This window comes from Delphinapterus leucas, chromosome 3, assembly GCF_059928025.1.
Source record: "Delphinapterus leucas isolate spDelLeu-1000000601 "Yukka" chromosome 3, BTC_Dleu_Yukka2, whole genome shotgun sequence".
Taxonomy (NCBI): Eukaryota; Metazoa; Chordata; class Mammalia; order Artiodactyla; family Monodontidae; genus Delphinapterus; species Delphinapterus leucas.
This window is the reverse complement of record NC_143131.1, coordinates 118,715,621-118,817,929: the sequence shown is the minus strand read 5'-3', so window position 1 is coordinate 118,817,929 and position 102,309 is coordinate 118,715,621. Positions and strand designations below refer to the sequence as shown.

At 43.3% G+C, this 102,309-nt stretch overlaps 8 protein-coding genes across 15 annotated transcripts; 3 read left to right on the top strand and 5 right to left on the bottom strand.

The window, feature by feature from the left end:
• Positions 1 to 45,132: 45,132 nt before the first annotated feature.
• Positions 45,133 to 50,540, bottom strand: ZMAT2 (zinc finger matrin-type 2). The gene is made up of 6 exons (XM_022588998.3): positions 50,508 to 50,540; positions 50,083 to 50,176; positions 48,739 to 48,862; positions 47,421 to 47,494; positions 46,825 to 46,970; positions 45,133 to 46,191 (listed from the first exon to the last, which is right to left on the bottom strand). The coding sequence occupies exons 1-6, from the start codon at positions 50,523 to 50,525 to the stop codon at positions 46,048 to 46,050; spliced, it is 600 nt and encodes a 199-aa protein (XP_022444706.1). The 5' UTR covers positions 50,526 to 50,540; the 3' UTR covers positions 45,133 to 46,047.
• A 529-nt stretch (positions 50,541 to 51,069) lies between these two features.
• On the bottom strand, positions 51,070 to 59,095 carry HARS2 (histidyl-tRNA synthetase 2, mitochondrial). Of its 3 annotated transcripts, none has more exons than XM_022588997.2 (13): positions 58,819 to 59,095; positions 57,536 to 57,610; positions 57,014 to 57,133; positions 56,809 to 56,904; positions 55,989 to 56,114; positions 55,776 to 55,883; positions 55,418 to 55,516; positions 55,004 to 55,097; positions 54,550 to 54,677; positions 54,215 to 54,457; positions 53,935 to 54,051; positions 52,600 to 52,746; positions 51,071 to 52,183 (listed from the first exon to the last, which is right to left on the bottom strand). In XM_022588997.2, exons 1-13 carry the CDS (start codon positions 58,924 to 58,926, stop codon positions 52,124 to 52,126), a joined length of 1,521 nt encoding a protein of 506 aa, XP_022444705.1. In that variant the 5' UTR covers positions 58,927 to 59,095; the 3' UTR covers positions 51,071 to 52,123. The 3 variants fall into 3 exon arrangements, with proteins under 3 accessions (XP_022444704.1, XP_022444705.1, XP_089765495.1); XM_089909369.1 differs by having other exon boundaries at positions 51,072 to 52,183; positions 57,536 to 57,689; positions 58,819 to 59,016; XM_022588996.3 differs by lacking the exon at positions 57,536 to 57,610 and having other exon boundaries at positions 51,070 to 52,183; positions 58,819 to 59,031.
• Positions 59,096 to 59,194: 99 nt separating this feature from the next.
• On the top strand, positions 59,195 to 72,654 carry HARS1 (histidyl-tRNA synthetase 1). The gene is made up of 13 exons (XM_022588995.2): positions 59,195 to 59,355; positions 59,635 to 59,724; positions 64,774 to 64,893; positions 67,085 to 67,180; positions 67,821 to 67,946; positions 68,577 to 68,684; positions 68,836 to 68,934; positions 69,164 to 69,257; positions 69,483 to 69,610; positions 69,703 to 69,945; positions 71,191 to 71,307; positions 71,508 to 71,654; positions 72,037 to 72,654. The coding sequence occupies exons 1-13, from the start codon at positions 59,266 to 59,268 to the stop codon at positions 72,106 to 72,108; spliced, it is 1,530 nt and encodes a 509-aa protein (XP_022444703.1). The 5' UTR covers positions 59,195 to 59,265; the 3' UTR covers positions 72,109 to 72,654.
• Positions 72,655 to 72,763: 109 nt separating this feature from the next.
• DND1 (DND microRNA-mediated repression inhibitor 1) lies at positions 72,764 to 75,781 on the top strand. Its single transcript, XM_089909373.1, is given in 5 exon segments — positions 72,764 to 73,511; positions 73,513 to 73,568; positions 73,571 to 74,161; positions 74,841 to 75,230; positions 75,233 to 75,781. Coding segments are annotated over 5 exon segments (1,158 nt in total). The 5' UTR covers positions 72,764 to 73,458; the 3' UTR covers positions 75,301 to 75,781.
• WDR55 (WD repeat domain 55) lies at positions 73,741 to 81,616 on the bottom strand. The gene is made up of 7 exons (XM_022588991.3): positions 80,831 to 81,616; positions 77,316 to 77,416; positions 77,135 to 77,222; positions 76,854 to 77,033; positions 76,658 to 76,757; positions 76,399 to 76,568; positions 73,741 to 76,317 (listed from the first exon to the last, which is right to left on the bottom strand). Exons 1-7 carry the CDS (start codon positions 81,019 to 81,021, stop codon positions 76,002 to 76,004), a joined length of 1,146 nt encoding a protein of 381 aa, XP_022444699.1. The 5' UTR covers positions 81,022 to 81,616; the 3' UTR covers positions 73,741 to 76,001.
• Positions 81,617 to 82,855: 1,239 nt separating this feature from the next.
• Positions 82,856 to 94,636, bottom strand: IK (IK cytokine). Its single transcript, XM_022588990.2, has 20 exons — positions 94,507 to 94,636; positions 93,876 to 93,942; positions 92,805 to 92,897; positions 92,013 to 92,072; positions 91,023 to 91,190; positions 90,729 to 90,843; positions 90,197 to 90,267; positions 90,058 to 90,104; positions 89,003 to 89,166; positions 86,799 to 86,907; positions 86,412 to 86,451; positions 86,037 to 86,250; positions 85,769 to 85,787; positions 85,222 to 85,300; positions 84,882 to 84,962; positions 84,570 to 84,627; positions 83,649 to 83,737; positions 83,338 to 83,446; positions 83,128 to 83,162; positions 82,856 to 83,043 (listed from the first exon to the last, which is right to left on the bottom strand). Exons 1-20 carry the CDS (start codon positions 94,520 to 94,522, stop codon positions 83,016 to 83,018), a joined length of 1,662 nt encoding a protein of 553 aa, XP_022444698.1. The 5' UTR covers positions 94,523 to 94,636; the 3' UTR covers positions 82,856 to 83,015.
• Positions 94,637 to 94,777: 141 nt separating this feature from the next.
• Positions 94,778 to 96,562, top strand: NDUFA2 (NADH:ubiquinone oxidoreductase subunit A2). The gene is given in 4 exon segments (XM_022588989.2): positions 94,778 to 94,928; positions 95,051 to 95,157; positions 96,362 to 96,444; positions 96,446 to 96,562. Coding segments are annotated over 4 exon segments (318 nt in total). The 5' UTR covers positions 94,778 to 94,827; the 3' UTR covers positions 96,473 to 96,562.
• A 73-nt stretch (positions 96,563 to 96,635) lies between these two features.
• TMCO6 (transmembrane and coiled-coil domains 6) lies at positions 96,636 to 102,078 on the bottom strand. Of its 6 annotated transcripts, none has more exons than XM_022588987.2 (12): positions 101,935 to 102,078; positions 101,688 to 101,800; positions 100,044 to 100,159; positions 99,754 to 99,937; positions 99,391 to 99,495; positions 99,129 to 99,214; positions 98,780 to 98,914; positions 98,452 to 98,563; positions 98,151 to 98,214; positions 97,913 to 98,007; positions 97,334 to 97,501; positions 96,636 to 97,083 (listed from the first exon to the last, which is right to left on the bottom strand). In XM_022588987.2, exons 1-12 carry the CDS (start codon positions 102,017 to 102,019, stop codon positions 96,970 to 96,972), a joined length of 1,377 nt encoding a protein of 458 aa, XP_022444695.1. In that variant the 5' UTR covers positions 102,020 to 102,078; the 3' UTR covers positions 96,636 to 96,969. The 6 variants fall into 6 exon arrangements, with proteins under 6 accessions (XP_022444695.1, XP_022444690.1, XP_022444689.1 ...); XM_022588982.2 differs by having other exon boundaries at positions 97,925 to 98,007; positions 98,151 to 98,337; positions 101,935 to 102,077; XM_022588981.2 differs by having other exon boundaries at positions 98,151 to 98,337; positions 101,935 to 102,075.
• Between the last annotated feature and the right edge of the window lie 231 nt (positions 102,079 to 102,309).

Below are 102,309 nucleotides of genomic sequence, written 5' to 3'. Positions count from 1 at the left end.
GGACACAGGGCAAACCACTACCCCCAAAATTAAAGAGACAGGGAAATAGAGAAAGTCACAGATTACTTACTGGCACAGAGACCCAAGAGCAGAAGCCACTGTGGAAACCAGAGCTGGAGCAGGAATACCTGAACTGCAATAGACAAATTGCTGGAGGCTCAATGTAGATGGGGGGGAAGCAGTCATGAGGGCGGCTCAAAATATTTTGAAATTTACCTCCAGGAGCTTGACCAGATTCCCACAGTAAATATCAGAGAAAAATCCCCCTCATGCTTCTGGCAGTGGGAGGTGGAAATGAACCATTTTGAAATGTATTCTGTTCTTCTTAACAAGGCCTTCCCTCAGGGAAACTAATTAATGGAAGACTAATTGTTGGTTTATTATCAGAGCCAATTCCAGCAGGCTCTAGATTTCTGTGAGGGAGAAGAAAAATACCAAATTCCAGGGCATTCTAGCCATTCTGTCTGACATGGGGTGGAGGGGAATGAGAAACACTTGTGAAGTTCATAGTTCAGAAGTGTAATATCAGTAAAAGACTGAGACCTAACCATAGGACTATAGAATGCTTCCCCTCTTCCCACACCTCAACACCTCATTATTACTAGGCTTTTTATAGCAGTTCCTTCTGCCTGGTATATCATGTCCAGCTATCAACAAAAATTATGAGGCATAGCAAAAGGGGCGGGGGGAGCTCCACAATTTGAAGAGCAGAGCAAATATCAGAACCAGACTTGACAGGGATTTTGGAATTATCAGACTGGTAATTTAAATCAGCTATGATTAATATGCTAATGGCTCCAATGGATAAAGTAGACAGCATGTAAGAAAAGAAGAGGTGGTCAATGTAAACAGAGATGGAAATCCTAAGAAAGAACCAAAAAGAGTGGGAGAGAGGGAGACGCAAGAGGGAAGAGATATGGGAACATATGTATATGTATAACTGATTCACTTTGTTATAAAGCAGAAACTAACACACCATTGTAAAGCAATTATACTCCAATAAAGATGTTAAAAAAAAACAAAAAGAAATATTAGACCCCATTTTTGAAAAAAAAACCCATTTAAAAGAAAATGTAACAGAAATGAAAGATGACTTTGATGGGCTCAGTAGTAGATTGGACATGGATGAGGAAAGAATCTCTGAGCTACACACCAGTCAGAATGGCCATCATCAAAAAATCTAGAAACAATAAATGCTGGAGAGGGTGTGGAGAAAAGGGAACACTCTTGCACTGCTGGTGGGAATGTGAATTGGTTCAGCCACTATGGAGAACAGTATGGAGGTTCCTTAAAAAACTACAAATAGAATTACCATATGACCCAGCAATCCCACTACTGGGCATATACCCTGAGAAAACCAAAATTCAAAAAGAGTCATGTACCAAAATGATCATTGCAGCTCTATTTACAATAGCCCGGAGATGGAAACAACCTAAGCGCCCATCATCGGATGAATGGATAAAGAAGAAGTGGCACATATATACAATGGAATATTACTCAGCCTTAAAAAGAAATGAAATTGAGCTATTTGTAATGAGATGGATAGACCTAGAGTCTGTCATACAGAGTGAAGTAAGTCAGAAAGAAAAAGACAAATACCGTATGCTAACACATATATATGGAATTTAAGGGGAAAAAAATGTCATGAAGAACCTAGGGGTAAGACAGGAATAAAGACGCAGACCTACTAGAGAACGGACTTGAGGATATGGGGAGGGGGAAGGGTGAGCTTTGACAGGGCAAGAGAGAGTCATGGACATATACACACTAACAAACGTAGTAAGGTAGATAGCTAGGGGGAAGCAGCCGCAAGGCACAGGGATATTAGCTCGGTGCTTTGTGACAGCCTGGAGGGGTGGGATAGGGAGAGTGGGAGGGAGGGAGACGCAAGAGGGAAGACATATGGGAACATATGTATATGTATAACTGATTCACTTTGTTATAAAGCATAAACTAACACACCATTGTAAAGCAATTATACCCCAATAAAGATGTTTAAAAAAAAAAAAGAATCTCTGAGCTAGAGGATATATCAATAGATTCCTCAAAAACCAAAAAGCAAAGAGAACAAAAATTGAAAAAACAGAACAGAAAATCCAAGGACTGTGGGACAACTTAAAAAAAGGTATAGCATTAAAAAAAGGGGGGGGGTGTATAACATACTTATAGTGGGAATACCAGAAGAAAGAGAGAAAGGAAAAGAAGAAATATTTGAAATAATAATGACCGAGAATTTCCTCCAAATTAATTTTAGACATCAAATCACAGATCCAGGAAGCTCAGATAACACCAAGCAGAATAAACACCAAAAAATCTGCACCTGGCATATCAGTTTCAAACTATAGAAAATCAAAGATTAAATAAAATCCTGTTATTTTACTACAGCTTTACGTTACCATCAGGGGAAACTGGGTGAAAGGTACACAGGATCTCTCTGTATTATTTCTTACAACTGAATTTGAATGTACAAATATCTCAAAATAAAAAGTTTAATTGAAAAAAAATCCTGAAAGAAGCCAGAGGGAAAATACACTTTACCTATAGAGGAACAAAGAAAACAATTACATCTCACTTCTCCTCAAAACCCATAAGAACTTTCTCAACTTGATAATGAGAATCCATGACAAACATATAAATAACATTATACTTAATTGTGAAGGACTGAATGCCTTCAACCTCAGATTGGGAACAAGGCAAAGATATCTGGTCTCACTACTCTTATTTGTTTTAGCATAGTGAAGGAAGTTCTACTCTGTGCCATAAACCAAGACAAGGAAATAAGAAGCATATAGATGAGAAAGAAAGAAAACTGTCCCTATTTACAAGGGCAGTAAAAAACCTCCTAGAAAAAAAACTCCTAGAAAAGTGAATTCAGCAATGTCACAGAAAACAAGATAAACATACAAAAATGAATGTATTGGGCTTCCCTGGTGGCGCAGTGGTTGAGAGTCCGCCTGCCGATGCAGGGGACAAGGGTTTGTGTCCCAGTCCCGGAAGATCCCACATGCCGCGGAGCGGCTAGGCCCGTGAGCCATGGCCGCTGAGCCTGCGCGTCCGGAGCCTGTGCTCCGCAACGGGAGAGGCCACAACAGTGAGAGGCCCGCGTACCGCAAAAAAAAAAAAAAAAAAAAAAAGAATGTATTTCCATATACTAACAATGAAAATATACATACCAAAATTAAATTTAAAATACAGTACCATTTACATTAGCTCAAAAAAGATACTTAGGTGTAAGTGTATTCTGTATTCTGAAAACTACAAAACACTAATGAAAGAAATTGAAGAATATCTAAAGTGGAGAGACCTACTGTGTTCATGAATTGGATAACTCGACACTTCATGGAGAGATGTCAATTTTCCCTGAATTAACATATAGATTTAACACAATTCCTACCAAAATCTCAACAAGATTTTCTATAGATATAGACAAGATTACATGGAATAACAAAGGAACTATAATACTTGAAGCAATTTTTAAAAACAATAAAAAATAGAAGGAATCAGTGTATCTTATTATTTATTATACAGCTACAGAAATCAAGACTGTGTTACTGGTAGATAAATAGACAGGTAGATCAAGGGAACAAAATAAATAATCCAAAAATAGACCCATGCTAATATGCTGAACTAACTGAATTTTGACAATGTTGCAAAAGCAATTAAATACAGGAAAGATAGCTTTTCCAGCAAATAGTGTTAGAGCAATTGGACTTTGTTAGGAAAAACAAACAAACAAAAAAACCCTGCCTAAGTCTCATATCTTATACTAAAATCAATTCAATGGATCATGAACCTAAAAGTAAAACATAAAACTCTAAAACTTTTAGAAAAAAATATAGGAGAAAATCTTTAGGATCTAAGGGTAAGCAAAGAGTTCTTAGACTTGACACCAAAAGCACAGTCTGTAAAAGAAAAAAAATTGATAAATTGGACGTCATCAAAATTTAAGAACTTTTACTCTGTGAAATACCATATTTAGAGTATGAGAATAAAAGCTAAAATTTTGGGGAAATTGTCTGCAAGCATATAACTGACAAAGAACTTGTGTCTAGAATCTATAATGGATAATCAAAACTCAACAGTAAAAAATCAAACAGCCCAATTAGAACCTGGGCAAAAGACATGAAGAAACATTTCACCTGCTGGAGAGGGTGTGGAGAAAAGGGAACCCTCTTGCACTGTTGGTGGAAATGTAAATTGATACAGCCACTATGGAGAACAGTATGGAGGTTCCTTAAAAAACTAAAAATAGAACTACCTTACAACCCAGCAATCCCACTACTGGGCATATACCCTGAGAAAACCATAATTCAAAAAGATTCAAGTACCACAATGTTCATTGCGGCTCTGTTTACAATAGCCAGGACATGGAAACAACCTAAATGTCCATCGACAGATGAATGGATAAAGAAGATGTGGCACATATATACAATGGAATATTACTCAGCCATAAAAGGAAATGAAATTGAGTTATTTGTAGTGAGGTAGATGGACCTAGAGTCTGTCATACAGAGTGAAGTAAGTCAGAAAGGGAAAAACAAATACCATATGCTAACACGTATATATGGAACCTAAAAAAAAAAAAAAGTTCTGAAGAACCAAGGGGCAGGACAGGAATAAAGATGCAGACATAAAGAATGGACTTGAGGACACGAGGAGGGAGAAGGGTAAGCTGGGACAAAGTGAGAGAGTGGCATGAACATGTATACACTACCAAATGTAAAATAGATAGCTAGTGGGAAGCAGCCACATAGCACAGGGAGATCAGCTCGGTGTTTTGTGATCACCTAGAGGGGTGGGATAGGGAGGGTGGGAGGGAGACAAAAGAGGGAGGAGATATGGGGATATATGTATATGTATAGCTGATTCACTTTGTTATAAAGCAGAAACTAACACACAATTGTAAAGCAGTTATACTCCAATAAAGATGTTAAAAAAAAAAAAAGCATTCTAGGAAGCACACAGGAGGGAGGGAGACGCAAGCTGGAGGGGAGATGTTGGTTGAAGGAGAGTTATGTTTTCAGTGGAACAGATTCTCAAGCATGTTTAAAAGCTGTTGGAAAGAGTGTGGTTTAGACTACGAATAAGAGAAACAGGATAACTGATAATGTAAGACCCCTGAGAAGCTGGGAGGGGCAGGCATTCAAGCATGGGGGGAAGGCTTGGTCTTGGTTGTGAAGAGGGATCACTGCTTTCACTGAATTAGAAGAGGGTGCAGAGAGAATGAGTTCAAATGGGTGCGGACGTGCATACCTGGTATCCACTTGCTCCTCAAATGAATTTACCTTGCTCCTCAAATGAATTTACCTCCAGATCAAAGCAATAGCTTTGAGCCAAGCCCTGTCTTAGGTGCTTGAGATGTGTGAGTGAATGACACAGACAAAGATCTTGTGGAGTTAGAGTCAATTTTGGTTATTTTTTCCTTATTATATTTTTTCATTTTATTTCATGTTAAAGGGTAATGTGGCTGCAATTTTTTCTGAGAAGGTAAAGGTCAGGCTATTGCTGTAAGGAAGCTGGCAGGGAGTTGGGAAGGCCCAAAGGGAAAGTGTAAAAACCTTGTCATTGAGGGCAGGACAGAGAAACTTACCCCATTTTGGGGGGCACTGGGGAGGTCCTTTTAAAGTTCAACCTTTGCCTTTATGAAAAACCGTTGGGTGGACTCTTGTGCAGCTCTCTCCAGCCGAGCTTGGCTCCTAGGCAAAGGTCTAGAGAAAGCAACAAAAAGAAGGTTTAGCTACAAGAAGACTCTTAAATTAATTTTCTCCCTGTGCATTTGTGCCCAATTTTATGTCTACTTGTTTATGCTTTATCTCCTTTACCTTCAGTGCACTTGATAAAAGTTAATCTATTTTATTGATATGTTCAAATAATTTTCTTTTTTCCCCTTTTATCTCTAATATATTATGGTTACCTTGATTAATTTAACTCTCATTTATGTTTGTTCATTTCAATGCTTTTTTTCTCAGCTTTTTCCCCATGAATACATAGTTAATTTATTATTTTTCTTGCTTAATAACAAAAGCATTTAAGACTATACATTTTTCTGAAGATAGTTTTGGATCCATGCAGTTGATTTTGGTATATAATGTTCTTTAATTTCTAAAATGTTTGTAATTTAATTGTAATCTTTCATTTTCTCTTTTTTTTCCCCAAGAGTTACTGAAAATAGAGTTTTTTAGATTTCCAGTGGGTTAGAGTCAATTATTATATATTTGATTTTATTACATTGTGGTGAAAGAATGTGGGTTGTATAATTAACACTATTACTGAATTAATTAAAGTATATTTATGTCCTTATATGTTATCAAATTTTGTAATCATTCCACAGACAGACACTTGGAAATAATGTACATTGTTAATAGGCTTAGAAAATTTGATAATCATTCCTTTGTACAACTGTTGCTTATTGAGTTTCTAATATGTGCAAGGAATTACGGTAGGTACTAGGAATGTAGGGAGAACAAGATAGTCAGGGTCCCTGTCCTGATAGAACTTATGTTCTAGTGCAAGAGACAGGGAGAAAAAATTACATATCAAATAAAATGTTTATAAGTTGCCATGAGTGCTATAAAAGAAGCAAGGGAAAGGAATTGAGGTAGAGATAGCAGACTGCACTCTGCATAGGGTGGTCAAGAAAGGCCACCAGAAGAACTTATACTCAGGCAAAGTCCTAGAGGATCATAAGCTACTGGCCAAATAAAGCTTTGGAGGGAGATCTTTCCCTGGAGAGAGAATAGGAGAGAACCAGGGAGCTGGCGGTACTTGCAAGGGAATGATTACAATGAGAAGTTATGGACTTCAGGTTAGACAGGGAAGCGAGGAAGAAATAAGCAGTCAGAAAGTTACAGGGCCAGTAATTTGGCAACCTCCCAAGAGCTGAAGAATTTGGGGCTATAGGGGTTTGTGATTTAACGATGTAGGTAGAACAAGGGTGGAGGACAGAGAGTAGGGTGTTTAAACTCAAGATTTTAGAGACAGTGCAGTTTTTGGTGATGACTATCTAAGATGTGACCAGGCGAGGAGGTGACTGAATTCGACATTGTTGATGAAAGGGTAAGGATCCAGGGATCTGGAGCACTGGAAAGTTCATCCCTATGGACATTGTTGTAGGACTTTGGGCAGAGAGGAAAACTAGAGGCCAAAATCAGTTTATTGTACTTTATTGTTAGATTATCTATATTTTAAATAAATTTAATCTAATTAAAAAAAAACATTTGACCAAAGAAGAAATACAAATGGCAAAGAAACATATGAAAATATTTTTAACACCAGTAGCATTTGGGGAAATGCAAATTAAAACTATAATGAGATATCATTACACATCTACCAGAATGGCTAAAATAAAAAATTCTGACATCAACTGTTAGCAAGAATGCAGAAAAACTAGATCATTCATATGTGGCTGATGAGAATACAGAATATGACAGCCATTCTGGAAAACAGATTGGCCGATTCTTTTGGAAAAAAATAGACTTAAAATTGCACTCCTGGGCATTTATCACAGAGAAGTGAGAACTTATGTTCACACAAAAACCTCTAGACAAATATTGATAGCAAAATTATAATATTCAAAACACTGAAAACAAAACAAGATACTCTTCGATGAAAGAATGGGGGGAAAAAAGCTGAAAAATACAGTAACTGAAGTGAAAAATTCACCAGAGGGGTTCAACAGCAGATATGAGTAGGCAGAATAAAGAATCAGCACACTTGAAGATATAGGACAATGGAAATGTTTGAGTAACAGAAAGAAAAAAGATTGAAGAAAAGTAAAGGGAGCCTAAGGGACTTATAAGACACCATCAAGAATAAGAATATATGCATTATTGGAGTCCAAAAATGAGAAGAGAAGGAGAAATGGGTAGAAAGATTATTTGAAAAAATAGTAGTCAAAAACTTCCCAAATTTGATGAGAGACGTGTATCTACAAATCCAAGAAACTCAAGGAACTCCAAGTAGAATAAATCTAAAGAAACTGACACTAAGACACATTATAACCAAACTGTCAAAAGACAAAGGGAGAATCTTGAAAGCAGCAAAAAAGAAATTATTTGGCATGTACAAGTGATGCTCAATAAAATTATCAACTGGCTTTTTATCAGAAAACTTGGAAGCCACAAGGCAGTAGAATGATATTTTTACAATTCTGAAAGAAAAATTTGTCAATCAAGAATTTTAGGGCTTCCCTGGTGGCGCAGTTGTTGAGAGTCCGCTTGCCAATGCAGGGGACACGAGCTTGTGCCCCGGTCCGGGAAGATCCCACATGCCGCGGGGCGGCTAGGTCCGTGAGCCATGGCCGCTGAGCCTGCGCGTCCGGAGCCTGTGACCCGCAACGGGAGAGGCCACAACAGTGAGAGGTCCGTGTACCACAAAAAAAAAAAAAAAAAAAAAAAAAGAATTTCATATCCGGCAAAAATGTCCTTCAAAAGTGACATTCCAAAATAAACAAAAGCAAGGGAGTTCATTACCACTAGACCTGCCCTAAGGAAATGCTAAAGAGAGTCCTTTGGGTTCAAATCAAAGGATGCTATACAGTAACTTAAATTTGAATGATAATATAAAGATCTCCAGCAATGTAAATACATGGGCATATATAAAAGCCAATATTATTGTAATTTTGATTAGTAAGTCTGCTTTTTGTTTTCTACATAATTTAAAAGACAAATGCATAAAAATAATTTAAATCTGCTATTGGACACACAATGTATAAAAATGTAATGTGTGATGTCAAACAAAAAGATGGGGAGATGAAGCTGCATAGGAATAAAGTTCTTGTATGTGACTGAAGTTAAGTTGGTATCAATTCAAATGAGATTGTTATAACTTTAGGATGTATATGTAGTCCCCACGGTAATCACAAAAATAATATCTATAGAAAAACACAAAAGGAAATGAAAAGGGAATCAATACATGTGATTACAAAAAATCACCTAAACACAAAAGAAGGTGGTAATGGAGTAAATGAGGGACAAAAAAAAGCTATAAAGCATACATAAAACAAACAGAAAAATGGCAGAAATAAATTCTTCTTTATGAGTATACTATTATTCTAAAGGTACATGGATTAAATTCTCCATTCAAAAGGCAGATATTGGCATAATGGATTAAAAACATAATCGTATTCTGTGCTGTCTACAGGAGACATAATTTAGATTCAAAAATTTAATCAAGATCCAATACAAGACTGAAAATAAAGGATTGGAAATTATGTGTACACACCCACACCCACACACACACAGCAAACAGTAACCATACAAAAGCTAGAGTAGCTATACTTATATCAGACAAAACAGACTTTAAACTAAAAATGATACTAGAGAAAAAAGAGTGACTTTATGTTGATAAAAGGGTCAATGCATCTTTAAATTATAAAACTTATAAACATATACCCACCTAACAACAGAGCCCCCAAACACATAAAGCAAAGACTGATAGAAATGATTGCAGAAATAAACAATTCCACAATAGTCAGAAACTTCAATACTCCACTATCAATCCTATATGAAACAACCATGCATAAAATCAACAAGGAAACAGAAGACTTGAACAACAGTCTATACCTATACTAGACCTAACAGACTTTTACAGAGAACTCCATCAACAGCAGCAAAATATACACTCTTCTCAAGTACACATGGAACACTCTCCAGGTTGAGACATAAAGCAAACCTTTATGTTGAGACATAAAGCAAACCTCAATAAATTTAAAAAAGATTTAACTCACTAAAGGATTTTCCCCTTTAATGGAAATTAGAAATTAATAACAGAAAGAAGTTTAGAAAATGCAAAAAATATGTAAAAATTAACAATACATTACTAAATAACCACTTGGCAAAAGAAGAAACATCAAGAAAAATTAAAAAATAGTTTGAGGTAAATGAAAATATAGCACAACATACCAAAACTTAATGGGAGACAAGTGCTTAGAGGGAAATTTACAACTGTAAGTTCAAAGAGAAGAATGATCTTGAATTAATAAACTAAACTTCCACCTTAAGACACTGAAGGAAAAAAAAAAGAAGAGCAAACTAAACCTAAATCAATCAGAAGGAAGTAAATAATAATGCTTACAACAGATACTGATGAACTAGAGTACAGAAAAAGAATGAAATAAATATCAATAAAACAAAAGGACAGTTCTTTAAAAAGATCATTAAAATTGACAAACCTTTCGCTAGACTGACAAAAAGAAAGAAAGAGAGAGAAAAGAATCAAATAACTAAAATTGGAAATGAGAGAAGGAACACTACTACTGACCTTATAGAAATAAGAAGAATGCTAAGTTTATACTATAAACAAGTGTGGGCCAACAAATTAGATAATATAGACGAAATGGAAAAATTCCTGGAAAGATAGAAACTAACAAAATTGAGTTTAGAAAAAATATAAAAATCTGAATAGACCTATAACAAGTGAAGAGATTGAATTAGAAAAAAAAAAAAAACTTCCCACAAGGAAAATCCCAGAACCAGATAGTCATTTTAAAAAGGTTCTTCACCAAGCCTTCCAAAGAACAGAAAAGGATGGAATATTTCTCAGCTTTCTACGAGGCCACTGATACTAAAACCAGACAAGACACCACAAGAAAAAAAACCCTACAAACAAATATCTCTTATGAATACACACATTGTTGAATATATCAACAAAATACTAGCACATTGAATCCAGCAAAATTTGAAAAGATAAAGCATTATGACTAATGGTGATTTAACCCAGTAATGCAAGGTTGTTTTAACATCTGAAAATCAATTAATGTAATACTTCATATCAATAAAAGACAAAAACCACATGATCATCTTTATAGACATTTTTCTCTTTTTATTTTGGGATACTGGAAGTCCAAACAATGGCACAGAGATCCAAACATGACTACATGTTGAAGCCTTTCCCAAGTGGGAATATCAAATTTAAGATGCATTAAGGTAGTTTTGTGAGTTAAGGGAAAGGAGGAGGAGTAAAAGTAAGGAATCAATGAACAAGGAACAAGGTCCTGGAAGTGGAAGATGGGTAAGGGAAGAGTAGGAAAGATATGGAGGGGAGTATAATGAGGTTTTGTGGATCTATAAATAAGATATTTCTAACTTTCTCATAATTTTAATTTGCTTTATCTAAGTAATTACTTAGTGAGGCAATTTTAAAGTCCAATTTCAAGGCGGAAGGCTCCTCACAGCAACTAAATAAAGCACTCCATTGGGAAGTAGAAATATTTCCTTTGTGTTCTAAGGTACTTCAAAATGTACAATCTAGCCTATATCAAAAGTTCTCCAAAGTAAGCACTATAATTCCAAATTGTACCTGGTAAAACTGTACCAGTTAGAGACATATGAACTTAAATTAGCATATAGAGTTTATACAGTCTCCAATTTTTTTCTAGGATAGATATTCTGATTATCTAAAAACAGAAATATAAAACGTGAAGGCTTTCTTAGTTAATTAAATTATATTACGAATTCTCCCAAGCTGAGAAATATGTAAATGTTGCCTAAAATTCTTCCTAAATTCCTAAAATTTGTTCTTACCCCCATGAATTATTTGATGAAAACTAAGATCTCTCACATGAATAAAGGTCTTCCCACATACCTTGAATTCATAGAGTTTCTTCCCTGTATGAATTCTCTGAAGTTGAGTGATCTGATAGCCACTATTTAAGGCCTCTCCAAATATTTTATATTTATAGGATTCTCATCATTATGAATTCTCTTTTGCATATTAGGGTGTCTTCCTTTGTTAAACATTTTCTCACATTCCATATATTCATAATAATTCACACAAGTATAAATTCACCAACATATATTAAGGTTTGAATTATATCTAAAAGCCTTCACACATTCCTTACACTCAAAGAGCTTCTTACCAATATGAATATTATCAAGGAACCTACTGATGCATACTAATGGTTTTCCCACTTTGACTAAATTTATAGGATTTTTTAAAACCAATATAATAATCTGATGTTGATTAAGTTGTTCACACACAGTAAAGGCTTTTTTGGAATATTTTATAGTCATAAAGCTTCACAGCAGTCTCTAACATATAGTAAGGACTGAATTAAGTCTAAATATCTTCCCACATTTAAAACAATTTTTATTTTATACTGGAGTATAGTTGATTTACAATGTTGTGTTAGTTTCAGGTGTAGAGCAAAGTGATTCAGTTATACATATACACATATCTATTCTTTTTCAAATTATTTTCTCATTTAGGTTATTATAGAATATTGAGTAGAGTGCCCTGTGCTATACAGTAGGTCCTTGTTGGTTATCTATTTTAAATATAGTAGTGTGTATATGTCAATCCCAAACTCTCAATTTATCCCTCCCCCAACACCTTTCCCCTTTGGTAACCATAAGTTTGTTTTCCAAGTCTGTTTATGCTTTGCAAATAGGTTTATTTGTATCATTTTTTTTAGATTCCACATATAAGCAATATCATATGATATTTGTCTTTCTCTGTCTGACTTACTTCACTTAGTATGATGATCTCCAGGTGCACCCATTTTGCTGCAAATGGCATTATTTCATTATTTTTAATGGCTGAGTGATATTCCACTGTATATATGTATCATATCTTCTTTATCCATTCATCTGTCGATGGACATTTAGGTTACTTAGGTTACTTCCACATCTTGGCTAAACAGTGCTAAAATGAACATTGGGGTGCATGTATCCTTTTGAACCATGGTTTTCTCCAGATATATGCCCAGGAGTGGGATTGATGGATCATGTGGTAGCTCTATTTTAGTTTTTTAAGGAACCCTCCATACCGCTCTCCATAATGGCTATACCAATTTACATTCCCACCAACAGTGAAGGAGAGATCCCTTTTCTCCACACCCTCTCCAGCATTTATTGTTTGTAGACTTTTATAACAGCCATTCTGACTGATGTGAGGTGGTATCTCATTGTAGTGTTGATTTGCATTTCTCTAATAATTACCGATGCTGAGCATCTTTTCATGCGCCTCTTGACCATCTGTGTGTCTTCTTTGGAGAAATGTCTATTTAGGCCTTCTGCCATTTTCTTTCTTTTTTTTTTTTGCGGTACGCGGGCTTCTCACTGTTGTGGCCTCTCCCGTTGCGGAGCACAGGCTCCGAACGCGCAGGCTCAGCAGCCATGGCTCACGAGCCCAGCCGCTCCGCAGCATGTGGGATCTTCCCAGGCCAGGGCACGAACCCATGTCCCCTGTATCGGCAGGCGGACTCTCAACCACTGCGCCACCAGGGAAGCCCCTTCTGCCCATTTTTTGATTGGGTTTTTCTTTTTTTGTTGTTTTGTTTTTACATTGAGCTGCATGAGCTGTTTGTAAATTTTGGAGATTAATCCCTTGTCAGTTGCATCATTTGCAAATATTTTCTCCTATTCTGTGGGTTGTCTTTCCACATTTCTTATATTAATCAGTTATCTCACCAATATGAATTCTCTGATATTAAGTAACTTGTACAAATACAATCATGGCTTTCTCACATTTCTTACATTCATAATGATTATCATCAGTATGAATTCTCTGCCTTGAAGAAAAAATCTCAATTCAGTCTAAAGACCTTATTTATATTCCTGTGATTTCTCTCCTGTATGAATTCTCTGATGTTGAGTAACTCATCCACACATAAATGCTTTCCTTCACTCCTTACATTCATAAAATGTATCACCAGTATGAATTCTCTGCCTTGAAGAAAGAATGCAATCAGGTCTAAAGACCTTCCCACATTCTTTATATTCCTATGATTTCTCACCTGTATGAATACTCTGATATGGATAAATTGTCAACACACAGTTAAGGCCTTATTGCATTTTTAATATTCATAAAGCATCTCACCAGTATGAATTCTCTAACACATAGTAAGAACTGAATTAAGTCTAAACATCTTCCACATTTCTTACATTCATTGGTTTCTCATCAGTATAAATTATTGATATTAAGTAACTTGTGTGCACACAAAAAAGGCTTCCCCACATTACTAATAGTCATAAAGTTTATCACCAGTATGAATTCTCTGGTTTGCAAAAAGAACTCAGTTAGTTCTAAACAACTTCCTACATTCCTTATATTCACAGGATTTTACATCAATATGAATTCTCTGGTATTGACTATATTATCTGCACAAATAACGACTTTCTCACATTGTTAACATGTAAGTTTCTGACCACTATGAATTCTCTTCAGTGTGGTAAATACTGACTTAAATTTAAACATCTCCTCACATTCCTTACATTCATTGTGTTTTTTTTCACCAGTATGACCTCTCTGATGTTGAGTAAACTGATATCCGCTACCGAAGGTCATTCTACATTCTTTCTGATTACATCATTTCTAATTAGAGCATGTTTTCTCTCAATTTTGATAAAGGTTGGATTTATGTTATTGCTTAAACAGATTTTCTGAGTTATATGTTAGAAAATGAGGCAATGTGGTCATTTTTGTAGATAATAATTTGGGTAAACTATTTCTTTTTAGTTACCCAGCACCTCTTAAGCTCTCACACTTTCAGTCATTTCTAAAAATAGAGGGCTTAAGGTCAAGTGTATTACTTCTTAAACTGATTCCCTAATTCCTGGAGCACTTATTTAGTGTCTTCTCTCCAAAATTCTGGGCACAAAGGCTATTCGGTGATAGAGGAAGCTCCAGAGCTAGACTGGTGTATAATGGAATTCTCAGAGGAAACTGTTTTACTAGTTAGTTTTGTGCAGCTTACTACTTAAACCCTACCAATAATCTTTTAAGCATGTAATTTTCCTTATGACTATCCTCCCAAAATAAAGTACCTGCAATTGTTTGATTCTGGCCTTGAACATTGATTACATAAATAAAAGATAAAAACCAAATAATGTAGAAAAGCATTTGTATTAATTTCCTAGGGCTGCTGTAACAAATTACCATAAACTTGATGACTTAAAACAACAGAAATATATCTCTCACAGTTCTAGAGGCCAGATTATAATATCAAGGTGTTACCAATGCTTCACTCCCTCCAAAGACTCTAGGTGAGAATCCATTCCTTACCTCTTCTGGTGGCTGTCAGCATTCCTGGTGGTTGTATCACTATAATCTCTCCCTCTCATCTTCACATGGATCTCTCCCCTTCTCTGTGTTTTCTTCCGTCTCTTATAAGGAAATTAGCTGTTGTATTTAGGGTCCACCTCAGTAACCCAGGATGTTCTCATCTTCAGATCATTAATTTAATTATATCTAAAAAGACTATTTTTTCAAAATAAGGTAATATTCAGAGGGTCCAGGTATTAAGACATGGACACATCTTTTTTGGGAGCTACCATTCAACCCACTACAACATTCAGTAAAATTCAAATTTTTAAATTCTGATTAAAAATAACTCAGGAAAATTTCTTTTCTTTTTCTTTTTTTTTTTTTTTGGAGGTCATTTGTAGGAAAGACCAATATTCTCCTTTTTAAATTTATTTTTATTTTTAAAAAATTTATTTTTATTTATTATTATTTTTATTAATTTATTTTTGGCTGCACTGGGTCTTTGTTGCTGCACACGGGCTTTCTCTAGTTGTGGTGAGCAGGAGTTACTCTTTGTTGCAGTGCACAGGCTTCTCATTGTGGTGGCTTCTCTTGTTGAGGAACAGGGGCTCTAGGTGCACAGGCTTCAGTAGTTGTGGTGCACGGGCTTAGTTGCTCTGTGGCATGTGGGATCTTCCCGACCGGGGACTGAATCCATGTCCCCTGCATTGGCAGGTGGATTCTTAACCACTGTGCCACCAGGGAAGTCCCAGGAAAACTCCTTTACCTGGAAAAATTACGTATTAAAAACCTACGGGAGGGAATTCCCTGGTTGTCCAGTAGTTAGGACTCTGCGCTTCCACTGCAGGGGGCATGGGTTCAATCCCTGGTCAGGGAACTAAGATTCCACAAGCCACGTGGTGTGGCCAAAACAAACAAACAAAAACAAAACTACAGCAGAAATTACACTTAACAGAGAAATTTTACATGCATTATTATAAAGAAAAAAAAGATAGAAAAAGAGATAAAACTATCATTTTTTACTACTGATGAAATAATCTACCTAGAAAAACCAACATAAGCAAAAGGCAAATATCAGCAAGTGTTCTATAACCAAGATCAACTTTAAAATATTAATAGTATTTCACTGCATCTGGCAGTATCCTTGTCCTGGAAAATCCAAATGAAAGGTAGGTACTCCAGTCAGTCACAGTTACTTAGGATACTCTACACCCTATCAGGGAATAGTTTGAGTCTGAGACCCCTGCATGAACTGTAGCAGATGGATTTCCAAAATGTTTTTCTTGGTCAACAGCCGCCATCAGTTTGACTTTGGAGAAATGACCTGGATTTGCTTTCAAATTGAATTCTGCAAAACTTTTGCTTGAAAGAGTAGAAGTACTGCTATTTGTAAAGATTACACTTCTATTGCTTAACAAAATTTAAAGAAACAGGAATTTTTAAAGCTTTGGATTTGATTTTAAGACTTAAGTTATTGGGGAATTCCCTGGCTGTCCAGTGGTTAGTACTCTGTGCTTTCACAGCTGAGGGACGTGTGTTCAGCTCCTAATTGGGGAACTAAGATCCCACAAGCCGCATGGTGCGGCAAAAAGAAAAAAAGAAAAAAAAAGACTTAAGTTATTAGTATTATCCAGTTCAAGGCAATTCTATTTAGAATCTCAGAGCTGAATGAGACCTGGAAGATAATGTAGTTTAGTCCCTTTTTTATAAATGAAGAAATTCATTCCCACACAAGCTGGGTGAGAGTTGTAAGGTCTGTGGCTCACTAGTGCAGAGGTTTAGAATCTAGTTTTTCCAGTAGTTTGTATAAGAATTCTGCTTTAAGTTTATTTTGATTAACTGCTTATTTTACTCTCTCATTTATACCCATTGTCCATTTCTTCTTAAATTCCTTCTATTTCTTTGGTACTCATCTTGCTTTATTTTCTCCATGATTTTTGGTTAATGAAGTCCAGTCAGATGGAGTGACTCTAATATTTTTTTCAAGTATTTCACTACCTTATCAATAAGCCGAAAACATTTTACTATATCTTTCACAATATTTTTTAAAAGCTAAAAAACATCTAGGAATTAGCTAAGAATATACAAGATGTCATGAAGAAAAATATAATACACCATTAAAGTACAGAGAAAATTATAGAGAAACATTCTATGCTTAGATGACATTCATTATTAATATAAAATAAAAATTCCCCCAATTAATCCATGAATTAAAAATCATTGACATCAGGGACTTCCCTGGTGGTCCAGTGGTTAAGACTTTGCCTTCCAGTGCAGGGGGTGTGGATTCGATCCTGATTGGGGAGCCAGGATCCCACATGCCTCATGGCCAAGGAACCAAAACATTAAAAAAAAGCAATATTGTAACAAATTCAATAAAGACTTTAAAAAATGGTCCACATCAAAAAAAAATCTTTAAAAATTCATTGACATCAACATTTCAGTTGGATTTTTAAGAGAACTAGATAATCTTAATCTAAAATTTAAACAGAAGAATAAAGAAAAAATAACAAGGAGTTGGCTCCTGAGATGCAATCTCCCAAGATCTGCATTCTGAAAGTCTGAGAACCAGGAGAGCTGCTGATGGTGTGAGTTCCAGTCTCAGTACAAAAGCAGAAGACCAATGTTCCCACATCAAAGGTCATCAGGCAGAGTGTAATTTCGCTCTTGCTCAGCCTTTTGTTCTACTGAGGACTTCAATAGATTGGTAGAGACCCACCCATGTTGGGGAAGGCAATCTGCTTTACTCAGTCTACCAATTCAAATGCTAACCTAATCCAGAAATACCCTCACGGTCATACCTAGGATAATGTTTAATGAAGTATCTGGGCACCTCATGGCCCAGTCAAGTTGACACGTGAAATTAACCATCACAGTATGCCTTTGTTCTTAGGAGTCAGGTATGTGAGGTTTTGCAGAAAATTGTTATTATGTCTTTAATTAACTATAAAATAGTTTAATATTTGTAAAATTTGTGTAACATTGTAAAAATCATTTAATATTTCTCTCTCTCTCTCTCTCTCTGCTATATCTGTATAGCAATAGAGAGGTGGATAGATAGATAGATATGGAGAGAGAGAATGTGGCAAGTGTTAACAATGAGTGAACCTAAGTTGAAAATATATGAATATTCATTGGTCTTTTCTTCCAAGTTTTCTGTAGTTTTGAAATTTTTCAACAGTTGAAAAAATATTGAGTATCTGACTATTTTATTTTCTTGACCACTACCACCCTGGTTAAAGTAATCATAATTTCTCACTGGGATTACTGAAACAGATTTTTATCATATCTTCCTGCTTTTACCCTTCCCTCCCTATATTATATTTTCAACATGGCATCCAGACGGACCTTAGCCATGTCACTCCTGTCCTAAAAAGAGAAGATTTAGGGCTTCCCTGGTGGCGCAGTGGTTGAGAGTCTGCCTGCCGATGCAGGGGACACGGGTTCGTGTCCCGGTCCGGGAGGATCCCAACATGCCGCGGAGCGGCTGGGCCCGTGAGCCATGGCCGCTGAGCCTGTGCGTCCAGAGCCTGTGCTCCGTAATGGGAGAGGCCACAACAGTGAGAGGCCCGCGTACCTCAAAAAAAAAAAAAAAAAAAAGAGAGAAGATTTAGCTTCCCATTTCACTCAGAGTACAAGGCAAAGTCTTACCTTAACAAAACCCAAAGTATCTGGTTCTCCCATTACCACCCTGACCTCATTTCCTACTGCTCTTCTGACCATTCTTTCTCAATTACACCAACCTCTGTAATGTTCATTGAGGACACTAAGCACCTATCTTCCTTAGGGTTTTTGCTCTAGATTTTCCCTCTTCATGAAATGTTTTCCTCCTGAAAATCACTAAGCTAACTCCCTCACATGCTTCAAGTCTTTTTATATTTAACTTTCTAATGAGACTTACCATGCTTATCCTATTCAGCTATTTAATATTGCAATGTGTGCCTCCCATTCCTCACATATTCTTTATCCTCTTAATCTGTTCCACTATTTCTTTATGCCAAAGCATATATTATTTTCACCTTTTAAAATATAGTTCACTTCTTATTTTCTTATTTTTTTTGCCTCTCCTCATAATATAAGTTTCTCAGGAGTTGGGCTATTTGTCTATTTTGTTCAGTAATATACAGTGGTCTCCCGTTTATGATAACATGGTTTCACTTTCTGCAGTTTCAGTTACCTGTGGACAACCATGGTCTGAAAATGTTAAATGGAAGATTCCAGAAATAAATAATTCATTAAGTTTTAAATTGTGCACCATTCTGAGTAGCAGGAGGAAATCTTGTGCCAACCCACTCTGTCCCACCCAGGATGCAAATCATCCCTTTGTCCAGTGTATGTTCTATATAGTATCTGCCTATTATTATAGGAAAAAACGTACATATAGGGTTTGGTACTATCTGAGGTTCAAGATATCCACTGGGAGTCTTGGAACATACACCCCACAGATGGTAGGGAGGACTACTCTATATCCACTACCTAGAAGAGTGTCTAGTACATAGTATGTGCTCAATACATACCTGTTGATGAAAAAATTATTATAATAAAATTTATATATTAGTTTTGGCCTAAGATCTGAAAGAAAATGAGCCAAGAATGACTTACTGCTTCAGCAATGAAGATGACAGAGTTATCTTCAAACCAAATGGGGAAAAATGTGAGAAGAGCAGATGTGTGGGAGAAAAACCAAGTGTGTAATCCAAATATATTAAGTTATGGATGTCTATCAGTCATTTCCAGTGGAAATGTCTAGGAGGCAGTTGGATATATTTGTTTGAGAGAAATGTATAGACTGGAGTTGTAAATAAGAGAATTGTTGACATATAAATACCATTTAAAATCATGATACTTGGGCTGCCTCCACACCTCCCACGGTGGGTCCAGGTACATGACTACTGCAGTCCTAGGACATGACTTCAGTGGATCTGCACTGGTGCTCTTGTGAAAACAATGCCTGAGGGACATCAGGGTAGATTGCCAGCATTCCCATGGTTGAGGATGCCCAAGGGCAGTGACATCAACAGTGTGCTTTGTGAGCCCACACAACAGTTGACAGGTGACACAACAGAGTGCACTCACCAGTGGACAGCTCTGGCAGAGGAATAATCAGCTGCTCCTCTCCCAGCGAGAGTGCTCCAATCCTCCCTACCTTGCACCACAGCTCAGAGACAGCTCAGAAATGGATCTGGGGACTTCTACTCCAACAACTAGGGAGCAAACCCTGCCCTTGACAGAGCTGTGACAACCACAGAGCAAAGAGGAAGTCCTGCTAAACAGTGTAGGCTATGGTCACCACTACACCAGTCACACCCTGTACCAAGGGGATAACAGCCAGGACACACTGAGGAAAGAGGCAGCAGGCATCCATACCAAAAAGAGCCCTTGTACCAAAAATATTAAACCCACACAGGCTATACAGGGATCCGCTGACATAAAAATGGCCCTCCAAGCCCGCAATATATAATTGTTTCTCCTAAACACACAGAGTAAAAGAAACATAAGTAAAATGAAGAAGCAGAGGAACCACTCCCAGTTAAAAGATCAAGAGAACTGCCCTAAAAGAACAAAGAGTGAAACAGACCTCTTCACTCTGATAGACATCGAGCTCAAAAAGGAGATAAGGAAAATACTGAATGGATTAAGAAAGGCTATCAATAGAAATGCAAATTACTGTAAGAAGGAACTAGAAACTATAAAAAGGAGCCAAGAAAAATTAGAAAGCTCATTTGCCAAGACAAAAGCTGAGCTAAATGCAATGAATAGCAGATTGAATAATGCAGAAGAATGGATAAGTGATTTGGAAGACAGACTAATAAAAATCACCAAATCAGAAGAGCAGACAGAAGGCCAAATGGAAAAAAAAATGAAAGCAATATAAGAGACCTATGGGATAATATAAAGCATGTCAATCTATGCATAATAAGAATTCCAGAAGGATAAGAAAGAAAAGGGGATCAAAAATGTATTTGAAGAAATTATGGCTGAGAACTTCCCAAACCTAAAGAAGGAAACAGATACCCAGGTACAGGAAGCACAGAGGGTCCCAAACAAGGTGCACCTAAATATACCTACACCAAGACATATTATCATTAAAATGGCAAAAGTTAAAGATAAAGAGAGGATTCTAAAGGTAGCAAGAGAAAAACAAAGAGTTAACTACAAGGAAACCCCCATAAGACAAACAGCTGATTTCTCTACAGAAATGTTGCAGGCCAGAAGGGAGTGGCAAGATATATTCAAAGTCCTGAAAGGGAAAAATCTGCAACCTAGGATTCTCTACCCAGCAAGATTATCATTTAGAATAGGAGGATAAAGAATTTCTCAGACAGGCAAAAACTAAAAGAAAAAAGCAATACTAGGGCTTCCCTGGTGGCGCAGTGGCTGAGAGTCCGCCTGCCGATGCAGGGGACACGGGTTCGTGTCCCGGTCCAGGAAGATCCCACATGCAACGGAGCGGCTAGGCCCGTGAGCCATGGCCACTGAGCCTGCGCGTCCGGAGCCTGTGCTCCGCAACGGGAGAGGCCACAACAGTGAGAGGCCCGCATACTGCAAAAAAAAAAAAGCAATACTAAACCTATCCTAAAAGAAATACTGAAAGGTCTTTTCTAAATAAAAAAGAAGCTATAGGAAAGAGGAAATCACAATTGGAAAATAAATCACTTCAATAAGCCAGTACACAGATTAAAAATAAAAATAAATCTCTTGTGAAAACAATGATAACCAAAATGAATAGCAAAAGGATAAACATGAAGATGTAAAAGAGGACATCAAAATCATAAAATGTGGAGGAGGAGAGTAAGAAAGTGTAGGGCTTTTTAAATAAATTTCTCTATTTATTTTTGGCTGCATTGGGTCTTTGCTGCTGCGTGCAGGCTTTCTTTAGTTGCAGTGAGTGGGGGATACTCTTTGTTGTGGTGTGCAGGCTTCTCATTGCAGTGGCTTCGCTTGTTGCAGAGCATGGGCTCTAGGTGTGCAGGCTTCAGTATTTGTGGCTCACAGGCTCTAGAGTGCAGGCTCAGTAGTTGTGGCACACAGGCTTAGTTGCTCTGGGACATGTGGGATCTTCCTGGACCAGGGCTTGAGCCCATGTTCCTTGCATTGGCAGGTGGATTATTAACCACTGAGCCACCAGGGAAGCACAGAAAGTGTAGTTTTTTTACATGCCTTTTTTTTTTTTTTTTTGGCCACACTCTGTGGCTTGTGGGATGTTAGTTCCCTGACCAGGGATTGAACCCATGTCCTCAGCAGTGAAAGTGCAGAGCCTTAACCACTGGATTGCCAGGGAATTTCCAAAATGGGAGTTGTTTTTTAGAATGTGTTTGAGCCTATATGAATATCAGTCGAAGGAAAGCAGATATAGGAAAGTGTTAACATACTTCAAAAACAGGGTAACCACAAATCAAAAACATACAATAGATTCACAAAAATCAAAAAGAAGAAAACACCAGCATAATATAAAAGGAACGCATCAAACCACAAAAAGAAAAAAAAAGGAACAAAGAAGAAATATAGAATCAACTGGAAAACAAGGTTTAAAATGGCAATAAATACATATCTATCAATAATTACCTTAAATGCCAATGGACTAAATACTCCAATCAAAAGACATAGACTGGCAGATTGGATTAAAAACAAGAGCCTACAATCTGCTGCCTAAAAGAGACCCACTTTAGGGCAAAGGACACACATAGATTGAAAGTGAGGGGATGGAAAAAGATATTTCATGCAAACAAAAATGACAAGAAAATGGGGGTCACAATACTTAGACAAAATAGATTTCAAAACAAAGACCATCAAGAAAGATAAAGGACACTATATAATGGTAAAAGGATCAATACAAGAAGAGGATATTATGCTCACCAACATATATGCACCCAATATAGGAGCACCCAAATACAACACAAATACTAACAGACATAAAGGGAGAAATGGATGGGAATAAAATAATAGTAGGAGACTGTAATACCCCACTCACATCAATGGACAGATCTTCTAGCCAGAAAATCAATAAGGCAACAGAGATCCTAAATGATAAATAGAACAGTTAGACTTAATTGATATTAATATTTTCAGGACATTACATCCCCCCAAAACCAGAATACTCATTCTTTTCAAGTGCACATGGAACATTCTCTAGAATTGACCACATACTAGGGCACACAACAAGCCTTAATAAATTTAAGAGTATAGAAGTTATTTCAAGTGTCTTTTCTGACCACAATGCATAAACTAGAAATCAACCACAGAAAAAGAAGTGAGAAAAAAAGATTACATGGAGACTAAACAACATGCTACTAATAAGCCAATGTGTTGATGATGAAATCAAAGAATAAATTTTAAAAATACCTTGAGACAAATAACAATAAAAACACAATCATACAAAATCTATGGGATGCAGCAAAAGCAGTTCTTAGAGGAAAGTTCATAGTGATACAGGCCTTCCTCAAAAAACAAGAAAAATCTCCAAAACTTACTTCTTACTTCTTAAAAGAAGTAAGTTACCTGTGGACAACCATGGTCTGAAAATGTTAAATGGAAAATTTACTTCTTAAAAGAATTAGAAAAAGAAGAACAAACAAAACCTAAAGTCAGCATAAGGAAAAATAAATAAATAGTAATGATCAGAGAGGAAATAAATAAAATAGAAAGTAAAAAACAATAGAAAAAATCAGTAAAACCAAGAGGTGGTTCTTTGAAAGGGTAAACAAAGTTGACAAACCTCTGGCCAGGCTCACCAAGAAGAAAAGAGAGAGGACCCAAATAAACAAAATAAGAAATGAGAAAAAAATAACAACCAATATCACAGAAATACAAAAAAAATCATAAGAGAATACTATGAAGAATTATATACCAACAAATTCAACAACCTGGAAGAAATGGACAAGTTCCTAGAAATATGCAGCCCACCAAAAATGAATCAAGAAGGAATAGATAATTTGAACAGACTGATCATTAGAAGTGAAACAGAATCTGTAATTTAAAAACTACCTACAAACAAAAGTCCAGGACCATATGGCTTTACAGACTAATTCTACCAAACATACAAAGAATAACTTATACCAATCCTTCTCAAACTCTTCCAAAAGACTGAAGTGGAGAGAACACTCACAAAGATGTTCTGTGAAGCCAACATCACCTGGATACCAAAACCAGACAAAGACACTACCAAAAAAGAAAATTACAGGCCAATATCTTTGATGAATATAGATGTTAAAATTCTCAACAAAATATTAGCAAACCAAAGCCAACAACACATAAAAATTATCATACACCATGACCAAGTTGGATTCATCCCAGGGTCACAAGGATAGTAAAACATATGCAAATCAATGTGATACACTACATCAACGAAAGAAAAGACAAATGATCATTTCAATACATGCAAAAAAAGCATTTGATAAAATTCAACATCCATTCATGATAAAAACTCTTACCAAAGTGGGTATAGAGGGAACATATCTCAACATAGCAAAAGCTATTTAAGACAAACCTCTGGCCAACATAATTCTCAATGGTGAAAAGCCAAAAGCCCTTCCACAAAAATCTAGAACAAGACAAGGATTCCCATTCTCACCACATCTATTCAACTTAATATTGGAAGTCCTAGCCACAGCAATCAGACAAGAAAAAGAAATAAAAGGTATTCAAATTGGAAGGGAAGGGGTAAAATTGTCATTATATTCAGATGACATAATACTATATATAGAAAGCCCTAAAGACTCCACACAGGGACTTCCCTGGTGGCATAGTGGTTAAGAATCTGCCTGCCAATGCAGGGGACACAGGTTCAAGCCCTGGTCTGGGAAGATCCCATGTGCTGTGGAGCAACGAAGCCCATGCACCACAACTACTGAGCCTGCGCTCTAGAGCCCGTGAGCCACAACTACTGAGCCTGTGTGCCACAACTACTGTAGCCCGTGTGCCTAGAGCCCGTACTCTGCAACAAGAGAAGCCACCACAATGAGAAGACCATGCACAACAATGAAGACCCAACACAGCCAAAAATAAATAAATAAATAAATTTATAAAAAATAAGAAATAAAAAAAAGACTCCACACAAAAACTATTAGAACTGATACATGAATTCAGCAAAGTAGCAGGATACAAGATTAACATACAGAAATTGGTTGCATTTCTTTACACAAACAATGAAATATCAAAAGGAAATGTAAAAAAAAATCTCTTTTAAAATTGCATCCAAAAAACAAACAAAACAAACAAAAAAACCCTTAGGAACAGACCTCACCAAGGAGGTGAAAAACTTATATACTGAGAACTATAAAACATTAATAAAGGAAACTGAAGATGATTCAAAGAAATGGAAAGATATCCTATGCTCTTGGATTGGAAGAATTAAAATTGGTAAAATGGCCATACTTCCCAAACAATCTACAGATTTAATGTGATCCCTATCAAGTTATCCATGACATTTTTCACAGTACCAGAACAAATAATCCTAAATATTATATGGAACCATAAAAGACCTGGAATTGCCTAAGCAATCCTGAAGAAAAAGAACAAGGCAGGAGGAGAACAACCCTCCCAGACTTCAGACAATATTACAAAGCTACAGTAATCAAAACAGCATGGTACTGGCACAAAAACAGACATATGGATCAATGGAACAGAATAGAGAGCCCAAGAATAAACTCATACATCTATGGACAATTAATCTTTGACAAAGGGGGAAAGAATATACAGTGGAGAAAAGACAGTCTGTCTCTTCAGCAAGTGATGTTGGGAAAGCGGGACAGTCTCATGTAAATCAATGAAGTTAGAACACACCCTCACACCATACATAAAAATAAACTCAAAATGGCTTAAAGAATTAAATATAAAACGTGATACCATAAAACTCCTAGAAGAGAACATAGGCAAAATATTATCTGAAATAAATCATACCAGTGTTTTCTTAGATCAGTCTCCCAAGGCAATTGAAATAAAAGCAAAAATAAACAAATGGGAACTAATCAAATTTACAAGCTTTTGTACAGCAAAGGAGACCATAAACAAGTGAAAAGACAACCTACAGACTGGGAGAAAATATTTGCAAATGATGCAACCAACAAGGGCTTAATTTCTAAAATATACAAACAGCTCACACAGCTCAACAACAACAAAAGATAAACAACCTAATAGAAAAATGGCCAGAAGACCTAAATAGACACTTCTCCAAAGAACATATACAGATAGCCAACAGGCACAAGAAAAGATGCTCAACATCGCTAATTATTAGGGAAATGCAAATAAAAACTACAATGAGATACCACTTCACACCTGTCAGAATGGCCATCATTAAAAGATCTACAAGGGACTTCCCTGGTGGTCCAGTGTTTAAGAATCCGCTTTCCAATGTGGGGGACGTGGGTTCGATCACTGGTCAGGGAATTAAGATCCCACATGCCACAGGGCAACTAAGCCCACATGCTCTAGAGCCCACACACCACAACTAGAGAGACTGCGTGAGGCAACAACTCAGCCCGCGCTCTCTGGAGCTGGCGCACTGCAACAAAGAGCCTGTGGGCCACAACTAAGACCCAACACAGCCAAATAAATATTTTTTTAAAAAGGTCTACAAATAACAAATGCTGGAGAGGGTGTGGACAAAAGGGAACCCTCCTATATTGTTGGTGGGAATGTAAGTTGGTATAGCCACTATGGAGAACAGTATGGAGGTTCCTTAAAAAACAAAATAGAGTTACCATATTATCCACCAATCCCACTCTTACACACATATCCAGACAAAGCTATAATTCAAAAAGATACACGCACCTCTATGTTCATAGCAGCACTATTCACCATAGTCAAGACACGGAAACAACCTAATTGTCCATCGACAGATGAACAGATAAAGAAGATATGGTACATATATACAATGGAATACTACCCAGCCATAAATAAAGAATGAAATAATGCCATTTGCAGCAACATGGTTGGCCCTAGAGATTATCCTACTAAGTGAAGTAAGTCAGAAAGACAAATACCATATGATGTCACTTATATGTAGAATCTAAAATATAACACAAATGAACCTATCTTTGAAACAGAAACAGACTCACAGACATAGAGAACAGACTTGTGGTATCCAAGGAGGAGGGGGAGTCGGGGAGGGATGGATTGAGAGCTTGGGGTTAGCAGTTACAAACTATTATATGTAGAATGGATTAAACAAGGTCCTACTGTATAGCACAGGGAACTATATTCAATATCCTGTGATACACTGTAGTGGAAAAAAATATAAGAAAAGAATGTAGGGGACTTCCCTAGTGGTGCAGTGGTTAAGAATTCACCTGCCAGTGCAGGGGACACGGGTTTGAGCCCTGGCCCAGGAAGATCGCACATGCCGCGTAGCAGCTAAGCCCATGTGCCACAACTACTGAGTCTGTGCTCTAGAGCCCATGAGCCACAACTACTGAGCCCACGTGCCACAACTACTGAAACCCGTGTGCCTAGAGCCTGTGCTCCACAATAAGAGAAACCACCACAATGAGAAGCCCTCACACCGCAACAAAGACCCAACACAGCAAAAAAATAAATAAATAATAAATAAATAAATAAATTTATTAAAAAAAAAAAAAAAAGGAATGTAGGGACTTCCCTGGTGGCAGAGTGCTTAAGAACCCACCTGCCAATGCAGGGGACATGGATTCAATCCTTGGTCCGGGAAGATTTCACATGCCAGGGAGTAACTAAGCCCATGTGCCACAACTACTGAGGCTGCGCTCTAGAGCCCATGAGCCACAACTACTGAGCCCACATGCCACAACTACTGAAGCCTATGCACCTACAGCCTGTGCTCCACAACAAGAGAAGCCACCGCAATGAGAAGCTCGCGCACTGCAATGAAGAGTAGCCCCCCTACTGGCCGCAAATAGAGAAAGCCTGCACACAGCAATGAAGACCCAGCGCAGCCAAAAATAAATAAATAAATAAATAAATAAATTTCTTAAAGAATGTATATATACATATAATTGAATCACTTTGCTGTACAGCAGAAATTAACACAGCACTGTAAATCAAATCCAATAAAAAATAAATTAAAATTTAAAAAATCATGAGTCTAAATGATATTGCCAAAGGAATGAGTATAGATAAAGTAGAAAATAAAACTAAGGACCAAGTCCTAGAACACACAATAATGAAGAATTTTGTCCAGTGAAGAAAACATGGCAAAGTTAACAGACAACAGTTAAGGAGAATATAGTTGCAATGTCTGAAAAAACAAGCAACTAATATCTGAAAAAATAAAAGAAAGCAACAACGAAGAGACAGGAATGGCAGTGGTGATACAGACAACTGACCAAAACAAAAAAAAAAATCCAAAGAAAATATGTAAAATAAAATACAATCTTCCCATGTAATCCTCTTTATTAATATTAATAATCACAGATATGAAAATTTATATAAAATGATAGAACACTTTACATCTACCAGAATGGCATAAAGATGAAATCTAGTAATTACCAACATGAGAAAGAATGTGGAGATAAAGGAAACATCAGGAATTGCTGTTGAGAGTCTGATGCAGCCATTCTAATAAAGATCAGCTGGAGGGCTTCCCTCGTGGCGCAGTGGTTGGGAGTCCTTCTGCCAATGCAGGGGACATGGGTTCGAGCCCTGGTCCGGGAAGATCCCACATGCTGTAGGGCAACTAAGCCTATGCGCCACAACTACTGAGCCTGTGCTCTAGAGGCCTTAAGCCACAACTACTGAGCCCGCGTGCCACAACTCCTGAAGCCTGTGTGCCTGGAGCCCATGCTGTGTAACAAGAGAAGCCACTGCAGTGAGAAGCCCGCGCACCACAACGAGGAGTAGCCCCTGATCGCCGCAACTAGAGAAAAGCCCGTGCGCAGAAACGAGGACCCAAAGCAGCCAAAAATAAATAAATAAATAAATTTATTTAACAAAAAAAAAGATCAGCTGGAGCTACTTAATCAAATTGAATAAAATATTCTATGAGCCATCAGCTTTATTCCAGCATTATATATAAAAGAAATTCTTATACAGGTACATACAGGGATACAAGTATAAGGATGTTAATTTCTGCATTTTGTCAAATAATGATTCTCAAAATGTTAAAAACATAATTCTTATACAAACTGATAGTAAGCTGGTCAGTTTTATTTAACTCATTGATAATGGAACCCATAACATGACAAACCCAGCCAAAGATAATATGATAAGTGTGAATTTTATAATCAGGGGATGGGAAGAACGCTAAAATAAGATTTCTAAGTTAAATTCCAACTGGTTGGGCTTCCCTGGTGGCACAGTGGTTGAGAATTCGCCTGCCAATGCAGGGGACACGGGTTCGAGCCCTGGTCCGGGAAGATCCCACATGCCGCAGAGCAACTAAGCTCGTGTGCCACAACTACTGAGCCTGTGCTCTAGAGCTCGTGAGCCACAACTACTGAGCCCACGTGCCGCAACTACTGAAGCCTGCGCGCCTAGAACCCGTGCTCCACAATGAGAAGCCACTACAATGAGAAGCCCGCGCACCGCAATGAAGAGTAGCCCCCGCTCGCCGCAACTAGAGAAAGCCCGCGCGCAGCAACGAAGACCCAACACAGCCAAAAATAAATAAATAAAAATTTTTTTTTTTAAATTCCAAACTGGTTAATATCCACGAAGACCAAAAAAACTTTGGTGATTAATTGCTCTGCTTGACAGATAATAAATCATCATATAATAGTTGGTTTTGCAGAACTGAAAAAATTCTGAGCCCTAATCAACTGTGCAAACATCCCTATACAAAATAGGGAACCTTAGAGACTTCCCTGATGGTCCAGTGAGTAAGACTCCATGTCCCCAAAGCCAGGGGGCCTGGGTTTGATCCCTGGTCGGGGAACCAGATTCCGCATGCATGCCGTAACTAGGAGTCTGCAGTCTGCAACTAAGAAGTCTGCATCGGGACTTCCTTGGTGGTCCAGTGGTTAAGGCTCCGCACTTCCAATGCAGGGGATGTAGGTTCGATCCCTGGTCAAGGAACTAAGATCCCACATGCCATGTGGTGTGGCCAAAAGATGAAAAAAAAAAAAAAAAAAGAAGTCCGCATGGCACAACTAAGAAGTCTGCATGCCGCAACTAGAAGATCCCACATTCCGCAACTAAAAAAAAAAAAGATCCCCCATGCCACAACGAAGATCTCGCATGCCACAACTAAGACCCAGAGCAGCCAAAATAAATAAGTTAATTAATTAAAAAATAAAACAGGGCTTCCCTGGTGGCGCAGTGGTTGAGAGTCCGCCTGCTGATGCAGGGGGCGCGGGTTCGTGCCCCGGTCCGGGAGGATCCCACATGCCGTGGAGCAGCTGGGCCCATGAGCCATGGCCGCTGAGCCTGCGCGTCCGGAGCCTGTGCTCCGCAACGGGAGAGGCCACAGCAGTGAGAGGCCCACGTACCGCAAAAAATAAATAAATAAATAAAAATTTAAAAAATAAAACAAAACAAAAAATAGGGAACCTTATAGAAAGTGCTCAAAAATTATTTTTAAAGGTTATCTTTTTGCTTTGTTACCATGTTTTGGATATTTTTCTTAATTCCTCCATGTGATTATGAATAATTCTAAAGTACTGTTCATCATTAAAAGGTGGTTCAATTGCAGGTTTTGTTGTGATGATGGCTTGACCATATGCATAGATAAAGCAAAGGGTATTTACTAACACACATTAAGTCTTTTTGTATGGTCAATAAATTCAGAGCCATACAGCGCTGAGCAACTACTAGGTCCACAGAATTAACTGCTGTTTGGACATAACGTAAGGAATCTAAGATTGCATTTCCAATAGCCTCTGTCTTTCAGAGATGCTGTTATTACTCTTGCTTGCTCATCTATTCCAATGCTAGAAAACCAAAACCAAGATGTTTATCTCAATCAAGTTCTGTCTTTAGCACCAGTAAATGTGAGTAAATTCTCCTTTCCTCTAGATTTCCAAAATTTGCTAAATTCCCAGCCTGCCAGTAAGTAACATTCCTTATTCTTTGTGAGGTTAGAATCCATAGGCCCAAATGAATAGACCTCAGACCACATTCTTAGATGAGCTTCTTAGGCACTAATTCCACATATGAAATACAACTCATGTTTCTTTTTTTTTCTTTTAATATCTATTTATTTTTGGCTGCATTGAGTCTTAGTTGCTGCACACGGGATGTTTCATTGTGGGTGCACAGGCTCTTCCTTGCAGCACACGGGCTTCTCTCTAGTTGTGGCATGTGGGCTCCAGAGCACGTGGGCTCTGTAGTTGCGGCATGAGGGCTCAGTAGTTGTGATGTGCGGGCTTAGTTGCCCCGCAGCATGTGGGGTCTTAGTTCCCCAACCAGGGATTTAACCCACGTCCCCTGCATTGGAAGGTGCATTCTTAACCAATGGACAACCAGGGAAGTCCCCAACTCATGTTTCTTGATGATAGTATTGTCAAACCTAATAAAATTAAATCTGATTTCAAATATGATACTTTCAGTGTGGTCTTGATTGCACAAAATTTTTGTCAACATAATTTGATTTGTCCAGTTTTTAAAAATCATATTTTTTAAAAAGACAGATTCTCATGGAAGCTATTGCATAAAAACTAAAAGGAAATTCTGGTTCCAGGGAAGGTGAAGTAATCACATTCCACCTTGTACAGATGCATTCTCCCACCGAATGAAACTATAAATGCTATATAAAATGCAGGGAGTAGCTATCTTAGATTTCTGAAAAGTTAATAGTAGCAGGCAGATTTGTGAAAATACCAAAACTCTGAAGTTCCACTGAATCAATAGTGTTTGTCATTTTCCTCCTCTGATACTGCCCAGCCTGGACTCAAAGGCAGCCTGAAACTCAGAAGTGCACACCAGCTGTAGACAAAGAGTTCCATTAGAATCTTTCTCTTTCTAGTCTTGGAACCAGAATTAAGAGGACCACACCTCAGAGACAGTAGGGGAATTCTTTTTTTTTCTTTTCCCCCTCTTTCTTGCTTCATCCACAGGTGTCAAAAACTCTGAGGAAGGGGAAAACTTCTCTGCAGTGAAAGGATCTGTGATCCCAAGAACATGGAGCAAATCCCTGTTGCTTTTTACAAATCATTCTGTCATCTGTCTACTTGGTCCTGAATGCAGACACCATCATTGGAAATATGTGGCAGAGAAAGGAAATTGAAGCCTCGGCTTTCAGACTGAGCAGAATAAAGAAAAAAGAATGAAAAGCATTGAGGACAGTCTCAGAGACCTCTGGGACAACATTAAATGCACCAACATTTGAATTATAGGGGTCCTAGAAGAAGAAGAGAGAAAGAAAGTGTCTGAGAAAATATTTGAAGAGATTACAATCAAAAACTTCCCTAACATGGGAAAGGAAATAGTTAATCAAGTACAGGAAGCACACAGAGTACCATACAGGATAAACCCAAAGAGAAACACACCGAGACACATATTAATCAAACTATCAAAAATTAAATACAAAGAAAAAATATTAAAAGCAGCAAGGGAAAAGCAACAAATAACATGGAAGGGAATCCCCATAAGGTTAACAGCTGATTTTTCATTAGAAACTCTGCAAGCCAGAAGGCAGTGGCAGGACATATTAAAAGTGATGAAAGGGAAAAACCTACAACGAAGATTACTCTACCCAGCAAGGATCTCATTCAGATTCGATGGAAAAATTAAAACCTTTACAGATAAGCAAAAGTTAAGAGAATTCAGCACCACTAAACCATCTTTACAACAAATGCTAAAGGAATTTCTCTAGGCAGGAAACACAGAGAAGGAAAAGACCCACAAAAAGAAACCCAAAACAATTAAGAAAATGGTACTACAAACATACATATCGATAATTACCTTAAATGTAAATGGATTAAATGCTCCAACCAAAAGACATAGACTGGCTGAATGGATACAAAAACAAGACCCGTACATATGCTGTCTACAAGAGACCCACTTCAGACCTAGGGACACATACAGACTGAAAGTGAGGGGATGGAAAAAGATATTCCATGCAAATGGAAATCAAAAGAAAGCTAGAGTAGCAATTCTCATATCAAATAAAATAGACTTTAAAATAAAAACTATTACAAGAGACAAAGAAGGACACTACATAATGATCAAGGGATCAACCTAAGAAGAAGATATAACAATTGTAAATATTTATGCATCCATCAGAGGAGCACCTCAATACATAAGGCAAATGCTAACAGTCATAAAAGGGGAAATCGACAGTAACACAATGATAGTAAAGGACAAATCGACAGTAACACAATAATAGTAGGGGACTTCAACACCCCACATTCACCAATGGACAAATCATCCAAAATGAAAATAAATAAGGAAACACAAGCTTTAAATGACACATTAAAGAAGATGGACTTAATTGATATTTATAGGACATTCCATCCAAAACCACAGAATACACTTTCAAGTTCTCATGGAACATTCTCCAGGAGAGACTATATATTGGGTCACAAATCAAGCCTTGGCAAATTTAAGGAAACTGAAATCATATCAAGTATCTTTTCCAACCACAATGCTATCAGACTAGACATCAATTACAGGAAAAAAAACTGTAAAAAAATACAAACACATGGAGGCTAAACAATACGCTACTAAATAACCAAGAGATCACTGAAGAAATCAAAGAGGAAATAAAAAAATACCTAGAAACAAATGACAATGAAAACACAATGACCCAAAACCTATGGGATGCAGCAAAAGCAGTTCTAAGAAGCAATTTTATAGCAATCCAATCCTACCTCAAGAAACAAGAAAAATCTCAAATAAACAACCTAACCTTACACCTAAAGCAATTAGAGAAAGAACAAAAATGACCCAAAGTTAGCAGAAGGAAGTAAATCATAAAGATCAGATCAGAAATAAATGAAAAAGAAATGAAGGAAGTAACAGCAAAGATCAATAAAACTAAAAGCTGGTTCTTTGGGAAGATAAACAAAATTGATAAACCATTAGCCAGACTCATCAAGATAAAAAGGGAGAAGACTCAAATCAATAGAATTAGAAATGAAAAAGGAGAAGTAACAACTGACACTGTAGAAATACAAAGGACCATGAGAGATTACTACAAGCAACTATATGCTGATAAAATGGACAACCTGGAAGAAATGGACAAATTCTTAGAAAAGCAAAACCTCTGAGACTGAACCAGGAAGAAATAGGAAGTATAAACAGACCAATCACAAGCACTGAAATTGAGACTGTGATTAAAAATCTTCCAACAGGCTTCCCTGGTGGCGCAGTGTTTAAGAGTCCACCTGCTGATGCAGAGGACGCGGGTTCGTGCCCCGGTCCAGAAAGATCCCACATGCCGCGGAGCGGCTGGGCCCGTGAGGCATGGCCGCTGAGCCTGTGCGTCCAGAGCCTGTGCTCCGCAACGGGAAAGGCCACAACAGTGAGAGGCCCGCATACGGCAGAAAAAAAAAAAAAAAAGAGGTACTCAGCATTTAGGGCTTCCCTGGTGGCACAGTGGTTGAGAGTCTGCCTGCCAATGCAGGGGACACAGGTTCGTGCCCCGGTCCAGGAAGATCCCACATGCCGCGGAGTGGCTGGACCCGTGAGCCATGGCCGCTAAGCCTATGCGTCCAGAGCCTGTGCTCCGCAACGGGAGACGCCACAACAGTGAGAGGCCCACATACCACGAAAAAAAAAAATCTTCCAACAAACAACAGCCCAGGACCAGATGGCTTCACAGGCAAATTCTATCAAACATTTAGAGAAGAGCTAACACCTATCCTTCTCAAACTCTTCCAAAATATAGCAGAGAGAGGAACACTCCCAAACTCATTCTACGAGGCCACCACCACCCTGATACCAAAACCAGGCAAAAATGTCACAAAAAAAGAAAACTACAGGCCAATATCTCCGATGAACATACATGCAAAACACCTCAACAAAATACTAGCAAACAGAATCCATCAGCACATTAAAAGGGTCATACACCATGATCAAGTGGGGTTTATCCCAGGAATGCAAAGATTCGTCAATATACGGAAATCAATGTGATACACCATATTAACAAACTGAAGGATAAAAACCATATGATAATCTCAATAGATTCAGAAAAAGCTTTTGACAAAATTCAAGAGCTATTTATGATAAAAACTCTCCAGAAAGTAGGCATAGAGGGAACCTACCTCAACATAATAAAGGCCATATATGACAAACCCACAGCCAACATCATTTTCAATGATGAAAAACTGAAACCATTTCCTCTAAGATCAGGAACAAGACAAGGTTGCCCAGTCTCGCCATTATTATTCAACATAGTTTTGGAAGTTCTAGCCACAGCAATCAGAGAAGAAAAAGAAATAAAAGGAATCCAAATCAGAAAAGAAGTAAAGCTGTCACTGTTTGCAGATGACATGATACTATACATAGAGAATCCTAAAGATGCTACCAGAAAACTACTAGAGCTAATCAATTAATTTGGTAGAGTAGCAGGATACAAAATTAATGCACAGAAATCTCTGGCATTCCTATACACTAATGATGAAAAATCTGAAAGAGAAATTAAGGAAACACTCCCATTTACCACTGAAACAATAAGAATAAAATACATAGGAATAAACCTATCTAAGGAGACAAAAGACCTGTATGCAGAAAACTATAAGACACTGATGAAAGAAATTAAAGATGATACAAACAGATGGAGAGATATACCATGTTCTTGGATTGGAAGAATCAACACTGTGAAAATGACTATACTACCCAAAGCAATATACAGATTCAATGCAATCCTTATCAAACTACCAATGGCATCTTTCACAGAACTAGAACAAAAAATTGCACAATTTGTATGGAAACACAAAAGACCCCGAAGAGCCAAAGGAATCTTGAGAAAAAAAAATGGAGCTGGAGGAATCAGCCTCCCTGACTTCAGACTATACTACAAAGCTACAGTAATCAAGACAGTATGGTACTGGCACAAAAACAGAAAGATAGATCAATGGAACAGGATAGAAAGCCCAGAGATAAATCCATGCACATATGGTCACCTTATCTTTGGTAAAGGTGGCAAGAGTATACAATGGAGGAAAGACAACCTCTTCAATAAGTGGTGCTGGGAAAACTGGACAGCTACATGTAAAAGAATGAAATTAGAACACTCCTTAACACCATACACAAAAATAAACTCAAAATGGATTAAAGACCTAAATGTAAGGCCAGACACTATAAAACTCTTAGAGGAAAACATAGGCAGAACACTCTATGACATAAATCACAGCAAGATCCTTTTTGACCCACCTTCTAGAGAAATGGAAATAAAAACAAAAATAAACAAATGGGACCTAATGAAACGTAAAAGCTTTGGCACAGCAAAGGAAACTATACACAAGAGGAAAAGACAACCCTCAGAATGAGAGAAAATACTTGCAAACGAAGCAACTGACGAAGGATTAATCTCCAAAATATACAAGCAGCTCATGCAGCTCAATATCAGAAAAACAAACAACCCAATACAAAAATGGGCAGAAGTCCTAAATAGACATTTCTCCAAAGAAGACATACAGATTGGCAACAAACACATGAAAGGATGCTCAACATCACTAATCTTTAGAGAAATGCAAATCAAAACTACAATGAGGTACCACCTCACACCAGTCAGAATGGCCATCATCAGAAAATCTACAAACCATAAGTGCTAGAGAGGGTGTGGAGAAAAGGGAACCCTCTTGCACTGTTGGTGGAAATGTAAATTGATACAGCCACTATGGAGAACAGTATGGAGGTTCCCTAAAAAACTAAAAATAGAACTACCATAGGACCCAGCAATCCCACTACTGGGCATATACCCTGAGAAAACCATAATTCAAAAAGAGTCATGTACCACAATGTTCATTGCAGCACTATTTACAATAGTCAAGACATGGAAGCAACCTAAGTGTCCATCGACAGATGAATGGATAAAGAAGATGTGGCATATATATACAATGGAATATTACTCAGCCATAAAAAGAAATGAAATTGAGTTATTTGTAGTGAGGTGGAGGGACCTAGAGTCTGTCATACAGAGTGAAGTAAGTCAGAAAGAGAAAAAAAATACCATATGCTAACACATATATATGGAATCTAAAAAAAAAAAAGTTGTGAAGAACCTAGGGGCAGGACAGGAATAAAGATGCAGATGTAGAGAATGGACTTGAGGACACGGGGAGGGGGAAGGGTAAGGTGGGACAAAGTGAGAAAGTGGCATCTACATATATGCACTACCAAATGTAAAACAGATAGCTAGTGGGAAGCAGCCGCACAGCACAGGGAGATCAGCTCGGTGCTTTGTGTCCACCTACAGGGTTGGGATAGGGAGGGTGGGAGGGAGATGCAAGAGGGAGGAGAAATGGGGATATACGTATATGTATAGCTGATTCACTGTGTTATACAGCAGAAACTAACACACCGTTGTAAAGCAATTATACTCCAGTAAACATGTTAAAAAAAAAACAACTACAGACCAATATCCCTGATGAATACAGATGCACAAATCCTCAATAAAGTACTAACAAATTGAATTCAACAGCACATTAAAAGGATCAAGTGGGGGAATTCCCTGGCCATCCAGTGGTTAGGACCCTGTGGTTTCACTGCTGAGGGTGGGGGTTCAATCCCTGGTTAGGGAACTAAGTACGATCCCACAAGCCAAGAGGCATGACGAAAAAAAAAAAAGTCAAGTGGGATGAAAAGATGGTTTGTCATATGCAAAGCAATAAATGTGATACTCCATATAAAATGAATGAAAGAAAATGTGATCATCTCAATAGATGCAAAAAATTTCTGAAAAAATTCAATATATTGGGCTTCCCTGGTGGCGCAGTGGTTGAGAGTCCGCCTGCCGATGCAGGGGACAACGGGTTCGTGCCCTGGTCCAGGAAGATCCCACATGCCGCGGAGAGGCTGGTCCGTGAGCCATGGCAGCTGAGCCTGCGCGTCCGGAGCCTGTGCTCCGCAACGGGAGAGGCCACAGCAGTGAGAGGTGCGTACCGCAAAAACAACAACAACAACAACAAAAAAAACGAACATACAGACCAATGGAACAGAATTAAGAACCCAGAAGCATACCCACACTTACATGGTCAGCTAATTTTTGACAAGGAATGACGAATACTCAATGGGGAAAGGATAGTATCTTCAATAAATGGTGCTGGGAAAACTGGATATTCACATGCAAAAAAATGAAATTAGACGCCTTTCTTACACTATTCACATATATTAACTCAAAGTAGACCAAGAGATTAAATGTAAGCAATGAAACCATTAAACTCTGAGAAGAAAACATAGGGTAAAAACTCCTTGACATAGATCTTGGCAATGATTTTTTGGATATCACACCAAAAGCACAAACAAGAGCAAAAATCAACAAGTGGGACTACATCAAACTAAAAAGCTTCTGCACAGCAAGAAAAACAATCAACAAAATGAAACGGCAGCCTACAGAATGGGAGAAAATATTTGGAAACCATACATCTGATGAGTGAATATCCAAAATAGGTAAGTGGCTCATACAACTCATTAAAAAAAAAAAATTAAAAATGGGCAGATACCTTGAAAAGACATTTTTCCACAGAAGATATACAAATGGCCAACATGTACATGAAAACATGCTTAACATCACTAATCATCAGGGAAATGCAAATTAAAGCCATAATGAGATATCACCTCATATCTGTTACAATAGCTATTATAAAAAAAAAACAGGAAACAAATACTGGTGAGGATATGGAGAAAAGGGAACTTTGGGGCACTACTGGTTGGAATGTAAACTGGTGCAGCCACTATGGAAAATAGTATGGAGGTTCCTCAAAAAATTAAAAACAGAACTACAATATGACCCAGCAATTCCATTCCTGGGTATTTATCAAAAATAAAAAAACCCTACCAATTCAAAAAGATATATGCACCTCTATGTTCACTGCAGCATTATTTACAATAGCCAAGATATGGACGCAACCTATGAGCCCACTGATAGATGGACAAAAAGATGTGGTTTTATATATATATATATACATATATATATATGCAAAGGAATATTACTAAGCCATAAAAAGAATGAAATCTTGCCATTTGTGACAATATGGATGGATTTAGAGGGTACTATGCTAAGTGAAACAAGTCAGACAGAGAAAGATAAATACCTATGATTTCATTTATAAGTGGAATCTAAAAAGCAAAACAAATGAACAAACACAGCAAAACAGAAACAGAGTCATAGATACAGAGAACAAACAGGTGGTTGCCAGAAGGGAGTGGGGCAGGGGCATGTGGGAAATAGGTTAGTGAGATTAAGAGGTACAAACTTCTAGTTACAAAATGAATGAGTCACGGGTATGAAATGTTTAGTGTGGGGAATATAGTCAATAATAATATAATATCTTTGTATAATGACAGATGGTAACTAGACTTATGGTGGTGGTGATCATTTTGTAATGTACAGAAATGTTGAATCACTATGTTGTGCGCCAGGAAATAAAATAGTGTTGTAGGTCAATTATACTTCAAAAGCAAACAAAACTCATAGAAAAAGAGGTCAGGTTTGTAGTTACCAGAGGCAGGGGTGGAGTGAGGGGAATTGGATGAAGGTAGTCAGTCAAAAGCACAAACTTCCAGTTATAAGACAAAAAAGTACTAGGGATGTAATGTACAACATGTTAAATATAATTAATACTGCTTTATGTTATACATAAAAGTTGCTAAGAGAGTAAATCCTAATAGTTCTCATCACAAGGAAAAAAAATTTTCCGTTTTCTTTTATTTTTGTATATATATGAGATGTAGAAGTTCACTAAACTTATTGTGGTAATCATTTCATGATGTACATAGGTCAAATCATTATGCTGTACACCTTAACCTTATACAGTGCTCTATGTCCACTGTATCTCAATAAAACTGGAAGGAAAAAAATGTTTAAGGAAAAAATGACCTGGCTTCCAGGTTCCTGCAGAATGCCAGCGACCTAAATTTGAATCTCTCCACCCATCCTAAAAACAAACAAATGAACAAAAAGGAAAGCTAGGGAATTCCCTGGAGGTCCAGTGGTTAGAACTCGGTGCTTTCACTGCCAGGGGCCGGGTTCAATCCCTGGTTGGGGAACTAAGGTATCCGGTAAGCCATTTGGTGCAGCAAAAAAAACCCAAACAAACAATAAAACCACCTATGACTGCAGCATAATTTGGAGACAGAGAATATTATAAACTTCATTTTATATATAAACTGGTAACTATACAACCCAAATCAGCAGATCCAGTTACAAAGCCATGCTACTGAAGAGAGGCCAAGATGGTAAAGATTAGAGAGCAGCAGAATCCTACCAATGGTGGAAGACAGATAAAGTCACCACCAGAAAAAGAGTCCCAGCTTGAGTGGAGAAACGCTGACAATAGGTCTCAGACCTGGTGGATGAGAGGAATTGAGGACTCTAAAAGAAATTCTTGAAAATGAGACCGGAAACGGAAATCTTTGAAAGGCATCTTGTCCAGAGGAAAGAGATGATTTGAAGGGCAGGTATCCCTTGAGGGCTTGATGGTGAAGAGAAAGAAGGAAACAAGGAGTGAAAATGAAGACTACCAGGGAAATGAAAGAGAGTCACAAAATCAGAAGACACATCAACCTGGGCTCCACTCGCAAAAAAGTGCCTTCTATTTGGAAAAAATGCACTACATTCTACCAACAGAAGAGGGCACTCTCAAACTAGGAAACCTGATAAAACACCCAACTGCCTGCCTCATTTGCAATTGCTGAAACTGGATAGTAGACATTTCAAAATGAACAGAAAATAGTAGGTATAATATTATATAAAGACAACGAAAAAAGAGAATAATTTTTTTTCAAAACTAACCATGAGACAAGAACACTCCAACCTGATTTAAATCATCTTAAACAGTCATTTGGTGATATGAAAAAATACTGTGAATCAGAAAAATAACTCAGAACAAAAATGGACAAAACCAAAAAGATATAAGACAAGGGTTAGTCAAAATCAAAAGAAACTGATCAAAAAGAAAAATCATCTCAGGAAAAAAAAAAAAGACTAAATTATAAGATGTCCAAGGGGAAGAGATTTTACTTAAAATATAATAACTGGTTTTGACAGAAGGAATTAAAACAGCCAAGAAAATAAAAATAAAATTAAGAAATCAGTAAGAAGGATCAGAGAGAAAGTGCTAGATAGAGAGTCAATTAGAAGATCCAGTATATATTACAGTCCCTGTAGAAGAAAAACAAAATAATGAAACCGATGTTAATATTCAAGAAAACTTTCTGGAAATAAAACTTCAATCTACACATCGAAAGGGTCTCCCAAGGACCAAAGAAAATTGATATGGAATGGTCAACTGTGAGGTATCTTAGAAAATCAATTATATTTGAAAGAAAAAAATCTTCTGGGCCTCAGGCAAAACGACCAAATCATTTAGGAAGGAAAAGAAAAGAAGTGAGAACCAAGATTTTATATCCAGCCAATCTGTCCTTTAAGTACCAAGGCTATAAAAAATCAGTATTAAATATGCAAGAACTCACAATACTGTACTCAGGAGCCTCGTTTGAGGAATCTACTATAGAATGAGTTTCACCCAACTAATACTCATCATGATGGTGAGTATTAAATATACTAATGAGTTGTAGATCTGCAAGTTAAAATAAAGGTGGTGACAAGGGTGGGAAAAGAGTATGCAAATTGTTTTCTAAAAACAATATGACTCAAACTGGAAGGGAGGAAAGGGAAAAATGGAATAAAATAATTGATCTTTATATAAGTAATAGGAGGCAGTCAAGATAGAGCTGACAAACGAAATAATACAGCCCACCTATGGAAAAGTTATTTGAGGACTTAGAAAAAATACAAGTATAACTGATAACTATTGGAACAAAAACGCAAACATTACTTAACATCAAAAGTAATTTTAAAAGTAAGTGGGTTTTTCTTTTTTTTTTTTTTGGTGGGGGGGTAGGTTGTTTTTTTAGCACTTCCTTCCTGGAACTACTAGGTGAATCCAAGATGCTCTAGGCTCATCTCTGTATTTCCTGCCCCAGTCCTAGCACCAGCCATTTCTCCAACGAACCCTGGTTCCTAGTCGAATGGGAGCTGAACACCTGCTGGAAACCTGGTCGCTTTGGTGCTCTCGTCAGAGGAGGAGTCTCAAAATGCTTTCTCGAAGCGGGATCACTGGGAAAATGAAGAAAGCTGGTATAGCAAAAGGGATTAATAGGAAAATGAAGAAGGCCGGGACAGCAAAAGGGATTAATGGGAAAATGAAGAGGCTGGGACAGGGGCAAAAGAGCTGGAGAGCGCCCGCGGGTCTCGAACCACTCTCGGAAGGGTGGTTGAATCACGATGCGGTCGAAGGAACCGCTGAGCTATAGCCAGCCCAACCTCGGGCTCTGGATTATATCCCCTTGGCTCTTGAGAAAGAGGTGCGTCACAACAAACCAACCAGAGCAGATACGATCCAGGCTGATTTAGCGTGCTCCCCCACCCCCAGTCCAGACACTCTGAGAGTGCCCATCTGCCGACACACAACAGTGAGAAGGACCCAGGTCTCCCCTACCTCTTAGTGAGCTCTTCCGCAGTTGCTTCCGGGCTTATTCCCTCCTACCACGCGGCAGTCACCAGGTCCACCAGTCTCTGGACTTCTGGTCCAGCCTCTACGCTCTCCCGACAACCACACAGGGCCGCTCACTCTGTGGTCTAAACAACTTTCATAGTGCCTTGGGTCGGGAGAGTGGAATCTTTACAAGCTGCTAATTGTTACTTCAGGCCTTATCTTGGAACTTTGCAGCTAAACCCCACAGCTCCTCTCCCAGGTGTTATACAGTTCCCAGGTGTCATATAATGTCACTCCTTCTGTTACTATTTTTAAAAAATTCTAAACTGCACAAAAACACCCTATTCCTTTCATGTATACTGTAAACAGCCACAATTCCTACTTTTCTCCAGTTAACCATGACTATGATTTCAGTGTGTACTCCTCCAGTTTTTTCCCTCAATCTACGTATTTAACTGTACACACAACATAGTTTTGACTGGCAGGGGTGAAGGGTGGGCTTATTGGGGATTGGGTTGTTGGGTATTGTTCTGTTACACTTAACAGAATGTCTTGGAGATCTTGTCAGTACATACACTAGATCTAATTCATATATATTGTAATGGCTGCATTATACTCAAGTATAAATGTACCGGTTTTATTTTAAATGTTTCACTGTTATAAACATAGCTGCAGTAAACATCCTTGTATGCATATGTACACATAAGCAAGTCTGTTTTTAGGATACTTATATGAGTAGAATTGCTGAATTAAAGACTTCACATTTAAATTTTTGGAGGTTATGGGAGAGATGTGAGAGGCCCTGGGACGCCTGAAGTCACAAAATCTGAAGCCATACAGATCTTTTGTTCCCTAAATACTTTAACTGGCAATTCCACCAGAATGTAAATTCCGTGACACTTGGGACCTTGTTGCCTTGTCCCAGAAGATACTACCAGGGCCTAGAACATGTTCAGCATCTCAGCACTCACTGAACGAACTCATGTAGGCCGGTCACAGGCATATGACTCAACCAGAATGCAAAATTTCCTTGGATTTTTAGAAAGACCGCAAACATCAATAAAGCTTCTCTTCCAGAGTTTGGAGTTCTCTAGGATTGCTCTGGGGTCCTAAATTTCCATCCCATCTCCTTCCTCTCCCCGCTTTTTTTAATTCACCAGCTTGAACCCCTCCAAATATCCATGACCTAGACAGACCCCTTGGAAACTCAAACCACCTGCCAGCCCCAAGAGAATTTAGAGAAAATGGACTTCAGAATTGCTTTTTAGTAGAGATGACCAGAAGTCAGATTCCACCGGTACCAAAGAGGGAAATCACTTGAAGCCAAGTTGAATTAGCTACCTGAAGAATGAACACTGAACCACGGAAGGAACTCAGCTCATTGTTACATTCTCTAGCCTGCCTTGACAGGGGGAACAAAAGGACCCAGTTGACTACGGTAGATTCTTACCCAAAGACCTGTAGAACACATAATCCTGCCAAGGAAAGCACCAACTAATATGTCCGCAACTGGCCAACGAATATTGTATGAGAAATTTTGAGCCAGTCCTTGAACCAGTAGATAAGGGCACATTCAGTGTTTCCATTGGCAAGATTCAGCATCAGAAATAAAATTAGGCAGGGAATTCCTGGTGGTCCAGTGGTTAGGACTCCGCTTTCACTGCTGAGGGCTCAGGTTTGATCCCTAGTCAGGGAACTAAGATCCCACAAGCCGCACAGCATGCTGCCCCTCACCCCCTCCCAAAAAAAAAGAAAAGTCAGCAAAAGAGATGCCTAACAGCAAGGGAATTTTGCACAAAAGTCTAAAGGAAAGAGTATGGTGCTTTGGGGGACCCACAAGTGGTTCAGATGCTACATAAAGGTGTCCAAAGGGCTAGATAAGGCAGAAAATGTCAACAAGCCATATGGTAGCAGCCTTGTTAGCCCAAGCAGAGCCCACTTTTCAAGGAACAGAAGCAACTAAAGTTGTTACACAATTCACCTGTTTGAAGCTTGTGTAACTACCATTTGTTTTTTTTACTTTAAGGAACTGACTTCTTTTTTCCATCTGCATCCCTAGGGCCTGGCACAGTACCTGATGTAGGGAACATCAAAGTTGTCTTTGCTTTAGTTAGCCAGTCTGCACCATCTAATTCTCAAGTTAGACCCAACTTGAGGCAAGGCAGCTTCTCAATAGTTCTCAGTGGGGCTGGGGGGGAGGAATTATGCCCCGCCCCCCTCCAGGGACACAGACATCTTTCATTGTCATAACTTGGGGAGAAGGTGCTATTGGCAACTAGTGAGTAGAGGCTAGAGATACTCTAGACACCCTACAGTGCACAAGGGAGCCTCCACAACAAAGAATTACCCAGGCCAAAATGTCAACAGTGCAAACACCGAGTAACCCTGTGCCTAGCCTAACTGCAGAGAGTTAGGAAATCACTAAGTTTTCAACCCTGAGCTCTGCTGTTCCAGAAACAGAAGATCAAAGGAGGCTAAAATTACAGGAAAAGTTATATTCAAACTCCTCCAGACACAGATCACATCAGAGTAAAGTATAACTCGTGTTGAAGGCACCTAGAAAAAAAGTGACAGGGCTCAAATGAAGGGAGAAGAATAAGTATGGGGAAGAAAAAACAATACACAGGGAAGAATATGGGATGTTCCCACCAAATGTGAAATAGGCCCAGTCAATGCTATTTATTATACATGTTGAACAGCCTCTGAGACCCAAGGGCTCCCATACGAGGTTTTCTCCTTTTTCTTTTTTGCATCAAACAGGTTCTTCCAAGAGCCTGCTTACAAGGAAGACAAAAACAGAGTAATCCTCAATAAAATGAAACAAATAGGAAAAGCTGAACAGTGTACATATGAAGAACAAAGGTTAAAAAACTCACCAGACAAAAACCACACCAAACACTCATCCCATTTAATTTCCTGTTACATGCTCTGAGGAAGCTGAGAACACCAGGCCCCAAGGCAGCAATGCTCCTGAGGCTCTAGCTTAGGCTCCCTCTATGTGACAGTTTCATGCACACGCACCCGCACATACCAATGACCCAGGCAGAAGTACACATGCATGCACAGGTGGCCGGAGAACCACGGGGCGGGACTGGGGGAGAATGGCAAAAGGAGGGGCCAGTCAAGGATATGCTATCAACTGGAAACTGGGGACCCAGAGAACCCTTCTGCTGTAGGCTAAGCAAGAGTAAAAATTAAAACAAAGGCAGAACACAGGGTAAATGTAGGATGCTCAGATGAGATGGACAGATGAAGAGGGAAAGATGCAAGGGGAGTTTCGGGAAAGCAGCCTCAGAAGAGGTGGTTTTTCTTTATTGGGAACTCAGATGATCAGACGTCCTCTGTCTCCAGTGAAATACTGAGGCTGAAGGAACATGCCACAGCACATTCCTTTGCATCCTGTGCTCTCTCCCAAGGTAGAGGGAAACCACAAACACCTACCCTCTAGCCCTCCCCACTGCCACTCTTAAGGACTTTCCCCAGTACCTCCCAAAAGATGACGCCCACACACACAAAGTTAGGCCTGGCAAAAAGCCAAGCATAGAAAGCCTCAGTAACTCTTCTTGGTGGAACCAAAGCCAGAGAAGCCCATCACAGCTGCCATCTCATCATCCTCCTCAAATGTCAAGTCCTCCTCAGCCCTCCTTTTCTTCTCCTTCTGTTTCTCTTTCTTGTAGGCTTTGGCCTTTTCCTCCTAGAAGGGAAATCACTCAGAATCAGTTCAGACTCATGAGCCAATTCTATCTTTAGAATAAAATAATTAAAGACAAGTAAAATTTCAAGAGCAGAGGAAAAGCCACAGTAAAGATCATAAGGGACAAGAAAGAGAAGTTTTAGCCTGTGGAAAGCATTTCTCAATCCGACATCCCAGTTCATCTCTAGTTCTTAACAACGCGATGGGAGTAAAGCCACATAATAGGAACTAACATTCTGGGGCATAGAGTACAAGCCAGGAACTGGTCTAAGTGCTTTATGTATATTATATACTAAGATCTTGAATATGGGGAAACAGAGGCACAAAGAGGTTATATAGCTTATCCAAGATTCACAGCCAGTATGTGAAGGAAACAGAATGCTGACCCAGTCAGCCTGGTTCCACGGGCCTGCTGGGGACTAGGTGCATTTAATTAATCACTCCTGTAGTTAAAAAAAAAAAAAAAAAAAAGTATGGCCCAGAGAGTCCAGAAAAAAAGGATAGGTTTAGAGCCATTTCCTTCAGATTATGAGAGTCCCAAACAAGGGCAATAAATGTTCCCCTTAATGTACAGAAATTCAGGAGATATAACTCTCCTCTGGGGATGGGAGTGGAATGAGGAAGAGAGCCTACCTCTTCTCTGAGTTCCTTCATCCTTTCCTCAAAATCATAATCCTTCTGCTTCTCTTCCATCTTCTTCTTGTTGACTTCAAAACGTTTCTTCACCTGATCCAAAGTGGAACGTTCTACACGCATAGACATGCCCAGGTTTCGCTGATCTGGGTAGGGTCAACAGTGAAGAAGGTAAGGTTGTTAAGACATCCTAAGTCCCTCAAAAAGTCTTTTCCTGACATTAAAAAAAAAAAAAAAAAAACAGACTCATAAAACACACAGTAAAAATAATTAGGGCTAAAAAAACCTTCCCTGGCAGCAGCCCCAGATAACAAGATATAAGCAGCTTTCAATTACCCTTACTGAGCAGATGCACACCAGTGGGGACAGCTGGACCCTGGAGAAGACCATGGTCTAGGCTTGTTGACAGCTTAGAACAGATACTCACCTCATGGACTCCAGAAACATTAAATAATGAAGTAAAGAATGACTTATGCTGAAGCAACTAGAGAATTCCCCAGACACTGAAACAGAGGCCCAATAGTAACTACCCTTTCCCGCACCCCACCTCCAAAACTCAAATCTAGCCCCAATCACAAACTACCTCCAAGTCTTACGTTTCTTTCCATTAATGTGATCCAGGAAGTTGATGGAGTCTTTCACCACACAGTCACAGACATTGCAATAGTATCTAGAAAACAGAAAGAAATAGCACTATGGACACATCTGGTTGTAAGGATTTTATCGTTTTCAACCAAAAAACTCATTATTTTTAGGTAAAATTTCTTTTTAGAAGAAGCATCCTCATTTCCACAAAGCCTTGGCTCTTGGAAGAGTGTGGCTGCCAACTTCCAAGATGGCCCCAACCATGATCCCACACTCCTGGTATTCCTACCCTATATAGGCCCTTCCCAATTTGCACAAGCGTTAGTCTGTGTGATCAATAGAATGTATCAAAGGTGATGCTATGTCACTTCCAAGATTAGGTTATGAAAAAACATGGATTCTGTCTTAGTCTGTTCACGAGGATCACGTGCCCTGGGGAAGTCACTTGCTTTGTTGTGAGCGGCACTATGGAGCGGCCCATGGAGCATAGAACTGAGGCCTCCAAACCACAGCCACGTGACAGAGCTTGGAAGCAGATCCTCCAGCCCCACTTATACCTCAGATGAATGCAGACGCAGCAGACACCTTGATGACAGCTTTGTGAGAGACACTGAGCCAGAACCACCTAGGTAAACCTTTCCCAGGTTACTTCCCCACAGATTCTGTGAGCTATCCATTGTTTTATGCTGCTAAATACTGGGTTAATGTATTAATTTAAATAGCAATAGATAACTAACACAAAGAGGAAGGACAACAGTGGATTTACTCAGAGAAGCAGCTCAGAAAAGTGTCACTCGTTGTTATCTGTATTATGCTCCTGCTGGAAAACCTAACTGGACAGAGAGGTAGCGGTGAGCAAAAAGATGAAGAGTTCTTGTGGGACCCTTCTTCCTAAAGGTTATAGTCTTGGTCTAGGAGGAAGGTGCACAACCAGGAAATCCAAAACAGCTACAACCTTTGCAGCCAGTCTGGAACCTCAACCCCCTTTATTCACCATCAACAGCTCCTGGGCTCCATTCTAGCTTCACCTAATTTCTCCCCTAGACATCTCCTCAGTAGTCCTTTTCTTCATTTCTTCCTCTGGCAGGAGAACAAATAATCCCTTTTAAGATATTAAGAAGTAGTTACAGTGCTAATATGAAGATGCCTACAGAGTGACCCCTCTTAGAGACACTATTATGTTAACTTGAGACCTTGGAGGACAATGGATGGAATTACAGGAAACAAGGTTGTTATTCTAAGGCCAGGTACACTGCTCAACACTTCCTAAAACCAACGCAGTTTATTAGACTTACTCCTGGCTGCAGAGAAAGATGAAAAGCCACTCACCCTCCCATCTCAGACTGTGGGGTGGTCTTGGTAATGACGATTGTCTTCCCAAGTTTGGATTCCAGGTCCACCTTGTAGTCCCTATGCCGGAGAAGCTCTCGCTTGACTGGCTGCACTGGTTTTCCTGAAATATAATGGGGAAGGAAGTCCCTTCATTATTAGAGTTCCTTAACCAGAAAGGAAAAGAAACACATGAAATCCAAAATCCTGAGGTTTACTTTCATGTCTTTTTGAAACCTGAAGCAAGGGACACAACAGTCACTTCTAGCAGCAGCTAAGGAGAAGCTCAACACAGAAAAAATGACAAGCAATCCTTAACTCTCTACATCTTTCCTCCACTTCAAATCCAACGAGTCTAAAGGCAATGTGTTTTTGTTGTTGTTGTTGTTTTTGCGGTACGCGGGTCTCTCACTGTTGTGGCCTCTCCCGTTGCGGAGCACAAGCTCTGGACACGCAGGCTCAGTGGCCATGGCTCACGGGCCCAGCCGCTCCGCGGCATGTGGGATCCTCCCAGACCGGGGCATGAACCCGTATCCCCTGCATTGGCAGGCGGACTCTCAACCCCTGCGCCACCAGGGAAGCCCCTAAAAGCAATGTTTTTTATTCATTAACTAACTGAATTGAAGGGAGGAGCTCTGAATTTTCACAAAAAGCAACCTTTTAAAAGAAGAGTAAGACCACTCAATAGTGCTTTCAAACAGATATCCCAAGCATAAAACAGAAAGGAATCTTCTGAAAGCTGGGAAGACTTTTAAAGGGGGACCAACATTTAGGAAATATCTGTTATATGTCAAGTACTATTGTACAAGTTACATAAAAACCAAAAGTTAGATTATGCAACGTGGTGTAGAAGTAAAGCAGAAGAAAAATGTACAGTTTGAAAACAGATGAGAAAATAAGACGTTTCTTTTTATACAGTGGACTCTCTAGGAGAGAAGCACCAACTCCCTGACATAGTATAACGCACAGAGAACAGCACTAAGCGCTAGGTTAAACAATACCATGTTCCCTGCTGCTCTTCAAAAGCAATAATACAAAGCAGCAAAATACTCCTTCTTCTGTCACTAGTAAGGATCCCACTCTCTTCTCTGTACTTGAGGAAAGTACGAAATGAGCCAAACAAAGGTAAGGCAAGGAAGCAGAATCACAGAGCTGGAAAGCACCTCAAAAGCACTTCAGTCCATCTCCTCGCTCTCATACCTGAAGAAACTGAGGACCAGGGAGGCAATGCTCTGCCAAAGGTTACACAAGAAATGAGAACAGCGCATTTCAACTCCCCACCCACTCTCCAACCATTGCATCGCCTCTATAATACACTTAGCACTTGATGGAGAAGGCACCCACCATCCTTCTTTTCTCTCTCTTCCGTGAGCCTCTTCTCGGCGAGCTTCTCATATTCATCTTTGTCCCACTTTCGGCGAAAGTCCAAGTTTTTTGTCTGGGGGGAGGAAAAAGCGCTTGAGATTCGTCGCTAATCGTGTCCGACTCCTGGAAAAACGGAAGCGCGTCCTCGCTGCCAAGGCGGCCCCGGGACCTGGGGAAAGCGAAGCCTCTCCGGACAGCACCAGGAGGCTGAGGTTGCCTCAGGACCCCAACCAGAGCCCTCCCCGATTCCACTGACCCTGTACCAGGGCCTTACGAAGAAGCTCTTGAACTGGGGCCATTAGATTGCGAGGAGGTGTCGGGAAGTCAATCGGGTGCAGAATACTCGGCGCCGAGAAGCCACCCCCGACCCCCCCACCCCAAGCCTCCTCACACACAACACCTACCCCACTGCCCGACGCCATCTTCACTTCGAAGTGAATGGGAAGCCGGAAAATGCCGTAAAAAGTGGCCTTGAGCCGTAAAGCAAGCTTGCCTCCAATAAGCTTAGACTCTCGTGTTCTGAACGAGCTAAGCACTGGAGGGCTTCTAAAACAGGATTTCGGCCCCGCCCCCGCCCCAAGAAATAGCGCATGCGCAAGGAAAGTTTGAAGCAACACGGAAGTAAGGGCGCCTGGAAACGTTTTTGCCGTGGCTTTCAAAACAAGCGTAGATTCAACTTGTCTTTTTAACCAAAGAGGAAAATGAGATTCGGATCAGTGCTCTCTGATCTAATCTAATCAACCTGCGTGCACTGCCAAGAATTTCCAAACCTTCTTTAAGGCTGAAGCGCCGTTATAGGGGCTCTAGATGCACTAAAAATATGGCCCCAAGAGCGCTGAACTGTTTGTAAAGGCTGCAGCCTTTCCAACGCACATATGCAAAGCGCTTTTTGCGGCTTGTCTCTTTATCTTGAAGCAATGCTATCAAACTTTGGTTAACTCATTTTTCCTTCAGCTGAGAAACAGTCATTCAATCTATAGTGCACAGTTTAATCAACATGATGGGACTTGGGAAGGTCGGTCATCAACAACACTCTAGGGTGAAGAACTCTAGCAGATATCTCACTATACATTGATTTAGTGACGTGACTGTATCTCCAAGTTGGGGGGGAAGGGGAACTGTGGCTGCTCCCTTCACTGAATACAGAAACATCACCCCAGGGAGGTTACTCCTAGCTCACAGAATCCTCCAGTGTACACTCAAGCGTTTTCCATGGCCTATGCAAACCAATCCCTTGGTAACAAATTACCCAAACTATTATATTTAATATTTTATTTAATATATTATACAACCACTTCTAGAACAGGCACCTCCATGGCAGGACATGGAAGTCAGAGCAGTGATTCTGGCACAGGTAATGGTCTCCAAAATCTCAAAAGATCAGATCTCAATCTTGTCAGGTCACTTACTAAGTTCAACATTCAAGATTATTAAACAGACAGCCTCACCCTGCTATTATTAACAATGGATGGGCTAGAGAGATGCCACATCAATATGGGCACTGCTATGCCCTTGGGATAGCAGCTCTGTCCTCAAACAAAACAGAAGACAGTCATTGCCCAACTCTTTGCTGTCTCCCAAAAACTCCCTGGACAGGCCAAGGGCAGGTTATGGACAAACTTCCCAGAAACTGGCTCAGAAGCCAGAGCGGAAGGCTAAGTATTTGACTTTTGATCTCAATGGTCAGAATCCTCTCAACCTGAGGTGACTTTCCCAGAGACTTGCTCATAGCAACCATCTCAGCACCTGTTGGCAGCACTCAGTGGCATTTCAAACCTGCCATCTGCCTCGGATGTTAGAGCATGTCTCTGTCACGTACCAGCCATCTGCGCCCATGCAGAATAGCTGCTCACACTAGCCCAGGAGTCCTCAGGGCCTTCTACAGTTCTGTACCCAGGAAGGATGAAGGATGCAGAGGCACTTGTCACCAATCCTGGCCAGCAGTTATGAAGTCCCTCAGGAAGTCAGTCCTAGATGAAACCTTTTCTACAAAGAGCAGCAGATGGCATTCAGGCAAGGATCAAGACTCAGACAGTCGCTTCTGAATTTCAGCCACAAGATTTTCCCGTGTAATGGCCACCTGAAACATAACAGAACTCTCATGTGACAAACTAGAGAGTGATACTAGTTCCTTAGCCACTACTTTTCTGGATTCATTTAACTGTGCAACTGCTCCCACTACTTATGCAACCAGTAGGGAGGAGTATGTGCTTCAACCTGACCTGGAGAATGTATGCCCTCAAGACTAAAGGGATTCAAACACCTGATCTATGTCTATTTTGTTGATGAGTCTTGAAATACCCATAGAGATTTTGTTTGTCCTTTTGCCCACCCAACCAGTCATCGGCTATAATGGTTGCCTAGGGTGGGTGCTCATTCATCTCTATCACGATTAACCCTGGAGATATTTTCTCAGCCAAAAGATATATATTTCTTAAAGAATCTAAGAAAAGTAGAAACACTTGGTCCCTCCTATTTCTGCCTGCCCCCACTCACCTCCTCCCGGCTGGCCACTGAACGGAGCTTGATGACCCCTTCCTTCAGTTCTTGCTCACCAATAATGACCACCAGTGGGATGCCCATGTTCTCACAGTAGTGCAGTTGAGTTAGTAGTTTAGGGTTGTTCTTATACATCAGCTCTGCCTGAAAAGGGTTAAGAAAGAATAGGGGACTTAGGGACTTCCCTGGTGGCACAATGGTTAAGAATCCGCCTGCCAATGCAGGGGGCATGGGTTCGAGCCCTGGTCCGGAAAGATCCCACATGCCGTGGAGCAACTAAGCCCATGCGCCACAACTACTGATCCTGCACTCTAGAGCCCGTGAGCCACAACTACTGAGCCCACGTACCACAACTACTTACTGAAGCCCGCAAGCCTAGAGCCTGTGCTCTGCAACAAGAGAAGCCACCGCAATGAGAAGCCCACGCACCGCAAAGTAGGCCCCACTCGCCGCAACTAGAGAAAGCCTGCGCGCAGCAACGAAGACCCAATGCAGCCAAAAAATAATTAATTAATTTTAAAAAAAAGAATAGGGGACTTAGAAGTGACCATACCGAAGCAACCTAAGTGTCCATCAACGGATGAATGGATAAAGAAGATGTGGCACATATATACAATGGAATATTAGCCATAAAAAGAAACGAAATTGAGTTATTTGTGGTGAGGTGGATGGACCTAGAGATTGTCATACAGAGTGAAGTAAGTCAGAAAGAGAAAAATAAATACCGTATGCTAACACATATATATGGAATCTAAAAAAGAAAAAAAAATGGTTTTGAAGAACCTAGGGGCAGGACAGGAATAAAGATGCAGACATAGAGAATGGACTTGAGGACACGGGTAGGGGGAAGGGTAAGCTGGGACAAAGTGAGAGAGTGGCATGGACTTATATATACTACCAAAAGTAAAATAGATAGCTAGTGGGAAGCAGGCACATAGCACAGGGAGATCAGCTCGGTGCTTTGCGTCCACCTAGAGGGGTGGGATAGGGAGGGTGGGAGGGAGGGAGATGCAAGAGGGAAGAGATATGGGGATATATGTATATGTATAGCTGGTTCATTTTGTTATAAAGCAGAAACTAACACACCATTGTAAAGCAGTTATACTCCAATAAAGATGTTAAAAAAAAAAAAAAGAAAAGAAGTGACCATACCACTCAAACCCAAGGAGCAGGCATATCCAAATAAGTAAGTAGCTCACCCTCATACCCTAAGAAGACACACTAGTGAAGACTAGAAAGATCTTGAGTTCCACCTTAGGCATAAGGTAGAACTGGGCCTGGTGCATGAATTCCACATATACCTAGATGTTTTGGATATTAGCTCCATTATACCTTGATCCCAGCATCCCAAAGCTCTGCAATTAGCTTCAGCCGTTCTTGGAGAAAGTTCTTCTGTGGTGTGGCCACAAACACTTGGGTCTCTGTGGTCCGTATCTTCTCACCAAAAGTCTAGTAAAAGAGAGAGAGAAGGTAAAACTAATAAAAACTTCCTTTGCACCAATAATTCAAAAAAAAACAAAAACAATCATCAGAAAAACAGTCCAACTGCACTTCCAGAAACACGAGAGTTTTTAAGGTCTGCAGCCCCACTCTAACCCTACCGAGGACCTACCTTCATCCTCTGCTCCACAATGGAGAAGATCCGCTCCACCCCAATGCTGAGCCCCACACATGGCACGTTGTGGCCTTTGGGGTCAAACATGCCCACCAGCCCATCATAGCGCCCACCAGCAGCCACACTGCCCACATTCAGTGGCTCCTCCTCAGCATGAGCTGGGGTCTGTAGCAGCACCGCTTCATAGATCACTCCTGTATAGTAGTCCAGGCCCCGAGCCAGGCTCAGGTCAAAGGAGATCTGTGGGGACAAGGTTATAGTCAGTCTTAGACAAGACTCAGGACCCTGAGAGCCCTAGACACAGCAGGAGGTGCACTCCCTACCCAGCTTACCTTCTCAGCAATTCCAAATAAAGTCAGGTATTCAAATAGCAGCTTCAGGTCTCCCAAGCCCTCTAGGGCCTGCTTGTTCTGGGATAATCTGGGATCCTGGAACATTTGTTTCACCAAGGACACCCCTCCTGGGGAGACATGTGGGGAGAAATAATGTCTGTGTTATACACCCAGATGTGTTTCATCCAAATTTATCCCTCATATGCTCCAGCTAGTCCTCCTCATTTTCTTAAAAAAAAGATCCTGATCACATATGACCAGATGCTCCTCTTCTGCCTCCATCTTTGACACCTAAAGACATAACTGGTTACAGTAAGTAAAAAGGTTATTAAATTAAAACCAGGCTCTGGAACTTAGCACATTTATGAAAAGGAGCTATTTCAGACGTAGAAGTTATACACTTATCACCCTCACTCTGGTTCTATCATGTACCTCTGAAAACACTGATTCTTACCATGACATTGGACGTAATCCCCAATTCGATCAGCTATTTCAGCAGCCAGGCCTTTCTTTGCCACCATCTCATGTCTCACATCTTTCCAAGACATCTGCACAAACACCCAAACATTAGCCTAGCCCCAAGATCCTTCTTTCTCTTAATGGAAAAGGACATCTCATTTCATTCATTATGTATGTCACGAGTAGCTAACACTCTACTCAGCAAAGTCAGAGGCAGCTTAGGAAATCCAGCCATAATCTCCACTGCACAGCAAAACTCAGGTCTCGTTTCAGAATGTCTCCTTACCTTCCTCCCAGAAATAGCTCACTTCCAGCCACCATCTCCTTATTTTCCTCTAAAGGTATATATAGATTTGAAGGCAGGGCAGAAACTCTGATAGGATCTACTGAAGCATGTCTTCTTTGTTACCTTGTCTAGTTTGTCTACCGAGGAGCAGATGGCATGGAACTTGCTTTCAGGAACACCACAGACGGCAAATATCCCATCCAAAATCCGCCGGTCATTGACCTGTGAACTCAATGGAAGTGACCCAAGTGGGTTATGAATGACCTCTCCTTCAAAACAATGGCAGTCCCTACTTGCCTGACTCATAAAAGGGATAGAAAGGAAATTCCACAGGGTGACTATATAGATATAGATATAAAATGCAACACCTGTACTAAGAAAGTCCTAGAGCTACAGGCTTAATGGCTGGGGTCACCTATGTTTTCAAACAGCATTAGGCCAAATCCAGACTTCTCCCCTCAGTCCTCGGCTCTGGCCTCACCTTAATGAGAAAATCCCCCAGCTGCAAGCCACTAAGGATTTCACACATGATCTTCAAACACTCCGCATCAGGGATCATAGGGTCAAACTGACCAGCAATGTCAAAGTCCTACAGCAAAGAAAAAGACGGGCGAAAAAAAATTAGTGAGCAGCCAGTTCCTAGGTTGTGGTCCCCAGAACTATCAAACCACGCTGCCTCCATCAGGTCACTTACACACTGACAGAACTCCCTGTAGCGGCCTTGGGCTATGGTTGGGCTCTCCCGACGCCACACCTTTCCAACATGATAGCGTTTCATCTTCTTCACTTTATTCATGGCCAGATAACGAGCAAAAGGGACCTCACACAAATAGGTTAAGGAGGAAGAATACTACATCCAGAGCTTAGCCCCAGTGGAAAGACATTAGGGAGGACTGGGCCTCTATCAACTGGATCTCATCCACTAGGATTAGAACAAGGACTTTCTCTGTCTCCTTTCCCACTATCACCAAGGCATAGCAATCAATAAACACTGAATAGTGTCAAATGAAGGAATCCCTGCAAGTTTGGTAGAAAGCAGGGGAAGCAGAGATAGAAATGATCCAAGAACTTCAAGTCTGGGCCATTCCCTCCCATTCAGATCAAGTCTCAACTGTCTCAGAAGAGTCAAGCTTCAGAACCTGGATTTGCCTACAACTTCTATATCAATGTTTCTTCAAGTGTTCAAGGACCACCTGCATCTTAATTATCCAGGTACCTATTTAAAATGCAGATTTCTGAACACCACTCCAGCTACAGAATTAAGAAAACCTGGGGCTAGAGGTCAAGAATCTGTATTTTTGCAAGCTTCCTCAAGGGATTCTGACACACTATAAACTTAAATGACAGAGCTCCAGGCCAGGCTCTGCTGGCAGAATTGCCTTCTGGAAGAAACTTGAAGTAAAGGCTGCTGCCAATGAACCTATAGGGTCCCAGAGTCACTCCTGTCCCGTTATCAGAGAATGACCTCTGGGTTTGGAAAGAGGTCAGTCAGGCTGCCGTACTCAGAAGGATACAGTAAGGTCATAGCGCAAGGACAATAGCTCTCCACCCTGATCCTTCAGATCATAGATGAGCCCAGAGTCCTCTCCATACTTCTCAGTAAGCGTTTCCTGCAGGGGTCAAACAGAAAGTGCCACAGTTAAAAGGAGGACTCCAGAACATAGGCTAGAAGCCCTTTGGGAAAGAAATGGGGTTCCTGCATTTTTTTTCTCCTCTTACCTTTAGCTCAAATGCCGGGGTATCCAACCCCTTTGCTCCATGACGTTTAAAGCAGCTAACAACCATATCAAGAATTTTCTCCCTCACGACCATCTGCTGGGGACTAAGATCTCTGGTGCCCTAGAAACCAAAAGGAGCCAGAGTGAAAACAAAGACAAAGACAAGTCCATTTAAGACAAAGAGTTAAACTATATCTATAATCTAAGGTCTGGAGTTGAAATCTCTTTGAGTTCAGATGACTATGAGCCCCATCCAGTATCTCAAGAATAGTGAAGAATTAGTGAAATAGTGAAAAATTAAAAATAGGGAATACCCTGGGGGTCCTATGGTTAGGACTCTGCGCTTTCACTGCCAAGGGCCTGGGTTCAACCCCTGGTCGGGGAACTAAGATCCCGCAAGCCATGCGGCACAGCCAAAACAAACAAACAAACAAAAACAAAAACATTAAAAGTGGTCAGGAAGAGAAGCACAGGGCAGAACTCCAAGGCACTCTAACAGACAGGGTGGGGCAAAGGGCATTACCTTTGGGGTCTTGATAATAAAATTTGATTTCTCTTGATGTGGTTTCAGTTGGGTTGCTAACGCTGCCTCCGCAACCTGGCAGAAGAAATGTGAGATATGGCTCCTCTCAATACTGGCCAAACCTGTGGTATCTCTGGCCCTGTGTACCACCAACCTGAAAATATTGTTGGCCCTGAGCAACAGTGAGTCTGAACACTATCTTATCTATCCCAATCTCAGCCCACTTCCAAAAACCCAGTTGTGTCTGCAACATATATGTAATACACATGGGATCAGATGTTTACCATACAAACTTCCTCACTATAATTGGAGTTTTTAAAAGTATGAAAAACTTTAACCAGCAAAAAACAAGGAAGTCACAAAGCAACCCAAGACTACCACCACTAACCATATAGGAGTAGGGATTAGTACGATCTCCAGTTCTCAGTTCCTACTCAAAGAGCAAAAACTAAGAATTGTTAATAAGGTAGTAATGGTCATTAGGTTTGGAGATAGGGAAAAAGTAACTGGAAGACAGAAGAGAAACAGCCCAAGAACACAGAACATGCCTGTGGAATGAAAAGGAATGGATTTCCTGATTGAAAAAAAAAAAAAAAGCCGACTGGTAGGATGCTGTGACTGCAAATAACAAAAGATCTGAGCTCTGTTGTTCATGATAGCACAAAGCATCTACTAGGAACACAAAAGTGTCATTCCCAAGGTAAAACAGAATCTGTGATTTTGATTATCCCCAGCAGGCTGTATGCCCTTCCAGAAATATAGAGCGTGTAGTAGTTCATACTTTGGCAGATTCTGTGCTCCAAAGGACAGCAGTTGAAGCCCACAACCCCTCCTAAGAATCCATAATCTCCGAAAACTAAAAATTTTGAGGTAAATTCTAATGTGAACTCACTCTACTTATGGCCGTTAGTCATCTCACTTAGTGGGAATATTCATATATTTTGCTTAAAAAAATTTAAATGTGTTTGATCCCAAAAGGTTCAGATAAGGGACTGTGGACCTATATTAAAATGCTCCCTTACTATGTAGCCATAGATAAGTCATTTAACCTTGGAGCCTCCGTTTCTTCAACTGTAAAACGGAAATAATAACCCCAACATCTCAAGATTGCTATGATGATTAAATGACAAAGCATCCTAAAAGGCCTTAGCTCTGTGTTGGTACATGGTGGGCACTCAATAAAAAACCGACTGTTAATACTGCGGGAGTACAGGCCGCGAGTCTATGCTTTCAGACCTGGAGATCCTGCCCCGACAGACCAGAGCTATCTCAGTCTGGCTCACCTGGCTATGAGAATGGACGGCCCTGATGCATACAGCACCGGGCGGTCGCCGGAGCTGGCCAAACAGCACAGCCCAGGCCCTCCCATGTAGGAGTCCGAGCTGGGGCATCGTGCAGCAGGAGGCAGGATTTCCGGAACACGAGGCAAAGGGCCTAGGAAAGAGGCAGATAGGACCCCAGGAAGGGTACAGGGCGCTGAAGAGGCGAAGCCCGAGCACCACAGAAGAGGCGAGCGTTTCTACACCTCCCGAATTCCGGAGGGCTGCTCCAGCCCTCTCAGGCTCCCGCCCAGTTCCCGCACTTCCGGTAGGAGCCGGAAGTGATTGTTGTACTGAGTGGTGGCTTTCTAGGCGTGCGGGCCCTCGACTCGATAGCCGGAAGTCATCCGAGCTGAAGCTGTGGCCCACACAACCTATCTAGACAGTAGTCAGCTCCAGTTGGCAGCCAGTATGGCAGATCGTCCGACGCTGGAGGATCTGGTGCGACTTCAGGGAGAGCGCGTGCGGGCCCTTAAGCAGCAGAAGGCCAGCGCCGAGCAGGTACGACCCAGGAGGCAGGAGAGGGGACAAAGGAAGGCCTGGGAGAACAGAGCGGGGAGTGGTCTGCACAGAGGATGGGGATGTGGAAGAAAGGACTGGACTTGTAGGTAGGAGGACGGGCTGGGTGGGGAGGTAGCTGCGGTAGGACCCGAGAGAAGCAGAGCTAGGCTTGGGAGAGAGATATGCCCCACATCCTGCTGAAGGAGGGATACTGAATGAATGACGGAAGAGGGAGGGGGTGGCAGATGTGGTAGCCCAGCGCCTACTTTCCCTCCACAGATCGAGGAGGAGGTGGCAAAACTACTGAAACTGAAGGCACAACTGGGCCCTGATGAAGGGAAACAGAAGTTTGTGCTCAAAACCCCCAAGGTAAATATTCCTTTAGGGAGCCTCTGAGACGGTCCCTAATTTCACTCACAAGGACGCATATATGCCTGCTTCTCTGAATCAGGTCATTGAGGAGGATCTGAAATCCTGCAGAGGAAACAACAGTTGGTTGTAGGCACCAGGCTGGATTGGACTCTGAGTCATTCTGGGATGGCAAAGTGATGGCAGAAGCTAGGCCAACTGGGTGCTTAGGGGAGTCTACCTGCTACTGCTACTCCTTCTTTCATTCAGTAAATATTTACTGAGTGCTTACTGTGTGCCTAGCACTGTACAAAGCAGTGAGTGTACCATGGTGAACAATATAGCCTGCCCTCAGGGAGCTTACATTCTACTGAAGGAAACAGACTTAGGAGAAATAATCCCACACATGGATATGTAACTACAAATTGTGTTAAGTGATGTAAAGAAGTAAAAAGGATGCTCTGAGAAAAATAAGGGAGAACTGGGAAGTCTGAAGAAGTGATAGACTAGCTGACCTAATAGATGAGTGGAAGACAGCCGGGTGAAGAGTGTGAGGAAGATAAGTCCAGGTAGGGTATGGAAATCCTGAAGTGAGAAAGAACCTTGGTAGTTTCCAGGAACTATAAAAAGACCTTTATGACTAGAACCAAATAGAGAAGGAGAGTAGAATGGAATGAAGTTGGAGATTCCTAGCTCAACCACCATGATTTCAGTTCAGATGCCTCTTTCTGTAAGTTCTATAAACTGAACTATTTACCTATCATCTGGGTTCCCTTGGCACTTCATAAGTATCTCTGTTATTGCATTTATTGCTGACTTTTCATTATTCACATGGTTTATTTAACCTGAGAGTCTGGGACTAAATAGGTATTCGATGAATGTATGTGAAATTTAATTCCAAAGTAGAGGGGAGATGATCTGTCTTCTTTATGTTGAGATGTTACCGTTTAAGAGTAATTCTTTGGGCTCCTAAAATCATTGAGCTATTCCTTTCTACATATAACTCATTTCAAAGGTTAAAGAGGGGCTTCCCTGGTGGCTCAGTGGTTGAGAGTCCGCCTGCTGATGCAGGGGACACGGGTTCATGCCCTGGTCCGGGAAGATCCCACATGCCGCGGAGCGGCTGGGCCCGTGAGCCATGGCCGCTGAGCCTGCGTGTCCGGAGCCTGTGCTCCACAACGGGAGAGGCCACAACAGTAAGAGGCCCGCGTACTGCAAAAAAAAAAAAAAAAAAAAAGTTAAAGAGATGGTGTAAAACCCCAAGGCAGTGACCATCAATAGTTATTCAAACTACTGGGTGAAAAGATTAATGGGGATTTATGATAGATCAGGCTGACCTCAGCTAAACCCAATGATCAATCTTAGCATCACTAAAAGTAGGACAACCAGACATTATATTCCTCTTGATGTGATGCAATAAGAAGTACACAGCACCACCTATGAAGTATTCTTGCCAAGAAGAATTGTACCTGAATCTAATCAGTCTTCAGACTTAACTACCAGTTTACCTAACTACCAGTTTACTGGAAATATGGGAAATGGAGGAACATGTTAAATGACCACATTGAATATACAGTTAACCAAATCTAGAATGAGAAAAATTCTTTCAGAAAAATGACTCAGTTTCCTCAACAAATAAAGGACATTTTTTTTTAAAAAAGGAAAGGAAACTGTTGCAGATTAAATAGACGTGAGACATATCAACCAAGTACAAGTTATGAACTTATTAAGAATCTGATTCAAACAGTCAACCATAAAAAGATATTATTGTGGCAGTTGGGGGTAATTAAACATGGCTTGGGCACTAGGTAAAGGGCTGCTGTTAAGTTGTATTGGTTGTAAAGAAGGTATTGTAGTGTTTTGTTTTTTAATCCTTATATGTTAGACAATTATACTGAAATATTTATGGATGAAAGTGTATGATATCTGGGATTACCTTAAAATACTGCAGGAAAAAAAATATTGGGGCTTAGATAAAATAAGAATAGCAGATGTTGATAGTTGTTGAAGGTAGGTAATAAACACAGGGTGGGGTGGTCCAGTGTTCTATTCTCTATAATGTGTGTTGGAAATTTTCCATAATTTAATGTTAAAAGAAAATGAGATACAGCAGAAACTAACACAACACTGTAAAGCAATTATACTCCAATAAAGATGTTTTAAAAAAAAACAAGAAAATGAGAATATACTGGAGAGTTAATATCCACTTAGTTTGTTGAAATACATTTCTTGACATGTGATTCATAATTAACAGAAAACTCAGTATTATGGGGAAAGGACTTTTTCAAGGGACCTTCCTGGTCAAAATTATTTTCATAATGTTATTTGCCTTTTTCACTTCGTTTGCGATGAAGGTGCAAAAGCAGTGGTGTGTAGAACTGCTGGTGTCTTAGCACAAATTAAGATGTTGGCACTGAGCTGTACTAATAACCATTATGTTCTTTACTTTCGTGAACTCACAGTAAAAAAAAAGATTCAGTTTCACTTAAGAATGTCCTTGATAAAACAGTAAAAATTATTAATTTTATTGAATATCAACCCTTGAGTACACTGTTTTTTAATATTCTGTATGATGAAATGGAAAGCACAGATAAAGCACTTCTGCTGCATTCCAAAGTAGGAAAAATGCTGTGCCATGTGTGAACTGTAGGCTGAACTAGCTACTTTTTTCATGGAAAACCTTTTTTATTTGAAAGAAAAACTGAAAGATAAACTATTGTGTTAAAGATTTGGATATTTGGCAGACATTTTCACAAAACCGAACAAAGTGAGCCTTGTCACCTCAAGGAAAACATTCAACAGTATTTGTTGCCAGTGGTAAAATTCAAGTGTTCAAGTCAATGTTAGAACTTGTGTTTTCCACCATGAGCTTGACAGGTTCTCAATACTTGAAGACTTTCCTGATGAGATCTATGGTGACATGAACAAATATGGTTTTTTGATATTGTATAATGAGGCATATCAACATTTGGAAGATCTGTGTAACTGTTATCAAATAACAAATATTTTCTAAATGACCAATGCATGATGTTATAAAATTGTGCCTGCGTAGAATATCCAAAGTACAAGATTGAGTAACAGATATTTTTTAAATTGTACTAAAATATACATAACATAAAACTTGCCATTTCAACCATTTTTAGGTGTACAGTTCAGTGGCATTAAGTACATTCATATTGCTGTGCAACCATAACCACTATTCATCCCCCATAACTTTTTCATCATACCAAACTGAAATTCTTTACCCATTAAACAGTAACACCCCATTCTACCCTCCCTTCAGCCCCTGGTAACCATCGTTCTACTTTCTGTCTCTGTGAATTCTGGGTACCTTATAATAGATTTTAATGTAACAATGTGAAAAGTTCATTGATGTACTTTCAGATTCCACATTGCAAACCGATCCTTAAGAAGCTCTCCCTCTGGATTTTGGTGTAGTTTAAGAAGAATATCTACAATTAGCTGAAAAGTTTATTAAAAATATTCCTCCTTTTACAATTACACATCTCTGTAAGGCTAGATTTTCTTTATATATTCAACCAGAACAACATATCACAACAGAATTGAATGCAAAAAGCATATATGAAAATTCAGCTGTCTTCTATTAACCCAGGCATTAAAGAGTTGCAAAAATGTAAATCAGTGCCACTCTTCTCACCAGATGTTTTTGTTTTGGAAAGTAGTTACATTTTTCCTAAAACGTTATTTATGTTAACATGTAGTGGATTTTCTTTTTGTTAAGTGAATTAATATTTTTAAATGTTTGCAGTTTTAATTTATAATACGATAAATATTGATAGGTATAATCCACCTTGGGGTCCTTAGTAAATAGTAAGAGTGTAAAGGGGTCCTGAGACCAAAGAGGTCCTACTTGTGAGTAGCATATAAAAGCCCATACTAGAAGCTCTGACCTGGAAGAACAGAGTTCTAGTACCGACTGCCAGGAACCAGCTGAATGGCCTTAAGTAATGACTTAACTTCTCAACACATTCAAATTCATTAACTTAGCCCTTGTCATAGGGCTATCAGAAAAAAATTAAAGAAAAAAATAGTGGAGACTTCCCTGGTGGCGCAGTGGTTAAGAATCCGCCTGCCAAAGCAGGGGACACGGGTTTGAGCCCTGGTCTAGGAAGATCCTACATGCTGCGGAGCAACTAAGCCTGCATGCCACAACTACTGAGGCTGTGCTCTAGAGCCCGCGAGCCACAACTACTGAGCCCACGTGCTACAACTACTGAAGCCCACGCACCTAGAGCCCGTGCTCTACAACAAGAGAAGCCACCACAATGAGAAGCCGGCGCACCGCAACACAGAGTAGCCCCTGCTCGCCACAACTAGAGAAAGCCCGCGCGCAGCAACGAAGACCCAATGCAGCCAAAAATAAATAAATTTAAAAAAAAAAAAAAGAGGGCTTCCCTGGTGGCGCAGTGGTTGAGAGTCCGCCTGCCGATGCAGGGGACACGGGTTCGTGCCCCGGTCCGGGAAGATCCCACATGCTGCGGAGCGGCTGGGCCCGTGAGCCATGGCCGCTGAACCTGCACGTCTGGAGCCTGTGCTCCACAACGGGAGAGGCCACGACAGTGAGAGGCCCACGTACCGCCAAAAAAAAAAAAAAAAAGAAAGAAAGAAAAAATAGTATTTATTAGGATTTCCTTTTAAGGTATGTTGGGAGAGAATGTTACTTGTAAAATTTGGAATTCGATTCATTAAGCCAGTTTGAGTTGGTTATATGCCTGTCATCAGGTAGATGTTTTCTATTAGGCAGGGGAATGTTCTGTTTCCCAGAAAATGAGTTTAGGAAAATTTCTCAGAGAACAGAGTTCCAAGAATTCTAGAAGATAGAACCAAGCTAAAAAGGGGTTGGAATTTAGAAGGGTGAGAGCAAATGGGTGTGGTAATTAATAGGGAATTGTTTGTACTTGTTTTACAGCTCAGTGACCTGTAGGAAAACCTAAGTTTGGGGCAGGTTTTCATTCGCCATCATTGAAGTCATGCTTTTATATTTCTAGACCTTACTGTTCTTTGTTTTTAAACCCCATCCCTGGTTCTCTGGCTGATTTTGACTCCAAGGGCACAAGAGACTACAGTCCGCGGCAGATGGCAGTTCGGGAGAAGGTGTTTGACGTAATCATCAGCTGTTTCAAGCGCCACGGTGCAGAAGTAATTGATACACCTGTGTTTGAACTAAAGGTGAGGGGTGGATGAGGAGAAATCGCCTGGTGGAATAGTCGGTATACAAACAACAAAGAGGATGGCAAGAGAGTGAGGCCCAAAGGTCTCTCTTGTTGCAGACAAAGGTTGGCATTTTCTCCATGAGAAGGGGGACAGGACTGGCATAGAGAAAGAGGCCCTGCTTTTTATTTACCTTGGTTGTGGCCGGCAGCATCCAAAAAGAGAGCCCTTCTCAGGGGTGGAAGTTGTTACGGCTCCTGGCTACATTGAATTCCATGGCACCTGTACTTGAGATGTTTCCTAGATACATGTAAATCGAACATATAAAGGATAAATATGCAACCAGTCTCCTATTGATGGACCCTGAGGTTGTTTCTAGTTCTTTGCTATTAAAAAACAGTTCTTTGCATCCCTCCCTGCTTAAAACCCAGTAACTCCCAATGCATTTATAATAAAATCCAAACTCTTTACTCAGGCTTACAAGGCCCTACATGATGTGGCAACTGCCTACATTTCCCACCTCATCTCATGCGTTTCTTCCCCTTGCCCACTGTGCTACCATGGCCTTTTTCTATTCCTGGAACATACTAAATATGTTTCTATCTTCGAGCCTTTGTTCTTGCTCTTCCCTCTTGCTGAACTTCCTTTTTCTCTAGCTCTCTGCATGACTTTAATTCCAGAGTAAATTAGACATAACAGATTTTAATTTCAGATTTCAACTAAAATGCCATTCCTCAAATACTCCTCTCCAACTGCCTTGTCTAAAGCAGCCCTTGTCTATCACATTGACCTATTTTATTTCTGTTAAAGAAGCTATCACTATCAAAAGTTATGTTAATTTGTTCCCTTGCATTAATGTACTGCCTGTCTCTTTTCATTACTATAGAAGATCCACGAGGGCATGGACTGCCTTTGTTCACTGATGTATACACAGGGCTTAGAACAATGTCTGGTACTAGTGGGCATTTATCTGCAGGGTAAATTCACAGAAGTAGAATTTCTGGGTCAAATGGTTGTACTCATTCCTATTTCTACCAACTATATTAGTTTGCTAGTGTTCCCATATCAAAATACCATAGACTGGGTGTCTTAAAGAACAGAAATTTATTGTCTGGAGGCTAGAAGTCCAAGATAAGCTGTCAGCAGGGTTGGTTTCTTCTGAGGGTCATGAGGGAAGGATCTGCTTATGGCCTCTCTCACTGGCTTTTAGATGGTGTCTTTTCCCTATGTCTTCACATCATCTTCCCTCCTCTGTGTCCAAATTTCCTCTTTTTATAAGGACATGAGTTATATTGGATTAAGACTCATCCTAATGACCTCATTTTACCTTAATTACTTCTTTAAAGACCCTGTCTCCGAGTAGAGTCACAATCTGAGGTTATGGGGGCCAGGTGGGTGCAGGGAATAGGGCTTCAATATATGAATTTCGAGGGGACACAATTCAGGCCATAATACCAACCACTGTATTCTCTGGCCATAACACCAACCATTGTATGAGTATTTCTATTTTCTACACACTGGGAATTTTCAGGTTTTTTGAATTTTGCCAGTCTGGTAGTGAAATATGTTATCTTGTTGAAGACATCACAGGGCAAGGACTCTCAGTTTTGGCTTTTGACAGTGTTCAAATCTCAGGCCGTCATAAAAACATTTACCTTTGTTGATCTAATGACCCACTCCTAGGCATTTATACTCCAAAAAAATATTCAAAACAAAAAACTGTGTACCCAAATATATTTATTGAAATGCTATGGAATTTTTTTTCAATTGGAATAACCTAAACATCTATCAGTGTAACACTAGGAAGGAAGGAAATAGCTTCTTCTCACTAGAATATTATGCAGCTTTTTTTTTTTTTTGGCCATGCCGCACAGCTTGCGGGATCATAGTTCCCCAACCGGGGATTGAACCCAGGCCCTCGGCAGTGAGCGCGCAGTCCTAACCACTAGACCGCCAGGGAACTCCCAATGCAGCTTTTAAAAATAATACTTCAGCTCTGTCACAAAATGGAAATGTGATAAACAGAAAACCAAATTGCTATTTCCTTGATTATAACTACATCAAATAAGGAAACATTGGGAGAGAGAACAGAGGAAATGTAGATAAGTTGAAATCAGTCATAGTTAGAATGGTGGGTTTTTGTTTTTAAAAATTCCTTTCAAATTGTTATATTTATCATTATGGTCACATTTCTTTATGTTTTCTCCAGGAAACACTGACTGGAAAGTATGGGGAAGACTCTAAGCTTATCTATGACCTGAAGGACCAAGGTGGGGAGCTGCTGTCTCTTCGCTATGACCTCACTGTATCTTTTTAAACTTTGGATGCATTGGCCCTTACTGGGCTGGGGCTTTTTCTAGCCTCAGGTTTGGGGGCAGCTAGACATAGGTGGGATCAAATATAATGCATCTTGCAGTCAGGGAAGTTATTTCTCTAAACCAGGAGCTGGGCTTTGGCTAAACAGAGCATAGCTAGCCTTTGAAGGCTTCTGAATCCTGAGTGAGACCTCAGCTTTATGTCAGGGTCCAGTTCTGACTCTGCCAACAATCCCCTGGATTCAGAATATGTCTCCCTTGCCCTGGCTGGTGGACAGAGTTCTCCCTAATTGACCAACAGCACGTTTCCTTTATCTCCAAGCTATGTCAGAGAATCATCTGCTTAGAGATCCCTACTTGGGGCCCTTTTTCTGCTCCCTGGCCAATCTGCCCACCCCCATGCTGTGCTCAGCATGGCCCCAAAAGAAAAGAGCCTTAATATTTTATGAGACTTCAGCTGCCCTGTATGGTAACAAAGTTGATTCTTGCTGATGTTCAGAAATGCTGTTAATCTTACAGATGGTGGTTTTACCCACACAGGGTGCGGTTAGACCCCAGCTTCTGTTGGTGATGATAATCAACTTCCAGACTCTGAAAGGTGGGGCTTTCCCCTTAACTCTTTGTCATCAGGTTCCTTTTGCTCGGTATTTGGCAATGAATAAACTGACCAACATTAAACGCTACCACATAGCAAAAGTGTATCGGCGGGATAACCCAGCCATGACCCGAGGCCGATATCGGGAATTCTACCAGTGTGTGAGTATGGGGGCAGGATGGGTAAGGAGGCCCTCCCTTGAGCCAGTAGAATCTATTGAGTACTTATGGTGTCCTGAAAAATCTAGATGCCCCAGATAATGCTAACCCTAAGATTTCTTTAGTATTTTCATATACAGGACAGGGATTATGCTCCTCATTTTATCTGAGGAAACTTGAGGCTCAGCAAGATGAAGAGATCATAGGGATAAGAAAGGCAAAGTTAGGACTAGAACTCTTGGTCCAGTGCTTTTTATATTAAACCACAGTGATAGGATCAGAGCAAAGGATGAGGAAACTGGATTTGAGGTACTGTCGCACAGACTGGTGGCACAGCTTCTGAATGAATAAAGGACTAAGGCCGTATAATTGCTCCTGCAACAGTGGAAGGAAATAAGGAAAAATAGATGAGTGAGATAATGAAGGAATAGCCCTGTGGATGGGAAGAAAACCAGGACTGGTAAGAGACCCAGGAATACTGGGGTTTTGCTCTGGGCTGACAGTCAGATGGAGAATGAAGAATGTGGTCTGCGCATGAGTGCAAAGAGGCCTCCTTCATAGAAAGCAGAGCTCCCAGGAGTCCTCCCTCAAGGTTAAACCCCTGAGGATCTCTAGCTAGCCCTCTCCTTACAGGATTTTGACATTGCTGGGCAATTTGACCCCATGATTCCTGATGCAGAGTGCCTGAAGATAATGTGTGAGATCCTGAGTTCACTCCAGATAGGCGACTTCCTGGTCAAGGTCAGAGCTGAATGGGGCTGGGAGGGCAAAGCTGGGCCTGGCCTCTCACAGGAGAAGGTCCTTGTGCAGAGGAACCAGTAGCCTAAGTGTCCAAGGCTATCGAGGGTCATGTAAGGAGATCCTCTTCTCACTATGCCTTGGGTCACTGCAGGTGAATGATCGGCGCATCCTAGATGGGACGTTTGCCGTCTGTGGTGTTCCTGACAGCAAGTTCCGCACCATCTGCTCCTCAGTGGACAAGCTGGACAAGGTAATGACCCAAACACCTGACTCTTCTTTTCCCAGATCCCACCCTGCCCTGAGAAATGGAAAAGATTAGGAGAGAGAGGGCCCTGCTTCTATGCCCACAGAGGAAGATTAGCCCCAGGATATAGGTTGACGGGCAGCTTCTGCTTAAGACCACACCCGGAGAAGGGCTCACACTTGCTCTGCACTGGGGAAGCTGCCCAGGGTTCCCTGACTGGTATCTGTCTGCTCAGGTGTCCTGGGAGGAAGTAAAGAGTGAGATGGTGGGAGAGAAGGGCCTGGCACCTGAGGTGGCTGACCGCATTGGGGACTACGTCCAGCAGCATGGTGAGAAACAAACCCTGCCTCCCCGGCAGCCATCCCACTGCCCTCAAGCGAAAGCCAAACTCCTCCGTGTGTGTGCGTGTGTGTGCGCGCACGCGCACTGGAGACAGAGGGAAAGGGAATGCATGTGTGTGTATGCACACATGCATACATGTGTAATCCAGAGGAAAAGGTAAAGCCCTTATCTTTTTCTTCTTGTCAGTCTGGCTCACAAATCTGTCTCCCCAGGTGGGGTATCCCTGGTGGAACAGCTGCTCCAGGATCCTAAATTGTCCCAAAACAAGCAGGCCTTGGAGGGCCTGGGAGACCTGAAGCTGCTCTTTGAGTATCTGACCTTGTTTGGCATTGCTGACAAGGTGAGTCAGGTTGGGATGGGAGCCTTAGCTGAGCTCCGGGGCTGGAGGCCTTTGATCCTCATCTGCTGCTGACCATGTTCTTATCCCTCCAGATCTCCTTCGACCTGAGCCTGGCTCGAGGGCTGGACTACTATACCGGGGTGATCTTTGAGGCGGTGCTGCTACAGCCCCCAGCCCAGGCAGGGGAAGAGCCCCTGGGTGTGGGCAGTGTGGCGGCTGGAGGGCGCTATGATGGGCTGGTGGGCATGTTTGATCCCAAAGGGCGCAAGGTGCCATGCGTGGGGCTCAGCATTGGGGTAGAGCGGATCTTCTCCATTGTGGAGCAGAGGCTGGAGGTAGGTCTTGGGGCTGGGTGGAAGACATTCTGGGCAGATGGTGGCACCTGAGCTATCTTCTTTGATCTCTAAGGGGGCAATTAGTACTGCATTGGGCAAGTTGCATCTTTGCAAAGAAATGGAGAGAAGACTGTTGCTGTCCTTCAGACTCCCACCCCATTATAGGCCAGCTTGACGGATCTTTGATCATTCTTTCTTCACAAAATCCTTTGCTCCCTACTTCCTTCAGAGCTGTCAGGAATCTAGGCCAGTATATCCAAAGACCTGGATCTTCCTCATAATACAGAACACTTAATACTTTACTACTCTGTGCTAGGCACTGTGCTTAGTGCTTTTCACGCATTGTCTAATAAAACTCTTAAACAGCCCTCTGAGGGTAGCTACTTTCATTATTTACATTTCTCAGGCAAGGGAACTGAAGATTATAGATCAAATAATTTGCCCGAGGTTTAAGTGGCAGAGTCAGAATTCGGATGCAGGCAGTCCAACTCCAAAGTCTTGCTCCCAACCACTCTGCGATATTGTCTCTAAGTGGGAAGCGTGTATCTGAGGCTGTGGGATCCCTCAGATGGCTATCCTGACTCTCTAGCACCTAGAGTAACATGAAGGAAGCCCTTCTTGGCCTCAAGCCCACCTTTGTTGCTACTGCTCTTTAGTGGCTGGTTGCCTTTCATCCCTCGGGTAATGCTCTGGCAGTAACCTTCCCACTGCTCCCACCCTTTTCTCTAGAGTGGAACCCACTGGTGTTTTCCAATTGAGGTCACAGTTCCAGTAGGCATCTTATGTTGTAAGAACAATGGGAATAGTTTTCCAGAAAAAGAGACAGCAGCAGCATTCTTTCTCCCCTCCATCCACACCCCCACCCAAGTCGTGCCCTATGGCTGACGCATAAGAGACACAGTCTCCTTGTGGGAACTAGGACTGCCAGGGGTGATTGGATTGCCTGGGTGAGCTCAGAATATCACTTATGATGCATAAGGTTCTAGATGGAGATAAGCCTGAAGTTACTGTACATAAGCTACCTTTGCCCTCCATTATTAATTCTGGCAAGTCATATGTACAAGCCAGTCAGTTCATTTCTTATTCTTCTAAGAGCTACTTTTTGCCCAATTGCTAGATGAGAAGACTAGCCTGCCCTGGTGGAGTTGGGCCTGGTCTCAGACTCCTGACAAGAGCCTGCTCTGTCTGCTCTTTGAAGGTGTTGTAAAGGGTAGCCCAGTTCTTTCTTAACTGCTTCTTCCCTAGGCCTTGAAGGAGAAGGTACGGACCACAGAAACACAGGTGCTTGTGGCATCTGCACAGAAGAAGCTGCTGGAGGAGAGACTGAAGCTCATCTCAGAGTTATGGGATGCTGGGATCAAGGTAGAGGAGGCAAGCCCCAGGGTGGCAGCAAATTTGGGAGTGCTGGACACAAACGAAATAAAAGCTTATCCATAGTGGCCCTGCCATTACTGTGGCTTCTTGGGGTGAAGGTCAGAGAAAGGTGCCAACTTGGGCCCCAAGGAGATTGTCCCAGAGGACTGCAGAAGACAGCCTTCATCTCCTTCCCTGGTCCCCTGCAGGCAGAGCTGCTCTACAAGAAGAACCCCAAGTTACTGAACCAGCTGCAGTACTGTGAGGAGGCAGGCATCCCACTGGTGGCCATCATTGGTGAGCAAGAGCTCAAGGACGGGGTCATCAAGCTCCGCTCGGTGGCCAGCAGGGAAGAGGTAAGTAGGTGGACAGGAAGGCTGAGGGATGGGGAATGTATGCCATTTCGGCAGACCAAGGCCGAAAGTTACTGTACATAAGCTAGACCAAGGCCAAGGCCCATTCAAAACCTAAGCAAAAGCCTGGCATTCATATTAACGCCCAGTCCTAAAGGACTTAAGGGGGTAATATGTTACTATGGTCATGGTAGGGTAAAATCTCCATCCCCACACATACCCTGTGTCTCTCCACGTCCCCCAAGAAGCGCTGTCTCCCCTGAGGTGTTTGATTGGGTTCCTGCGCCCAGCTGAGCCAGGCCTGATGACTAGAGGAAGGCATGGGTGCTCAGAGAGCAGTGGAACACAAGATGCTCATACCACCTTGTTCCTCCATCCTGGCCAGGTGGACGTCCGAAGAGAAGACCTCGTGGAGGAAATCAGAAGGAAAACAAGCCAGCCCCTTTGCATCTGCTGAGTTGAACTATCAGAGGAAAGTGGGACTGGCACTATTTAAGGCTAAGACAAAACTCTGCATATGTACTTCAGCAGCTTTGCACGTTTCCTTCCCAACAGGAAGACCTGAAGAGTGGTCAGAACAGAGACTTTTTTATTTTTATTTTATTTTATTTTATTTTATTTTGCGGCACGCGGGCCTCTCACTGTTGTGGCCTCTCCCGTTGCGGCGGAGCACAGGCTCCGGACGCGCAGGCTCAACTGCCATGGCTCACGGGCCCAGCCTCTCCGCGGCATGTGGGATCTTCCCGGACCAGGGCACAAACCCGTGTCCCCTGCATCGGCAGGCGGACTCTCAACCACTGCGCCACGAGGGAAGCCCACTTTTTTATTTTTATTATGATTATTTTATTGGTAATCACTGGCAAAAATGGCCACCCAAAAATGGGTGGGCCACGGGGAACTGGCCCAAGATGGTCTCCTCGGCAGGGCCCTACAACCAGGTGGAGGGAACGCTTCCCACAACCAGCCGCCGCGGAAGGTCCAATAAAATGCCTCAACCACTGGAGCCTGCCTGTGTCACTACTGCCTAGCCCTGCCTTCCCTGTTAGAGCCGGGGCCTCCCACTGCGACCACTTCAGCGGTGGAAAATGGGGAGAGACACTTACTGTAGCTCCCACGGGCTATTCCGCAGGGGAAGGGCGCCCCTGACGTTTTCGCCTCCAGCCTCCATCCTGCAGCTTTGCGAGCCGTGTTTTAGGAGGTGGGGCTGCCCGCAGACCCACCCACTAGGGTCTCTAGCTTTCACCTGAGGGTCCGAGGTTCCCGTGGCGCACGTGCGGCGGATACCCCCACCCCCTTGGTGGGCGGGGTCGTGCTCAGAGCCAATGAGAGCTTTGGGGGTGGAGGAGTAGGGAAGCTTCCAGAGGGGCAGATTGGGAGGAGGTTATAAAGGGGGTACGAGCGAGCCAGTGGGAGAGCAATGCAGTCCAAGCGGGAGTGTGAGGTAAGTGTTTGCCTACCAGGGGGTCGGTGAGCCCTGGACGTAACAGGCGAGGTGGGGGTGGACGCGGCGACAAGGCATTCCAACCTGCCCTTTTCCCCCTCAGCTGTGGTGTGAGAGGGTGAATCCAGAGAACAAGGCGGCGCTGGAGGCGTGGGTCAGGGAGACGGGCATCCGCCTGGTGCAGGTGAACGGGCAGAGGAAGTATGGCGGGCCACCCCCAGGTACGGTAGTCCCAGCCCTACGCCTACGGGAGGGCTAAGGCAGCCTCGACGGCCACGAGCCGCCGCGTTCGGGGGAGGGAGGGGCCTACGCCGAGGCTCCACAGTCAGAAACTTATAACTACCCCGTTACCCGCCCCCCCAGCTGATGAAACTCATTGTCTGTGGCTTCCCACCCACCCGCCCCCTCGAGGAAGGGAGCCAGTCTTAAGGTGCCAGCCCCGTTGGTAGCTCAGTCACCCAGTTACGCCAACGACCCGGGGCGTACGGGTGTTGTAACCATTTCACAGACGTTTGCACACATACTCCCTCCTGCGCTCGGTTCCTGGACCTCGACCCCGGAACCGTCCGGGTGGTTGACGGTGCCCCTCCCGACCCCCTTCCCCCAGGATGGGTGGGCAGCCCGCCGCCGGCCGGGTCAGAAGTGTTTATCGGGCGGCTGCCCCAGGATGTGTACGAGCACCAGCTGATCCCACTGTTCCAGCGCGTGGGCCGCCTCTACGAGTTCCGCCTGATGATGACCTTCAGCGGCCTGAACCGCGGCTTCGCTTACGCCCGCTACAGCTCGCGACGCGGCGCCCAGGCCGCCATCGCCACGCTGCACAACCACCCGCTGCGGCCGTCCTGCCCGCTGCTCGTGTGCCGCAGCACCGAGAAGTGCGAGCTGAGTGTGGACGGCTTGCCGCCGGGCCTGAGCCGCCAAGCGCTGCTGCTCGCGCTGCAGCCGCTGGGGCCCGGCCTGCAGGAGGCGCTGCTGCTGCCCAGCCCCGGGCCGGCGCCCGCGCAGATCGCACTGCTCAAGTTCAGCTCGCACCGCGCCGCGGCCATGGCCAAAAAGGCCCTGGTGGAAGGTAGGGGTGGAGACTGCGGGGGGCCGCTGGTTGGGGCTAAACGCGTTCTGCCCGGCACTTTACTTCAACACGTCAGCGTAGATCAGCATAGCGGGTTAAAGTCGCGAGACCTTAGGGTCAAACACACTTGAGTTTGAGACAGACTATCTGACCTCACGTTTTTAAATTTCCACCGGTGCTACCAGCTACCACTCACCTAAACTTCACACTTCACATGCACTATCTCCTGACTTAACCCTCCACATTGCAGTGAAACATAGAACATTGTCCCTCTTTAGATAGGAGACTGTTTTAAGAAAAATTTACTTGCCCAAGGCAATCCAACTGAGCCTACCTCTTATCCACTGTAGAACCTGCTTCCTGAAGCTGAGAATTAAGCAGCATTTAGCACATTCTGTAGTTTTTGGCAAGTATTCATGGTAAAGGTTAGCTATTCTGATGGTTATGAGGTAGACAAAGCCTGCAATCAGCCAGTACTCCAAGGAAACTTAGAAGGTAGCAGTTATTGCACTCCCTTTGTAAGTAAACACAAAGAAGCCTAGAGAAGTTATTTAACTTGCCTGGTGTCACACCAGGAAATGGGGAGGCTACAAATTAAACAGGCTTGTGTGACTCCAGAGGACTCCGGTGCTTGGGCCCAGGGCTTAGACCCCGCCCTGTCTCTGCCTTTTCCCTGCAGGGCAGTCACACCTCTGTGGAGAACAGGTGGCCGTGGAGTGGCTTAAGCCAGACCTGAAGCAGCGACTCCGCCAGCAGCTCAAGTGTCCGTCTCTACAGTGCCTACAGCCAGAGGCTAGCCAAGTAGCCCTGGCCAGGGACAAGGGGCTGGAGTCCCAAGGGGCTCGGGCTGCCCTGCAGCTGCTATGCCAACGGATGAAGTTGGGCAGCCCACTGTTCCTCACCAAGTGTTTGGGCACAAGCTCTGCTGGCTGGCACCGATTCTGGTACCAGGTGGTGATCCCTGGGCATCCAGTGCCCTTCAGTGGCCTCATTTGGGTTGTGCTGGCCCCCAGTGGGCAGGATGGGCATGAGGTGGCCAAGGATGCTGTGTCTGCAAGGCTGCTGGAGGCACTGAGTCTGGGGCCAGCCTCCAGCGGTCTGCTGGGGCTGAGGCAGGAGGTACCATGGTTCAGCAGTGACCTAATCCTCTCCCCAGGCAGCCTGAATGAGTAGGCAGAGCCTGTGTCAGTCCCTGGCCCAGCAGGCCTGGGCAGCTGCTATCTGATCCCAAGAAGGGGAGGAGCATGGGCCCTGCCCTAGGCCTGACACAGCCTCCCAGCTGAGGCAGGGCCCACAGCACCTCGGGGCAGCTCAAGTTTGGCTAAGTTGTGGTGAGGGAGCTTCCCTTCTCCCTCCCAGCCTGGGGTTTAACCTGACCCCAGGGTTGTTCTCTGACACACAGTCGCACACACACCCCTCTCTCCTCCCACAGCTTAGCATGAATCTTTGCTTCTTATTTTCTTGATTTGTCTTTGTTGATGTTTTTATTTGCGGGCTGGCTGAGCCAAAGGGTCAGAAATCTGCCTTTGCCCCAACCACTTGGCATTCTGGTTTTGGTGTACGTGTAGTTTTGAGTTTTTCTATGCTGGTTGTATTTATATTAAACCCCTGGTTGGTTTACACCTGTGTCCGTGCTGTCTTGCGCCAGCTGTGGGCTTGTCTTACAGTGGTGGAGTGAGCAGCTGCTACGGGGCAAGTGCTTCCCCACATCAGTGTGCCGATCCTGAGCATCTTCTTGTGCACAATAGGATATTTTAAATTCCCAGCCTCTCTAGGGATCCAGCCCAGAAAGCAAGACTCTTGTCTGCTGAGAACCCATCCTGAGATTCGGCTCATTCCCTCAGTCACTGTCATCCTCAGTCTCCTCCTCCTGAGCTGTGGCGTCCTCTCCCTCTTCCCTCAGTCCTGCAAAGAAGTCATCCGTGCTCCAGGCCTTGCTGCTCAGCGCCCGTAGTGGCCCTCCCTTTTTCTTGCGCCGGCGGTAGTCATCCACCACCAAAGCCCGCAGCTGGGCCATGTCCCAAAACTTGAGGCGCTGGTCATGGCCACTGCTGGCCAGGAAGCGGCCACAGTGGGAGAGGGCTAGCTTCTCCACAGGTTCCCCGGCATGTTGGCCCACACTGCCCACCACTCGGTTTGGCAGGATGTTGACAGCCCTGGACAGAAAGAAAAGTGTTTGGTATGGGCCGGTTAGGTCTGCCCTTCCTATGACTGGAGGGCCATCCGGCTTCTCTCACCTGATGACTCCATCAGTGGAGCCGGTACACAGCAGACTCTCAGTGACTGGAACCATGCAGTCAATGGACTCAGCTCTCAGGGCAAAGCGGTCACTTGTGGCCCCAAAGCCATCCCAGTTGAAGAGGTAGATGGTACCTTCACTGGAGCCACAGGCCACCTTCTTCCCACACTGCAGGGAAACAGGGCAAACCATGTTTGTGGAGCCACATCAAACCAAGTCCCTATCGCACACCCCCATCCCGCCCCACCCAGCTGTACTTTCATAAGTGTGACAGAGGTCAGGTCTCCAGACTGAGGCTCGGAGAGCAACTCGAACCGGCGTCGTCTGATGTTGAAGACACCAAGGCAGCCATCGCCGCTGTAGAGAGAGCAAAGCAGCAGGCTTGGCTGGAGGTACCCACCAAGGGAAACATTTAACACAGGGAAGGGAGGGGATGCAGCTTCGAGGCTGTACCTGGCTGTCAGCAGCAGCTTCTTGGCTGGGTCCAGAGCCATGTCAGCAATGTACTCCTCATGCTGCCGCATATCCATTAAGGGGCCCTCCTTCCGCTGGTCCCAGAGGCGGATGCCACCTGTGTCATCCCCAGTTGCCAGAACATTCTCATCCACCAGCAGCAGGCTGTTGATGGGGGCACTAGAGACACAGATACAGAACTTCGAGCACCTTTGTCCCAGTAGGGATGTACCAATCAATCCTTACCCTTTTGTCTCAACACACAGTTGGCTTCCCCTTACCTGTGAGCCTTGGAAATGCGTCTTTGCAGTCGTCCCAGCTCCACATCTAGAAAATGGATGGCTTTGTCCTTGGACACAGTAACAAGCTCTGTGGGGAGGGAGGGGGAAATGCCCAGGTCATGGTGCTGTTCATTGCTCCCTTCCCACCACCACACTGCTGGCTGCCTTTCCTAATACTCACTCTGCCCATCTTCAGAGAAGACAACGGCTCGGCAGGACTTGAGGTGGTGACCTGAGGACCAGTGCTCCTTGGTTTCTCCCTCTTGGCAGGAGTAGGAAAAGCTGGGGAGAATGGAAGAAGAGTGAATGACTCCAGACCTCACCTGGGAGTATAGAGACCAACTAGCCAAACTTCCACCTACCTAGGAGTTCCTGCTTGTACACCTCCAAGCCCAAGGAGCTTACCATCCCATTTTCTTTTTTTTAAAATGAATAGGTATTTATATTATTATTTTCTTTAATATTTATTTATTTATTTTGTCTGTGCTGGGTCTTAGTTGCAGCACGCAGGATCTTCGTTGCGGCATGCATGCGGAATCTGGTTCCCCGACTAGGGATTGAACCTGGCCCCCTGCATTGGGAGCGTGGAGTCTTACCCACTGGACCACGAGGGAAGTCCTCCATTTTCCCATCTTCAATGAGCTTCAAATGTGAGGTCTTTTTTTCATTCAATGTACATTTTTGTGACCTCACCCCACCCCTCTTCATCATCTTTGAAAGCCATAACCTGGGGAAAGATTAGGTCTGAATCACTCTGGAGGTCCAAAAATAGTTGATGACAGAACAGCCCAGAAGCTGGAAATGTAAAGATGAGTAAGACAGGGATATTACACTCCAGGTCTACAGGAGCTAAAGAAAGCCACAATTAATTACGGCACATCGGGCTTCCCTGGTGACGCAGTGATTAAGGATCTGCCTGCCAATGCAGGGGACACGGGTTCGAGCCCTGGTCTGGGAAGATCCCACATGCTGTGGAACAACTAAGCCCGTGCACCACAGCTACTGAGCCTGCGAGCCACAACTACTGAAGCCCACGCGCCTAGAGCCCATGCTCCCAACAAGAAAAGCCACCGCAATGAGAAGCCTGCGCACCACAACGAAGAGTAGCCCCCGCTCGCCGCAACCAGAGAAAAGCCTGCGTGCAGCAACGATGACCCAACGCAGCCAAAAAAAAAAAAAAAAAATTACGGCACATTGTGAACACGTGTGGCGGAAGGATGACAAGGGAGGTAGAGCAGAGAGGCACCAGCCTGTAAGTTCAGCTTTGAGGCAAGTACCTGTCAGAGATTATCCCTAGTGCCTGCCTCAGCAGATCTTCAAAAAGGGCTGAATGAATAAGTGCTTACTTGCTAGTTGAGTTCCAGGCAGGCAGAGCTGGGTCTACTTATTGTTTGTTCTGTCCCAGTGCCTAGCATGAAAAAGCTGCTTAATAAACACAGATTGAATGAATACTTTGGAAGGGAAGAGAGCCCTGGAAAGCTAACTAAGGTGATGACATGTGAGTTGGATCATGAAGAATACGTAGTTCACCTGGCAGAGAACAAAGGGCAGACACTGGAGGCAGATGCTGATGTCTCTCCCACGAGGAATGAGGACAGTTCCAGTGGGAAGAGAGAGGTATAGCTGAATCTAGTAAGATGGGCTGGACTAGGCTTGAGACAACCATGTAGGCCAGGCAGAAGTCTGAATTGAATCCTTTGGGAAAAAGGAACCTCTCTGCAATGGTCATGGGAGAAGTTTGAGGCCTCCAGAAGGCAGTGGCTGAAGGTAGAGAAGAGGAGACAAACAGAAGCCAGGGGTGTGTGTGAAGAAAAGTCCAGAGTGACTCCCAAGTGTCTGGCACTGTAAACATGGATAAAAGTAGTAAACCTCTCTGCAAGGTATGTATTATGGTTCCCATTTTCTTTCATCCTTCCTTCCCGCCTTGCCTTCCCTGCCTGTCTACCTGCCTTTCTCTCTCTCTCTCTCCCTCCCTCCCTCTCTATTTTTTTTAATATAAATTTATTTGTTTTATTTATCTTTGGCTGCGTTGGGTCTTTGTTGCTGTGCGCGGCTTTCTCTAGCTGCGGCAAGCAGGGGCTATTCTTCGGTGCGGTGCGCAGGCTTCTCATTGCAGTGGCTTCTATTGTTGGGGAGCACGGGCTCTAGGCATGTGGGCTTCAGTAGTTGTGGCTCGCAGGCTCTAGAGCACAGGCTCAGTAGTTGTGGCGCATGGGCTTAGTTGCTCCATGGCATGTCGGATCTTCCTGGGCCAGGGCTCGAACCCGTGTCCCCTGCATTGGTAGGCAGATTCTTAACCACTGTGCCACCAGGGAAGCCCCCCTCTCCCTCTCTTTCTCTTTTTCTCTCTCTCTCCCTTTCTCCCTCCCTCCCTTCCTCCCTTCCTTCTTTCCCTCCATCCCTCCCTCCTTCCTCAGAGCCACAGGGCTTGCGGGATCTTAGTTCCTGGGGCCCTGACAGTGAAAGCGGGGCCCTGGCAGTGAAAGCGCGGAGTCCTAACCATGGGACCGCCAGAGAATTCTTTACTGTTCCCATTTTCAAAGATGAAAATCAGAAATTAACTTGCCCAAGGCCATTGCAGCTAATGAGGGGTTTGGGGTTTAAATTCATTAAGTAAATCTGATAGCACAACTCTCCTGGTTAAGGCCTTCAATGGCTTTTCACTGCTTCTAGCCTACATCTTTTATTCAAAATCAAACGTGTATTGAGCACTAACCCTGGGCTAGAAGCAGGAGATAAAATGGAGAACTAAAGAGACTACAGATTACACTCCAGAACATTGTTTTTCAGACTCTAGTCATGACCCATTACTGAGCTGCAATCAGATTTTCTGTGTGCCCGCAATAACAACAGAATAAAATAAACCAGAAAATATTAGAGTGCATCACACATAATATAAAAGCTATTTTTACTGTGGGGCGAGGTCAAAAAAGTTTAAAAAACATTTTTTTAGTGGAGGAGACAGTGTTCAAATAATTATGCAAACGGATGTATGATTACACACCATTATGTAGTTTATGAGGAAAAGGTATCTGCTGCCAAGGCAGCATTTAACAGGTAATCTAATTTAGTCTGAGGCATGTTTGAAAAGTGAAGAGATGCTGGGGACTCTGGGACAATAGGTGCAAGTGAGGGAAATTCCAGGAAGAAGGAATAACATGTGCAAAGGAGCTGAGGCTTCAAGGTACATTAAAAAGGTAACGATGAATAAGCACAGAAAACAAAATAAAGTGAGCAAGGGCCAGATAGTCAAAGCCCTTGAAAGCCGGATTAAGGAATCTCAATTTAATTCTAAAAGCAAAGGTAAACTATTGAAGGGTTTTAATCAAGGAAGTGAGGTGGTTGGATTTGTGTTTTTGAAAGATCAATTAAAATGGGCAAGAAGCGAAAGCAGGGGGCCCAGTTGGTTCTGTTTCAGGATCAGTACAATATTTCGGTGGGAAATAACAGTGTCCTGAACGCCTGCCTGTCCGGGCTCCGTCACGACTTTCCAGCCACTTTGTCTCTCAGTTCTTTCGATAGATTTGTGTGGTAACTTGCTTAAAGGCGAATGTTATTAAACGAATTGGACAAGACTGAGTCTTGTAAACTTAGTCTCCCTATAACTTTCTCTCCTCATCCCAGCTCCATCGCTGCAGAGCTTCCAGACCGAGCAGCCCCACACCCACCACGCCCCCATCTCTGCCCCGCACTTACACGAACACGTCCCCGTCCACGTCCCCAGCCGCCAGGAGATCGCGGGCCGGATGGAACGCCAGTCCACTGGCCGGAGCGTCCAGCACGATATCTTCCGGAGTGTCCCGGATCCGGGCTGGGGCTTCCGTGGAGTCGGGGTCCTCCTCGTCTCTCCCATCCTCTGCGGGCCTCTCCTCACATGTGCGGTCCATGAACCAGAGGATCCGAGCCGCGCAGCAATTGGTAGGTAAACCCAAAAACCAGTCACTCGGCGGGAGGAGTGGCCCAGGGAACCGCTTCCGGGGTAGGGGGCCAGGCAGGAAGGGGCGTCAAGGCGTGCTCCGTAACCCGGAAAAGGCGGGGCCTGACTCAGCTGGTGGGAGGCACCGACCCGAGGAGCCCGGCCTCCTAATCAAGCTACTTCCCAGTGTTGCAGCGGAGGAGCTTCCTGTGTCAGATAGATGGCGCATCCATCAGTCCCCTCCTTGGTCACTTCACGTAAAGTCGAGAACTGCGTTTAAGTTCTTTCCCCTTTTCCTGAGCGGTGCTGACAGTTTGGTAGTGTCTCCCGCAATCAGTAAAGGATGACTGACTGCCTGCCTTCGGGAGAGAAGAGCGGGACGCCAGTCGTTCATGGTTTGGTGAAAGACCAAGACAAGCGACAGCCAGTTTGGTAAGCGACAAAAGCCCACGCCGCGAGAATTTGACCTGCGGGGGTCGTAGACAGCAGGCAGTACGCGCACACACTTAAGCTGCAGCCCTCCATGCTGAACATCCTCGTGGCCAAAGCAACAGCGCCCCGCCCGTTCCTACCGTTTGGCTACAGACCCTTAGCGGGACTGGGCCAGCAGTGCTCAGAGCTGGCAAGGAGTTGCTGAAAAGGAAAAATGGGCACAACAGTTGACGTTCTGGACATCCCGGTTACCAAAGGTTCCACAAAGATGAGAGCACTGTGTATGGTGGGGCAGATAAGGAGGAGCATGTGCTCCTGTCTGGATCTTGGTTACTTCCACAAGGCTTGGTGGTTCTTGCAGAAACTTAAACTGGCAGTCAACCCCCAGAAGGTCTCGATCTTAGTGACCCTCTAGGTACCTTCATCTGAGCCAGGTGGGTCTCTGTGACCTTTTTCCTAATTGTGACTGCTGCCTACAGCAATGACATCAGGGTGTCCCTTACTGTCTGAAATTAGCCATTCTAGGTGCTATTGCAGACAGTGCCCAATTTCAGCCTCCTAGGCGCCGTGCATAAAGCTGGCTTCCTCAAAAAGCTCTTGCCCTGTCAAGGTGAATGTAACCAAAGGAAATGGCTAAAGTAGCCATCTAGCTCTTCTTGGATCTTGTAAGCCCACAGGTCTTAGCTCAGGGCAGGCAGTGGCAGCTATGGATCCAGCCAGAAAGAACTGGTGACCTTTGCTGATGAGTACCAGACCAAAGTGCTGGCAATGAGCCAAGAGGAAGAAAAGGGTGGGGATGGAGTGATTTGGAGGCCAGCCATCCCACCCTGGGTCTTGGCAAACTTTCAGTGTGTTGAAGGGCACTAAACTCTTCTGGTCTAGGACAGGGATTCTCCAAGGCACTTCCCCTTCAACCAGGTAAGCAGTGATTTGTGCTTGGAATTACTAAAGATCCCAGAAGGGCAAAAATTTGTGAAGGGTTTTTGTTCCCAGGAGTATTTCTCATCAGGTGCCTTTACCTAGAGCCCAGTCCTGCACAACCTTGGGATCAGACTGGCAGCCCACTGGGCTGACACTAATTCCCAGGGAACCTCTGCCCTAAGACTGGGTCCCCGGATGGGCCCAGATGAGTCTGATATTTAAGACCAATCATCCTTAAGTTTCTCTATCCACCTCTTGCCTGACAGTGAGGGTCATTCTTCCCTCCTCCATTGGGCACCCTGGCTAGTATATGTCCTGCTTAGGAATCTAGAGCCACAGCTCAGGAAAGGACTGAGCTGACTTTCTCCATGTGATTTTTATACAATCACATGTATATGGAATTAGAAGCCCTCTTGGTGCATCTGGGCCCTCAACGTAGAGAAGATAAGAGAGCAGGTTAACCAATTTTAATGGAACCAAAAGATTATACAATGAAATTTTATATACATTCACAAAAAAAAAAAACATCGTGCAACTTTTTTTGGAATTGTAGAAAGCGAGCAGTGGAGAGCACATCCTTGTGGAGATTATTCTTGGGGTTGGAACCAGAGATTAGTATTTTGGTCTTTTCACTTCAACCCTGCAATAGAAAGAGAAATGAGCATAAGATCAATACACTAAGCAGTTCTCACCAGTCTCACACAGGAAGAATGCTGCTGCTCACCCATCGGCTTCCATCTTCTTCCTCTTCTCAATGATCTGCAAAAAGAACAGTTACAGTTGATGGTTATGCTGCCAGTCTAAGCTCACCTGAGACCCAAGGCTGACCTCTCTCCTACTTCCATGGCTCTCTGACCCACTGCCTGTTCCTGAATCTGTGGGCCAGTATCTCCTCCCAGCTGAAGCTCTCCCACCCAGAACCAGTCCCACTTACCGCACTAATCTTTTTCCATTGGCGATCAAGCTCTGCTTTGTCATTGGTTTCCTTAAAGCGCCTGGTTTTACGCCCTTCAGACATCTTGATGCCATACTGAAATGCAGCCCTGAGGGAAAAAAAGGGCAGTTGAGGGAAGAAGTCATCCGAGGTTGAATAGCAGTAGCAAGGTGTTCCCAGGAGACCCGGTGAGCAGAGAACCGATTTCAGAATGTTTCAGCCAGACTACACCCTCTAACCTGCTGTGGGCTAGTCCACCCCCACCACCATCCCTCTCCTCACTCTTAGCTGTATTTAGTAGCAAGACTCACTTGGGCAAAGCCTCCTTGTTGTTCATATACTCGCTGTATTCCTCCTGGGTATCAAAGTCCCAGCGGCCTAAAGGGCCTTTCTTGTTACCCTGTTGCAGGACAGAATGGGGGGCAGGGAAGGAAAAGATGTCAGTGGAAATGAGATTTTAGCCCTTGATTAAAGCCAGGCTCTCCCATAATCCCAGGTTTTATCATTCATAAATCCTACCCTAATAAACAATAATAAATGTTAACTGTGTACTTACTATGTGCCAGGCATCATTCTGAACACTAAACATGTATCTTATTTAATTCTCTCAAAAACTCTATTAAGAAAGAACTATAGTTCTCTCCATTTTTCTAATGAGGAAACTGAGGAAAAAGCAGTAAAATAAGTTGGCTTGGTCACAAAACCAATACCTGGCAGAGCCAGGGTTAAGCAAGGCTCCAAGACAGAATTAAACCATGCTATTAAGCATTGCAGTACAGAGAAAACAAGGAAAAGTATATGACACTTCTTCACCCTTAATGGTGTTAGTGTTTGTTGGTGTTTTTGTTTGTTTGTTTTTGTTTTAAGGCTTAGAGGAAAATGTCAATCCTGGCTAGAATAAAACTCTGTTTGTTTTCCAGTTATTTTCTAAAAACTGAAATTCCTTCTTCCCTTTCTACATGTGCACTAAAGGCCTGCTTACTCCCTAGGATGGAAATCAGAGCCTGGCACTTTACAGAAAATAAAAAGTAATATATTTATGGCCCTATCTCATTTGACTTTGTACAGATGCTTTAAAACAGTCAAGCTGCCCAGGACCCCACAATGCTGCTGTTCCTATTGCTGCAGCTGAAGGAAGATGAGGCCCAGAAAATGAAACAGATCATTTGGGAGGAGGGAAGGGGATATGCGCTAAAGAGTAACTGTCCCCACCCATCCTTCCAGCTCCACACCTGGTCCATTTTGCTATAATCCACCTCCTCGTCACTGTCCACAGCCATGTCATCCATCCTAAAGAGAAGCAACAGTTAAAGAGATGGTGCAGACCCAGACTCCTATGGTTCATGCAGAAACCTACCACTAAGAGGCTATATGCCTAGGAACAACCACCCCTCCTAGGCCTCCCACTCAGAGCCTAACAGAATACTTTACCCAGTAAGAAGTACCCCTGGGTCCCAACAAGTCAAATTTACACCTCACTCCCCCCCCCCACCTTGTTCTGCAATCATCCCAGCCTCCCTTCTTTGTAACAGAGTCTCACGTACGTGGCTGGGTAGCACTCAGCATAGCTATTGGACATGCCAAAGAAATCTCCCAGCTGCTTCTTGTCTTCTGGCTTCTTCAGCATATGTTATGTTAAAGAAAATAATTCTCCCAATAGCAGAAAAACTTCAAGCAGGAAGGGCCAAGGGCTAGAAGCCCCAACATGAAAACTCTAAGGAGAGGGCTGTGAACATGAATGAGTCCTCTGAGAAAGGGGAAAGTCATGACTTCATCCTTGTCAAAATTCAGCACAAAAGGGAAAGAGCAAGATGGGGGCGGGGAGGTTGTGGGGAAGCAGGGAGGCAGGTGGAGTTGGAATGAACACGCTGAAATAAAGGATATGATTCAGTGCCTTCCCAGCCAGCAGATCCAGCAAACTTTTCATTGATCGACTTGATCAGCTCCTTGGCGGATCCGGGTCCTGGGCGAAAGAGAACTCTGTTCAGACTTTGAAATAAGGAGCTTACAACCTCTTCCCCACAACACACTTCCCACCTGTGCCTTTCATAACAACATTTTTTAAGCAACAGAACCCTTTATCTAACAAAGTTTTAATCAAATTCCAATTCAAAATGAGCTACTCTGCTTGAGATGCACTAGTGTGCCCAGAATACTGTCCACTCAACCCGCCCCACGTCTTCAGAACCCCACAGCTGGGAGAATTATATCAAACAGAGCAAATATGCCCTGCCCTTGCCCAGGAAGACAGACAGAACTCCAGACTCATCTTCCGTCTATTCCATAAAGCAAGACACGGATCTTCCGAGAACCCAGAACTAGGAAGTCCCCCAATCCCACCCTTGGCAACTCTGAGTTCTGGGTCAGACTCTCAGCCCAGAGGAAAGCAGCACTGCCAGAGCCAATGCAAGATGCCATGGGTAAAACTCACCTTTGTCAACATCCATGGGCTAGAAAGAAAACAGAAACTGAAGTGAGTGTCACCAGGAGGGATGCCCACTCATCTCTCCCTCAAGTTTGAATCAATTCCCTACCCTACCCCCTGCCCCCATTTCCAGGATGGTTCCTACCCTGGATTAACTGACCCAGTTGCTTCTGTGAAGCCATGAGCCACCTATATAACAGAGGGGTTTTGTACCTGGTTGGGCAGCCACAGAGATGGGCAGCTCCGCCACCTAGTGCCCGGGACTACATCTCACCTCATCGTCCACTTTTGGCTTCTCAAAGTAGCTGTGCCTCTTCTTCTCTTCTTCTCTCTCTCGGTCCCGCTCCCGCTCTCGATCGCGTTCTCGCTCTCTGTCACGGTCTCTGTCTCTCTCCCGATCACGCTCCCGTTCCCGGTATCTCTCCCGCTCCTTGTCTCGAGGTGTCTTGGTTGTGGAGGGCACATAATCCCCAATGTCTTCAAATATACTAGGAAAACAGAGATCCCTAGCTGACAAGGTCACACAAACTTCCATTTCCCCTGGCCATTTCTCCAGATTCTCACACCAAGGCCTCCCCCAAATGCCAAAGACAGGAAACCCAGAGGCCCTTCCTCCCTCAGATCAGGGGGCAAGGGCTAGGATACATACTTCATGTCAGCCTCAGGGGGTTTCTTCTCTTCCATTTTCCCTGTAACATAAAGAGAGGAGTGAGGAAGACACTCCTGAGTTATTTCCCACTCAGCCTCACCATGCTTTTCAGTTCTCAATGCCCTTTTAAACATCTTCTGTTTAAAAGATGGGACAACAAAAGCTACCCCACACTCCCCCTCCTCAAGCCTCAAAACTGACCACTGCTTCCTGGGTGGGTCGAGCAGACAGAACCTGGATGTAACCATCCCTTGCTAATGCTCCACTGCTCCCATTTTTCTCTGGTCCCCAGGAGCCTCCCAATGTTCTGGAAGCTCGAGGAGACCTTGGTTCCATCTCAGATGCCCCTCCAGGGGTAAGGTTTCTCTCCCTAACTCTCCAGATTACCTTTATCTTTCTTTTTGAGCTTCTTGTTGCGGGTACCCTGCCTCAGGTAGGAAAGGATCTGGGTGAGCTTGCTGATGACAATGTCATTTGTGGTCAGTGTGGTCTGGGCCTGAAAACCCCCAAGGAGCAAGAATGTTATCCCACTGAGCAGGACTCTCTTCATTTACTCATTCATTTACTTAACAAATTAACAAATTAAAGGATAAGTGAGAATTAAATAGGTGAAGACAGGGAAAGGAAGTGTTGTAAAAGGATATTCCAGACAGATGAAACTGCATACAACGGCCTGGGTCATAAGTAAATCTAGTACATTCAAGAAAGCCAGGATGACTGGAGAATAAACTGGGAAGCATGGTAGAAAGAGGCTGGAGAGGCCAGGAGTTACAGAGCCTCACAAGCCATGATACCGACTTTGGCCTTGGGATTCCCTGGTGGCGCAGTGGTTAATAATCTGCCTGCACGGGTTTGAGCCCTGGTCAGGGAAGATCCCACATGCCAGGGAGCAACAAAGCCCGTGCACCGCAACTACTGAGCTTGTGCTCTGGAGCCCGCAAGCCACAACTACTGAAGCCCGCGCGCCTACAGCCCGTGCTCCGCAACAAGAGAAGCCACTGCAACGCGAAGCCCGGGCACCACAATAAAGAGGGGCCCCCGCTCACCGCAACTAGAGAAAGCCTGCACACAGCAACAAAGACCCAATGCAGCCAAATATAAACTGATTAATTAAAAAAAAAAAAGATTTTGGTCTTTATCCTAACACTAAAATACCATCAAGGGGCTTCCCTGGCAGTCCAGTGGTTAAGAATCCACCTTCCAATGCAGGGAACACGGGTTCTACCCCTGGTTGGAGAAGTAAGATCCCACATGCTATGGAACAACTAAGCCCCTGCGCCACAACTACTGAGCACGTGAACCACAACTATAGAGCCCGTGTACTGCAACAAAGATCCTGCAAAACTAAGACCCGATGCAGCCAAAAATAAAATAAATAAATATTTTTTAAAAATAAAGAAACCAAAAAAATAAAAATAAAGAAACCATCAAATCTTCTAAACCGGGAGCAGGGCATATATGGGAAATCTCTGTACCTTCCTCTCAATTTTGCTGTGAACTTTTTTTTTAAATTAATTAATTAATTAATTAATTTATTTCTGGCTACATTGGGTCTTTGTTGCTGTGCACGGGCTTTCTCTAGCTGCAGCGAGCGGGGGCTACTCTTCATTGCGGTGCGCGGGCTTCTCATTGCGGTGGCTTCTCTTATTGCGGAGCATGGGCTCTAGGCACGCGGGCTCCAGCAGTTGTGGCTTGTGGGGTCGAGGGCGCAGGCTCAGTAGTTGTGGCACACGGGCTTAGTTGCTCCGCGGCATGTGGGATCTTCCTGGACCAGGGCTCGAACCCGTGTCCCCTGCATTGGCAGGCAGATTCTTAACCACTGCACCACCAGGGAAGCTCTGCTGTGAACTTTAAACTGCTCTAAAAAATTATCTTAAAAAAAAAAAAAAATGACAGTAGTGAAGGCAGAAAAAAAAAAAACCTTCTAAACCATGATGAGAAAAAGTCATGCTGTTAAATGATCACTCTGGCCATGTGTAAAAATGATAATGGAAAAGGGGACGGAAAGATGTGGGGAGTGGTAACGGCTAAAGAGTACAGGGTTTCTTTTTGGGGTGATGAAAATGTTTTAAAATTGATTCTGATGCCGGTTGTACAATTCTATGAAAATACTAAAAGCCACTGAATTGTACACTTTAAAGGGGTGAACTGTTTGGTATGTGACTTACATCTCAACAATACTAAAAATAAATAGAATATTGGAAGGGAACCACAGTGGAAGTGGGGAAACCAACTAGGAGCCCCTTTTAATAGTTCCAACAAGAGATGATGACTTTTTTTTTTTTGGCCATGCTGCACAGGATGTGGGATTTTATTTCCCCAACCAGGAATCGAACCCATGCTCCCTGCATTGGAAGTAGAGTCTTAACCACTGGATCACTAGGGAAGTCCCAAGAGATGATGGCTTAGACTGGAATGTTATTGTGTTATTGGTGGAGATAGAGAAAAGTGAATGGATTCAACTGAGATTTAGGAGGTTAAAAGGTGGGCAGGCCTTGGTTAAATGTGGTAGATGAGGCTCAGGGCAGAAGTGAAGCTGATTCCCAGGTCTGAGGCTCACGTAGCAGGCTCTCGGGACTTGGGTCACTCACCTCCATGGTGGGGCAATCAGCCTTGCTGCGGATGAGAGTAGTGGGGATGTCAGTGTCAGCATACTCATCATCCAGGTCTACCACGTAGGCCATGCGGCCTGGAAGAAACAGCTCATTCCGCTCATATGCTTTGCTCTTGAAGAGCATGCGGTAAACATTTCGGCCTACAAAAAAGAGTAAGAGCAGCAAGTAGCCAGTGAGAAACTTCTACAATAACAGCTACTGTTTACTAAGTGGTTACTGTGTGCCAGCCACCATGCCAAGTGTTATGCTTGCTTTGCTTCATTCAGTCTTCACAACAGCCCTGTGAGGTGGTCATTATTATCTCCTTTTAGCTGATAAGAATACTAAGGCTGAGAAGTAAGGGTTTTACTACCACTTAAGTCATATGACTATTGCCAAGTCCTATAGCTACTAAGCGACAGAACAAAGAATGCGACCCCGGCCGTTTAACTCCAAAGCCTGAGCTCTTATCCACCCTTCCTACATTGCCTTCTCAAGGGCACTATGTGCCTAGCATTGTATTAGGCCCTGTGAGGAAGAAGGATGAAGTTTAAGGTAATACTGATGAAGACAGGAAAAAATAGCTCTACTATATGCTCAGTGTGATAGGCATGTTGCATGTATTATTTCTCTTCGTCCCAGTAATCCCATGAGGTGAACGTTAACCCCATTTTTGCAAGTGGACAAACAGAAGCTGAGAAGTTAAGTTGGTTGCACCCAAAATCACATGCTTAGTGTGATTTCATTACAGGAGTCAAATGCAGGTTTCTGAATTCTGAGTTTTTAATCATCAACCATGCTACCTCCCATATGGATAAGCCCAAATCTGAAAGAGCTTCCAACCTAACTGAGGGGATATTAGTAATATATATGAAATAACTAAGTCTACATCTGAGTTCTATTAGAGTATTTTGTGGGAAGTAGCTGGTTTGGGGACAAAAAAGAGATAAAAGTAGATTGAGGGAAAGGGGAAGCATATTCCATCCAGAGCACTAAATTCCTTACAATTCCCCTGGAATGCACAGCCACTAGTGTAGAAATTCTGTACTCACCCAAACGTGTTTTAAATTCTATTTTATTTTCAGGATCCTCATCTTTCCTGAAAAGACAAAAAGAACATTTTTGCTAAATGAGTTCCTACTTTTGGCCCCTCCTTTCTAAACTCTCAAGCTCTCCCTGATGTTTATTTACTTGGTTTCCTTCTGGGGCTTTTCCATCAGTTCTTCCTCCTCTTTCTCTTTGCTGGCAATTTCTGCTCGTACCTAACAGGAAAGCAAGTAAGGTTTAGACATTTATTCACTTTACATATCCTTACTGAACACCATTATACCACACTGTGCCAGGAACTAAGAACTCAATACTGAACAAAACAATATAGTCCTTGCCCTAATGGAGCTTATAAAAAGAGAGACAGACAAATTAAACAATTAAACAACAAAGTGTGATAAATGCTGTAAGTAAAACAGAAGAGCTATGCAAGGGTGCAGGTAGTGGGAGGTGAGGAGTGGGGAGACTTAACAATACACAGGTGATCAGGGAAGGTTTGTTTACCCAAGAAGATAAAACTGAGGCTGAGACTTGAAGGATGAATAGCAATTAGTCCTACAGAGGGGACACTGTTAGTTCTTCTACATGGTCTGAACTAACAGCAGTCTCCCTCCTCACCCCAAAAGGTGAGCATTCAGCATGCTAGTATTACTCTCCATCTACCAACCAAGCTCACCTTCTGAAGCAGAGCAAAATCCAAGCCTTTCACCAAATGGGTGTGTTCCATGTCACCACCCAAAAATTTGGACTCCTGGATCAACTGTCTTCTCTTCTCTGCAGCTGATTTGTCCCTGTAGAATGAAAGAGGCCACATAAGAACCACCCTTTGTGGGTGGCAAGTGCCTCTTGAAATGGCTTGGCATGGGGAAATGGCTTTCCAGAGCAAGGAAAATGTGAGGAAGAATTCATACTGCCATTGTATGACTTTGCAATGCTGAGGGAACCATGCCCTGGCCCACTCGGTACTCACGCCTCAGCAGTGGGGCCCACAGCCCTGTAGTTAGCTGTGGTGCTGATCAGCTCAGTTTCCTCATAATCTTTGTTCACTCCATCCCGCCGTTCCTTGGCACGGTCCCGGTACTTCTCTGCTAGTTCTCTTTCTCTCTCAATTTCTTGTTGGCGAAGTTTGGCATAATAACTGTGACCAGGGAAAGGCAAATGTGTAAGGCTCAGCAGAACTGTTCCTGCCTGTTTCCCTATACCTTCACCCAACTCTCTATGCTGAAAGCTCATATATGTCCTCATAGAACTGCTGGCCACCTCTTGATATTCCTCAAAAACAGAACTACAGCATCTTCCAGCTCACAGATACACTGTTCTAATGCCACCATAGTATACTCCAACTGTCACTTCAGAATCCTTTGATGTCACCTAACTCTACATCACCGAGTCTCTACAAGTATGAGACTTTACCATACGGCAACCAGGAAGTCTCTGAGTTTTTATCACGTTCCAAATATCACCTGAAAATATATCATTCCTTGCCAGTCCTCCTCAAGAAAAGAGAAAAAAGCAAAGTACCAGGTCTAGGAAGCTTAGTATCATATAAATAATAGCAATGACAATGATAACTGACAGCAGCCAAAATTAACTGGGTGGTTACTATATGCCAGGCACTGGTACTAAGTGTTTACATGGACTATCACAGTTGATCCTCATGACAACCTGATAACAGTTATTATCACTATCTTGATTCCACCCATGAAAATATTGAGGATTAGAGAGGTTAAACAAAATGCCCACAGCATCCAGCTAGAAACTGGTAAAGATGAGATTAAAACACAAGCTGACTCCAAAGCCCTAAACAGCCATTCTAAATATCATTCCTCTCCACTATGAAAGCAGAGACTCTCAAGACAAGGAAGGAAAACCTCAGTCTCTTGCCTCATAACTAGCCCCTACTCCTTTTCCCCGAACAGTATCCATCATAAAACCCAACACTCTTCCATCCTTCCTTTACCTTTTCTTTTTTCTCCTTCGTGCAGCTGGATCTTCATCCTCATTGTACTCCCTTGGCATCCTAGAAAAGAAAGAAATTCACTGATTGTGAAATATTGCCACAGCCCCAGAAACCCCAAGAAGTGGCTTTGAGGACTGAAGAAAGGCTTAGAATACTGACCACAGCAATAGCTGACCAGTTTCAATCAGGCAGAGATCCATGTCAATATTTGTAGGTGAGTGGTTCTCAAGCTTTAGAAAGCATCACAACCACCTGAAGGGCTGTTAAAATTATATATTCCCTAATATCTGCCCTAGAATTTGAGTCCATGGGGCTAGAATGGACCCAGAAATCTACTTATTTAAGCACCAGCAGCAACTCTAGTACAAATGGTCCATGGAACATACTCTGAGAAAAAATGAGATCCCCATGGGACTTCCCAGGTAGTCCAGTGGCTAAGACTCCATGCTCCCAATGCAAGGGGCCCAGGTTCAATCCCTGGTCAAGGAACTAGATCCCACATGCCGCAACTAAGAGTTCACACGCCACAACTAAAAATCCTGCATGCAGCAACTGAAAGATCCCGTGTGCCACTACTAAGACCCGGCACAGCCAAATAAATAAGTAAATATTTTTTAAAAAATGAGATCCATACAGCATCCCAGTCTTTCCTGGAGCTTCAATCTCAAAAGGCAGAGAATCAGAACCATGGACCTCAAAAGAGAACTAGCTTTCCAGTTCCTAAGATAACTAGTTCAATAAATTTTCCATAGGAAGGAGATGGGAAACAGATTGGATCACCCCAGAACTTACTCATGGTGACGTGACTTAGAGGGTGGTGCAGAAGCAGGTGCAGCCCTTGGGGTCATGAGAAGTTTCCTGAAGTCTTCATTAGTGAGTTTTGATCTAGAGGGCGAAAATTTTAAACATTAGTACCCAATAAGAATTGGAAAAGGAATATGTAAAAAATATGGTTCACTTTACTAGAAATCAGAGAAAAACAAATTAAAACAAAGAACATGCCACTTTTAATGCATCAGACTGTTAACGATTAAAAAGTTTGATAAATTGGACTTCTCTGGTGGCACAGTGCTTAAGAATCCGCCTGCCAACGCAGGGGACACTGGTTCGAGCCCTGGTCTGGGAAGATCCCACGTGCCACAGAGCAACTGAGGCCGTGCGCCACAACTACTGAGCCTGCGCTCTAGAGCCTGCGAGCCACAACTACTGAGCCCGCGTGCCTAGAGCCCGTGCTCCGCAACAAGAGAAGCCACCACAATGAGAAGCCCGCACACTGAAACGAAGAGTAGCCCCCGCTTGCCGCAACTAGAGAAAGCCCTCGTGCAGCAATAAAGACCCAATGCAGCCAAAAATAAATAAATTACTAAAAAAAACCCAACACGGGTGGCAAAGTTGATATATAGACAATATATCTGATTAATTTTAATATTTTAATTCACAAAGCAATGATGTATTTTACTCAGATATGAATGTGTGTACACAAATGCATTTAAAAAGAGTAGGACAAAAAGATAAGTGTAAAAAAGGTAACGGTGGTTACCTCTAAGAAAGGGGATGGAATTGGGGATGTTATCAAAGACAACATTACCCTTATTCTGATGTTTTAATTTTCTACAAGAATTAATTCCTATATAACGTGTAATTAAACATCAATTTTAAAAACTAGCACTCTCCCTGCCTTAATTTCCCCTCTAATACTCTTACGCAGTTGGCCTGATCCAGTTAAAGTTCACAAAGATAAAGAGGCAAGCGGTATGATTTTTTGGTCATCCTTGCTGACAAGACATTCAGAATTCTTTCACCACCACCACCACTTTACTCATTACCCAGCTCATTCCCATGGTTCTACATCAAAACACTCACTGGTGGAAGGAGTGAGGATCGTCCACATCATGGCCATCTGGGGCCAAAGGGTTGGAGAACGGCTCGCCTAAGAAAAGGAATTGATGTTAATTTAATCAATCTCTTTAGAGTCAGGTCTTGTGCAAAAGCTGGGGATCTAGTAGTGAACAATACAGACGTCTTTTCCTGTCGAGTTGAGTTGCTCACAATCTAGTGAGGAAGAAAGGCAAGAACATCGACACTGACAATACAGGGTAACAAGTGCTGAAGTAGGAAAATACAAGGAGCTATGGGAGCTCAGAGGAGGGGGCCCCTAAACCAGCGCTGGAGGATCAGCAAAAACTTCTTGAAGATGACACCTAAGATACTACACGAAAGATAAATTTACGGAACCAAAAATTAAGTGACGGGGTCTGGGGGTGGTTCACAGATAAATCTCATCTGTCGTGGGTTGGGGCAAGGACAAGATTGAGGGACAGTCTGGAGCTGCCCGGCCTCGCTCGGGGCCCAACTGCTTCGCCAGGCTACAAGCGTCACATCCCGGCCCGCCTCCACCCTCGCGCACACAGCCGGCTTAAATTCTGAGGTCAAAATAACGCGCCAAGTGTCCCGAGTCCCGCGGGGAAGAAAGGGCAGATGACCCGAGCCTTACTATCTCGCTCCGGCATTTCGTCCGCGGTATTTCAACCCAGCAACGACCGAGGACCCTACAACAACACGGCAGCGACAGGCGACTCCCCACAATGCACCTCAACAGTCCACCCACAGTGCCTTTCGTGCCCCAGCTTTTCCGCCGCAACGGAGGGCGGAGAAATCCGAGTAAGAGTTGACCTGTAATGCTTTTATGGCATTGGCTAAACTTGGCCCCGCCCCTTACGTCAGCCAACCTATCCCGGGGCTGGAGCGTCTGCGGCTGGTCTGATAGGATCACTTGGCCGGAAGGTCTAGGGCGGATGATTTGGTACTAGCCCTGATGGCGGCTGCTGCAGCGAGTAGGGGGATCCGTGCCAAATTGGGCCTCCGTGAGATTCGTATCCACTTATGCCAGCGCTCGCCCGGAAGCCTGGGAGTCAGGTGAGGCACGGCCCAGTGAGGCGGGCGGGCTTCGGGACGCCGGGGTCACGACCTCGACCTCCCGGGTGTTTGAGGAGGCCCGCACCCACACCGCACGCACGGTGCTCTCTTCGGCCTTGCAGGGACTTCATCGAGAAACGCTATGTGGAGCTGAAGAAGGCGAACCCCGACCTGCCCATCCTAATCCGCGAGTGCTCCGATGTGCAGCCCAAGCTTTGGGCCCGCTATGGTGAGCACAGGACGCCGGGGACCTGAGACCCCGGTGGAGGAACAAGGGTTCGAGAAAAGAAAGGGCTGCCCAAGGTCACACAGAAACTTGTTCAGGGTCTGAATTCGGACTTGCTGTTGACCTCGTTGCAGATAAGGAAATATACATTCGCAGGGTTACAGGATGCTTTGTGTCCCAATAACATCTATGTGGAGGCGGGCCCTGTCCTGCATAGGGATCAGGAGCTGTCGTCTTTGTAATTCAGAACAGGCTTCAGATAGGGGAGAAGGGATGCTGGTCCAGTCCATCAGTGTAGGTCCTTCCAAATTGTGTGGTCAGTGCCGGTCCAGACAGAGTGTGAGAATCTCAATAGTAAAAACCTAAAATAATGACTGTGTTGAGCACTTACTGCTAGGCCCTGTGCTGAGTGCTTTCCTGCCTAAATCTCATTTAACCTTAATTAATATGAGGGGTGGATTCTTTGGTTATTCAGCTAGTATGTATAACAGGGTTGAGCTTCTACCTCTGTTCCCCCTTCCTAGATTGCACTTCTGCCAGACTTCCATGGCTGGCTCTTTGTTATAATTCAAACTCCTCAAAAAGGCATTCCCTGGCCAGTTATGTAACATTGCCCCTTTACCCTATACAATTTTACCACATACTTATTAATATATTACCTATGTGTCATTTTACCACAATTTGAAAGTAACTGTCATGTTGCCTGACACATAGGGACACACAATAAATATTTATACTTACTGAATAATGGTATTTTTAATCACGGTTTTTAACTAAACCTCACCCTAGCAATGTCTGGAGGACGGCAGGGAGTCACACCCAAGGCATATCCATTATAACAGTGGACAACTGCAGTATGCCATGCACTAAACATTGTTTGGAGGAGGAACAAAGGTTTTCCTCCCAAAAGCCAGTAGACTAGAGGAGATGGACACAAATAACTTTAGATGAACAATGGGAGCCACTGAATGGGCACCATTAAAAGGCAGGCTCATGTAATACACTGCTCACAATGGTTAATAATAAATGCCTACCATGCCCCTTAAAACGTTCCTGAAACACTTTCCTTCCCATTATGACCGCCCAGAATCAGCCGAAATTCTACTACCCTTCCTATCCTACCAAGACTGTAAGTTGAAGACAGTATTATACTTTGGTAGCCCGTACAGTGCAGAGCGGATACTTAATCACCTCCCTCTCTCTTCAGCATTTGGCCAAGAGAAGAATGTCTCTTTGAACAACTTCAGTGCTGATCAGGTAACCAGAGCCCTGGAGAATGTGCTATGTGGCAAAGCCTGAAGCCTCCACTGAGGATTAAGAGCAAGAGCCCCAGAGCCTGAGCTCTGCTGGACTGAGTACAATGTGGAGAAATGTGTTCTTCTGCTCTTTATAAAGCTTGTGCTGAAAATGCTGTCTCAGGATGTTCTGTTTCTCATTCCACCGACTACCCCTTATTGTGCAATCAAATGAGGCAAAGCAGCTGAATATAAAAATAAAACTTATTTTATTCCGTCCCATCAAAAGCCACCAGCTGCTGAAGAAAAAAAAAAAAAAAAGAAAGAAAGAACAAGAAAAAAGGAGATTCTATGGACCCAGATTAAGTAGGCCACACTGGGTTCCCTCTGGTCCTCCCGCCTGGACACTGCTGGGTAAAACAGGAGGAGCTGGGATCCAGAGATCTTAACTTAGGCTTAGGTGTGGGAGCAGAGGGCATGATGTCATTATGGTTCTAAACCTCCCAAAGGGGCTCTGTGGGCCAGGAAGCTGGGGAGTGGGGGAGATGGGGAGTGAAGTACATGACTTTGAGAAGTCAAGTCACCCATGAAGAGCTGTCTGCTGGAGAGCATGCACACGATCCTGGAGCTGTGCTACCTCCTCATGCCTTTGTAGGGCCTGCAGCCCTGACTGCTGCAAGAAGGCCTGGGCAGCCTGAGAGCAGGGAAGAAAAGGATTCAACACTGGGTCCCTCAGTGCTAACACGCAATTACCACAGCCTTATGGGTTAGCCCACCTCTTCTTGGAAGAATGCATTCCCAACAAGAGTATGGAAGTTTGGACCTGGAGCCCACATAGGCTAGCCAGGCCCAGAGCAATGACTAAAGTTACTGGAAGGAAAGGGGCCATGGTGAGACCAGAGGCTTCAGAACAGAAGGATTGGGGACTAAGGCCAGAAACCCACCCCTGGCTGATAGAGGAACAGCAGTTGCAGCAGCTCCAAACTCTGGCCTACTACTTCAGTGTCAGAGAAGGCCAACGTGTCCAGCAAGGAGGAGAGCAGGGGCCCTGGCCATAGACGCTGACAGTAAGCAGGACCTTTCTCTGCAACGTTGCACAGAACCGTGAGCACCTGCAGACAGATATATGTACACAGTCAGCACAAACGATGAAAACCAAAGATTTTAACGATAGCTTCTGTGGAATGCTGACCACATGCTCAGGCACTGTGCCAAGCAGTTTTATATGCATATTCTGTAATCCCCTCAGCCACCCTCAGGTAGGATTACTATTCCCAATTATAAATGAGGAAACTGAAGCCTAAGGTGGTTAGTTGATTTGCCCAAGGTTAGTTACTAGTAAATTACAGTTTAGGGACTCACACCTAGACTGTCTGGTCTATGACTGATGGTCTGGCCCTGAAGCCATCCATACCACACCACCTGCCAGCTCTCAGCTAAGGGTACTTCTGAGGGCTCAGGGCTGCTCCCACTGTTTACACTTTGGCCACCAGACCTTGGACTCAAGTGACCCCAATACCTACCAACACGCTCACCACATTAGATACAGACAACAGGTGCAAGAGGGGCTCAATCAGATCCAGGGAGAGCAAGGAAGTGCAGAAACTAGGACTGTTTGCTGGAAGGGAAAATGTCAGGGTGAAGTTCCTCCAACTGGGGCGTGAAACCAACCCACTCCCAATCCTACCCTTGTCAGCCCAGGCCATGAGGAATTATTCCCAGTATCTAAAGGCCCAGACCTAGGCAGATTATGGTGCTTACCAGTGAGGTTGTTAAGGAGCCAGAGGCCCTCAGGAAGCAGGCTGGGCTGTTTCTGGAGGAGGAACTGCAGGAGGATAAATAAGGCTGCCACAACACGCTCATCTCGGAGCTGCAGTTGCCCTCCCACAGCCTCTGCTGCTGCCTCTGTTAGCAAGTTGCTTAGACACCGAAACACAGGGCATGCCAGCTGCAAAGACGAGTTAGGGTTCAGGTTTAAGGAGGAAGGGGCAACCTGCACGCTGGAGCAGGAGCTGAGTAAAAAGAAAGGTCACCCAGAGGTTGACCTGTCCTCTTCACCTACCAGCTCCAGTCCTGCATCCTCAGTTCTCTGGACAGCCCCAGCCAAGTCCAACAGCAGCAGCCCCAGGGTGGACAGAGCACCCTGGGTGATGAGCAGGGCATTGTTGACCTGGCTGGGCAATAGGAAGCAAGTAGTCACTACTCGGTCAATCCTACCTTTAAGGTGGCAAATGGCCTAGGTCTGTGGGTTTCCTGAGCTCCAAGAAGAGAGGACCATAAAACAAGGAAAACTCACCACAACAATTCCAGAAACCAAAGTTCAAAAACCTGAGTGTCATGGAAGGAAGCCCCAGGGGAGGTTTGTGGCACTTCCCCAATTGGCCTATTACCTACAGATGATATAGTGAAGGCACCAGGCAAACTCCACAGCTACTCCAAGGTTCAGCTTTGGGCCAGGTTGCAACAGTTGCAGCATATGTTGTGGGAGAGTGGAGCCCAGGACAGAGCTGTCAGTAGAAGCAGAGCTGTGAGTAGGAACCACAGAAGGCAAGATGCCAGTCACTCTTCCCAAACCCTGAGAGCAGGTGGGAAAGCGTCCAAACCCAAAGCTCTTCCCAGTCAGGCACATGGGGTTGAAATGTGCAACAGCTTTGGAAACAAAACTCGATCAGGCATCAGGAGCTACACTACCAAGTAGGTCACACCTGCGTACACATCTGGAGACTCAGTTTTACTTACGGGATGATCTTCTCTGGAGCTTCCTTAGCCTGCAGAAGCTGGGACAAGGCATATCCAAGAGCTTCCAGCACAGTCAGATGGGGAGACTAGAAGCAGACAGAGTAGGGATCTGACTCTGGAACCTAGGCCATAAGATTTCCTGAGACTTTCAACCCCTTAGCACAGGGCAGAGGCTGGAGCTGCCTACCCAAAGCAGGTGGGGCATGTGGAGAGACGTGAGGGGAGGGGTGCCCAGAGAGGAAGCAAGGAGGTGGACACTTACCTGGATGCAGGCAGCCAAGGCCGGAACAATGCCCTGTGGCAGGAGCTGCCTTCTCACAGCCTCACTCTCCACAATCAGGTTACCCAGTGTATACAGACAGAGCTCCTGAGAGCAGGACAACAAAAGCACTGGGCCTGGCCTGTCTCAGGCCGGGGTGGGGTAGGGGTGGGAGTGGGGAAGCTGGAGCATACCTGTCCTTGAGGATCGGGGCACAGGGGAATGGGAGATGATGGGTGTGTGTATGTCTGGGGGCATCAGGAGAAACAGGTTTTCCTCTTTTGCCTACCTGCCAGCTCAAACTGGACCCAAAAGCACAATTTTTAAATCCAAACCAAGAACAAGGTAGGAAGGGGCAGGGCTTACTATAAAGTCTGAGCTGTGACCGGAGAGGTAGGTGAGAAGGTAGGAAGTGGCTGGCAGGCAGGCCTCAACTACTGCAGACTGCTCAGAGTGAGAGAGCTCATGAAGGCACCGAGCCGCCTCAAGCTGCAGCAGGGCCTGGTTGCTGGTCAGGAGCCCGACTAGGGTCCGAATGCTGCCCTCCAGCCTACATGAGTGAGCACCAGAGCCCTGCTCAGCCAGTGGCCCATCCCCCCCACACTCCTGTCCACCCCTCAGAGACCCAGCCACACACTCACACCACCCGCACTGACCTGATGAAGGTCTGTTGCGTCTCAGGGCGCTGCAAGCCTCGCCGAAGGCTGACCAGAGCCCCCTCTCTCTCCTTTTCCTCTGTCCCCCGCTGGGCTAACCGCAGGAACTGCTGGATCTGGAGCCCAGGGCAGGGAGAAGAGAGATGGCAACACATAATTGCCAGAAAGCAAGGCATGAGTTCTGCTCTTCCCACTTCAGCTGTGAGCCCTTCAATATGGCACTATTCCTAGAACTCATCATTCACAGTAATATGGCCAATAAGTGCCAACCTTGCAGTAGAGTGGACAGAAGAGGGAATCAGAACTGGGTTTAATACAAGCCCTGCCACTTACGCTACAGGGGACTAAACCCCAGTTTCTCACCTGAGAAAAGAGCATAACATCTACTCTGCCTTTTTACTGTGTTATTTCAAGGATAACATTTAAACCTCTCAGCCTGACACAACCTATCCCTCTAGCGATTCTCCCCATGCAGCCGACACTGCAACAACACTGCGCATCACATGACGTGTTTTTTAATGCTTCCAAGCTTTCGCATAATCTATTCTTTCTGCCTGGAATACCCTCCCCAGGTCCTCCACTTCCTTTAGATTTCTGCTCTCACTGCCTCCGGGAAGTTAGCTCTTTCTGGCTCCCTTTGGAAGACTCAGGGGTTTCTACTGTGCCTCATGTTTCCTTCATGACAGGTAGGAGCACATCTGTCTCCTTCAATGGGTTGTGAACACGTCAAAGAAAGGGACTCTCTCTTCATCTTTCTGTACCTCAGTACCCAGCATAGGTGCCTTGGTATAAAGTAAGCACACAATGAATAAATGGTATAACCTAGGTATAAGTGCTTTGTAAACTATATATGTAAACATAATATAAACAGGGGATACCCAATGCTTGCTGAATGAATAAATGAGCTGAAACAAATTCTTTCATTCACTTATTCCATAAATACTGAGCATCTACTATATGCCAGATACTGTATAGGCATCTGAGTTTTCACTGATGACAAATAAGATTAGGTCCAGGTTCCTGTGGATTTAAAGTCTAGTTGGAGAAACGGTAACAAGCAAACAATTAGTATGATTAATACTCTGCAGACCCACTTTAGATGCAGCAAATGCAAAGGCCTTGAGACAGGAAAGAGCCTGGTATATTGTTCCAAGAACTGAAAAGAGGACAATTTGTCTGAAATGAGTGAACTGATAAGGTTGGAAGTAGCAGAGGTTAGACCATGCTGGACTGTGTAGATCACAGGAAGGATTTTGGTCTCTGTGTTTTTAAAAGACGCATCTGACTGATGTATAGAGAATTAACTTGAGGAGGCAAAATTTCTGCAGATGACCTGTTAGGAGGCTGCTGTTAAGTATTCAGAGAAGAGGGTGGTGGCGATCGTGATGGCAACGCCATTTAAAAGACTCCACAGCTCTTTAGGAGGTAAAAAAAAAAGGGTGGGGGGGCTAGGACTTGATGATGTATTGATGTGGGGATGAGGGATAGAGTTGTCGAGGGTGATTCCCTGGTTTCCGGCTTGGCCCACTAGACGGAAGGAGGTGTTGAAGGGACCGCGTTTAGGTTTGGGGGCGGACCTCGAGTACAAGAGAAGGTATTTGCCGCTACCTGGTGTGGATCTCACCAAGCACCCTGCCCCCTCACCTCGGCTTCCCCGAAGATCATGGCCACACATCCCTCCTCGGCTTCCTCCAAGGCTTCGTCTCTCAGCAGCCTCTTGCTGACTAGCTGCTGCTCTCTCCGTGCCTTCCGCAGTGCTGGGAGCAAAGGAGCCGCTTGATCATGGGAGGGGCACCCAGGACCCAGAACCCATCTCCAACCCTGGAAGCCTCCTCACCCCTACTCCGACCGCCATACCCTCATCCTCCCGTGTTCCCTCGCCCGCCCGCACCTGCCTCCCGCTCCCGCCGGCGGCACCGTAGCTCCTCCACCCCGCAGCATAACGGCTTGAGGCGGCCCCGCTGTCGGCTCCACATGCTGGAACTGGAGCAAACCTGCACCAGAGACGACGCAACGGAACCCAGGAGTCTAGAAGATGGTACGGACTGCGCAGCCGCAGCGTAGAGCGGAAGGGGAGGCGCCAGTGGGCGGGGCATGACGTGAAGTGAAGGAGGAGCGGAACACGGGGAAGCGACCACGGGCGGGACGGGGCGGGACGGGGCGGGACGGGGCGGGACGGGGCGGGACGGGGCGGGACGGGGCGGAGCGAAGGTTAGAGGAGGAGTGGGAGCTCTAGACGAGCGAATTCCAGATAGCTGCCCGTTCC

Bases quoted from the DNA above. Each gene is read 5' to 3' on its own strand.
- WDR55 (XM_022588991.3), bottom strand. From the start codon at position 81,021: ATGGACCGCACATGTGAGGAGAGGCCCGCAGAGGATGGGAGAGACGAG. The intron at 77,417-80,830 runs GTAAGTGCGGGG...CATTCTCCCCAG, and splicing joins GTGGACGGGGACGTGTTCGT to CTTTTCCTACTCCTGCCAAG. The intron at 76,318-76,398 runs GTGAGAGAAGCC...CTTTCTGTCCAG, and splicing joins TCCACTGATGGAGTCATCAG to GGCTGTCAACATCCTGCCAA.
- TMCO6 (XM_022588981.2), bottom strand. From the start codon at position 102,019: ATGTGGAGCCGACAGCGGGGCCGCCTCAAGCCGTTATGCTGCGGGGTG. The intron at 99,938-100,043 runs GTCAGTGCGGGT...TCACTCATGTAG, and splicing joins ACGCAACAGACCTTCATCAG to GCTGGAGGGCAGCATTCGGA. The intron at 98,564-98,779 runs GTAATAGGCCAA...CCTATTGCCCAG, and splicing joins CTTCACTATATCATCTGTAG to CCAGGTCAACAATGCCCTGC.
- ZMAT2 (XM_022588998.3), bottom strand. The intron at 47,495-48,738 runs GTGAGTGGCTTT...TCTGTTTTCTAG, and splicing joins CCACAGTCTGAGATGGGAGG to ATACTATTGCAATGTCTGTG. The intron at 46,971-47,420 runs GTAAGACTTGGA...GACCCTACCCAG, and splicing joins TCACATTAATGGAAAGAAAC to ATCAGCGAAACCTGGGCATG.
- IK (XM_022588990.2), bottom strand. The intron at 92,898-93,875 runs GTGAGTGTTTTG...TTCGCCCTCTAG, and splicing joins GATCCTCACTCCTTCCACCA to ATCAAAACTCACTAATGAAG. The intron at 90,105-90,196 runs GTAAATAAACAT...TTGTCTTTTCAG, and splicing joins AAGCCCCAGAAGGAAACCAA to GAAAGATGAGGATCCTGAAA.
- HARS2 (XM_089909369.1), bottom strand. From the start codon at position 58,904: ATGGGAGGGCCTGGGCTGTGCTGTTTGGCCAGCTCCGGCGACCGCCCG. The intron at 55,098-55,417 runs GTAACAAAGAAG...GTGTTTGTGCAG, and splicing joins CGGTAGACAAACTAGACAAG to ATGTCTTGGAAAGATGTGAG. The intron at 52,747-53,934 runs GTATAATGGAGC...AACCCTTTTCAG, and splicing joins TTTGGGATGCTGGGATCAAG to GCAGAGCTGATGTATAAGAA.
- HARS1 (XM_022588995.2), top strand. From the start codon at position 59,266: ATGGCAGATCGTCCGACGCTGGAGGATCTGGTGCGACTTCAGGGAGAG. The intron at 64,894-67,084 runs GTGAGGGGTGGA...TGTTTTCTCCAG, and splicing joins CACCTGTGTTTGAACTAAAG to GAAACACTGACTGGAAAGTA. The intron at 67,947-68,576 runs GTGAGTATGGGG...CTCTCCTTACAG, and splicing joins ATCGGGAATTCTACCAGTGT to GATTTTGACATTGCTGGGCA.